We start from the raw sequence: 138,768 nt of genomic DNA, 5'->3' as shown, positions 1-138,768 counted from the left end.
ATTTCAACAATGAACACAAACTCAAAATTTCTAAACCAAAAATGAAATATAATAGTTAACTTCCTTTACCTAGTTGGAAAGCTTAAACAATTCTAGAAAACACAGTACCCTTGTCTCAACTTAAGCAACTCTATTTGTACCTACAAACTATAAAATTATAATTAGGATAGGTCCTTAAAACTATTGATCAATAAAGAATTAGAAAAAAATATTAGTGATACATGCATTCAAATATATTTGCATGTGTTTTAAACTAAAAATCAAATGAGAAAAAAGAACAAAAATTAACATACTTGATAAGAAGAAACTGTTGGAATAAAGTATAGAAAGTCTATAAAACACTCCTAAATAAATGATACGTATTTTTAATAATGAGACAATTTTATAAAATTATATTTATATTATTAAAATTTTAAAATAAAAATAATCGATCTCATTATTGTTTAAAAACTTCTAATACTTTATTTCTTACATTGAACAAAAATATTTAGTTAATGAAAGAAAATCGTTAACCGAATTCGAATATATATTTTTGTTTGTTTTAAAATGCTTTAGCGTGAATATTTTGAATAGAAAAAATATATTTCTTAGGAAGGATATTTTATTAAAGTTTGTTAAAAAAATCATTTCAATTGCAAAAATATTGCACTATGATATACTGACCCGGAATATTGTTCTAGTTAAATTAAAGAATTCGTATTTCGTGTTAATTTTATGTATTATATTACTTATTTTATGTCTTATAATTTTGAATAACTATCCTATTTCTTCTTATACATGTTTTATATCAATGTACTCTAATAGATGACACCATATATGAACTTATTAAAAAACATATGTAATTTTGTTTTTATGAATAATTATTATATATTTTATTTTTTCATTATAAAGCAAACTTATAATACGAATGCAGCTAAGTCCATTAAGTTCATTCATACACATAAAGGTTTCACGAAGGTCAATTATTTTTCTTGTTTAATAGTCTAATTTAGAATGGGCAAGTCTAGGATTCCAAGCTATAGCAAATCCAAGGCCTCAAAAGTAGCAACATCAAATATTTATCTATTGTGCAAAAACGTAATTTTTGGGTGACTAATTAATTAATTTAATTTAACTTTATCTTTAGTTAACCAAGGCACTAAAACATGGTTATCTCAATAGACATTCACACTTTGCTCCAATCTCAAAAAAGGCTAATCCTTCAAACCTAATCTTTGTGAAGGAATCTATGCTCCTTCAACACAAGGACAAAGTATAAAGGTACAACAACACTAATTGTGATTTATCACACAATTTGTGATCAAACTAATGCTAATGACACATAACACCTTTTTCTTTCTTTTGGTACAATCTTTCCATATTCTTCTGTCTTAACCTAATGTTAGTTGTTGCATCATCAACTTATGCTTTTCTCTTACCACTTCGATTATTGTTCTTCTTTTTAACATGACTAAGGATCACACTAACCCAAAAAAATGAATTTTTGAAATGGAATCATCTAAAAAGATTATTTTTTTTTGTGGGAAAATACATTTTATTATATATTTTTTGTCTGGCTTAGAAATATGTATAGTATTGTCAAATACTCTAGGCCATGGCTATTGGGCAATGGAAGAAAACAAAAGGTGGATGGATATTTTAACTTATATATAATATTAGGACAAAATGGAAACAATTTAAATATCTAAATATTTAAATAAAGGAATCTTCCATGATAATAGTCCAATATTTTGAAGCACATGGTGAGAGGTGGTAATTGAAAATTACAAGTTAATGAAAAAAATTTAATGGAGATTTTTTGTTTGTAATGCGAAGATGAATGAGAGAGAAGAAAGTGTAGAAAGAAGGAGTGGGAAGCGGTGTCAGAAACCTCTGAAACAGCACAAATGGGGAGACCCAAAAAGCTGAGAAAAAGTGCTTTGAGAAAACGCACTTTTCAGGTTTTCTTTCATGCTTAAAATATTAAACTTCATCAATTTCCAGCTATCAATTCTCATATTCATATAATTATTAAAAATGAATTATAGTTTTTAAATCATTATTATTTTATCTTCTTGCTTTTATTTTATTTTAGTATTCAAATTTTGAAAAGTTATTAATTTTAGTTCCGTTGAAACTATTTCATAATAGAATTCATTCCTTTTTTTTCCATCGACATGATAAAATTAAATAAATAAAAATTATTTCTAATTCTCAAATGATAAAGCTTAAATATAAAAATGCAATTAATCATAAAAATATGAAATATGTAATAACTAGATCAAAATTATACATAATTTTTTTAGAATTTAGAGACTACAATGATAGAATAGGTAATTCAAAATCACATTATAATTCGATAAACATATTTATTTATTTTATCATCTTGTAAATGTAAACATATTATGATTAGTCAGTCTTCTATAATATTGTATTCAATTTCAATTATAATTTTTCATACACATTATTAATATATTATTAAATCTGGTATAAATATTGTTTAAGAATAATTATGTTTAGATTATTTGTGTTTTTTAAACTTCTGTTTTTGACTAACTTGAATTTTGAACGAATAACATGGAAGGTGAGTTTGAGCTTACGATGGGTCTTGAAGCAGAGGATTCTGGCCAAGTTTGAATTTGAAAAATCTTGATTAAACGAGGGAATCTGTGCCCCACGCCAAGAAGGCTTACCCACGCGCTCGTACCGCGTGTGGCTCATGCTGTACTCGACCCACGTGACAGACGTTACCGATTATCAGAGTAGGACCCACACAAATTAATGGCATCCGTTTGATTTTCTTCATATATCATCGCTACACCGTCTGGTCAAGAATAATAAAAATATATATTAAAATAGATAATGTAAATTTTCAAAACCTTCAATATTTTTTCGGGTTAGACATGTTTTTAAGTCCCTAAACGTCGTTTTTGGTTTTCGTCATTCTTTTAAAATAAGGTACAATTTGGTTCTCATTTTTTTCGAAACTTTAGTTTTAGTCCTCGAAAACTAACACCGTTAAAAATGTGCTGACGTGGCTAACGGTAGACTAACACACGACTTTTTTTTCAAGTGTTTCTCCCCTTTTCTCCCCTTCTCTCTCTTGGATCCATCTTCCACCCAGAATATTGTATGGTTTCAGATTGGTTTTCTTTGGACTTCAGTTTTTAAAATACCAAAACATATTTCAGAAAATGACATTAGTATAATAAAAATATATATTTCATCATAAAAGAATATATATTTGTTTAGTTTAATAAAATCTTAAAAATATTGTTAAATCAAATATTGTAATTTTTTTAATTTTAAACTAACATAAACAAATGGATATATTTTAATTTAAGTAGTATATATATATATATATATATATATATATATATATATATATATATATATATATATATATGAATAAAGTATGCCTAACGTATATTATTGAATAAAAATACTTATATTTATTTACTGCAAGAAAAAAATTAATTAAAAGTTATAAAAAAATTATCAAAACATTTTACCTTTGTCACTGTAAGCTACATTTTTTTATATGATTTTTGGAGTATTTGAGGTTTGGAGGTTGTGGATATGTTGTGAAGTTGAGCTCAAAGGTGTTATTACCACCATATCTGTTAAGCTTTCATTGCCTACTATCTCTGTGCCCTTTGGTGCTAAACGTGAATTTTATTGTTTCTTCAGGGATCTGCAACTATTCTAACCGAAGCAACTGTTTTCAGGTGATTCAAATTCAATTGCTGAAAAGCCAGAGGAGAATGATGACAACAAGAAGCTTTTGCCACCACTTGCACCTATGCCACCACTGGAAAATGTGGGCGGATACTGTGTAATTAAGGAAAGGAAGAGACGAGGGAGAGAGAGGAAGAAAAGCTGATAAACTCTGACAAAAAAAAATTGTGTCAGTCTACCGTTAGCCACGTCAGCACATTTTTAACGGTGTTAGTTTTTGAGGACTAAAACCAAAGTTTCGAAAATAATGAGGACCAAATTGTACCTTATTTTGAAAGAGGGACGAAAACCAGAAACGGCCAATAGTTTAGGGACTAAAAACATATTTAACCCTATTTTTTCAATAGATAAATTAGTTTAAAACAATTAAATACCCTAAAATTTAGTAAACATTTTGTATCTATAGTATATTAGACAAGCTTATCCATAAATTTTTTGAAATAAAAATAAATTGTTCTTTTAAAAAATAAAACTACTTTTTCATATACTTTTTTTCTAAAATTCATTTTAAAAAAACATGTTGAAACACATTTCTAATACAAAGATGTAAGGTTTAAATCCTGTAATTGTCTCTATTTATGTGAGATTTTTCCAATTTGATCTCTTTCTTATTAGAATTCCCAATTGAGTTCTTATAAGTGCTAATTTGAATTAATTGAGTCTCTGTCGTTAAATTTCGTTAATGAGGTTAAGTTTTTGCACAGATGGAAGATTGATGTGTCAAATTTTTAAGACGTGGCATGGTGAGAGTTGAAACGTGGCATGGTTTAGGCTTGCGTGGAATTTTGGTAAAATGTAATAATATAATATTAGGATTTCTGAAATGAGATTTAGGGTTCAATTAAATTGAATTCGATTAAAAATCTGAGAAGTGGTTGTAGATCAGACGAAGGGATGGAGATTAAGTGGTTGTAGATCTGAGAAGTGGTTGTTGATCAAATCCACCCCAATTGCATTTCAGCAAATTGAGAAAAATTGTTCCTGCTTCTACGCCGCGAAGGGGAGATGGTGCACTACCGCGACGTGGGTTTCGAAATCTCTGGAGGAGGAAGAAGATGGAAGCGGTGGCGCGATTCTAAGTAGTGGCTTCTTGCAGGGTTTGCGTCACGATCTATGGAGAAGAAGTTCTTGGTGGTTACGGCGATTCTGGCTTTTCTGGATTTGCAAGTGAACGTGGCGCGATGTAGGCTGATGCGATTCTGGGTTGTGCGACGGTGGTGAAGGAGAAGACTCGCGATTTTAGGGAGAGTGGCGCTTTGTTTTTTTTTTTTGCGTTTTCTGGATTTTGGGAATTACATGTGAAAGAAGGAGATCGCGCAAAGAGATTCACGGTGGTGCTCTGGATGTTGTTTGGGTTTTTCGGGGGTGGGTTTATATTGGGAATATCAGCAAAGTCTAAGTCTATTAGATTCTTCTCAGATATCAATCTCCTTTCTTCTTCTGGCAATAAGATTCTTCAACCGCGTGTTCCTTTCCAGCTCTAAATTTCCCAGATCCATGAGGTTCTTTTGGTCATCCTTTGTCCATTTAATGACAGACTTACTTTCATCTTCTTTGCCACCTGTAGCTTCTTCTTCCTCTTCTATGAACCCTAAATCCCATTTCAGAAATTCATATTATTGAAATTTAAAAAGTTGTTAAATTCCACGTATTCAACTCTCAGTATGCCACGTTTTAAAAATTTGACACATCAATCTTCCATCTGTGCAAAAACTTAACCCTGTTAACTAAATTTAACGGTAGGGGCTCAATCGATTCAAATTAGCACTTATAAGGACTCAATTGGGGATTATATAATAAGAAGGGAATTCTAATAAGAAGGGGATCAAACTGGGAAAAAACCACATAAATAGGGACAACTAAAAGGTTTAAACCAAGCTTTAAAGTTTTTTTCTTGAACGAAAAGTAATCTTTGAAGTTAAGCAAGAAGCAAATAACTCACTCAATAATTCTAGTTTGACCAATTTTGAAGATTATATATATATATATATATTAGGTGGATTGTAACATCCCAATTTAGTAATATGAAACTACTAAAATAAACATTGCATAGAAAATGATACAACAAACTATAGATTTGCGAAGAATAAAATTCTTCACTTGAAGGACCAAAAACACAACCTACACTTCAAACTTCTCATCTAACTTCCCGTTTAGCCAACTGAAAAAATTGCATCCCTAAGCTCACATCATTAAGGTGATCATCGCAAAAGAGGAAACAATACACAGGCAGACAAACACAAAAGCAAGGGTGGGCTAGATATACAAAGATCATACTATTACAATAACACACAACATTCATGTTTAATTTAAGTAAACTGGATCACACATCATAACATGTTATACTTTAAACTTGACTCGTCCGGACTTAGAATAATTGCCGAGCTATGGCGGGTCGTGCACTCGTGGTGGCTTGTACGGCTTTGTAAAGCCATTGCCAATGAGTTTCACCCTACCACACTCACGAGGTTAGTCTGTACCGCGCCTTGGAGTATACTGGAAGCCTCCAAGACTAAGACCTCCTGCTACTCCTCATGACATGGATCAATCCTCTCTACGTGAGAAGAAAGACCATTGGAGTTTCATGATAACCCCCAAGACTGAGCTCCTACATTCATTCTAAACATACTTGAATCTCAACAAGAGAATTCACTGTGGATCAAAACATAAGGCACCATCATGTAACCTCCCTGTGAGGTTCATGGAATTACGTCCATAACATAGGGCATCACCATGTAACCTCCCTTTGAGATCCATGGAATTACGTCCATAACATAGGGCACCACCATGTAACCTCCCTTTGAGATCCATGGAATTACGTCCATCAATCATACTGTCACTTTGAAACTTAACTCAAGACATGAACAACCAAATACCATAATACTATCACATTGAATCCAAACATATAACCTCACTGATCATACACTATCATAGATACTTCTACATCATTCTAATAATCAAAACATAGTTCAAGGTTATCAGAAAACAGGAATAAAAAGAATAAAAACAGGTTCTGGGCAAGCTGCTCAGCACGCCAAACTCAATGTGCGAATAACAGAAACAATGGATTTTACTCACTCATATTCGCTTAGCGCACCAAGCCTGTGCGCTCAGCTAAAGTCCATTCGCTCAGCACACCAAGTATGTGCGCTGAGCTAAACTGAAAATTCTGCTACACGTTATCATACCCTAAATCCTCGCATAACGCCCTAAATTCGCTATTCGAATTAAACAAACATTTTCCCAGGCAACCACCATTCGCACAGCGTCTAGATTCGCTATGCGAATCACCAAACAGAGAGCAACCCTCTCTAGCCATTCGCACAGCACACAAATTCGTTGTGCGAATGCCCTGACAGAGAGCATCTTGCTAGGGTGACTCGCTGTGCGAAACAATTCGCTTAGCGAGTCTGCATAATCTGCTGAATGCAAATTCTGCAGAATTATGCAACTCACACACCCTTTACCATTTTTAGTCATATTCCCCAACTTCTAACACCTCTAATTCGTGTTTTATACTTAATTAAACTTATCTAGATGATCACAACCCTCCTTACTACAAATCTAGAGTGATTAAGACTCAAAATAATCTATAAAACACCAATTTCCATAACTTAGGGACCCAATTCCAATTCTACTACTTTGCACCCATTTTTGACCAGTTTGATGACTCTAACAAGTCACAAATAACATCCCTATATTGTCCCAACAAACTACAAGAGCCCTAGACTCCTAACTCTCAAATTCACTATCTCATTTCCTCCAAAATAACTTAAAACACTACCAATTCACTATGTTTTCTATCTAAACAATGTTGTAATAGATTTCACACCCCAAATCACTCCCAACCTAATCAATTACAATAACTTAAACTCATTTACTCAGTTCATAACATCACAACACAGTTCACAGGTTTCACATTTCAACACATACTACACAATATACTCAAAAACGTAAAATACAACTTCAAACATACACCAATTCAGAATTCAGTATACATACACCTCATGCAACCAATTTAAAGAAATATTCTAGCTCCCCTTACCTCAAAGGTCACACAGCACAATTCACCAGAATGCCCCAACAGTACCTCACACAACAATGAACTCAACCAAATCCTATAAACCACCAAATTGTTGATAGAAACAGCTCTTAGAGCTAGAGTTTGACAGAAATTATAAGAATAACGCTACTAGTTACATGCAACCAGTAGAAATCACATGATCCAGCTCAAGAACATGCGGAGAAAAGGGAAAACAACTTATCCGACTATAACAAAGAAACTGATCGGTTAGTTATAGAGCCTTCTACGCCGTGGACGTCTAGACACCTCCTAATTAAAAATTCAACAACTCAATGAGAAAGAATAGAAAAGAGAAGACAAAGAAGAAAGAACAAGGAAGAGAATGATTTTAAAAAGCAATACAAGTTTCTGAGATAACGAAATAACTTTAACTCCAGAATATATATATATATATATATTAGCTTAGTTTATTATTATACTTTGAGTTTCTGTCACTTATGCGCTTTTAAGACTAATTCTTCTCCGTCCTCACATAAATGTTAATAATATTTATATCTAAACTATTTACAAAAGTATTTCATTATATTAATAAACAATTTTGTATTCTTAAAGGAATTTTTAGATGGATACATATGATAGAATTCAATCTTATTTTTAGATTATTTTTTTATGACTTTATTTAAGAAATGGATTTGTATATTTTTGTGACAAATATTGAAGGAGGTCAGATGCAAAAGTTTAAATTAAACTAGACAAATACCAAATTAAGCTTTTGAAGTGAACTAAATATAAATATCTTTTTGCGATGAAATATTGAAATTAATAATAAAAATATGAATTAAATGCCATCATTACTGCTTTTAGCATTAAATAAGGTTTTAGTTGACAAAACAGGACTCATAAATGTAGCAGTTGAAAAAATAAATTATTCATGGATACAAGTGCAAATTCTGTGTGTAACGGATGATAAATAAACTCGAAGATATTTTTTAAGTCCGTTTTTGTTTTAACAGACATTTTTTTATTTATTTTGTATTTTTTTATAAATATGAGTATTGGTACAACTTAACTTTTTAATTAGGCATTTGAGACGAAGACAAATAGGTATACATTTGTTTTGTTTTCATTTTTATATTCTTTTAATTTAATATCTCATATTTTAATATTTTTATTCTTTTTTAATATCATAATTTATTATATTTTTTAAGTAAAAATATTTAACTCTTTTGAGAACATAATTCTTTATTTACTAGATAAAAATTATCCTTTTTATTATTTTATTTTAATTTTCGTTTCATTTAAGAATTATCTCTGTTTTATCAAAATAATTTTCATTATTTTTAGTTTAATATTTGTAATTTTTTTAAATTGTTAAAATTTTTTGTTTTTATCATATTTTTAATTATACAACTGTTTTTTTTACGTGATTTTATTCTGTCAATTTGATCTCAAGACACACTTTTTTAATATTTTTATTTGTTTTTCATTTTTAGCTTGTAAAATATTGTTCTAATACTTTTTATTATATGAATAAGCAGAAAGAAAGAACAAGTTGAACAAATCATCAAAGAAAAAGCTAAACAAGAAAGAGAAAAAGTTGGACAGCAGAAGAAAGAAGAGAAAAAATACGATCACATCAATAGACCTTATTCATACACTTTTCATAACATAGGGACCAAATGTCTTTATTTTTAAAACGGATATTAAACAGGAATTCACCTCTTAATATGAGGACGAAGTAAACATTTAAGCCTAATATAATAAATTTAATGTGATTGTCATAAATATTGTTTATAATCCTTCTTCATGTAATAAAGTTCAAAAAAAGAAAATTATTTTAAATTTTAAATATTATTAGTTTAACTTTTTTTGTGATTTCATTATAACAGTATATTATAATTTATATTAGTATATAAAAATAGAAATTTTATTAAAATTTAAAAAATGAGAGTAAAAAAATATTTAGAATATTTTTAAATTTAAATATTTATTTTCTATTTTGTAACCTTTTAAAAATATTTTTAAATTTTATCAGTTTTAGTGTTTGTAAATTTAATGAATGTCTGATAAAATATTTATTTGATATTGAAAAAAAATGAGAATATATTATTTTAATATTGGATATTCGTTAATATTATGCTTTTATTTTTTACAATTTTTTAAATATTTTATATAAATTAATTAATTAATACATATACAATAAGAAAGTTGTCAGGGGTATAGATACATGTTTATATCCCTTATTAAGTTGAGATGAAAATAAGATAGAACATATATATATATATATATATATATATATATATATATATATATATATATATATATATATACACACTTGAGTATTGTGATGAGAATGGAATTTTTCTTTAAAAATGAGAATGAGTATGACAGGGCAATGTAATAACAAAATTAAAATTAAAATGAAGTGAAATAAATCATAAATATTTGTAAAATTAACAATTTTTTGGATTCATAGCAAAACAAAGTAAGTGAAAAAAAGGAGTGTAATAGCAAAATTCAAATTCAAATGAAGTGAAATAAATCATAAATATTTGTAAAATTAGGAATTTTTTGGATTTATATCAAAACAAAGAGGTATGTCTGAATTTTTATTTGGACCCAAGAGTGAAAAGGAGGGTGTAAATAAAAAAGATTGAAATACAAAAACTAAAGAAAAGTGAATAAAAGGTGACATTTTACTAATTTTCTTTATTTTTTAATGTAAAATCTTTTATTCCCTTAATTTTAATGTAACTTAGAAACGTAAAAAAAAAGTAATGTTGAATTAAAAAAGTTATATTCATTTATTTTAAAAGGGTTAAATATGTTTTTAGTCCCTAAACTATTGGCCGTTTCTGGTTTTCGTCCCTCTTCCAAAGTAAGGTACAATTTGGTCCTCTTTCTTTAGAAAAACGTTCGTTTTAGTTCTCAAAATTTTGTTTTTAGTCCTCGTTTTAGTCCTCAAAACGTTCGTTTTTTCATAATTTCTCGTAGATACATATTTAATCATATTTTTTAATAAGTGAAGACAATTAATAAAAAAATATACTATTAAAATTTAATTAAAAAATATAAAAAAATTCAAATACCTAATAAATAAAAAATTAATAAAAATTTAACTGAAAAAATAAAATTTAAAAAATACAAAAGTCTCAATCAAATCTAATTCAAACAAAAGCTAAATTAAGTGACATAAACCATAATAATTGAATTGTAGCGAAACTTAAATGAAGTGAGAAAAAGTTATTACGAGTGCAAAGTTAAGAATATAATTAAGTTTACATTTCTCTATGCTTTGTTTGGATAGGTGGAACAATCTCTGTTGATTTTTGTTCTCATAATAAATAATAAAAATGATGATAGCATATCACTGTAACACTATCTTACTTTCTCTCCACCCAAAAACAAAAATCTCTCTTTTCACTTCCAAAGAATGAATACACAGCAGTTATATCGGAGAACAAATGTCACGTCCAAACACATCACAACATGCACACTATTCAACTGCAACTTCACAATCCTCATACACACCTTTTCAAACTTCAACCAATCTGATGGTCAACACTGCATGTGCATCATAACTCCCATGCAATGTGCACCACTGCTTTTCACCCCTTTCTTTATTTATTCTCTCAATATTTGTAATTATAATCACTAATTATGTTGCTTAAGTAAAGGATAAGCTACATTAACACCCTTTGTGCTTGGCCAAATTTGGCTTAAAATTTCTCCGATTTTTACACCTGTGTTTTAAATTACTGTTTATTGTTTTATGTTTCCTTTTTAGTTTCTGACCTGTCTGTTTTCCTGCACCTTTTGTCACTTCCACCACCACTTAGTAGAGAGAAAAGAAAAACGCACAAAACCAGACACAAACACTGCTGTTACAGAATCTAGTAAACTAGTTTTCAGAACAACATAAAAACAATAACCATAGCAAGGAGTTTGGTTGAATCAGTTACCATTTTCATCTGAACATGGTTTGTTCAGTGCATCTGCTTCCACTTCTCTTCCTCCTCCTCCTGGCTTTGCTCTTGAATCCAACATGTGTCTGTGGCAATGACGAGCTTAGAGCTCTGATGGACCTGAAATCCAGTTTGGATCCAGAGGGGCGATTTCTGTCCTCATGGACCATGGATGGCAACCCCTGTGGTGGTTACTTTGAGGGAGTCGCTTGCAATGAGAAGGGTCAGGTGGCAAATGTTTCTTTGCAGGGGAAAGGCCTTTCTGGGAGGCTTTCACCGGCCATTGGTGGACTTAAGCACTTGACAGGACTCTACTTGCATTACAATTCTTTGTATGGGGAGATTCCAAGGGAAGTTGCAAACTTGACTGAGCTCAGTGACTTGTACCTGAATGTCAATCATCTTTCTGGTGAAATCCGACCTGAGATTGGCAAGATGGAGAAGCTTCAAGGTATAATGATGCCATTTTTGGTTTAAAAATTGAAACTTTCAGTATTTCCCACCTTGATTTGGCTTCTTGTGGTCCTTTGTCAAAGGTTTTTTGTTGGGTTTTTTGAATGTTGTGTGATTGCGGGTTTTACCGAAAGATTCGAGCTTTGTTTTGTTTATTTGCTGTGTCATTGAGTTTCTTTTTCTGTGATTGGTATTTTTATCCTTTTTTCTCCTTCCAATGGTTGGTTCTCTTGCACCGTGATGTTCCAAAATAGTTAATTCACGTGATAACGAAAAAGAATGGTAGCTTGGAATGTTTTTGGACCAGAAGGATGTTTTTGCAACTATTGAGATTATTTTGAACAACCTGGTGTTAACTGCAAGAGGTAGGTATGAACTAGAAAATTAAAGGGTAACAGTATTTTTAACCTCTTGTCCCGTTTCTGAGATCTATTTAATATTTTTTTTTCTGCATAAATGAAGGATTTATGTAACGCTACAATTCATTCAAAATTCTAGCATCGAAAATTGTTCATACAAAAAAGTTCCAAACGCATATCAGTGTCTGTTCCCTAGAACTGAATTCTTACTGTTTGCTTTGGCTTTTTTCGTTGAAATCGTGTTTGATTAATGGTTTAATTTTGGGAGTGTGCTTATTTGTTCTTTTCACATGTTTTTGCAGTTTTACAGCTCTGTTATAATCAGTTAACAGGAAGCATACCTACACAGCTTGGCGATTTGAAAAAGCTCAGTGTTCTTGCTCTTCAGTCAAACCAGTTGGCTGGAGCTATCCCTGCTACCCTAGGAGATTTGGAAATATTGACGAGGCTAGATTTGAGTTCTAATAATCTCTTTGGTTCCATTCCCACTAAACTAGCCAATCTTCCTTCACTGCAAGTTCTGGATGTTCACAACAACACTCTCTCTGGGAATGTACCTACCGGTATAATGATGCTATTTTATTGGTTCTGTTCTGTTCATTTCTTTATCAATATTTTTATGTAACATAAGTTTAATCTGCTTTCCTTTGTTTGATGAAGCTTTGAAGAGACTAGAGAATGGATTTGTGTATGAAAACAATGTGGGGTTATGTGGAGTTGGGTTTTCATCCTTGAAAGCTTGCACTGCTTCAAATAATGTTAATCTCACTCGACCTGAACCTTATGGAGCAGGAGTTGGAAGTATCTCTAGAGATATCCCAGAAACTGCTAATGTAAAGTTGCCTTGCAATACAACTCATTGCCAAAATCCATCTAAATCCAAACAAGCCACATCTATCACAGTTGGCATTGTTCTAGTAACAATTGCAGTATCAGCAATTGGTGTTTTGACCTTCACCGTGTATAGGCGGCGGAAACAAAAGCTTGGAAGTGCCTTTGATACTTCTGAAGGCCGACTAAGTACAGATCAAGCCAAGACTATATACAGGAAAAATGGATCTCCTTTGGTTAGCCTTGAGTATTCTAATGGGTGGGACCCTTTGGCTGATAGCAGGAATTTCAACGGGGATAAGCAAGATTTGTTCCAGAGTTTCAGGTTCAACTTGGAAGAAGTGGAGTCAGCTACTCAGTATTTCTCAGAGTTGAATCTGTTGGGGAAGAGCAACTTTAGTGCTACATATAAAGGGGTTTTGAGAGATGGATCTGCTGTTGCTATCAAGAGCATCAGTAAAACTAGTTGCAAATCAGATGAAGCTGAGTTTTTGAAGGGATTGAACATTTTGACCTCGCTGAGAAATGAACATTTAGTGAGGTTGAGAGGATTTTGTTGTTCAAGGGGACGAGGAGAATGCTTTCTGGTCTATGATTTTGTTCCTAATGGAAACCTTACACGCTACCTTGATGTGAAGGAAGGTGATGGAGAAGTTCTTGAATGGTCAACTAGAATTTCTATTGTGAAAGGAATTGCTAAAGGTCACTCTTCTACCACACCTTTTATTAAAATACTTTGATTCTTCAAAATCAGCATCTTTTAAATATTCCAAGATATAAAGTATACATACACGACCAACAGCATGCTATTGCTATGTTTGGTGAATAACTGAGAGCATTTCTTTTCTTGCTACTACTATTCATAGATGCTTCAAGAGATGCTAAGCTAACACCATCATATTACATTACATTACATATTATATGCTTTAAATAAACACATGCTCAGTTGCAAAACTATAGCCTAATTGTAGACTAAATTTCCTTTAACATTATTGTGATCCATTTGCATTCATTCATTTTGATGAAGTGATCATTTAATTACTTAACACAAGAAGTGACATATTCTCATGGTTTCCAATCTTCATGTGTATACTGAACAGAAACCTTGTTTTCTTAACCAGGTATAGCATATTTACATGCACACAAATCAAACAAACCAGCCCTTGTTCACCAAAACATCTCAGCTGAGAAAGTGCTACTCGATCGGCGGTACAACCCGATGCTTTCAGATTCCGGCCTGTACAAGCTTCTCACCAATGACATTGTCTTCTCTGCACTAAAGGGTAGTGCAGCAAAGGGATACTTGGCTCCAGAATACACCACAACCGGCCGGTTCACGGAGAAAAGTGATGTTTATGCATTTGGAGTGCTTCTTTTCCAGATTATCACAGGGAAACAGAAGATCACAAGTGCAATGCGCCTTGCGGCAGAGTCCTTTACATTCCAAGAATTTATTGACCCGAATTTGCGTGGCAAGTTCTTTGAATATGAGGCAGCTAAACTAGCCAAAATGGCTTTACTTTGCTCCCATGAATCTCAGTTTGAGAGGCCAAGCATGGAAGCCATTGTTCAAGAACTGGGGAATTGTAGTAGCTGTCTTTGATTTGAGTTTTACTTGAATTAGTTTAACCATCAACACCACATCAGTTTTCTAGTGTTTGGCCACTTGTTCATGGTCATGGTAATGGTGATGGTGACCCTTTAAGGCGTGACATGTTTCTGTGTCCTTAACATAGGACTAGCTTTTCTGTGAATGCCTTGGACTTTGGTTGTAGTCTAGGTAAGTGATTTATATCACTATTTCTATTCATTTCAGCCATATATTCTCTCTAATAGTCTGCAATTGTGGTTTTTCCTTTTCTTTTGGGTTTTGTGGTTAATGCCCTTTTGTTTTAATCACCTTTTTCCAACCAACCATGGACAAAAAGCAAAAGCAATATAGAAATGAACTGTCATGAATGCAATGCATCAAATTCCCTAGTGCTACAACACTTTATTGCTGCTATTAGCACTTTGTAAAGCATCCATTCCTTTTTTGGATTATGGAATGCTGATTTGAGATTATTACTTTGTGGCTTCTTTTAGTGTTGCTTTTGAGTGCCAGGCTTATCAATTTCTTTTCCCTAGTGTAGTGTAGGGAGAAAAATCTTAAACCTATAAGTAATATGCTTTTGTAAAAATGATAAAAAGAAAGTAATTTTTACAAGAAACAGCTGCAGTAGCTTATTAAACAAATAAGCTGTTTTCAGCTTATTTCTGATAGAAGTTTGAACAAACGTATAAAAAGAACTATAAAAACTGTTTTTTCCATTAGAAAATGTGATGTTCTAAAATTAAGATACTCAAACAAATCTTTCCATAAATAGGATTTGAGCCTAGCATACCCTTGTGCTATTTTATTTATGTTTATAAAAAGGAAAATGATACTTGAACAACCATTTTTGACAACATTTAGACACGCGCACACGTGTCAAAATCTGAGTGGTCCATTTTCATTTAATTTTTCCAACTGGACCACTCAGATTTTGACACGTGTGCGCGTGTCTAAATGTTATCAAAAATGGTTGTTCAAGTGTCATTTTTCTTATAAAAAAGACTCAATTTGGTGTTAAGTTAAAGCAGATCTGTTCTTAAAAGTGGTGAATCTCTTCAATTAATGAAGTCACTGGTTGTGTTAATTAAGAGCCTACCAGAGAACATTGAGGGCCATTGATAGGTGTTGGATCCAACTGACAGAACATGTTGTGAAGGGTTATAATTGCATGTTTCTTTTTGGTACATATGAAACTGTAATAATTGATTTCCGAGACCCCATGTAGGTAAAAGCATGTCTTGGTGAATTGTTGAATTGATGATTTACTGGAATGAAGTCTTCTCATTCACTTCTGATTCCCTATGTACATTGGTTGATGAACAGTTTCTTTTTTCTTTTTAATTGGTGTAGGCTTGTCTTATGACTATGAACTGTTATTTTCTCATTTCTTCTAGATAAAACCTTAGCTATCATTGAATGAATAGTAAGTAAAATGCAAGTGTCATTCATTGGTGGTGTGTTGACATGAGATTGATCTTGTTAATAATTTTGGAAACCATGTAGACATATTTAAATTGAGTGTATTTTTAATGTTTAACTTTTATACAAAGTTATTAGAGTTTGATCTTAAGGGATATTTATCTTTAAAAGATTCTTCAATGTTTAAATTAGTAAAAGATTTTATGATTTTTATGAATATAGTGAGTATGAATAATTATGAAATGAATATTTTTTGAAAATACGAGTTATATTTATATGATTAACATATATCATGAATTTATGGTTGATTAAAATAATATTTATCTTAAGTATATAATATTAGTGTAGTTGGTAATAATATTATAATATATAATAATCATAATACTAAACTGTCGAAATTGATTATAATATGTAGATATTATTTTAATACGTGTAAGTTTAGATTATTTTAAAGTGAGGAGGCTTAATTAAACTTTTTAGATCTTAATATATCTATTAAGCAGGTAAGTACAAAATCTATTTGAGTGTTGCTCCCTCCACCACCACCTAATACTCCCTGTACCTCCTCATGACAAATTTGCCCTTATTTACTGTACAATAAATTTTGGCCAACAACGTTAACCTACTTCATTAATTACAATGGTCCCACTTTTATAACAATGCACCCCCACAAAAGTTGCACACGGAAATCAGCTATGCCTCAGTTATCCCTTTCTTTTTTTTTCCTCTATTTCATTGTTCTGAGAGCGTGTAGTGCTCGTGTGAAGTGGTAGGCTTTACTTGGCGGGAGATTGCAAGTGGTGCAAGGAACCAGTGGTGGCAGAGGTCATTGTTTGTGGTAGTGGTTGCCGGAGGCAGCAAAGGAAAGTTTCGTCCCAGGTGCGCGAAGTTATTGTAATTCTTCAACGGATGTGATAATCCGTCGACGGATATCGACATCCGTTTCAGGGCCAAACGGATATGCGACATCCGTTCATGGCCTGCGTGGTTATTTCTTCTTCTGCAAACAAAAACAAAAACTACCACCAAACACAACAGCACGACAATAATCAACAAAAATTCATAAATCTATCTATGATTAAACAACAAACTAACCTCTCGTAGACCTGCACAAGAAGGAAGCACCAAATGACCACCGCACACCGCCGCACCTCCGCAATGCTGATGGACCACCGCACACACTGTCGCAACGTCGCACCACGAACAACCACTGCACCACCAACAAGAGAACGAGAGAAAGTGGGACTTAGGGGATTCGAAGAAACGGATGTGGGTTGGAAGCAAACGGATGTGGGTTGGAAGCAAACGGATCTGAGGGTGTGGGAAGGTGGGAAGAAGACGGATGTGGAATTTGGGGGCTGGAGAAAAAGTGAAAATAATGGGTAAGGAATTAGGTTTTAGAAAGAGAAAAAAAAAAGTAAATAAATAAGGTAAAAAGGGTACTTTTGACATTAAAAAAAAATTTAAATTTTAGGAAGGTGCAGGAAGTATTCGATGGGGTTGGAGGGAGTAAAACCCAATCTATTTTCTATAAGTTGAAAGTTTACAAAATCTATTTTCTATAAGTTGAAAGTTGTCTGGACTTATTTTTAATCATCTTTAGTGCTTGTAAATAAAGAATGTGACATTTTCTAACCCTACCTCTATACTTTCTTCTCTCACCCATAACTATAATGCAATTACTAAAATATTTTATTTTTTATTTTTTAAATAAAAAACCTTACTTCTTTTAGAGTATTTTGAAGACTTTATGATTTACGTGTTCGAGATCGGTTTTGGAAAAACCTATCCTTATATATATTGTGTGCATTTGTTGTTTCCAGAGGTTTGTAATTATTGTTTCAATAATGATTTATGAATTGAATAATTCAAGATGACTTTTTCAAAATTAAATTTTGGATTAAATAATATAAAACTATATTTAAGATTTTAGATTTCACAGTTGAATTAAAATATATTTTAAACTACGTAATCTGAATCATATTTAAATTTCAGATGGTATAATTGATGTTACAGTTCTATATTATATAATCTAAAGTATAATTTTAAATTACATAATCTAAAATATATTTACAGATGATATAATTTAAACATTTAGAATTATATTTTAAATTATATAACCCGAAATCACGTTTTCAATTATATAATCTAGAACTACGTCATCAAAAACCATATTCTAGTAATTTGGAATAATAGTTTAAATTGATTATGAAGTATTTTTGATAATAGCAGACTAGTGAATTTTTATATTTTGGGAGTGCGAGAAGAAAAAACGGGATGGTCCAAAGAAAATGTATTGAGTGGTTTTACGACTCCATTGGGGTCCATGACCGTGTTATCTAATGACTTTTTCTTCCTTGCACTTCTCCTTCTATATTACTCTTACTCCCCATCTTTATTCCTTGAAATCAGTTTTTATCTGACCAATATAATGATAGATTGTAAAGAGATTTAGTATTTATCTAAATTTAAATAAATTTCTAAGATATGAAGTGTTTCAAACTAATAAAAATGATTAATACTGTTATTGTTTTATTTCAAATTTACTTTCTAAACATTCTGAGATGAATTGTTTTTTATATAAAATATAATTATTTCATTTAATGTTTTTTAGTTGATAACAGAGCCAATTTGATTAAACCAATTACAAAAGCAATTAATTATACTCATGACAAAGTATTTCTATGCTCAAAATTTTATTAAAAGAGATAGGTATATCAATGAACGAAACACTCAAGTGAATAGTAACTCGTACTAACTAACTACTATTTTGTGTATTTTAATTTATAAACACTTCAATATTTAAAATACTTAAAACGATAAGTAATTTGAAACATGGCAGGTCATGAACAATATCTTGTCAAAACTATTTTCCTAGTTTTATTTGTATCTCATAACAATCGTCCGTCATCTGTATTTTATAAAAACCTTAAAATATACCATTAACATGTTTTAACATAATATATATATATATATATATATATATATATATACGGGTTTGTTAACTTGCGCTCATTTTTAGTTGATACATTTTAGCAATGGTGTATTAGATTTTAGTAGACAAAAATACCTTCATATATTATGGATTCTAAGTTTTAAGAAGAGTATTTGAATAATTTTCATTCTCAAAACTAAAAAAACAAGAAACCCGTGAACTCTTACTCATCTCCATCATTCCTCTCAACCATTTATCTTTCATTTCTATCACACCCTAACATTTTCTCTACGGTAGTCCCAACTGAAAAAAATCAGAAACACGGTTAAACAATTTTTTATAAAAAATGATTATATAATGAGTTTTCATTTTATAATTTTTGTCTTATCTAATTTTATCTAATTTTCACAAGCATAGTGACATCAGAAGGAATTGGTAATTGGCTTGGAAAAAGTCATAAACATTCGCCGTTAAACAATTTTTTACAAAAAATGATTTTGTAACGAGTTTTCATTTTATAATTTTTGTCTTATATAATTTTATATAATTTTCACAAGCATAATAACATCCAAAAGAATTGATAATTGGCTTGGAGGGTATTTTTAGAGATGATGATTCAACATTCATAGATGATGAAATTAGAGAGGTTAGTGAAGATGATAACATTGAAGAGATCTTGAATGAATCTTTTTCTGAAGGCAAATATGCCCATGACTCAACTCTTTATGAAGGCAAATTGTTTAATAGCGAGAGTTTCTGATTTTTTCAATTGGAATTACATAATAATGGAGAAAATGTTAAAGTGAGAGAGATAAAAGAGAAAGGGTTGAGAAGAACGACGGAGGTGAATAAAAGGTTGAGGTTTCTTTTTTTTAGTTTTGAGAATGAAAATTATTCAAATATCCTTCACCTTTTAAAGCTTAAAATCCATAATATATGAGAATATTTTTGTCTACTAAAACCTAATACACATTACTAAAATGTACTAACTGAAAAAAGAATATATGCAAATTAACAAACTCGTATATATATATATATATATATATATATATATATATATATATATATATATATATATATATATATATATAGTTTTAATCGTTTCAATGGTATTTTAAGTGTTATAGCAAATTGAGTAGGACAAAACAAAAAAACAATGTCTGCACCAAATAATTTTCTAAACATGATAGAGGCTCACATTATTCACCAAACTCAACAATTGTACGAGTCAAGTATTTTGTGTTTTTCAATAAAGATTACTCAAAAGATATAATATCAGTTAAATATAAATCTAACTCATATATAAAGAATTGTCACTACTTTTAATTTAAACTTTATAATAAATTTATGATTTTTTTTATATGATATTCAAATTTCTCTTTTATTGAATATAAAATTTATATTCATACTTATATTATTGATAATAACCAACTTGTGATTTAATTTATGGAGAAGCATAGACGGTATATAGATGAGACAAGAGTTTGTAGGATCACATGAATAGTGTGGAGTAAACGAGGAGGCAGCAATTGTTGTTGGGTGGTAATTAAATAGTTTGTGAATAATTTATTAGATTCTGGTTTGTGTGATAGCATATATAGTAGAGTTATCCATGCACGCAACATGCATTACATAAAGGTTGTGGTTGTCATTGCAGAGACAAAAGGCACAATGGCCATGTTATAAAGCAGGTAGCAACCCCCGTAATTAAGGTTGTTTTAATTATAACTAGGGCAGCGCAAAACATTGAGCTTAAGATATGCACTGTTTAATTATGTGTACCTTGATGTTAGACTTTGTTTTCTTCTCTTAATTAAAAAACTGTTTGATCCATGGTGAGGTTTACCGCAGAGATGTGATACAAATGAAATTTAAGTATTTACAAGATATTGACACTAGTTTCTATCTAAAATTTTAAAGTAATAAATTAATAGATTTTTAACTTTACGTGATACTTTATTTTTTTTTTATTTAACATGTGACTTAGATTCACACTTAGATTTAAAATACTAACGAAAACAAATAATTTTTTAATGTTGTAAGAATGTTGATTAAGAATTTCTCACAACTTAGGTTATATTAAAAATTAAAAATTAAAACAATTGTAAGACCCATGAAAAATATTTACCTTAATAGTAACAATTTTATTACTAGTAGTAGTAAATTTCTTTGTGAATGGAAAATATAATAAGTTTATGTAAAAATAAAATGTGGAAAGCTCAATAAGAAATTTTGGTAGCTTAAATGGTAGAAAATTGTGGTGATGGGTTCCAACTCTTTTCCACCTTTTTCTTTAAAAAAAAATTAAAAAAAAAATTAAAATATTGATAGTGGATAAATCACTCCAGGTTTTAAGGCATTATTGAGGGATCCAATATGTCAAGTGGTGATTAAAATATTAATATAATAAAATAATATTAAGATAATAAATAATATTAAAAAATTGGTGAATAATAAAATTTTTGGACTATAAATAGCCATGAGAGGGGAGACTATTCTGCACAAAGAGAGGAAGAATCAAGTGAGAAGTCTTGAGAAATAGAAAAGAAAGAGTTAGGAAGAAATTTTTAGTTGCAAGAAGAGTGGAGGTTCTCGAGGGTTTTCGGGGAAACAAATTCTGAGCAAGAGATTAAGCCTGTAATAGAGGTAGAGGGCTAACCTTTCTAAGCTTTTATATTGTGATTTAGTATTATTTTATTACTATTTATATCTTGAAATTATGTGTGAATACTGTTAATGAAAAACATATGTGCTTACTGTATATCTATCTATATTGAATTTCTGTGTTAATATTATATGATGTTGTTTTGAATCTGTAAATAAGAAATTTGTTAAAACTAGTTGAGGAACACTTTGGGTAAGGAAAGACTTGATACTTAAGTTATCCATTGTGACGCACCTCTCTTTCCTGGAAGTCTACTCGACAAGTTTTTAACTTAAATCTTGTTGAACAGATTATGTACTGTTAAATTATTGTGCAATATATCTTGTTGGAATGAAAATTTCTGATGAATTCATGTTATTGTGGTAGATATGGAATTATGAACTATAATTGTGATGGTAGGATAGAGGAATCTTAAAACCCGGAGTTCGTACATCCCTGATCATAGAGAGGTTAAATCCAATAAGTCGTGACTAGTCATATGTACTAACGTTTATGGTGAGTTTGATTCGTCAAACATTTGATTCTTCTTCGGTGACCATTTATGGTGATATTTTAGTATTGTTAATTTATTTTGTGATATATTCATTTTGTATGATTTTTGTGATGATTGTATTTTATTATATTGGATTTGAATTTATGCATCTGAACATGATATGAGTATTATGGAGAGATTTTGTAATGGTATAATATGATTTGAGGAATATGAGCATGGTGTATGAGTCTCGCAGAGAGATTCTCTAATGATATAGTATTTGGATATAGGTTGATGTTGAGGGTCCTGTTGTTGGAGGTTATCCTGATACTCTAATAATCATCCAATCTCAAGCAGGAAAGGATGAATTATGTGTGAGAGGGGCAGGAGGTCCTGGTCTATGTGTCGGTCTTGGACATAGTGTTGAGGACTAACCTTGTGTATGGTATGGAGTATTTTGGAAGTGTATTTGTAAGAAGAAGTAGAAGTCATCACAAGTGCATAACCTCCTGTGACCGCTCATCAACGTATCATCCGAATGAGTATCTATTGAGTATTATGGGATAAGTGTTTATGGGGTATTGTGGGATAAGTGTCTATTAGGAATTGTGGTATGATGGGATGAGTATCTATGTTGTGATTGTTGTATGATGATATGAGGATGTCTGACATAATTATTATATGATGTTTGTTGAGTGTATCAAAGTAATTATGCATGTTTTATAAATGATTTGTTGCATGTTAGCTCACCCTACTTGTTTGCGTTTGTGTATGTGCGATGATCGTATAATTCGTTATACGGGAGCATATGAAAGAATGTTGTCTGATTCAGTGTCAATAAAGAAAGAGATAGAAGAATAAATTAGAAGAATTCATGTTATATTTATGAATTTGTAGTTGAGATGAATTTGTAGTTGAGATCTGAGTTTAATATATATATATATATATATATATAATATATATATATATATATATAATATATATATATCAACTATGAATTATCAAGTGTAAGATTATGAGATGTTACCTTAAATATAATGCTATAATATATGAATTATGAATTATCAACTATGAGATTATGGGATGTTACAATAATAGTCATAAATTTTTTTTCTAGTCTTTTGAAGTTATGTATTATAATACTTCTTGTGTCACATTTTTGAACTATGATATGTTAACAAATTTTATATAACAATTTTTTGACCATAAGTTATATATTACTATTTGATTGATCAGTTTGAATTTATTTTAAAAAAATATTTGTAAAAAATCAATAGTTTTCCTAAATCAAATATATGTGGAAGCATAATGAGAGTGGAAATATGTCTTGTCCCTTCAAAATTTTCAAATTCGTGTATTATAATTAAGATTTATGAAAATTGAATTAGGTGATTTTTTTTTTATAAAACACGTTATTTCATATTAATAAATAGTGAAACATAAAACTAATACAATAAAGAATAAAATTATTAAGATATTTTCTTTTCGTTGTCTTTTGAGTTATTTACTACTTGTGTTTGTCTCCCATTTTCTTTTGTTTCTGTTAAACGCAGATTTATTATTATTATTATTTTCATTTTTCATTTGTTTGGTTCAATTTTTTAATAAATAGTAATTTTATTTTATCCTAATTAATATTAAAATATTACTTTTATAATACATTTTCTTATTTCAAGAACTTTTTGTGTAATAATTTTTTTTATAAACATAAAAGAAAAAGTTAATTGTTATGTGTTCTTTTCAACCATTTTAAAATCTCATAGTTATTTTATAAATCTTGAACCATTTTTTTTTAAATAGGTGTATTGATGGAAAATAAAAGAATGAATGTACTTTTCAAAAATGATAAAAGGAAAATTATATGCGAAGATGAAAACAAAATTCAACTTCACAAGCAGGAAACTAATTGTCCGATTGTTCAATCAGAATAATTTCTTAATAAGATTAAAAGAATAACATGTTACCATTCTATTCTTATTTTGTTATTTTTGTATTTTTATTCAAACTCTTCTCTAGATATGTTTTAGTCTTTGAATAAAATAATTTTTCTATTTTTGTTTTTCATTGTGTAATTCAACAAATATATAATAAGATCAAAGATCAAAACATAAAAAATATGAGCACAGTTGAAAAATAATTTAGCAAATTAAATAAATTGTAACTTTATTTTAATTTTACATAATGTTAAATTCATTGAGTGATTCAATTGGTGTTTGTTGAACGAGCTAGCCTTGCTAAATGAAAGTCTGCTACTATAATTTTTACTTTTTATTATTTTTATGTGTTTTGAGCTTTGAGTTATGAGGATTTCTAAGTTTTATTAAACTTATGTGTTTATACATAGAGATATTAGAAACTGATATAGACACTTTAAGTTATATTATATGTAGGTTAAATCCATTCGGAGGTCCTTATTTTTGTGGGGTTATCCTAGTTACATTCCCGTCTTTTAAGTTTTGTCAATTAAGTCCTTAATATTGAAAAATTGAATCAATTGGGTCTCTGCCGTTAAATCAACTTAACGGGGTTAAGTTTTTGCTTACTTGTAAGGGTGACGTGGATAATTTTGGAGACGTGGCGTGCATAGTGGCTTTTTATTAATGAAACCGTGACATTTTCTAAATGAAACATTAAAAAAATTGGGGTTTTTCTAAAATATTTCAAAATTAGGATTAATTGAAATTTGATTTGAGAAGAGAAAATCTGAAGCTTCAAATTGGAAGGACGTCGACTATAGAAGCATCTTTGTTCTGCGTTCATCATCAAGCCCAGATTCATCTGCAAACAAAAACCAATCCAGAATCGCACCTCCACATCAACAGCCAAAAATCACCATCTTCGTCATGAACCAAAAGACGCGAAGCTCCTCGCATGGTTGTCATCTCCTTCGCACAACCTGCATAAAAAATCATAACCAGATAAAAGCAAATTCGCGCAACAGCCCAAGAATCCCAAATCAAACCCTACGAAGAACCCTAAACGCAAATTTCATCTACCCTCTTCTCCATCTCGCACCCTAACCGCCTTGTCTTCCTGATTTCACGGAATGCCAAACCTGATAGAAGCACAAGTGCTATAGGGTTCTAACCGCAGTCTGGTTTGTGCATACGTAAGAGCACACCGATTCCCTTCCAAAAAGCCACTGTGCACGTCACATCTCAAAAATTATCCACGTCGCCCTTACAGTAAGCAAAAACTTAATCCCGTTAAGTTGATTTAACGACAATGACTCAATTGATTCAATTTTTCAATATTAAGGACTTAATTGGCAAAACTTAAAAGACGGGATGTAACTGGGATAACCCCACGAAAATAGGGACCTCCGAATGGGTTTAACCTTATATGTATTTGTATTATTTGAGAGATAATTTTTTTATTCTTCGATCATAACTTTGATTCTTATCAAAGAATAACATTTTGTAACGAATATTCATTTAACTTATCAATATTTTAGATTATAACGTCATCTTTTCTGTTTTATTTCATATTTTTCTTTTATTTTTTTGTTTATTTTTTTTTCTTGTTAAGATTCAAATTCAGAAACTATGGTATTCTTTCCTTAATTGAATCGTATCAATCAACATTACAAAATTTATATTCATGCACTTCTACGAAAAAAAGAAGAAAGAGTTAATAATACAAAGAATATTAGCTATGAAAAGAAATATACAATATATTAAGTTATTAACCATCCATTTATAGTAGGCATAACCAACTCCATGTCTACGTTAGAAAAAGAATTGATAAAATTTATATATCAACTTAGGTATAAATTAATTGAATATTAATTTTAATTTATTTTTAATATTAATTAAAGTTGAATTTGAACCAAAATTAATTTACTTAATTTTAATATTTATATTTGTTGAAGTTAAATTATCTTAACAAACATTATAGTATTTATTTAAATTATTTTTAAGTAATACGATTTTTTTTTCTAATGTTTGTTTTACTATATATTAGTTTAGTCCATTTTGAATTTGATTTGTTTTTAAATATTTATTTAAGTCGGTTTATTTTATTTTTATTTGTATTTATTGAAGTTATTATTGAGTACTGGTATTTTTTATTTTAATATTTATTTAAATTAGTCTTAATTTTTTTATAAATTTATTTAGGTTAACATTAGTCTAATCAATACTAATATTATTTATTTATATGTTATAGATTTATGTGTTTCTTTTTAAGTAAGAGTGTATTTAAGTCCTAATTCAAATACTTATATTTAAATATAAATAGAGTATTGCAATACATGGAATTGAAATCTAAATCCTCTCATTCAAATTTCTCTCATATATCCACCTTTCTTTCTCTTCAAAGTTCAAAGATTATAATGAATGAATTCTTGTTTATCAACAATTGTTAAATTAGTGCATTTCATACTTAAAATCCATTTTTAAAGATCATATATATATATATATATATATATAATCTTTTTAAGTATCTTAACTGAAAACTTTAATCAATTATCCCTCGAAGAAACAGAAAAGGAAAAATAGCATGGAATGTTAGATCCTAATCATCTTTGTAATCAAATTAACCACATGTTACAAAGACCCACAAAACATAAAGGCATCAATTAGACTATGCTTGGCTTTAAGTTTCGAATATATTTTTATAAATCTTAAAACTAAGTAACAAAATCAAATATACCAAATAATGCGGAAAATGTTGTTCTTTTAGATAAAAAATACTTCTAAAGTTTCGGAACTTTAATTCAAATGCAGTTTATTATATATAAGTTATTCTAGGTAAGAGTAATACCAAATTACTCTAGTAAAGTCTCGAGTTCTTTAAATAGAAAAAACGTAATTAATAAACAATTCATTTTGATAAAAATGATGAGTTTTACGAAGTTTTTATTACATAAATATTGTTAATATATTGACAAATTCGATAAATGCAAAGAGGAAAAGATACTGCAATAATTTTATATATGTACTAATTGCTCCAACAAGCTTTATAGGAATAAAAAAAAAATACAAAGTGGAGTTGTCCTAAAATGTTACGAAAAACAATTTATATTATGATTAGTCGTGTACAAACGTTGAAGTAATTTAGTGTCACACGTAAATATTTATTATTTTCTGTTGATAAAAAATATATATACTGTTAATATAAGTATAATAAGTTGAAAATTTCACAGAAAATTAACTTATATATACAAAAAATTCATAAATTTAAGTCTTAAAATTTTATAACTTATAATTTAGAAATACTAAATCCATCCGTTTAACTGTCTATACATTCTAACAATACATATATAGTATATTCGGAAAAAGGTTTCTTGGTCACTATTTAACTATGATTTCACAATTTTTATATAGGAATAAAATAGTTATAACTTTTGTATTTAAAAGAAAATGGAAAACAATAAGAAATAATGTTGTAATTGTAGAGAGAAAAGCACAACCTCCACGTTATGAGGGTAGGAAGCCTATAAGGTGTGGCTCTTATTATAGTTAAAGGCTAGGAATAGCGTAAAACAGTGACCTTAAGGTACTCTAATTGTTGTGTGCACAGGCTGTTATGTGTACCTGCTGCTTCTCACTGTCTTTGGCTTCTTTCACATGTATGATGTTCTGTGCCCTTAAGTTTCTCCAATAAAAGTTTGCACTTCCATTAATTAATGCACACTTTTTCTCATTCAGATGAAGCTTTTCAATAATTGGGGTGCCAAAGAAGTTCACTTTTCAATTTCACTGCTTAAACTTTTGGCCTTATTCAGCAGATAAAGTGCTCATCTTCAACAAATTTTAGGCAATGAACCAACACAAATTTGGTCAGGCAAATAAATTGTTACATGATGTAGACAACGAGTTTATTGCACAACTTAAAGGTCTGTTTTCATTATGCTCTTAATCGTTAGTGCTTATATGAAGAGAAGCCTAAAAAAAGTTTTATTTTGTTTTGATAATTTGATAATATTTTAATATTATTTACGTATTATTAGGTTATTAGTCTAAAATTATTTTAGAGGAGAATTTTTTAAAATTAACCTGATTAAGTCAAATTTTTTGAATTGATTGAAAAATATTACATTGGTCAGATTTTCTTTTATAACTTAGTTTTTATTTTTAAAAGTTTAATATAATTAGTTCATTTCCGTTAAGATTATATTAACAGTACTGAGAATGTATTATGTTTGTATTTTATTTTTAAATTTTATTAATTTAAAAAAAATCATCACGTATTAAATTAACGTTGTGACACATAGTGATATGACAATATCACATGTTATTAGTCACTCTCTTATTTTTAATTTGATTTTGTATTTTTTATTTTATTTCAATTCTAAATTTTTAAAAAATTCGACAATTTTTTTTCTTCGAATTAAAACTAAATTTAATTTTTGTATAAATCTCAAATAAATATTTTTATTAAAATTAATATTTTTATTAAAATTAATATTTTTATTAAATGGTTTAATTATATTAAGTTTATTTATATTTAGATTTAATTTAACATGGAACTTTATTTAAGTTTGTTTTTTAATTTTAAATTTATTCTTTTAAATTGTTATAAAATTTTTTAAAATTATTTTGAAATTTTACATTTAAATTTATAAAAAAATTTATTTTTAAACCAACTCAAATATTTGTATAGAAATGATTGAATTTACAAATTTTAAAAGTATATAATTATTTTAAAAAATTGAAATAGTTGATAAATTTATTTTATTTTATAAAATACAAGATAATCAAGTTTAACATATTTATTAGTTGAAATTAATTTTGAATTTTTATTTTGTTAGAAATATTTAATAACAATATGGATTATAATAAAATATTTGTATAATATTTAAATAAAAGTTAAATTTAGTTTCAATTTTAAGAAAAATAAAATTATTTAATTTAAAAAAAATTGAGATTGAATAAAGATACAATAATTAAATTGAAACTAAAATAATGACACATCACATCACGAGTCTGACTTATGACAAATTTTTATTATTTTAAAAATAAATAAAGAAATTATATAAAACATTAAGCAAATGAATTGATATATTATACTTATTTAATGTAGTTAATATAATATTAATGGAAATGATCTAATTTTTTCAAATTTAGAATCAAATTAAGATGAACTAAGAAAAGCATTTAATATTTTTCTATAAAAATAGAGAAAAATGATATGGTTTAATCTAAAATATATATTAGAATCTTGTACGACTAAATATATATAAGTGACTACAACGTCACTTCCAATTCGAAACTTTTAAAACATTAAGTGAATCTTTTATTTTATATACTATTCGTCTTGCCTATTCTTATTTTTAATTATGTGTAACTTCATCTTATTTTGAATTCCTACCGTATATAACTCTTTTAAAGCCACTAAAAATTATAAAATTGGGTAAAATTAGCTATTAAACTTTTTTATCTTTCAAATATTATTTGATGATGTTACTATGGGCTCATAGCCTAGAGGAGTCTCTAAGTTATTGAGTTCGTGGCCGACCGATGGTACTGCCTAGGCAAATGAACCGAGCGGACAAACAGTTAACCGCTCGGTAAAATGGGCTCGTAGCCGATCGAACGGTAGAGGTGCAGAAGAATCGGCCGACAGGTGATATCTCTCAGGTCAGTGAACCGACCAGTAAAAAGAGCCGTTAAGGTAATCAATAGTAATAACTGTCGGAAAGTTAACGAAAATAATTGTCATTTATTGACAATTAATAATCTCATTTATGAGTGATTAATGAGTCAGACCTAACGGTAAGCTCATTATAGTTTATAAATATTTGTCTGGTAAGGAAGACAGGTAACTTTAACTTGAATGGAGACTTAGAGCTCTGATAACAAAATCTTTTTACAATATTATTACGCAAAGTCACTGACTTGAGCGTCGGAGTGTCTTTTGCAGGCACCCTCCCCTCAGCTCGGACAAGGAGAAGAGAGAAGACAGCACAACTGGACATCGGAGCAGACAACTTTGAATGTTTTGAATTAGGATTCTAAATCCTGCCGAAACAAATGATATTTTACATCAAAACATAAAATATAAGATTTTGAGAAGAAGACTAGTTGAGTTTTGATCTCTCTTTTCATCAGAAGTAGAACTTATGCAAGACGACAAAATTCTGCAAACCATTTTTTGTAATAATAGTAATAAAAATATATCTATAATTTGCTATATATACATTTGAAGTTTGACCAACACCAACTCCTCTAGTTCCTTCTTAATTGCAAAATTTAACCACTCCATTCTCCTAGAAAGTGATGGAAAAGTAGCATAATGGCTTGAATCAAGCACTTAACCAAATGATTAAGCTGGAATCACTTTTCCCTGTGGAACTCTGATCTTGTACACATGTTCTTCACCAGTGCATTTATCTACCTTAACAATCCAACGACTACTTCTGCTCTTACTCACTCCAGATCCACGTTTTGGGCTTGCAGCACTTCCTCCAAATCTCGTAACCAGAAGCCCTTTTCCTATAGGCAGCAACTGAGTTTTTGATCCACAAGACCACCATGACCCTCTGCAGCTAAGTGCATTGCAGCCAACAATCACTACACCATTTTGCATGCCACCATCTTGGATTGCTTTAACAATCTCTCCATGGCTAACATGGTTGCAATCAATCACCACAAAATCTGCTTGTCTCAACAACAGCAGTTCTTGCTGAACCTCTCCAACCTTGAACTGGACTTCACTAGCATTCGCTCCAAGAACCTTTTTTGAGTCGTTTAATTCATCATGGCCGGAGACAATGCAAACAACATGGCCACCGGTTTGATGTGCAGCACTGACTAATGCTAGTGTGGTGGAGTCTGCTGCACCAGCACATGCCACAACCATCAGTTGTGCATTGTTGCCAGCAGCTAGTACTGCTATGAACTCTGCAACTGCTGGCTCTTTGGCCTTTTGACCCTGCAGAAAAAATCACCAAAAACCAGATCAGAAAAAACTGTTACAAGATTTGTTTTCGGTGTTTCATCTCAATCATTCTTGTAACAAAGATTTGTGTTAAGATCAGTAGATTAAAACCAGAGATTGTATCTGTCTTTTGTATATGGAAAAAACTTTGGTTAAGGATCAAGACATGAAGAGAATACTAACCATTTTCAGTGTGTTGAGATAGGCCTTTGTGGCATTTTCTGCAGACCAGCAAGCCATGGCTGTATGGAAAAGTGTTCTATGGCTCTTTTTCGAGATTCTCCTGAGCCTTTTCTTGGAAGAAATGAAAGAGGGTATTCAAAGCTTTTGATGAAAATGCTGTGTTCCTTGGATTTGATATAGAGGTTATATATATATATATATATATATATATATATATATATATATATATATATATATATATATATATATATATATATATATATATATATATATATATATATATATATATATATATAAGGGTTTGCTAATGCGCCTACGTCTGTTAGTTGGTACATTTTAGCAATGTGTATCGAGTTTTAGTAGACAAAATACTCTTATATATGATGAATTTTAAGTTTTAAGGTTAAGGGTATTTTAATAATTTTCATTCTCAAAACTAAAAAAAAGAAACCCCAAACCCTAACTCACCTCTCTCATTTCTCTCAATGGTTACTGTAACCCAAATTGAAAAAATCAAAAATACTTGCCGTTAAACAATCTTACAAAAAATATTTTATAATGAATTTTCATTTTATAATTTTTGTCTTATATAATTTTATCCAATTTTTACACGCATAAAGGAATTGGTAATTGACTTGAAAAAAAATCCGAAATACTCGCGGTTAAATAATTCTTACAAAAAATGATTTTATAATGAGTTTTCATTTTATAATTTTTGTCTTATCTAATTTTATCTAACAAAGAAATTGGTAATTGGCCTCGAAAAAATCAGAAACATTTGGTGTTAAACAATTTGTTACAAAAAAATGATTTTATAATGAATTTTCATTTTATAATATTTGTCGTATATAATTTTATCTAATTTTCACAAGCATAATGACATCCAAAGGAATTGGTAATTGGCCTAGAGGGTTTTTTTAGAGATGATGATTCAACCTATGCAGATGATGATATATTAGATAAGTTAGTGAAGATGGTGAAATTGAAGAGATCTTGAATGAACCTTTCACTGAAGGTGAATATGTAATGACTCAATTCTTTACAAAAGGCAAGTGTTTCTGATTTTTTTCAATTAGGGAGAAAGGGTTGAGAGAAATGAGAGAGATGAGTAAGGGTATGGAGGGTTTCTTTTTCTTTTTTAGTTTTAAGAATGAAAATTATTAAAATACCCTTAACTTTAAAATTTATATAAAAGTATTTTTCTATTAAAATCCGGTACACATTACTAAAATGTGTTAGCAAACCCATATATATATATATATATATATATATATATATATATATATATATATATAAAAGAAAACACGGGATCTGGCTGGACACATGTGGTGGGACATAGTCAAATATTTCAAAAATATGTGCGACAATGTATTTAATTGACGGGGCAATGATTCGGGAGATACAATATTAACCAAATACAATATTAATGATATTAACTTTAATTTGTAGAAATAATAGACTGAATTATATAGTTGAAAAATCGAGGCAAAATTTGTACAACCATAATATATACAACAATAATATTCTTTTATGTACTAGTTTTCTTCACAGAACTGATAAGAAAGGACAAAATTTGTTTAAAAAAATGTTAAAAAAATATAGAATGAAGCACATGCTGTGATGATTTTCTTGTGGAAATATATGTTATGCAGATACAAAGTATATATTGATTTCATCAATCTTTATGTTGACCATATGGAATATAAGTGAGTTTCCTGGACATAGACATTATATAAAATAAATAAAAAAAAAAAAACAGAACGTTGAATGATTTAAACTGTTTATAGAAGGAACCTAAAAACTTAAATAATTTGACTAACTTCATCTCAGAATAAAGGACAATATCGTTTTGGAGTTTATCCAAATGTAGGAAATACACGAGTAATTTCCAAATTTTGGATTTTGTTCGTGGGCAATTAGGTAATTTACTTGTTGAAGTTCAATTGGTCAGTACTTTAGTTTTTCTTGTTATGCTTAGAGGAGTTTTTATGTATTTATCAATAGAAAAAAATGAAAATTAATTAATTTTTTAAGTTAAAATAAACACTCGGAAAATTTATATATGAAAAGGTGCTTACAAATTAAATTATGTATGAAATATTTTTTTTAATAAGGATTAATGTTTTTTAGTAGATAAGTGTGTGGATTAATTTAAAAAAATATTTTATACATAATTTAATTGTTAAATTTAACTATGATTAATTTAATTAAATTAAATACATTTTAAAATATGTTAAAGAATTGTGTGAGTGGTAATAGTCATAACTCAATGATTTAGATAAAATTCAAAATTCATACACTTTTTTTATTAGGAAAAAAGGAAATAATATAAAAGTAGAATCTTTGGAGTATATAGAAAAAAGTACAAGGTACTTATATAAGAAAAAATATTGATGGTTTTGGTAAAATTAAGCATTAATTAGCTCCTAACAAAGACCATAATTAATTACAACTGAAGAAATTCACAATGAAAAATTGAAAAGTTATCAAGAGAACAGTTACAATAATTAAAAAGGATGACGGATAAAGGATTGTTATGATCAACTGTATAGATAGCTTAATCCATTATTGTTTTCCTAGCATCAACATGAAAAGTTATCATTGCTATGTATTAAGCAGGATTAAATGAATTTTATATATCCACATTTTATATTAGTCTGTCATGATTTTTATTTCATTTCTAATTTTTAAACACAGCCTTATATAAGGATTGAAACTTAGAATTTGTTATACTTTTTATTTATTTATTTATTTATACTTGACTTAAGGTTTTAAATATTTATTTGAGTACTTTAAATATTATTTTTAAATATCAACCATTTGATATGTACGTGAGAGAGTAATTTTATTGAAATAACATGTAATTCCTTTTTCAAGTTTCCATGTTTATATATATTACATGCATTAATAGTTATAAATTAATTTAAACTTAACTTGTTCTTTTAAAATAAGCTTGTAAAATGTGTTCTCATTTCTAATTGTTATGAAATCTTTCTCACTGACAGAGTTTTAAATATTTTATACAAATATATTTGTGAGTAATCCTGAAAAAGATAACATGATAGATTTATCAAATTTTGTTATAGCTTGGAAATTGTGTTCTTATTTCTATAAAATCTAATATACCTCGCTCACACAAAATTACAAATATTTTATATACAAGTATTTGTGAGTATTGTATAACGGATAATACAATAAATTAATCCCTCGTGATGAATTTTTATATTATATTAAAAAGTAAGATAAAATTTAATTTATTTTCATAAAATTGATTTATAAGATAAAAATATTTTTATTTATATATTTTAAATTAACTTTATCTTTAATTAATATAATTTAAGTATCTATCATAAGTATTTTGTTTGGGACAAAAATGTTGTTAGAATCAAATAAGATCGTTATTAACTTCAGATTAAATTGAAATGTTACATATTATTCAATTTTATTGAGTTGCTTTCTGATAGACAATAAATATTCCAAACACAATAACCAAAAAGCATAATTCAAACGACCAAACACAGTATCTGCACCACTGTATCAGTCAAAATATTCTCCCATTGTAGCTGTAATGTCCTACCAGTGGAAGGACAATTTTCATTTTTTAAAATTTAGTGTGTCTGTATAAACATACGGTACCAAAATAAAAATAAAATAAAAAAACATTTATTGTTTAAAAATATAAACATTCAATGAATATTATTAAATGTTTTTGAAAAATCACTGAAATTTAATCAGTTAATCATTTGCTACTATCAATTAATCTTTTGAAAGACAAAGTAACGAGTGAACATGTGAAAATAAACAATGATATTTAGTGTGCACGCACACCAAACTCATGGTGAGCCGTAAACATGCACAGTGGTTTTCTTGTACGGATCATATCTGCATTATGCACATGCACAATACAAAAAAAATACGTGAAAATATTTAAAGATATAATTTTTAATATGAATAATTGATTTGTAATTTTATTTTTAGTATAATAATGAAATTATTATCTTCATACAGAATTTTTAATATTGTTAATTTTTTTTAAACTTTATAAATGATTAAAATAATTTAATAAGTATATAAGTTTTAGTACTTATTGTATATGTCGATTAGAAAAAAATTAAATTAACATTAATATGAAATTAATTTTAAAAAACATTTTTTTCTATAAATTTAAAATATTAGTAATTATTTTAAATTTAATTGTATATTAAAGTTATTTTTTAATTTAGATAATGCAATTAATAATTATTAAAAGTTAAACATATATTAAATTATTTTTAACAAAATTAATATTTATATAGCAAGTGTGTAATTTCTTTTTTCATTATAATAAAATAGAAATATATAACAATTTATCATATCTACTTTACTCCTTAATTATTGAGAGCTTCGATGTAAAAATCAAATTCAAATTTTTTACAATATATATAATTGATCAAAATCAAATCCAAATATTTTAGAATATAATTCAAATTTTTTACAATATATATAATTGATCAAAATCAAATCCAAATATTTTAGAATATGTATATAACTATGATGTTACATGTTTATAATCATAAGTTTAGGACATGTATTCTCCTTTATAAAATTAAGAAGGATTGATACGAGTGAAAGGATTTGAGATAGAATAAGTGAATGAATTTATGGAGATTTAAGAGTAAGATGAATGTTGTTTTTTTGAAAAGATTTGAAAATGATTAAAAGTAAATTTGAAAATAAATTTTGTGAGAGATTTAATTGATGGAATAAATTAAAATATATGTTTTAATAGATAGAAAATAAAGATTATCAAATTGGTCTTAATGGTAATAATAATATAAAATAATATTTATGAATAATATATTTTTTTGCCAAAAATTATTTGAAAAATTAGATCATAGAATCATATACAAATATGGTGGAATGAGTTACTCTATCCCTTGAAATCGATTACACTCATAAAATGTGTTACATTGTTCGTGGAATCAAATACATTATATAAGTTGATTCCATCTTCATATATTTCGACCATGGAATAGATTACACTTCTAAGGAATCAGTTTTTCCTTCATCTTCAACCTCATGTCGATGTTTATGACTATGACAAGCTCATCGACAAGTTACATATCCACATATCAGAGCAAAATTGATATTTTAGTCTAAATCCCTTCAAATATTAGTTAATATTAATATATTAACGAAGATTAAAAACACAATCAAACTCACAAATCATCTTTTTATATCGCTTCTAAATACTTGAAAGCAACCTAAGTTTAATAAAAAATCCATTTGCACAAATTCTCCTAAAGAGTAAATTCCACAAAACGAACACAACTAAAGAGACAAACCGTGGTTTTTGTTTTTACTTTGTGGAATATTAAGTATAGTTATTATACATAAGAACCAATTTTTGAAATTGTGCACATGTTTTAATGAATAGTTTATAATCGAGACTAAGTTTGGCTCACATATTAATCATTATGTTCAATATAAATTTATTTTAATAATTGAAATAATTTCACTCAATTCTAAAATAAAGGACTTTGAGCTTGATTGATGAACTAAGTACGGTTTTGAGTTAGCAATCAACCACTGCACGGAAAATAAAAAGATTTAAGAATATTCAATAACTTCTGATAAACTAATATATAATTTCATAAATAAACTTTTTGTGGTCTGTGATATTATTTTACCCATACCACTCTGATTGGATTCTCTATTCACCTGTGCACCAAGCTCCATTGCTAATTGATTTTTTTTGCAAATTAATTTATGTATAGATTCATTTTAGGATGTGAAATAGGTTTTTTTATTTTTTATTGTTGTTTTATTTCTTCGGTTAAAAATGTTTATCTAACCATTGCTCATTTAAAACTATACAAATTGTAATAATGGTTTCAAAGAATTGCATTTTAAATCATATTTATAAATAGTGTTATCAAATTTGCTTGCCTTAGTAAATCTTTATCTTATGCATTAATTTAGATTAAATTATAAGTCTAAATTTATATTTTAAGTTAGTACTATATTATTTGAAAACAAATTGTTTTTTAAGATTGTTGAGAGAGAGAGAGAGAGAGAGAGAGAGAGAGAGAGAGAGAAGAAATTAAAAAAAAATGAGTTTCATTTTTATAAGTTAAAATTAAATACAAAAGTTTAAAAAGATTACATACAGATCAATTTTTGAATTTACTAAAAGTGAAATTTGTTGTATATATTATATTTCAGCTTCAAATCCTTGATCTAGCGAGTGTATTGGACATCCTTATATTCATTCTGTAAAACCTTTTTGTTATTTATTTCTAAATAGATTTTAAATCATTAATCCAACGTTTTTTATTCAGAATTTTTAGAAGACATTAATTTTCATAAAGAATTTAAAGTATATTAAGATATAAGATATAATATATCATTTGAATAGAGATTTTTAATTTTTTTTTTATGAGGATGGTTTTACTATTTATTTTTTTTCAAATAAGATTTGTTATGAGGATTAAAGTAATTTTTGACCAAACGTTAATAAATAAATTTCGACTGATAATAAAAAAATTATATTTGACCATAAAAACAAGAATAATAACATGTTCTTTGTTTTCTAGAGATAATTTATACAATGATAGCTATTATCTATATTAAAGTAAAAGATGCAAATAATTGTGAAACCCTAGATACATGCCAACGCCAAAATCAACACCAAACAAACACGAAGTCTAGTCAGAGGTTGTATTGTTGGAGGATGACCTTAGCTGGCATTGCTACATTAACAACTCCCTTTGATTCTTTCTGCTCCAATAACCCTCAACACAGATCTAGATCACATCAATTTGCTTCCCCTATCAAAAACATTATTAACATTCACAACCCCATCAATCAATTTTCTGTCTAGTGCTCCCTATTTTCTTTCTATTATATATATCTAACCCACCCATCTCTCTTTTATTCATGTAATTGACAAACTATACAGAGGAATTATCTCAACACAAAAACTTAGTTACCACATTTAATGACAATCTAAATTAAATTTTAAACATAATTTAATTTTATAAAACTAAGTTGTAAGACGAGTTTTGTAATACTAGTTATATAGTGTAAATTCATTTTATCTCAAATTAATACAGAATTTAGATATCTTTTCACAATAACAAAATAACAAGATATATATATCTTGAACGTAAAACTAAATATTAATAAATAATCAATAGCAATATAATAGTAAGTGACGCGATATATTTAACAACAACAAATTTCATTAAAATAGATTTTAGATAATTATGATACTAAAATAAATTTTAAATCTAATTCAATCCTACGAAACAAATTTGTAAGATAAGATTTATACCTATTTCTATAATATAAATCTGTCTTTATTTTGTATGGATGTGAAATTTTAAAATGTTTAACTAATTATCTTTATTCACATTAAATTTAACTTGTATTACTCTTGTTCCATTTCCTACCAAAATCTAATTGGATTACGAAAATCTAATTAATAGATATAGATAAAACAAATTATGTTGAACATTAGTATATGATACAGAAATAAGCACGTTATGGGTTTATAGATTCTGGTAGATGGCGTTTGGGTGCATCCATGGAGATGGAGGAACACATGTTTGTATGGATCTACATACCTCATTTATAAGCTTTATTCGTGCTACTTTTGCCTTTTTTGGATATGAAGGAAGGCTTTTTTAAATAGACACATTAATGATGGTGTTTATATAGCAATGCATATATATGAATAATGTATGTACATTACCACACGTGAAAAATATGCATGCATATCTCTTTTGATCGTGGCACAAACAAAAGAGAAAAAAGTGCGTTTGCATGTGACTAAATTTAGGTGCAGTTAATGTTTTTTTGCTGTATGAAATTATGTCTTGTAATTATCTAATCTTATAATTTATTCATATTTTTAGAATGTGTAATATATTTTTTTTATAAGAAAAAACTATAAATATTATAACCAACGTAGATTTTCTTTTTCTTTATTAACCAGAGGAGCTTCTATTTAAGATCTCCAAAAAATGTTACCCACCACCAGTGTCTGCTCAAAGATATATATAGATCCAATTGGCTTATATATTACTTATTAAATTTAAAGTTATTTTCTGGTTTTTAAACATATATTAATATTATTTTTAATTTAAATATTTTTAAACAAATTGGACTAATGTAAATATATAGTATTATTAAGTTACATATTTTTACTTTGGCTAGTTCTTTTCAAAGTTTAAATTGATTATAACATATTACACTTTTAGAAACTTAATTATTATTTCTTGGTGTTTGAAATCAATATAATATATATATATATATATATATATATATATATATATATATATATATATATTAAATTATTGTAACATTTTTTTTATTACAACAATTTATACGATTAATTAAAAATATATTATAACATATGTCACTTTAAAATATATTATAACATATTACACTTTTATAATATGTTGTACTAAATGGTACTTTTTCTATTGTGATTTTAAACTAATTATTTATCTTTCTTAAAATTATGAAATTATTTATATATAAGTAGTGCTCTTAAAATAGGTTGAAACCCGTGAGTCGGGTTGGCTCAATGTGTGTTTGAGCCGGGTTGAGTTTAAATAAATGTAATCTTTTTATGTGGGTTAGTTTTCAATCCGGCTCACTTAGAATCCGGTTCACCGGATTGAACCTATGGTGAGTCGGGTTGGCTCACCAATCCACCTAATTTAATTTAATTATTTTTTATTTATTTTGTGTTTCAATAATACTAGTTATCATTTTTTTTATTATATTATAGATGGTGATAAAGAAGATGTTTCAAGAGAGAAAAATATTATAGATTTATCTATTTAAGACTCTAATATCATAAATGGATATAAAGGAGTTTAACATCATTTATTTTAGTGTATGACATTTATTTAGATTTGAATTAAAAAAATTGTAATTTTTTTATTTAAAAAAACTTATAATTAAAAGAGCCAATAAACCAACCCGTTTAATTCATCAACCCGTTTAATCCATCAATCCGTGATAGGTCGATGGGGTCATGTTCGAATTTTTTTAGCTTATTAATAAGTGACTCAGGTTGTGTTGACTCACTGAGTGACTAATCCCTGATGAGTTGAACTAGATTACCTGTTTTAACATGTATAAGCATAAATGAAACCATATAAATGAGAAAAATGTTTTATTTAGACAAATAAAATGACTTTCTTGTACACTAAAGTAATTGAAAGAAACAATTCTCTTCTTTAACCATGATAAGACTCTAGTTCAATGTTAACTAAAACCTAATCCTAGAAAAGGCCGAAAATGTGATTTGAGAGTTCAGAATTAAAATGACAAATCTAAAAATAACTTTTTATTTCTCTCGTAATTTTAATAAAATAGTACTGATTTTGATTTTGTAATTTTTTAAAATAAAAATGTATATCCCTCATGTTTTTAATAAATGATATTTACTTTCTATATTTTAATAAAATGATCCTCATTTCCTTTATTTTTTTCATAGAAAAAGTACAAGTGTGTGTCCAAACTTTTTTATATTATATGTTTAAATATAAGATTTTTTAATTTTTTTAAATTATACGTAGTATATAATGGAAATTGATGGAAATTAAAGTAGGCATCTTTTTATTTCTTTTATAAAACACAAAATTTAATATTAATATATAATAAAATATAAAATCAAATATAACAAAAAACAAAAATATTTATTAATATAAAATAAAGAAAGCAATGTACTATACGTTTTCTCATAACAGATTTTTAACTGTGACTTGATTATCATATATTCTTTTATAATAATTTTTTATTTTTATTAAATTATGATAAATTATTTTTAATTTTAATTTATTTTTAAAATTGAAGTATTTTGATAAAGCATAAAAAAATAAATTCATTTTTTTAAAAGTGATAAAAAAGAAGTTATCCTTTGAAATAATGTTTTATACATGTGTGATTTCTTTTGTATTTAAAATTATACTAAAATATATATTAATTTTTATTGTATTAGTGAAATAAATTATGTACTATTTTTATTATATTAGTGAAAATAATTAAACTATAAATTTTAAATTTTGAGTATATTATTTTAATTCTAGAATTAGTTATCAGTCTTTGGATTGGTCCGACCACATCATACCGATTGGTATGCCCAACTGGTAAGAAATTTTATGGATAGGTTAATTGAATATAATTAATCTAATTATAATTATACAATTGGTAATGATTTGGTAAATGTCATTTTAATTTTTTAAGCAATAATTATATATGTTTATAAGTTTCTTCAAGCTTATTTTTGTACAATAAGGCAGTGGACTTGGTCAAAATAATTGAAGAATCAAAATTTCAAAAATAATATCTGTATTCATATATTATTAATTAATAAATAAATTTTTATATGATATGATATTACATATATAGAAACGTTGAATTACAGAAACTAAACAAACGATGCGTTTTATCAATTTAATAAATAATATTATAATATTTCACAACTACATCTACTTTTACTAATACTTGCTAGTTTTAGAAAAAATAAATCTTAAAACAACTTACCAATAGTAAATTATATTAAGTCCCCTATCATATAAAATTAAACTATAATTAATTATCTTTTATTACATCTTATCTTATAATTATACACTAATTTTAACTTTGAATTCATATAACATTTTTTGTCAATCTAACTTTTTTGAATATTTTTGTTTTATCTTTATAAGTACTTTTTCTCACACAAAAATTATGAAGGAAGAGTATGATAAAGAATAAAATTAAGGAAGTAAAAGTGCTAAAAAATGATCTTAAATTGATTGTGAGGCACCGAAAACACCTAATTATTAAATTTTATCCGATATAATCATATATAATAATTTGAATTACTAAATTTAATAACATTTTGACTAATCATATGACAATACAATTTCGTTCCTTTCTATGTTAATTACATTATTCATATTCAAATCTCCTTTTTTTTCTTACTGTTATCATGCTCTTTGATTTATCTTAACATATAAAGGAGACAAAGGTAATATACTCTTTCTCAAAAGTAAGGAAGTCTACAAAAAGACATTTCGGGAGTGTAGAAAGAAAAACCTGAATATTGAGAGAAGTGATTAGATGACGAGGCTACGAAACCAAATGGGTCAAACATGGTTTCAAAAGGCTTTTTCTTCTCACACTCCCATAATGCTTAAAATGACAATTTTAACCTTTGTAAAAATGATTTCCAAATTATATATTTTTTTAAAAAAATTGAAATATAATTTTTGAAATTTCTAGAATACGATTTCCAACAATAATGCAGTGGAAGATGACAGCGACAAGGCTGATTAGTGGTGACATGTGGTAGTGAAAAATGATGTCTTTGTTTTTTTTAATGTAAGGGTGTATTTAACAATAATAGGGTGCAAAAGGAAAAAAACTCCTAAAAATATCCTATTATCCAAAACAAATAAATAGCCTCTGATGGTATCTGAATGTGTAAATTAGTATCAACATTAGCTACTTAATTATTGTTACTGATTTTTTTGTTATATTTTAGTTAAATTAATTATGTTATCTACTATCTTCTTTATATAAAACTTTCAGACTAACAATTATAAACTTCTTAATTTGCTAACATATTTAGATTTTCTAATATTTTCGTCATTTAGGAAACAATCTAATGACACATAAATATCTCTATTTATCATTGAATGCCTCTAATATTCAATCATCATAATATCGTTAGCAAATAAAAAAATGTGTTACACGTCACATTTTGTCAATTTTTCTACAGGCAGTTAGCATTAAATGTAAACACGAGATTTGTTATATTTTCTTATGATTTTCATAAATTTTTAATACTTTCTAGATATTTTTAGTATTTGTTATATAAAATAAATAAAGAAAACAATATAAATATATTGTAAAATATCTAAAATGATTTTTTCAACACCCGTCGAATCAAAAATTTATTTGTGAGAGCAACTCTTTATCCAAAGTATAAATTGTCACGTGAAGTAGTACTCTTTGTGATACAAATTCCTTTTAAAAAATGTAGAACATTTTAATGTATAGTGATATTTTTATGTACTTTCAACAAATTAAAAGCATTTAGAGTTTGATGATAATGTAATTATGAAATTTTTAACTTTTAATAATTTAAAAATCATCATTCATATAATTTTTAAAATATTTACTAAAACAAAAGTTGAAAAATATATTATTTTTGTTGAAGGGATGGGTTACACTGCCAAGGATTTATTTAACCAATTTTTTTCCGTAACTAAATATAAAATTCAAAAGATGTTATGCTATTACCATACTTTAAAAACTTCAACTAATTTATCAGTGAATTCTGTTAGAGAAAGTACTTTATACTAATTTATTTATTTTTGAATATGCATGAGCTTAAAATTTTATTTTATTTTTTATAAAAACAACTGTCCAAACTAGATTCGTAAAAAAATAGACGTAGAAAGTAAAATCAATGTTCTTTTTCTTTCTTTATTAACAAAATTTAAAAGCATGAAGAAAATCTTAAACATTAACCCCAATTAACATTTTTCTATTACACGTTTACTTTTCTTCTGAATATGGAAGTATATAACATGTTTACTTGGAAGAAGATATTTTCGTTAAGGCAGTGTTGATTTGTTGTTGTTCCGTGCTTTTGATTCTACAGTAGCAAGGATGGGAAACACGTTCGGTTTCTTCTGTGGATGCGTTGCTCAATCGAGCGTCGGCATCGTCGAACAGTGGGGTCGCTTCCACCGCCTCGCGCAACCCGGTTGCCACTTTTTCAACCCTCTCGCCGGCGAATGCCTCGCCGGAATCCTCTCCACCAGAATCTCCTCCCTCGACGTCCGCATCGAGACCAAAACCAAGGTCCCCAATCAATTACGTTTCAATTCCCAATTATTTTTATCTTTTTTTTTTAATTTTTTCAGATTTTATGTCACAATCGTGTAATTTTTTTAATTTGTTGGCATGGTGTGTGATTTTTAGTTAGTGCAGACTATGACCTATTAATGATAATGGAGAAAGGAGGCATTGTGAGTGATTTGTAATTTTGAATTGTGGGGCAGGACAATGTGTTTGTGCAGTTGCTGTGTTCAATTCAGTACCGAGTGATTAAGGAAAACGCGGATGATGCTTTCTATGAATTGCAGAATCCTCAGGAGCAGATACAGGCTTATGTTTTCGATGGTTGTGTTTGTTAATGGTTATTTTTTTCTGCACAATTGTGTGAATTTTTATTTATTTATTGTTTTGACTGTTTGTTGTGTGATTTGATTGGTGGTTCAGTGACACGTGCTATTGTTCCGAGAATGAACTTGGATGAGCTCTTTGAGCAGAAGGGCGAGGTTGCTAGAGCTGTCTTGGAGGAACTTGAAAAGGTAACTTATTTTTTGTAAGTAGTAGGTATTATTTCGATAAACTTGCCCACGAACACTGGTATAAGAAGACTTGAATTTAGAGTAAAATCTGTGAGCTATTGTTCTCAGTTGATGTATTTTATACATATATAAGAAAGAGAAGAGTACAATAAATGGAATAGCTTCAACCTATAACACTCAATCCTAGGCTAGGTATATATACAAAAAATAAAAGCATATGATACAATAAAATGATAATCACAATTCTAACGCTCCCCTCAAGCCGGTAGGGTACATTTAAATTGTATGCACCGAACTTGGAATATTTAAACTAAATTATAGGTCCTCTCAAAGAAGTTAGAATAGCGGTAAGCTGGTCATTAGATCTCATAAAACCAGTAATTTCCTTGGACAACAAACTTCTGGACAAAATGGCAATCAATCTCTTATGAAACTGGAGGCAATTGAAGGAATACCTTATTATCCCAATACAACTTCACCTACTCAACATCTCAAAATTTCAACCCATGAAGGAGTTACTTAATCCACTCAAGTTCAGAAATGGCCAAAGCTATAGATGTATATTTAATTTTTCAGTGGATTGAGAAACAACATTTTGTTAAGAGACAATATTTCCTCATGAAGACACAGTATTTTGTGGTGGATCTCCTGTCAATGGGACAACTAACTCAATCTGCATTACAATAACCTATAATTTCAGTATACCCCTTGTCCTCATATAACAATCCTTGTTCTGGATTTTTTTTTATATATTTGGGAATGTGAATTAGAACATCCCAATGGTCAATGTAAAAATTTTGCATTAATTGACAACGTAATAGATAGATAACTAAGTTCCTTCCGCTCCTTCCCACCCGTACCCCCCTCCCCCCCTGCAGCCTCTTATTGAGTCACTTCAACACCCAACAAGTATTTCAGATAGCCAAGATTTTTGGTCTAAACATGGCTAAATAAGTGCTCCTTTAGTTGAGAAATCCTAGTGGTATCATTTCCTATAATAATTATATTGTCAACATAGACTATTAGATAAACACACTTTCTGGGAGAAGGATAACAATAGAAAACTAAATGATCTGTTCCAATCCAAAAATCTACATAGTATGACTAAATTTAGCTCTGGGATGACTGCTTTAGTCCATAGAGAGAGCAATGTAATTTACACACTAGACCATACTCCACTTGAGCAACACATTCGGGACACATGGAGTGAAAATCGTAATTCGTGAGGAAAGAGACTTTAGCGACTGTGCAAGGATGTTGAAATTGAGAACCAAGGGCAAAAACATGTCAGAAGACATCTATGAGGCAACCATGATGGCCCATTGTGATTCTGACCATGGGAAGGTGGCACATGAGACACATTCGCTTGGTTTTTAATGGTGACAGAGGTCAGTGCGTGGTGGCACATCTAGAGGCATGTGGTCACGCAAACACTGAAGTTGGGTTGTGCTCCTTAAGGTGCACACAACTCTGACTTTTCCAGATGAATAAGACAGCGAACAACAATAGTAGCAACCGGAGACAGCAAACATCTAAGAAAGTTTTTATTTATAAGCATGTGTTTTGAAATATGATAACTTGATAAGATTTTTCTTTGCTTGTCCGCTCATCCTTGATTAATTATTTTTCTGAATACCAATGGTCTTTATCTCCTGAATATCAGGTGATGGGAGAGTATGGGTATAATATAGAGCACATTCTCATGGTTGATATTATACCCGATCCTTCTGTGCGTAAGGCAATGAATGAGATCAATGCAGGTAAAACAATGAAATAAATTTCATGGCTTTCATTATTTTTCATATTTGTTTTATCAATTAAAAAAATGGAGCATGATACCATTAATAAAATGGAGCATGATACCATTAATATTCTATTCCATCCTTTTCCGCCAATCCAAGTATTAGTGGGTTAATTAAGATTATGATACGCTCAATTCTACGCCACGGTATTTAGCGAGGATGGATTTTATTTGACAGCTCAAAGGATGCAACTTGCAAGTGAGTACAAAGGAGAAGCTGAAAAGATATTGCTAGTTAAAAAGGCAGAAGCTGAAGCTGAGGCCAAGTATTTGGGTGGGGTTGGTGTGGCTAGGCAACGGCAAGCTATTACAGATGGCTTGAGAGAGAACATCCTGAATTTCTCTCACAAAGTAGAAGGCACTAATGCTAAGGAGGTGATGGATCTTATCATGATAACTCAGTACTTTGACACAATCAAAGACCTTGGGAATTCATCAAAGAATACCACTGTTTTTATACCCCACGGACCTGGCCATGTTAGGGATATTGGAGAGCAGATACGCAACGGACTGATGGAAGCAGCCAGTGCTCAAGTAAATGTGGAGGAGTGATTTTGTAATATTGCCTTCGAAGGTATAGCCCTTTACAGTCACACACATAGTCCAATTATACTGGTATTACTCGTGTAATTAATAAGTGTCTGTTTAGTTTTGTGGAATAAAAGTTTTTGGTCAGCTGGATGTAAAATCAGATGTTTTTCAGTCGTATTATGTAAACTTTGCTGTCATGCTATATTTTAGAAATTCGAAAGGTAATATAGAACCAAATTCATATGAATTAAATGAAATAGTTTGTGGCTTTCCTTTTTATGGAGTGTATAGGGTAAATTACCTTTTTGAAATATGACCTATTGTAATTTTTATATATGAACATATTAATATTATCACTCAAGTTTGGATCAACAACTGCTGAACTATTGTGACATGAATTGTATTTTCAGTTTTTTTTTTTAATTTCAAGAATTAATGTGGTAACTTTGTATATTTTCAAATATCAAAATGACCTTATACCTTTGAATATATATGTAAATGTGAAGCCAAACTCGAGTATTGTGTTGCCCAACAGTGTTGAGAATGGAAAGTGTTGTCTCTGCTTTCAATACATAAGTTCGAACTATTTTGAGCTTCTATTTTCCAGATTCAGAAGGAGATGTAAGGATATTATCCCTTAATAGTACAGCTTACGAAACTTTACTGATCTCATCAAAGTTGCGCAATACAATCAAGAAGCCATGATAAAACTGAAATAATGACGGTCTGAGGAAATAACCTTAAAGAAAAGGTAGTGGTAAATATCCAAATATAAAATACAAGTTTTCGGAAAAATGAGACCTATACGAAATGGTCAAGAAGAACTATACAGCAATTTACTCCTCAGAGGTTGTGCTTTACCTGTTCCAAAAAAGAACAAAACTTGAGCTGGCATAACCAAGCTATTCTTTGTTCAGTACATGTATAGTGTATACAATAGAAACAGAAGTATACAAACTTCAGGCAACTTCCATTATCTGAAGCTGTAAAGAATTGACAGCACCCTGATGGGCATTCTTCAAGAATTTGCCAAAAGCCCCAAAAGCAAGAGGACCCTTTATAAACCAATGGGCGAACTGTTCAACAATGCAAATAATGATCATAGAAGGTCATTCTTCCTTCTTCGAACTTTTCTTATTAGTATGTAACAGATCACATGGGCAACATTATCGTTTGTATTAGCAAAAATCTCTAATCAAATGCATATCTTTGTCTAGTCAACTCAATGTGTGAATGAGTTTGCCAAAGAAACAAAAATGCTCCAGTGTGTCAAAGGTGGGCAAAAAGGGAAAAATGATGGCTGAATGTAGCTGCTTCCTTATCTACCAGTAGCCTTTGCAAGAACAGATTCCCTCTTTGAAGTGGTGATACCTTGTCCCGTCTCTTACTATAATTACTCGATCGTAAACTTTGGAGATGAACTTTGTTACTTGGTGGCAATCCCCACAAATCCTTAAATTCTTTACAATGCGAATTTGAGTTCCATATGCCGTGTTCATCAATCCAAAAGGCCAACTTCTCACTGTGAAAAGACAGAGCAGTCTCTTTATCTTCCTCATCAATTTCATGCAAAAGTTCTCCTAACTCTGGAACATACCCAGCACTCTTCAACTTGATTGTCATCCATCCAAAAATGAATAAATCTCCCTACTTTCAGGGTGGTGGGATTTATCTCCAACAAGGAACTAATGGAATGTCTCCTTCAATTCAATTGAGCTGCAACCAGGAATCTTTTTTCTCTCATTACTGAGTTCATTCTTTTCTCTCATCATTCTTGCTTCATTCCATCTCCCAGATGTTGAATATATATTACTCAGTAGAACATGACACCCTATATGGTTAGGATCCATGTCTTTAATGATCCTTCCTATTCTATGTCCCCGCTCTATGTCTTTGTAGATTCTACAAGCATTCAACAGTGCTCCCCAGATTGCAACATCTGGAGCCATTGGCATACTTGAAATCATGTCTTCAGCCTCCTTCAAGAAACCAGAACGACTAAGTAGATCCACCATGCATCCATAATGCTCTATTTCTGGGGTAATAGCATAATCACTAACCATCAATCTGAAATATAATTTCCCCTGCTCGACCATATAGCCATGGCTACAAGCATTCAATAAGGCAATGAATGTGACTTTATTAGGAGAAACTTTTTCAACCTTCATTTGTTCAAACACATTTATGGCCTCATTGGGTTTTCCATGCATTGCAAACCCACCAATCATGGCATTCCATGGCCAAACCTTTTGCTTTACCTTGTAATTAAAGAAAACTCTGAATGCTGATTCTATTTCCCCACACTTTGCATACATGTCAATGATGCTAGCTAAAAGCCTTTCATTCATCTTAATCTCGCCTCTCCCGATGTAAGCGTGTATCCACTTTCCTTGATCCAGTGCTACTAGATTCGAACAAGCGGCAAAAGCGCTTACAAGGGTATATTCATTTGGCCTAGGACCTATTTGCAACATCTCGTTGAAAAGATCCAAAGCCTCCATGAAACAACCAACCTATAGTAAGCATGAAGTAACTTTAGACACGGTACATTAACAATTAAGTCAAACACAATCAATGTGACATACTTTCAACCGCGTACTAGTGAAATGTCCACTTCAAACGAATAAGGCAATCGTGTAAAATGCTAATATCATTATTTATTTTACTTTCAAATCCAGCAATACCTGAACATAACCAGCTATTATAGTACTCCATGACACAACATCTTTTTCTTGCATTCCGTCAAACAATTCCTTAGCTCGAATCATGTCACCAGATCCAACGTAGGCAGCAATCATGGTGTTCCAAGAATACAAGTCTCTATCCACAGCCCATTGAAATACCTTCCAGCCCTCCTCCACAAGTCCCCACTTCCCATACATACCAATCAAGGCATTTAAAACAAATATATTGTTCTCCAAACCAATTTTCACAGCATGAACGCGAACCTGCTGTCCCTCCTGCATACCCAGCCCATTGCCACAGGCACCGAAAGCATACACAAAGCTATATCTATTCGCAAAAAAACCCGAATCCCGGATTAATGAGCGGAAAACCGCAAAGGAATTGTGGCAGGAATGGGGTAACATAGAATGTGCTTTGATCATGGTGTTGTAAATGAACAAGTCTGGTTGAGGAATTTGATCAAACAGTTTGTGTGCATAAGAAAGAGAAACATAAGCAGTGAGCTTGAGGAGCTTGTGGGCTGAAACAGGGTGTGATATTAGAGCTGTGGTTACTAATTGTGAATGGGTCTGCTTAATTTGTTGCATCGACTTGCATGAGTCAATCAAAGAGACAAGTTTACAACAGTGATCAGAATGAAAAGGTTTTGTCGAGGCTGAGTAGAACCGAATCATTTTTTTGGCATGAAATCATGCTGATTCAAGAAACAACACTTCAACTTAGAAAACATGGATAGATAGCCCAAGCCTCTTGTCACAGGCTGGGCCTGTTATAATAATTATAGCCCATATATGGCCCGTTTCATTTTCTGATACTTGTTAAGGAGGTAGGAAAAAATGGTGAGAAATAATAACAAAATTTCTAATATTCGTTTTTGAGTAAATAAAATTTGTGTGCTAATTGTAAAAAATATTTTTACAAAATCTCTCTCTCTCTCTCCAAACCTTTTTACTGGTTTATCAAATGTGTCATCTAAAACATCGGCCCAAAGAAAATTTAGCCCAAATAATTGTTGACTTATCTATTGACAAACTATTTTTCCTCCACCCCCATAATTTATATCTGAACCTCCGAATTGTACATTTACCATATTTTATCTTTTAAAAAGATGATTTTCCAATAATCTGTTTCGTTAATATTCTGGAACAAACTTTTTAAATTTTTTCAGAACTTGATTTCTAGAGTATAACTTCTAGAATAGGATTTTTTAAAAAGGATTTTTTGAAAAGGATTTTTTGGAAAAGGATTTTTGGAACAAGTTTACCATAATGCAAAAAATTTATTCCTGAACAAGTTTTATGGAATACAACGAATAAGGCTATCTAGTCTTTTTCTCCTAATATGCTGGTGCAGTTAGTAATAATGAAGTGCAACAAGAAAAGGCCTTAATTAATTTATTGGTCACTCTTTCTCATTGTGAATGTCAAATATATTTTGGAAAGTGCATGTATAATGAATAAATAAAAGGATGCAAAGATATTAATAGAATAAAAAATAGTTAAAGTCCATTTAAAATTCAATTTTTCTCTGAAAGAAAATAACACAATTTAGTTTAATGTAAGTAAACTAAATTACACAATTTATCTCGTCAATAAACACTATTACATATTTTGAAAATATTATTTGTCTATAGTCTTACATGATACACACTTAAAATTTAATTTTCAAAAAAATATAAAACTTAATAATTTATTGTATGAAAACAATTACAGTTTCGAATGATAATATAACATATAATACACATAGATCTCTACAATGAAAAGATATTGTTCGTTTTGAATCAAGTTTTTCCGAATTTACTTTTAGTATATTTCAAAAAAATCTACTATTATTAATGGGATATCTTATATATATATAAACTAATATATATCTTTTGTTTTATCTAATATGGAACTTTTTTATCACAAGAATCATAATATATAAAAATCTAAATATACAATCAAAATTAATGAATTATTATTTAACCAATTAATCAACAAAGGTTTTAAAGTCGATAAATGAATATTATATAAAATCCAATGGAAATCCCTCTCACCAATAATATTTGGCTTGGTTTGTAATAATATACAATGTAGACAAAGTTAATTAAAAGGAATGTGGTAGAAGAAAAGAAAGAGTATATGCACACATGCTTATGAATAATAATGAAGATAGGTTAGAGTAATTTACACTTAAGAAAGAATGGCATAGCATATAATATACACTATTGTTAGAAACGAACATGATTAAGAAGGCAATATAGGTAATTAAGAATATGTTAGGAAGCAATTAGGTTAAGAGTGGTCCAATGAGAATAGATTTACATGTGTGTTTTGCTATGATGCTTAGTAGAAGAATAATAGTTTTTGGTGGGCAGTAGTAGGGATTGTTTGGGAGTAGAACAGTAATTATGAAAGTAGAGGAATACAAGAATAAAAAGTGTATAATAAAAGGTTAGTAATGATCATACAGCATAACCATTATTAGGTAAGGTAAGGTAAATTCCAGATTTGATGGCTGCACTGATTTCTTCTCTCTCAGAGTAAAGTTCTAACTAAGACGACAAAACTTCATTATTAACATCACATTTTTATTCTCTTTCTTTTCATTCAAAAACTCTTCCTAGGCTTTTCAACCCAACAAAGAAAAAACCATCAACTATACCATACCATACCATTATCTTTCAATTCATATCTCATCACAACTTCATCAACTACTTTGATCATCAGAGTATGGTACATGGTTACCTTTCAAGTCTAAATGATTATTGGTTCCTCACTTTCCCAAAGTAATGTAATTTAATTCAGTAATAAAAATATTCTTTATTGTTGCTATTATATATAGAAAAAATATATTTCCACGTACATAAATTTTTTTACATTTATTTGATATTATCTTCTTTTACATTTTATTATTTTTGTTACTATGGGCTTATAGCTGACCGATCGAGTACGAGGATGAACTGGATGGAAATGACTGAGTGATTGACATGCCAGAGAACGCATCTCATGACCGATCGATTCCGACAATCGTTGAGCAGAGTTAAGGTGCAATTAGTGTCACAACGACTATTGTTAAGTGGTTAAGGTTTGCATTAAGGATCATTAAGAAATAAATTAGTTGGTCAGATTCCTATAAACTTTATCAACATGGTCGAGGTAAACTCACTTTTACTCACCGTTAAATTACAAAGATCTACAGATAAAGATACTGACTTGAACGTCGGAGTACATACTGTTATCATCGTCTCATTTCAGCAGAAACAATTTTCTTTCTTAAAAAAAAATACAAAAAATTATTTTTTTATTACCATTTTACTCGTATATTGTGTCAAATGAATATAAAAGTGTGTTATTCTATTATTACTTTTATATATATATATATATATATATATATATATATATATATATATATATATATATATATATATATATATGGGTGTTTTAAGAAAAATTAAAATGAATGAAATTATATTGTTTAGTGTCAATTATTGTATTTGAATTATTGTCTATTTTAAAAGTTTTTCAATATGATTTTGTTTCTTTAAGGTTGGAAAAGAATTGTATTTAAATTAGACTTTTTTTAAGTTCTTTTTTTTTAGTATTCATACGTAAATTTAAATGTGATGATTGACTTCATTATATTATTTTAAGGAACTTTACATCAAAACCATATTATACATTTTTTAATTTTAAATATAACGATAGTATCTTATTTAGTTAGCTCTCAGTTCTCTTTATATTAATAATAAATGATATTTATGTGTATTAGTCGTTGTCTAATGTGTATTGTCTAATAATGCTGGGACCCATCTTTAATGAATGGAAATTCTATAAGGGTTTTGATGGTAATAGGATAATAATAGCATACAATAATAATAATTATTGATATAATAATTATTATTATTTCAATTGGGGCCAGTGATAGAAGAGCCAATTATGCCATAGATTGGTGGGAAGAACAGTGAAGAGAGAATGAGAAAAGAAAGAAATCTGAAGCAGAGGAGATTGGTTTGGGCAAAGTTTGTAGGGTCAATCTTGAAGTGGGAGCTGCAAAAGTAACACACCATGTGATACAAAATAGCACATAATGGCTTGTACTTAAAGTTTCATGCCCAACAAGTGTATGCACAAATGCAACAACTGTGGTAAATGTCTATTTTAACATGGTATGTATCACTTCTTCATATATATAACATCTCCATTATCCTTCAACCTTAGCTTAATTAAGACTCATCTCAAACACTTCTTTTATATACATTTTCAAGATTAACCACAATAATATCGTTTTAAAATTTAAAATTTCGTCACAATTTTATCACATATTTGACAATTAAAAGAAAAAATATTTGATTAAATATGTTTTTTATTTTTTAATTTTCAGTAAAAATTAGAATTAGTCTCTCTTCAAAATTCTGAATTAATTTAGTCTCTTATTTTTAGAACTGTGTCAATTTAGTCCTTTAACCAAATTTTGTTAAGTTTATTTAAAGTTTCAAACGTTTTTCTCAACTAACATTGAAAAAAATGTGTCAAACAGTATAAATAATTTAAATGCTATGACGTTAAATAAACTTAACAAAATTTGGTTAAAAGAATTAAATTCATACATTTATAAAATTGAGAGACTAAACTATGTCAAAATTTTTGAAGAGAGATTGATTTCAGTTTTCACTCTAAGTTAAGAGACTAAAAACATATTTAACCCATAAATATTTAAACTGACACATTGACTCCTAAACGATATGAAATTATTTGGTATATTAAAAGTAGTAAAAAAAAAGTGATTATGATTAAAGGAATTGGTTAATTGATTTAATTGCAATTAGCAAAAGATAATGTAATACTTCTTCTGATGGTGTATTTAGATTTTACTGAATGTTTGGGTGTGAATTAGTGTGTGTCCAATATGGACAAACACCTCTCCACTAAACATTTGCAATTTGCATGAATATGATGTTACTGGTGTTTCTTACAAAGCATTGGTTGAAATTGATACTTGAACTCTTTGAAACCATACATAATCAAGGAGAAAACAAAACCCAAATAGAATAAAAAATATCTCCAATCCCACTTTCAATCTGAGCCTCAGATTTTTCTGATATGTTTTCATCTTTGATTTCCTAATGAAAATTAGCTGCTGGATTCATGTTCATCACTGCTGTTGAACTATTCAACAACTCTATTAAAGAAAGGGTGAATTTTTATCTAAACAAATATAATACTAAGTCACGTGAGATGAATCTTGGTTTGAAGTTTCAATGAATCCTTTGCAATTGCATAAAGGAAAGAAAAATGGCTTTTAGAGAGTCCTTATTAAAATAACAAACCTTTGATAGAAAATTTGATAATCCATGTTCAATCTTTCAACTATTAAGAATCCAATTTCATTCTTCAATTCATTTAAACTTGATAATTTTATATTTGACTAAACATATTATATCATAAAAACAAGTATGCTTTGATTTTGGAATGAATGTGTGGTAGAAAAAAAAAGTAAATTAAAAAGTAGAAAGTTGAATTAGTTGTATATATAATAAATAGTAAAGAGTATATAAGTAACTTTACTTTGAATGAATAGTATCTCTTGTAGTTCAAAGACATAAAAATTATACATGATTTCAAATTTGAACTTTCAACATAATTCAAAATTTGATTTGAGAGTGCAAGTGAGTTTGAATTGACTACCAACCAAATTAAACCCAACACGTTTTATGAAAAAAATCGACTTTGGTCAATTCATCATTCCAATTTGAATTGAGAAAACATCAAACTTGATTATCTATTTAGACTATAAAAATAGTGTTTTTCTTTTTCTTTCTTGAATACATGTTGCCCCTTTTAATATTTAATAAAATTTATCTCAAAAAATAAATATAGTTCGACCAACAAAATATTTCAATTACTTGGGTCATTTTTTTTCCCACTAAATTCAGTCTAATTAAGTGGTTTACACTCTTTTTATTGAAATAACGAAACATGGAATTTTAAGACCATGAAATACTCTTTTGTCAGAAATATGGCAAAACAGAAAAATCCAAATAAAAAGAAAAACCTAACCTAAAGAGAAATACCTAGAAGGTCATAGGTGTGTGCTCACGTGATCCACTACTTAATCACTTTTTAAATGTAAATTAACTTTACGTTAAACCCTTTTAGCTAAAAACAAACATAAAATAAGAGTTTATCTATAATATTACAAATTAAAATAAATTTAAATTTATATTTTCTTTTAACTTTACTATTTTAGAATAGAGTTTTAAATAATACTATGGTAACTCCACCCTCAAGTATTGATAATATGTGGTTTTTGTTGTCCTCTTTTCTATTCTACCAACATGTCTATAACATTGTTATGATTGCTTTGCCCTAAAAAACAAGGAATAATATGTGCTTTACATTATTACACAAATTGTTTCTACTACCTTGTGTATGGGGTTGGTAGGGCAAGTTGGTATGTAGCAAGCAAAGCCATGGATCTTGAATCCAAGGGTCAAGATTTTGAGATATGGAAGATGAATTGATTAATGTGTAATCATTGTTGCACAGTCCACATTTTCATAGGAGAAGAATTGATTAACATGTAATCATTGTCATCATCACAGTCTCCAAATTTTCAAATCTACCAAAATACTACCAAAGGTTAAACTTTACATGGTTAGTTAGCTGATTGGCATCAAAAAGACAATCAACAAGGCAAAGGAGGGAATATCAACTGTTTCTCAAATCACCTCCAAAATATTCCTTCTCAGATTAGGGTTTACACTTTTCTGTGAGAACAACAGTGTATTTGGAAATCAGAATATTAAATCACCTAATCCAAGGTAGTAAAAGTTAAACCATTAGCTATTTATTTCAATCTTTGATCAAGATGAGGATGAATCTTTTCTTGTTAAAATTTTACATCATCTTTACCATATGGAAAACTTTACATGTACTTTTTATTCATTTACATATGTTCAGATATTGATAAAGTTCACACTGTTTTGGGTTACAGAAGAAAGGGAATATTGTTTTGTTACTCTCAGAACCAGGAGATGTATCATGGTAAGGGGAAGAACTAGAACTCTTTCTTAATTCCTATGTTAATGAATCAACAAGATTGATGAATGAAAATGCAAGTCCATAACATAAATTATCAGGTAAAAAGAATGTATCTTTGGGTTTTGTTTAGTGGGATGTAAAAGGAGAGAGACATTAAAAAGAAAGATTAATCATGGGGGAACATTGAAAGTGTCAAGATTCTTGTAAAAAGATGGCTTTGTCCTATGCCAATCATAACATCCTCCTCTCCTATACAAGAACAACCAGACTGGAATGAAAAATGAAATTATACCATACATCAAGCAAAAGGGAAAAAAAATATAAATTAAAAAGAAAAAGGGAAAATAAAAAAAGGGTCTTTTCCTTTTAGTTGGTCAGCAGTCAGAATTGCTTGCCATTGCCGACATGATCCACTGTCACTACACCAAATTGAGTAGAAAGATAAATCAGTTCTGAAGAAATCAGCAACACAGCACCCTGCACTACTAATGAGTTCAGCCAGCCACATAACTTTTTCATTTACAACCATGTTTGACTTTTAGCCAGTCATTAAGGAGCTACAGAAACTTTCATTATTTCTTCCCTTGAGGTGGGTGAAGATACTTAAATTAAACATATACATATCAGTAAAAATTACCAGTATGCTACAATGCAAAAACAGTGAACTCTGTATATAATTGAGTGCAGTTAAATATACAGTCTAAAATGAGTTAAATGGTTGAGGCTTTTTGAGAGGTACTACTTCATAACATGTAAGAGAATAGGTTCATGATGAAAAAGGATGGAGAAAAGTTAGTAGATAAAAGGGGTGGCTATATTGATGCTAGTTTCAAGCTGTTGTACGTGCAGTAAAAGGACATATTGTGGCATGATTTATTATGGAATATAGTACTAGAGTCGTCGTTCATGTAGCAGCAGTATCTATGAACATAACCAATCACAGGTTTAAAATAACTTCAGTACTAATTCTGCTGTCTTTGGTTATTATCGTTTTAATGCATCTTCAACTTTTACTTCAGTATGCATATAAATTCTGTACTGATACAATAATTTCTCTTCGAATTATGTTTACTATTATTATTACACCGTACAACCATATAAAGATATAAATTTATAGTAAATGACAACTTACAAAATCATTTACACTTTTTTAAAATTTTTATTTTTTAAATAAGATTTAGTGCCTTTTTATTTCTCATGCTAGTCAAGCGTTTTCAAAATTGTCATTTGATGTGTGTATATATATATTAGCAAGAGATTGCCTTGGTACTAAAAAATCTATTGTAGAGAAATTGCTTAACATACCAATTTATTTATTTCTGATATGGATTTGAGCATCTTTGATTTACACTAAGAATAAATTCCACTCACTGTACAACCGTTCTGATATAAAATCTATAGTGAAGATTAATGTGAATATACATTTTAATGGTTCAAAAATCAATTATATCAAAATAAATACTGTTGAAACAAATTTTACCCAACTTAGATGTCAGAATTCCATGATCTGCAGAAGTTCTATTTGCACGGAATAGAGAGGCAGAAGTTGTATTAATTATTGACTAGGAAACTGTTGTGCTTGCATCAGGTTGACAGTATCTCAGATTTCAGTTGCATAATTTTATTATGAAATTTATAGTATGATGACAACAAAAACAACAAAAAGGGTGTCATGTGCATGTGACTGACAAGAAGGGTGAAAAATGATATGCAATTTCATCACCACCAGAACCCTTGAATCACCAACCTTCTGTTCATGGCTCCAATAAATTTAGTCTGCATATTGCAATAACCCTCTCAACCATATCATGTAACTTCTCATACCGACAGGTCTCTTCCTTTTCCATTTTTTTAGGCCACACTCCTTGTTTCAACCTTTTTTCCAGGCCTTTTTAGCAATCATGGCAACCTAAACGGTTAATTCTGCAAAATTCCAATTTTCAACATTGAGATAAACATGGAAAACAAGGCCCCATTAACAAATAAATTATCACAAAAATAAATGTTTCAAAAGGAAAGTTACCAAAGCTTGTGGGACATTTGCTAAACAAAAACAATAATAATATTCACAAACATAATATATATAGGGAGAGAAACAGTGTGTGGATTGATGTGAAGGAAGGCCACTCATACCTCACTCTCCTTTGACCATGACACCCTTTGACATGGATATCCACTCTCCATTGTGGGCCTAATCATTTTGTAGTAAACAAACACACCAGGAGATATGCCAGATTATCTATGAGAAATGCTTCTACGGATACAAAGATTCTTATCTTCTTCCGAGGTTGACAAACGTTAAAACCATGTTGGCTTTGCCACCCTACTACTGCTTCAAGCCATTCCAACTCTGCACAAAAAGTAACATTCAAATTCTGGGAAACTCCTATTTAAGTGTAACATTTCTAGCAACTTAACTCCCTATTCATGAGAGCATCTAGTGGCAGGAGGACACACCATATCATTTGAGATTGCCTCCATCATGAAGAAACATCATAAATGTCATCAGATACTTTTTGTTATTAATTTGGTATGGTGTTCATATTATAGTGCTCCCATTTTTGTGATGACTAACCATGCGGATGCGGTCTCTAGTTGTGGTGAAACATGACTAGGAACAGATGTGGAGATAGCCTCAGCCATGTTTTCTCTTTCCACTCATGAAAATAATATAAATTAGATTAAGGGGCCTGACTTGTGACAATTTTGTGCAGTGATATGAGAACAGAAGACGCCAAAACTTGAATCAGTTTTCAAAGGTGAGGCCAAATAACGGCCAAATATATGTTTCCACTTTCCTCTAAAGGCTCTCACATGCATCAATAGCCCTATGAAAGAGAGAGACCAAGGAACAACATATACCGTTAGAATAGAAATGCTGTCCTTACAGCTTGGAAGTTGAAATTTACTTGAAAGTGAACTAACTGTGCTCAGTTAGTGGCTCACTGGTTTGTAACAGCATGATGGACCTTAATGGTTAATGCCAATTGATAAGATATAATTGAGAATTATGTTATTTTCTTTGTTACTAGAACACACAAAATAAGAGTAGTTGGGATAAGTCCAACAACTATATGGTCCACGCCAAAGTGGTTTTAAAAATCAGGAAACATGAAGGGAAACTCTTTATCTTGCTAGACCCTACGAGAAACTGAAACTTCTACATCAGGCAGTTTGCAGAAAGCAGTGAGACACCTTTTGTTCTTTGGTCAACTCAGTTTAGAACTAAACTGGAGCATTAAAGTCTTTGGATGTGATGGAAATCAGGTGGTCAAACAGTATGATAATTCATCCTATTCTATTCAATCACATAAATTGGTGTGGCAAGCTGAATCTATAGACTATGTATTGTGTTATGGCATATCAAGACATGAACTATCAATTGAGATATATAATCAAAATTCCATGGACTATTTGTAGTGTCTTTTTCCCCCTTCAGGTGAAGAAAACACGTTAGTGACACCCCATGATGTCATATATAAACGTTGTTTTCTTTGAGAAAACAAAAACTTTGCTCTAGATATAGGCTTTCCTCTTGTTTTTTAATAATTTTTCATACAGACCATAAAATTCAGTTTGCTTTTGAATTTTTAAAGATTTTGCATGAGTGCTTTATATCATATCAATGTCAATAGTTAAATGATGAAATTAATAAAGAAATTAATCATATCCTGAAGCTAGTTCCATGAGAATGAAAAATGCTTCTAGTCCAGTACTTGACCAGCAGAAAATGAAGCGGAAGAACAAGTAGAAGAGGAATTAGGAGTTTTTCACATGAGAGGAAGTTTGTAAACAAGGTGTTTTTCATTAAGGCAAACTTTACACATTCATTAATGAAGCGCATCTTTTTAAGTTGTGGAATGATATTAGAATTAGGATTCAATAATCATTCTCATTACAAAATAGCTAGCAAAATTTTTGGGACATGACATTCGTCTTGCTCCTTTCCTGGATTGTTGTTATGCTGATAAAAGAGCAAGACCTCCTCCTTTACAAACCCTAAAAGTACAAAATAATTACTGGAAAAAAGATTGATGATTCATTAGAATCAAAGCTGATCATAACACGGTCACTAACAACATGCTTTTTTTGGTCCCTTCTAATATTCCTTCTGTTTCAACCCCAAAGTCATGAAAAATTTTCAACTAGATGTAAGGGAATAATAGAAGAGTTGTAGAAAGAATCTGATAAATCCTAAAATTACACAATTCTATAAGAGTTGAAAAAAAGCACATTACACTAAGGGAGCATCAGCATAAACTTCAGCCAGCATGCCATCCTCACTACCAGACATGGCAAACAGCTCTGCATCCTTCTCTTCCTCACTGGAAAAGTCTCTCCTTTCAAGCTTGGCATGAGCTGCAATGTATATCATTTTCTGAGCCCTTTCCAAGGCAACTCTTGACTGTTTATTAGCTGAAAATTTCCTCATAAAAGACCAATTACTCTTAAACCCACATGAAGTTGCGTGCTGAAAAATAAGCCTCACTGCAATCTTCCCCAAGGATTTAAACTCACTCAAACATGTTTCCCACACAAGTCTACTACTCAGTGGATTTGCAACTTTCATCTTCCCTGTCACCGGATCCCTCTGCTTCATCTGAACAGCCTGTGCATAAAGCGGATCAAGACCATCTGACCTCCATTTCATTAGCTCCATCAACACAACATGAGCCTCTTCTCGCGAAGCCAGCCTCGTCAGTAACTTGTCCACATCCTTCTCCTGTTCTCGCGTCAAACACTTATAAGGAGGAAGATACTTTCCACTTGCATCCTTAATCAAGTAAAGTGGATCAAGTATAAACGCTGCTGCCCAAGCAGGATGATAATTCTTCCTAAACCTCTTCTCAACTATCTTCTCCACAGGTCCTTCCACAATGTTGAACTTCCCACACCACTCTTTCACCTTGCTCCTCAGCTCCTCCCAAAGAGGCAAGCACCTACCCATCAATGGCCTCTCAGCCTCGACATCATGCACCATCCCTCTAACAAGCTTCACAAGTGAATAAACCGCCTCCAACTCGTTCCAAAACCCCTCATTCTGCACCATCCCTGCAACCTCCCTCACTAGCGTATCTTCCATACACATCACCTTAAACCCATCCTCCATCACAACCATCTGAATCACTCTGGCACAGCTCAAAATCTCCTCCAACATAGGAAACACCAGTTGAAAATTCTTCAACGGATCACATTTGGGTGAAGGCACGCGAATTAGGCCGCCACAATCCATCTCTTGCACCCTGCACTTGAGGAAAAGACTCCTCACCTGCGACTCACTGTTCATAAAATTCGCAACCTTCAAGCAATTCTCAATCACAGACCTGAAAAGCGGCAACTCGCGGTTAAAATCCTTGATCAAGCTAACCAACCCCTGAAGCTGGCAGGAAGTGTTCACCATCCAATGGTGCTGCGCTTCCAAGTTCCTCAACGCCTTCGCCTTGAACTTATCTGCGACAATCCCCACACACCTGTGGACAACACTCCCAGTAACAGCAGTAACCATCTCCCACAAAACCTCCTCGGCATACTTAGAATTCTCCACTCCACCAGTGAACACAGCCTTCTGAAACACACTACTCCCATTGGGGAGATTCACCACAAACTTCACCAAACTCTCCCCCCCACCACAACACGAGTTAAAGTTAAACAAACCCCCACTCTTCCACCCATCACTCGCCAACTGAAAAAACATGGCGTCCCTAATCCTAGCCTCGGACTCAGCCTTGGCCTCCCCGAACCTAGCATCAAGCCTCCCCCCAGAAACCTCCCTCCTCAAATTGGCGGGCAACCCAACCTGGCCCAAAAAAGCCTGAAACTTTCTATGTTCCAGACTAGACAAGGACACAGAACCACAAGTCTCATAGAACCAATCGAAGAGCAAGTCCAAAGCAGAATTCACCTGGTCCTTGTTCAAAGCAGGACCAGGAGAAGTCTTGGGACTCTTCAACTTCTTCACACTGTCCTCAAACATGGCCAAAGCACACAAATCATCCTTCCCACCCGACAACATTAAATGCTGTTGGCTCTGCCCGTGATGCTGCAAGAGCATAATGTTGTTGTTATTATTATTATTACTATTGCTGTTGTTGTTACTGTTCTGCATCGGGGTGTACCCCATGTCGAAGCGGGAAGACTCGACCAAGGCCAAGGAGTGATTTTGATAAGAAGAGGGTGACGTGGCACCCATTTGAGGCGAACCCCTTTTGCGGTTCGAACCGGGAGTGATGGAGGAAATGGGGAGGGGAGAAGGGACCGAACCGGGTCTCAACCCGGAGCTGAAGTTGGAGCAAGTTCCACGCTTTAAGTGTTCGGAAGCTGTTCTTGAAGGGTTTGAAGCGGAGAAGAGAGAGTCGCAGAGGGAGCATTTGAGTTTCACTGATTTCGGGAGGCCGGTGTCTGGGTGTGGAACGAGTATGGGCTCGAGGTGTGCCCAGTACCAGGCTCCCTTGCCTTTGATAGCCTTGGTCCGGACAGTGAGGAGCCCCTCGAACCGTTTGTTGACAGCCCTGACGGCCGCCGCGCCGTCGTCTGATGGGAGGGGGTCGGTGGAGGTTGAGGTGGTTGAGGTCATGGCTTGAAGGTGGAGCGTCAGAAGTGGAGGGTGTAGTGGGGTGGTGACGGTGGTTTCACCGTTTTGGTGGGAGTGGGTGTCGTTTTGGGGCATTTAGCCATATAGGGTTGCAGAATAAAGAGTAGGATGTGAAGAAGGTGTAGAAAGAGATATGAAGGAAGAGAGTAACTGAGCGAAAAAGGAGTAGAAGGTGCATATAGAGTGGAGCTACTCAACAGGAACCAGAGAATGGAGAACAGAGAGAGAGGGAGAAAGAGAGAGAGAGAAGGGTGAGTCAACCAATTTTGTACTGAGTATAGTTTTTCTGAAAAAACAAAACATCAACTTGTTCTTTGTTTATGGATTTCTTCTTCTTCTTAATACTATGTCTCATATGGTAGTACACATACTATAATGTCATCACAAAATGTTATACAAGCACTTAATACCTTCTATTCTGACGTTTTAATTATATTTTTGTAATTTTAAAATATACATTTTTATTATTTTCTTTTGTTTTATAATGTATATTTTACCATTCTTCTTAAGTTTTATCATTTACGTTATGAATAAGATTTTCTCAAAAAAATAAAAATAAAGATGGTGTATGAGAAAATATAAGTTAAGTTACATTTTTGTTAAATATACGTCGGAAGGATGAACAGCAGTTGTAGTTTAATGATATTTTGTGTTTGTTTAATGTTACCGACAATTAACATAAACATCCTATTATTAGTCGTAGTATTTTAGTAGGTAGAGTGACGTTTTATTAAATTTATTATCATATACTTTAAAATTCTACCTAAAATATTTACTTTAGCTTTGAACAAGGTCACCAAATTGATAATAGATGTTAAATCAATATACAAGGAAACAAATAATAAAAAGTTATTTGCATTAAAATATGGTTAGTTTAATATATATTTATTCTTTAGTGATAAGAACATGTAAGTTAAGCATTTGTTATAGGAGAAAAATATAGTTGACTGTACTTACAAATAATTTACAGTTAAATTTTTTGGACTTTTTTCAAATAATATTCAATAAAGATATGCGCCTATTTTTCTAATTAAAACTACGTTTTAACTAAATTGAAAAGAAAAAAAAAACTTTGCTATCCCTTTAGATTTTAAAAGAGTAATTTTGAAATGTAGATATAAATGAAATCGTTAAAAAAGAGGAGACAGAAATAATTGTACCAATAAAGCCTAATTCAATTCATAAAAGTTGGGTTCTTTACTTTTTTTTAATAAAATAGTTGAGTTTCTGAAAAGTGCATTTACTATACTATATATCTATGACGAATATTTTTAAGTTACTTAGTTTTTATTTAAGGGAATGCTTTATAAAAATGCATGAAGGAAGTAGTCACTCAAACTCATCATAATATAAACTCTATCCATAAAATATAAGGTCGAAGTTAATATTTTATATTCAATATTCAAGGTGTAACATCTAAAAAGTCGTCTAAAAGTCTAAAAAATATTTTCTACTTAAAGTTTTTTTTTGTCATTCATTCAAACTGTTTAGAAGATATATGTAAAAGATACTCTGATGTCAAAGTCATATCAATATTTAATAATTTAGATATTAATGATATAGTAAATGTAATTATTTATCTTTTTAATACAAACTTACATTTATAAATTTTGAAATAGATTTTTATTAATTATGGTCCAATTGTTGATAGTCATATTTTACCTTAAGTTGCTTAATATTAGAATTAATTGTCTTAACAATTAATCAAACGATAAGACTATACAATCATTTGATCAGACTATACGATTGTTCAATCCTGATAGTGATCTATTCAATCATCTTACTAATGATTGATCATTCGTCTATAACTGATCAAACGATCATACAGTACATTTTGAAATAAAAAAAAATCAGAACAAAAAGCTTTAGATTTTATTTTTTGTTTTTTAAGAAAATTGATTGTTTTAGCTTTTGAAAAAAGTGGTTAAATGTTATATATTTTAGAGTGGATAATATTAAATTGAAAAATACAGTTTTAATTGAAGAGAAAAGGAACAAAGGGTTGAATGATTTTGATGATAAATGAAGAATTAAGTAAAATCCACGAAAGAAGAAGAGGTTGATGGCATTGATATGGTGATTTTGATTGGTTTTATTAATGGAGAGACATTAGACTCCATTTCAACAGGATCCTAGAGTAACATCAGAACCAGATTTTTATGGTTCATAGTTTTTCTCAAATCACTTTCACCCTAACAAAAAGAAAAGCACTTAAAATTTTAGGGTTAACTTCAATTATTAAGCTACTTGTTTTACTTTTGTCGTCTTCTTATTTCATTTTTTCCTCCATTGTCTCTCTAATTACGCTCCAATATCAATCACTAAATTTAACTTTTGCCAAAAGGATAACTAATATCACTTACTCTTATTCTAACCTATTTTACTTTAGGGTATAATATAATCCTAGTATTTCATAAGAGAATATAATAATAATAATAATAATATGAAAAATGTTTTATTTTATTAAAACGATTATTTGAGATTTATCTGTTAGAACTATTTAATATTATTTAAAAAATAAATAACTAAAATAAAATTATACTTTATATAATATTAATTTTAGAGATAAATACTATTTATAGATAAACAATTTTTCATTTACCTACAAATTATTTTAGTTTAAAATCAAATTTATTACAATGAATCTTAAGTTTTTATTTTATTTATAAATATCATTTATAAACAAATCTAATAAACAAATCAACTCATAAAAGGTGTTTTTGAGTCTTCTGCTTTATATTGTCTTTTAAGATATTAATGTTTATAGAGTTCAAATATCCTCGTTGTGATCAATTGATCTAACGAGTTATTATATCTTGGGCAATAAAAGCGTTTTCTCTCTAAGAACAACGTTTTGTGTGTCTCAATCCAGGTTATTTCTATTTATTTTTTCAATTATAATTTTATCATACTTTTTTTATTATTTGTTTGACTTAATGAATCTTCTATTATCTATATTTTTGTTTTATTCTTATATGATTATTATTATTTGTTTTGATTATTTTCCTAACATCTTAGAGAGAAAAATCATTTTTATTTTACTTGACTCATCATTCTTTGCAAAAGTCAAAAATAATATTATATAATATATTTGTACTGGTATAATTAAGTTATTCTCAAGTATACCTGAAAAAATTATAGGTAAAATTTCTTTTTGTGTTAGTAACAACTAATAAATTTTTGGCTCATTGATATATAGCTACAAATTAATATGTTATGATGTTTCTGATAAAAATATTTGATGTCATATAGGCATATATAAACTTCTTTGTCTAATAATATTTACAAAAATATCTTACCGTACTAAAATGGTTGTAAAATAATAGAAAGTACTTAAATTTAATTATTTTTATCATATTCAAAAATTTAAAAATTTTGTTTATTACATAAAGTTAAAAGAAATTGTTTTACTTGACATCATGCTTAATAGTTTTATGATTTAAAATTACCTCTTTCATGGTTTTATTGTGCTCAAAATTTAAAACATAAGCATGAAAAAATATTTGTTTTGATAGCTTTGATAATATGTCTTTTGTGTTAAGGAAAAATATAGCTTTTATTTTTAAAGCTTGTTCAAATTTTTCAGTCTAATTCCAATCTAATAGCATCATTTTGTATAGGTGTTGCATATGATTTTCAATTTAAAAGGTCTCGTGTCATCAACTTTGAGTTAAATTATGTTTTTAACTCAAACTATTAATTTATGGACTACGAGACTAATGTTCATGTATATGCTAATAAAAAATTATGTTGTTTATACCATAAATAAAAGAAAAAATAGTGTTTATTACTAAGTGGGTTTTTAGTACAATAGGGTTTTTATTTCTAGACATGGTATTTTTGTTATTAAAGGATATATTTGTGATGATTTTGTTTAAGTTAAGGGTTATATTTAGTAGTTACTTTTTTTATTATATATGTTGAAAGTTATGATATATGACATTTTAGATCAGGTCACGTAAATTTAAATTCCATTTACTTAAAGTCTCTTAGTTTTATTGCCAAATTTTTATGATATGAGACATGAGGAAGTCTCTAAGTGACACTCATCTATATAAGTATTTAGTCTTACATTTAATATATATATATATATATATATATATATATATATATATATATATATATATATATTTTGATTAGCTTAAAAATATTGTATTAATTAAAATTATTATAATTTATAATATATAAATAAATATAATTTTCATTTTATAGGATCGACTTAAATTTCAAAATCTTATAAACCTTATAAATAGACACTTAATAGAATTAGATTGAGTAATCTATATTTCTTTTTTCAAATAAAAAAATAGCCACGTTGTGAAGAAAAAAAATGTAACCATAACTAAACTATCAGCATGAACATGATTAGACCAAACATACTATGATTAGAAGTAACTAAAACCATATAAATATAAAATGATAAATGAACGAAAAATTAACTGTCCAAATCGAATCAAAAAACATACAATTCATATAATATTCGAACTAGACCAAATCAGGCTAACACATTTCCATAATTAGATTGAATAATAAATTATACAATTCATATAAAATCTGAATCAGACGAATTAATTTCAAAACTTTGATAATAAGCACCTGCATTTGTTTTTTTTTATAAGTTTTTTTATAGAAAGAAAATGATTATCCGACAATATGAAAGAGAAATGAAGTCAGCTTTACAACTATTATAAGTAAATTATTATTAAAATAATGTAACTGGTGATTACAAAAATGCATCTAAAATGTAGGACACTAGCTATACTATACCCCGTGAAACACACACAATTAAAATAACTCTGTTTATTTGGTGAGATAATTAACTAAAAACTATTGTTATCTGTGTAGAATATTAATATGGGTAAGTTTGTATCTATTTTAATGACAAAAGTGAGATTTTATATTAGTTTATTAATATATTGTGTCTATGTTTTTTTTTTCGCTCTTTAATGTAATATGATATAAATAAAAATATGTTATAAATATAAAATGTTTAAAATATTTAAGAATATAAGTTAAAGAAAGTTTGAATATAGTTGATAAATTGATAGATTATTTTTGAGTTTTGGTTTATACATATTTGTTAGGGGAGCTATCAAATCTTCTAATGAAATTATAAATTTTAAAATTGAAGGTGTTGAGTAAGCTTCTCTCTCACTAAGCCTTTGAAAATGGCTCCTAGAATTTTGGGCCATTGAACAATTTGTTTAACATGTTTTGATAAGTTTGAGAAAATTAAGATCATTTGTATTAATATAAAATTGTTATGAAGTAAAATTAGTTTTTAATTATTATTAAGTTATAGGGTGAGGAGTTTCAAATTATACATTTTTAATTATTTTAGTTTTTATATTTATTACGAATCATATTTTTAGCTGCTTGTTTGTATAATCACGTTTCCATTTTTTTTTTCTGAGGACATGTATACTCACGAACATTTTAACTTGTAATATTGTTTACAATAATATTTCAGATGCCACAATAAGTCTCCAAATATATATATATATATATATATATATATATATATATATATATATATATATATTGTGATGTATTAAATAAAAAATTTATAAATATTTTATTCAAGTCAAGAAAAAGGATTACATAATTTGTTTTAGAAATCAACAATCAAAAAGAACAAATAGAGTATTTAAGAATAGGTGTTACATCCATACACAGACATATATATATATCATCTAGCAAACTAATACTATCAAATGTAATTTTTTTTCTTACATTCCACAATACCATTTTGTATTAATTTAAAAAATTACGTTTTTTAACATGTAAAATCATATAAATAAAATATAACATACACGTCATCCAATTAAAAAATAAGTTATGAAAAAATTTACATATTTAATAAATAAAAAATTAATATAAAAATACTTGAATTTATATAATATATATAACATTCAAGACTTTATTTAATTAGAATGGAAACATTTAGTGTGTGTGATAACCACCAACAGTTTCTATATTTCTTTATCTTTTCTACAGTATTGTATCAAAGATCATGAAATACTAGGAACAATGATAGTTACAAAGCCTTCTTATCCTCACCATAATTAATTGTCATTGTTTTAAAGTGTGAGTCCTAAGTATATGTAGATTTGTTAATTACCATAAACATGAAAGAATTTGAATGTAATTATCCATATAAATTATGATTAGTTGATGGTTAAATTAATTGATATATAGAAAAGGAAAATGAAATATGGAAAAAAGAAGATAGTGTATGATTGAGATGAAAAGTCAAAGGTGGTATGTAGACATACTTGGTTTTGGTGAGGAGATGATGAAATGATTTAACCTAAAGCATGTGGTTGTTAAGCATAGACTTTACATGTATTATCAGGTGTTATGTCTCATTCACCTTTTAAAAGAGAGAAAAAAAAAAGGCATAACAACACATTCTAATTCATTCTTTTATGTGAACTTTTTCGTAAACATCGACAGTATTTTATGTCATATAATGCCTCAACTTTTGCAAATCATGCACACAGATCTGTACTCACACAAGCAACCAAGATAATTGGATGCATTTTCATTTTTTTTATTTTTTATCTTTTTTTTCTCACTTATTATTAAATAGTTGAGTACAATTCAAGGCTCCTGCTGTAAAATAATTCCCAGTATGGAAAAAAAATATTAGTAAAAATGGGGATTTTGTTTGGTACATTTAATGGGGAAGAACAACATGATTATGTTGTTCCAAAAAACATAATTGGTATTCTCGTGTTTCTGTATCAGAAAAAAAAAATCATATTCCGCTTTGTACTGAAGAAATAGAACATAGAAAAATGTGACGTACGTGATATGTTAACACTAAATTTGATTATTTTGTATTATATATATAGAAGTAATTGGATTAATTATTTTTAGTTTCGAAGTTTTTTTTAATGTTAATCGCGACTTTTTAAAATAACGTGATTTAATAGATAATATTAAATAATTATTATTATTTGACATGCATTTTGTAAAATATACATTTAATATTTATATAAAGTTTAGATGATATATATGTAAAGATAGAGTTTAGATAATAAAGAATATAAGAAGTTCAAAGAGATTAAATAAGTTGAGTAAAAGAGTAGATTAAGATGGAAATTTGAATTGTTATTTTGTTTATTCTTCATTTATATTGATTCTCGAATTTTTATGTACATTTTGACAAAGTAGACGAATCTTCTTTGAAAATGTATGTTTGAATTGGTTTTGTGAATTCTATGAAGGAAATTTCAAAGAAAAAGTAGACTTATATAGTAAATGTGCTACAATAAAATATATCAAACAAAATTCAATCATAATTTAATTTAGCTTAAACATGAGATTTGCATGCAAGCTTCATGCAAAAATACGTATATAAATAGGGTTATTTCATTCAAAAATACCATTAAATTAAAGTTATTTTGCTTGAATTTATTATTCTATTACTTGTAAAACTTCTTAGTGAAAGAGAGACATTATTTGCTTTATCATACAGAGACTGATCATTATTTTAAAACTTATTCATTTCTCTACCAAAGAATGTTTATACATCGTATTATTTCTAGTGGTAAATTTCCTTATAATATATTTACAATCAAGTTGTGTTGGAAGTTAGGAGTTATATATATAGAATATTAGAGAAAATTAAATGACATAAACGATAATTATGTTTTATCTTAGTATATACTTAAATTTCACTTTGAATATTTATATATTAATTATATATTAATGAAATCTTTATAGTTTGTGAATAAGATAGTTCGGTTGAAAGGAACTAATATATAAATTTAACAAATTGCTCTTCAATATAAATTTATTGAGTAAAATTAATTTATTTAGTGGACTTAGTAAATTTATTAAGATATGTATATATTGGGATAACAAATAAACCTGATTTGGTAGATATTGTTCGAATTTCTCTCCATTTTGACAAAAAAATATTACACACTTTAATATTTGTCTTGTACATATTTTCATCTCATCTTTGTTCCCCATTAAATCTTAGTCTTTAGTTTGTTACTTTTTTTTTTCTTTTATTGCACACTTTTTTTTCATGTTTTAATAATTTGGTTTATTTTATATCCACAAAATTCACTTTCTTTTATCACAATCTCGATTTATACAATTTTTTTTTCTTTTGTTAGATTATGTTTACGTGATATTGTCAATTTTAGTGAATCAAATAGTTTTCTGGTTTTACGTTTAATTATTTCTATCCTTTTTAATATTTTTATTTATCATTTATTTTTCATACGAAAAAGTTTGACAAAATTTCCACTCTTCAAGTAAACTCTTCATTTATTAAATATATCTTGTTTATTCTCTTTGATTCTTAATTTTGTTTTATTTGAAGAATTTTTGTTTCACTAAAATAATTTTCAATATCTTTCAATAGTTTAACTAGTTCAATATCTAACAAATTTTATCATATATCCAAGATACATCATATCTTATCATATACATAATTATTCATTTTTTATATGAATTCGTTCAATATTATAGTTTATAGAATACACATTTAACTAATTTGACTTCTTTCTAACATTTTTATTTGTTGTTTCATGTAGAGTATGTTTTAGTGATTTTTAATATAATTATTTTTATTTTTTAGCTCATTCTTTTTATAAGTGTAATTTTACCATCACAATTGCATAAAGACCTTTCATTTACTATAATATAATAATTTAATATTATTATCTAAATATTGTTTATCACCATCTAAGATAGATTGAAATTTAAAAGATGAAAGATGTATTTCTAAATTTAAATTATTATTAGTTTAATATTGTTGTCTTTGTGATTTTTTTAAGTAGTGTATTATAATTTTTATTAGTATATAAAAAACAAATTTCATTAGAATTAGAAAAGAAAGTAAAAAAAATTAAAAATATTGTTAAACTGGAATATATGTTTTTTTTTTATAATTTTATCAATTTTATTTTATTAACATTTACAACATTAATATATGATTTGGTTGGGATAGAATTTTATTTATGTGTAATTATGATATTTTATATAATTATTTCACTTTTATTGAATTATTATTTATTTATTTTATTTAAATATATAAAATTATAATTTTATTCTAAATATTTGATATTAACGTGATTTTGATATCGAATATATAATACTATCTTCTTTCATTTGTTGTAATTTTTTTAATTAATTAATTAATATTTTATATTCATTGGACATAAAAATAGATGTTTTTTTCTTAAAAGAAAATTAGAATATAAAACTCATTCTCACCATGTTATCATCCTATGGAAAATTCAAACTAATTAGAAAACTTAAAATTGGAAAACTAAAGTTTTTTAACATCATTTTTTTGCATCATAATCTTTTATTAAACTTAATATATAACAAAATCTCTTCTCTTTTTTCTTAGATAAAACTAGCTCTTAACATCAATGCTCCCAAATCATATTAAGGTTCCATACACATAAAATGGATCTAACTCAAATTGACAATCAATCCAAAGCCAAAGATTAAGTTCAAAATACCAACCTCCTTCTAACACGGATCGTGTACAAAGTCGCATAAAATTACCCAAAAACTCTACTACACTACATTTTTAAAAGTGTTCAAAATTCAGTCGTAATTTTCTTTTAAATTATTTAAAATATCATTCAATTCTTACTATTAAATTGCATATTAATTAATATTTAAATTATCTGTGGTTGGGATACATGATTTTACATAAAATAATTTAACAATTAAAATAATATAAGTTATCATTTGTAAAAAACTATTCAATGTAAAATATTTTATCAAAAACTGGTGGGACACCGATACTATTGTTTTAATGTGAGTTTTACTAAGGTCAATAATATTATTTAGTTAATTTTCTTTCATACTTTGGTAATAAAATCTTTGGCTAATTTTTTTTTTTCACGAGTTAAAGTATGTTTTAGATTGATCTTTGAACTCTTTACCCATTTGATAGGTTATACTGTTCAAATATCAATATAAAAATAATATAAAAATAATAAAGACCATTGAATTAAAATAACTATATTAGTTACATAGATGAAGGTATGAGTTGGTAAAACCGATAAAAATTTGTTTTAATAAGATGTATACAGAATTATTTTATCATATGTGAATGAAATTTAAATTAAGTATTATGATAAATTCTAGGTTTTGTGTCTAAACATAATAATTATATCTAAAAACATATTTGGTTGATCAAATAAATAAATAGTTATGTGATAACCATCACTATGACAATACTTAATAATGCATGTTAGTTTAAGTTTACTATTATTTGAGGTGTTAATTACGTTGTAAAATTTTATTTGAGATCTATAGAGTATAATTTAAACCAACAAGGGTAAAATCATGGTCCTATTGTTGAAAGAAAAAAAAACTTATGTTTGCATAGGCCAAACTTTGAGTTTCAAAATATCTAATTAGCAATTAAAGAAGCTTATTATTTCATATCATCACTTTATACCTATTCAATAACACAATCATGACTCAAATATATAAATAGACTCACAAATTATATAAGTGTTATTTAATAGGTGCTCCTAACATCTCTAGATTTTGTATTATACTCACATTTGCTTTCTAGTTAGACAAAAAAAAATCATTATTTGTACTCTCTTTTAACCTAATACTACATTTCAAAAACTCAAATAGATCGATTAAATTAAATCATGTTACAAATTTAATTATACCTTCGGTTATTCAAATTAAATTTGAAAGACTGTAAAACATATTTATCCTTTAATGCTAATTTGAGGATTAAAATCGCATTTTTTAAGTTTAATAAATATATTTTTTCACAAATTTAGGACATCAAAATTGAAATTCTTCTTAAATTTTGAACACCAAAAAATAATTAAACTTGTAAACTCTGATATCTCACCTTGAGTAAAATTTTCTGAGAAGAATCTAACTTTAAGACTTGAGCATCCAATGTAAAATTTCCCAACAATTTATCATTCTTTAAAACCATTAAAAAACATTTAATAAACATCTCTGATAATTTTTCCGATAAAAAAAATCTTAAACAGAATATGTTAAAAACCTGAATTTAGCACACTCTAAAGCACCTTATTAGAAATTCAAACTTTTCTATTTTCATGATTACATGAATGGTAAATTTACCTCGAGGCTAGCCATTTTAGGAGATGCATAGCTAAAAAGTTTTAGCAATCACAAACATTTTTGAAATTCAAATTTGAACTTTTAGGGTTTGTAATCGAACAACATTGATTCATCCATGTGTGAAGAAAAAGGTAAAACCTCCATTTGTGTTTCTATAGAGTATTATTATATGGTGGTGTCACTAATTATGATTATGGTTAATCATTACATAATACATATTACCACATGTGTCTTTTGAATATTGGCCTTATATTTGTTATCAACAAAGTAGGGTACACAAAAAGTTCAAACACATAATCAATAATCTTTCTTTTCTTTCTTATCAGTATATTCGCCTTTGCAATGTAATTATCACTGTCTTTCATTCTACGATACCCCTTACCAATAATCACACTTTATATTTCTATTATTTATTCATATCTTTGTGTTTTATCAACATATATTATAATTAAAAAAAATGTTAATTTCATCCTTAATATGTATGTGATTTGAATGCTTCTTAATTAATTGAGATTTGGAATTGCAACTAAAAATTATTTCACGATGTTATCATTTTTTTCAGATCAATTAGGAGAGATAATGGGAAAATCTTTTGATGAAAATGACACAACAACTCGTGTAAGAAACTAAACACCACATAATATAAAACTAGTTTTGTAATCATGAAATTAAAAATTATTTTAGTTCATAATTTAGTGGTTGAATTCATGATGCAAAGAATAGTATTTTTGGTGGTATAAAATTATTTATCATATATAATTATTTTAAATCATTGTTATATTTTAAAATAGAATATAGAAAAAGGTATATATAATAATTGGTCCATAGGGTACCAAACAAAAGGGTGATACGGTAGGGTATGTATATCTCCAAAAGAAAAAGATAGCCCAAAAGATAAAGCTTTGTTTTCTCACGCGCTTCAATTACTATTTATCTAAGCATCGTTAATTTTAGTCCGTTCATGAAATTGACAAAATAATCTTCATTAATTTAGCGTTTAAAATTATAGTAATAAATTATTGTGATATAAAAAATTTAAGATAATTCGTCTGTCCATTTTCTTTTAGTGTAATTCAATTAAAATTAATAAATGAAACGTTGAACGACCATAGGAAAACTAGATGCACATATAAACTTTACGTATTGAAGATAAAAATAACAAGAACATTAGTACAATAATAATTGTTTTTCTTTTCATGTGTTTCTTTTTTTATCTTTTTGTTTATTAGTTTTGTAAGGTTTTATGTGTTTTAATTCTTGTCTTTGTTACCATTTGTCCTTTACATTTGTTCGGTTCAAATGAGATGTTACATGTAAAAGTTGTTCAAATATCAAAATTTCAATTAGTTCAGCAATTGATACCTAATAAATCACTTGTCTTTTTATTTCAAACATGTATTTATAGATTTAAATATTAATTTTGAATCACTAAGGTCGTGACTAAATTGGTGTTAATCATGTTTTGCTTTAAACTAATCTCTATTCAAACCTAATTATTGTTTAAGTGTGACTGTTCAGTTTGTATGGTACAACTGTTCGGTCTCTAAGATGATCTCCTTAATGTTTTTAGTTGTATGGATCATCCAGTTCATACAGTATAATATTTATTATTTTTCGTATGTATTAATCATTGAAAAGTCTTGGTAAATGTAGTAACATTATCTTAATTAAACATGTTTTCCAAGACAAATCTTATAAAATACAAATGGTTTCTCCTTAAGATTTAGAAGAAAAGAAACTCAGAAGACTATAGTAAGTGATACGCGTGAAAGTAGATTAGAATATGTTAAGGTTTGATGATTAAACTTTATAGATGAAAAAAATAATAATAGACGTAATAAAAGTGATGAAGTAGATAAATTAAATATGAAAAAGACGAGGCATATATTTTGTAGCAACAATATAATAGTATAATTAGAGTGTAGATTCCTTTTATTAGTTGTGACAGGTTATAGTTGGTGAATTAAAGAATTGTATTATCCCATCATGGCAACAATACGGCTAAGACTTAAAGATTCAATGGATCTTCCTTTAATTATAGTAATTATATATATATATATACCAAATCCACTCCTTCTCGAATACTTCTTCTAATGGCATCACATCTTCGTAATAATGGTTATATTATATCACTTTCTGCCACTTCAAAACAAATATGAGATCAGAGTAATATTTTTGTTTCTGGAAAAGTCCTATAATGGTGGAAGTATGTTTGTAACAAGTTCAAAGATTAAATTATCATTAGTAAGGTATAAATATGATTTCTGTAAGAAACAAGTCTTGGATATCTGTGTCATGTATTAAAAGTACATACATAAGATTCAAGATTTAATTCGATTTTTTTAAATGTAAATCAAACTAAGCATGACTCAATTAACCTAATTAACCTACAAACCAGAAGGGGAACACTAACAACTCCTTGTTATTATTTTACCATTTTTTTTATAATTATTTAACACTTTTAATTATATAAATTGACAAATTAATTTTTTAAAAACTAAAATATTGTTTAATAATGTTTAAATGATTTGGAAGTTTAAATTATTTATTTGTCAAATTATATAAATGAATACTTTATTTTTCAACTATTTTTTTATAATAATGTTTAATAAAATAAATGGATATTTTGATTTTACTGCAGAAAGAAAATGAGTCATGTCGATATATCTATTATAATAAATATATAAAATAAATTAGAAAATTAAAATATATTATAATCAATCAACTTACCAACTCGTGATGTATTAAATTAAATTATAATTTTTTTACTAAAAAGTAGTTAGGTCGGTGACTAATTTGTGTGAAATGAATTGATTCTCTTTTAGGTGTGTTTATTTAAAAAGATGAATTTGAGAAGAAGAGAATAGATAAATTTGAGAATAAATTGAGTATTATTTTTTTTTAAATGATTGAAAGTGAATTTAAAAATAGATTAGGAAGTAAAATTTGTATAGATTTGACCATGACAGATCAAAAATTATTTTAATTAATAGAAAATAAAAATTATTAAAATACTATAAAAATAATAATATAAATAATAATTAATAATAACATATTTATTGATAAAAAACATTATAAGGAAGAAAAAAAAATCAAAAATTAATTTTGAAAATAAAATAAATTTGTATTTAAGTCAATAATAAGATTTAAAATTTAATTTTTTAAACATAGTTTATAGCTAATAAAAAAATATTTTGCTTAAATAATGCTTGAAACATAAAAAATATTAAAATATAAACAATTACAGTTAAAAGTTGAAATGTCAAAAGTTCAAAATCATTATTTTATTATTTATAGTTATTATCATTCCAGTATTATTGTTATTAACGAACCCAAGAACCTGAATTCGAATACATATTAAAGCATTTTATGCATGGTGAAAGTTGAAATTATTAAAATTGTAAAAAAACAAAAGCGAGATTTAATCTTAAATCAATTCAAATATCTGCATATCACCCACGATTCAAAGAAACAGATATCCTGCAAATCACCCCAAATGCCTCAAAACGAACATGATTTAAATGATCAATCCATCTTTCTTAATTCTTTTCAACAATAAAATCTCTCTAAAGGAACAGAATCTTAGCGTTGAAGGTCTCAAAATTAAGAAAATGTTTTCCTTAGAAAGAAATGATACACTTGTGCTGTAGTTAAAATTCAGGATCTTGGTTACAAGAAACAAATCTGACTTTGTTACTTAAACAAGAATTTCAACTGATAAGAAATAAAAATGTATGAAATAGTATGCTGTTAACATTTTTCTAACTGCATGTATGTAGAATCGTTTTTTATTACAAGTAAAATGGTTCGGTCATATCACCTTTATAACACTGAATTGACGTTCTGAAAAGTACCAAACTAAAGGCATATCAATGGTTGCACCAAGATGAAGGATTAACAGTAGAAAATATGCAGGTTGTGCAGCATTAGTAGAGAAAAGAATAAGGCTTGTTAAGATGAAACTTCATTGTATTTGAACACGCAGTCATATAAACGTCCACCAAGAAATTGTGCAACCTCAGGATGTTTTACCTAAGAAAATTATGCCAATAAAGAAATAAGGAATCATTAGAAGCTCAAATTTTCATTATTGAAGGTAAAGATGTGGTAAGGTGCATTACCATTCCAATCTTCAGGGAATCACATTTAAACTGAGCATAGAGATTTGTTTCTATTCCACGTCCCTGGCACAAGAACTAGATTAGCATTTGTTTAACATATGAATTTGATAAACCAGATGCAATGGCAGAGTCCAAGTACAAGTTTCAGACAATATCAGAGGAAGAACTTACCATCCCTTCTAATATGACAAGATCTGCATCACTGGCAAGGTAAGCAAGCTCCTGTGACACTCTTGTAAGATCAATAACCTGTAATCCATTTCAACAAAAGCAAGAAAGATTTGATCACCGCGTCGGATTAATGATCGTAAGTTAAAATACCATAACTTTTGCTAAATAGATAAAATCATTGCTCATTTACTTACAGGTAAATCGTTGCCAGAGTTAGCAATTAAAAGATTTGAAGTACTGACACCCACAAGTTGTTCTTGTTCATCCTTCAACTGGATAAGTGGAAACCAAAAATGAAAGGAGTTAGTGAGGAATATGGCCATTTCAAAAACTTAAGCATATTTATTTTCGTCACCTTTGATATAATTTCAACTAGCTCAGAACAAGTGACATCATTGATAGATGGTAACTCATTAGCAGCCAATACAACCTGAATCGAAAGAGAATCACGTAAAATGTGTTATGCTGGCTGCAACAACAGCATTTCAAAAAGATAACTAAAATGGAATAAGACCAATAAACATCTACAACAAGACATTCATTGACAAATTTTATCCACAAATTAGAGTTTAAATGATTGATTTACAAGTAAAATATCAGAAAAAATTGGCAGAAGCAAAGATTCAAAATATCTGTGGCCATGTGATAACAAATGATCTGGTAAAAATTCATTTGGTTGGATAATAACTCATCTTTTTAAAGAAATTTCAATGGCATAACAAATGATCTGGTAAAAAAAAATCCATGCATGTGGGTTTTATGTGGTGCAAATGGCCTTGTAAATCAGGTAAGCTTGTTATTGATTGGACATTCTTGCTCCATTGATTTTCTCATTTTTCAGTTTTTTTTCATCTTTCGTTCTTATCTTAAGAAGGGTTTCTTATCCTATATCTCTACACAATATTTCCCTAGTGAATTTTTCTTCTACGAATGAATGAATTTGTCAGCAAACCTGACTCCCACGCCGAAGTAGCTCTCTTGCAAATGGCATGATACCTAAAATGATATCTGCACCAGAGTTATCGACAAATATGACAACCTGCCATGATAAAGGGCAAATATTAGAACTTCAGCAACGGCAGCCAGGAGACAAAAATACTTTTCAATAATTAATGATAAAATTGTGTCTCTTGAATTTATACACATGAAACTTGCCTTCTTCCATGGCTTCCTGCTCCATTTCATTTTAAACGTGTCAAGATCATCAATAACCCATGGTCGAGGAACCAGATTTTGGCAACTAGCCAAAAAAGACATTCCATCCTTAGAGAAAACCTCTGCAAGCTTCAAGAAATTGTGAAAAGAACTAGTTAATATATAAAGTACAAATAGATGTAATTCTACACACTACCGCTTATGATTGTGATAGAAAAATAAGTTCAGACATGAGTAAAGCTTTAACTATATCTAGTTACCGATGCCAAATTTCAGCAACCAAGGGAAGACATAAAGGAACGTTGTATTTTAACTAGGATAATTAACCAAATCATGTGCCCTTATGTTCACATGGCATTGAGGAACAAAATCAAATAATATCAGAAAATGGGATAAGGATAGACATTAGTAATGCCAACAATTCAACAAAAGTTATGGAATATTGTATTTTAATGATATCAACCACACCATATCTCTTTATAGAAGAACTGAACTAAACTAAACCAAAGCTAATAATAGGGAATTGGAAGGAATAATGAGTAAAGAGGTTGGTATTGTAACATGGACATAAAAGAACATCCATAGAGATTGCAGCTTAACGATGTAAAATTGGTATTTGAAGAATTGGGAAGATGCAGTCTGGTTTGAGGAAGAGTCAAAATTTAGCTATGCAAAGTTATCAAAGAATGCATAGTAAATCATCCTACCTGTGCAGAACCAAGATCAAATATGTTTCCAGCAAAAATTCCTCTGACTAGATTCTCAAGTCGCTTGCCTTCATCTTCAATGGCATCATTAAGTTGAACAACATTCTCAAAAAGTGAGATGGCTTTTGCATTTTCTTCATCCTATTGCAGCCAATCAGAAAGGAGTAACATACCTTAGGTGAAATGAAACTACATTGTGCATAAGTAATGTCATAATAACACCCTAGCTCTTCGTTATTGAAATTGATAATGTATGGTTAAACTTCTCCACTTCGACTAATAACTATAGAGCTTTTCAACCAACTATAACCAAAAACAAATCCATTCAATTTTCCTCCACATGGCAAGCAAGATGTTAAATTTCTTCAACAACAATCAGACAGGAACACACTTTTTATTCGACCTTTTATTATCCATAGCTGCATAGAAGAAACTAATGGCATCCCAAATAGCAGTAAAACTTACCTTGACTTTTTTGAATATATCTCTGAATCCTAATTCTCGGAGCACTTGCTCACGAAGTCGGCAAAGAAGCTGAAAAATCACCCAACAGAAAGAAAAACAATGAAGGAAATTAGAAACATCACCAGCTGCTGCTTTTATCTTCTAATTCCTCTTCTGGGGGAGGGAGGCTTAGGGTATAATTCTAGCTATAGTATAGAACATACAATGCAATCAGGAGGCCCACCATGACTTTCAGGATCTTTCTTCAAATCTTCAAGTATGTCAGCATATCTTTTCCAGGGAAAGCATAAACAAAATAAAAAATTAGTAAATCCTATACCTAAAGCTATTATGTAAAGTAGATATAAAGATCACCTTTGAGCAAATTTTTCAGCTTTGGCAGCCGCGTCAGGAACAGAAGCATCACTCTCTGCACGCCTCCTGCCAAACCAAAGCTAAATGATGATGTAAACAAGAAACAAATAAACAATGAAATCCTTGCAATTATATAAAATCACATATCTCACTGATTAGGAAAAAATAACAATGACAAGTTTGTAAATTGAACAAAGATGGGCTCCTAAAATCTAGACAAAGAGAGATAGTCAAATTGCTTAGTCATTTGGTGTGTTCGGGTTAATTCAAAATATAAAAAAATTATGTCAACAAATTCACAAATTATTATTAAAACAACTTAAACATCCACTGTTATTACTTATTAGAGACTTTATTATGATCATGACACTTTGGTCTCTCGTTAAAATTAATGACGCTTACATAAAATGTTTACCAAACACTCAACTACTCATAAAGAAGCTTCACCATTACTTACCTAGCGACAACTCAAATCATCTTCTAGATGTAAGTTTTGGACTTTTGGCTAACCTCTAAAGTCCCTAAAGAAACCAAAACAAACTAACCCTGACCCAGTACCAAGGAAATGGGAAGAAGTTAAAAAATTGCCATGAGAAGTATCAAAGCATAATCAGCATAATTGACCTCCCAATTGTACCAACTACTTTGGCAGTAATTCCCACATATATAAAAATTTACAAACAAGTTCTAACTGCTATTTTGAACAATAAGCAACAAACAAATGATAATGGTGACGCCACCTGAATATGTTGTTCACCTTTCACCAGCATACATACCAACCACCATTACAAACAAACACATATAATGGTTAAAATAGTTAAAAATAAAAATAAAAATCAAATCCAACTACAAGAACAAAAAGGTCGACACACTTTAGAAAGCATAAAAAAACGAATAAAATAAGTTAGCATAAAAATAGAAGTAGTAACTATGAGAGCGGTATAAACAATCCTGATTGCCTTTAAAATCACACAATCAAACATCATAGTGGTGTAAAGAAAAGCAAAAAATATAAAAACGACCAATATTTGTTATCGATTTGTAAGAGAGATAAAAAAAGTAATTTTTAACAAAAACAAGGCATCGTCGGGCAGAACGAGAAAAAGGGTATGGTGAAAGCGATGAAAAACTACGAATCGGGTAAGAAAAAAAAACTTTTTTAGTGAAAAGAAGAGGAGAGGAGAACGCACTTGAAAGAGGGGATGGAGTTGAGGAAGAGATCAATCCAAGAGATTTCGGTGGGAGTGGGCTTGCGGGGGTTATCGGAGGGGAATCTGTAGGGAATGGTGCATGCTCTGTAGTGGGAATCGATTGGTGTCAACAACAATGGAAATTCCACAAGCTCTGACGCGCTTTCCATTTTTCACAGCAAGAAGGAATGAATGTGATTGCAAAATCAATAAATAGTGATAAGATCCGAGTTGCGTTGTGAGTTCAATTCGGCAACAGGAATTGCAGTGAGAGAGACAGAGACAGAGAGAGAGATGAGAGAGAAAGCGTGACGGAGTGGCGCTTCTCTCCTCACTTTCACTTCCCACACGAGTTGAAACTCTCAGCTTCTTTTCCTTTTCTGCTAAAAAAAATCAATTTTAAAATAACAAATGATTTTTCTTCACTAAATAATACCTCTTAATAAGTAAACAATAATCGGTTTTAGTTTTTCATGGATTTATTCTAGCTTTGTAAAATAATTAAAAGCTACAAAAATATTTAAATCTAATTATAATATTATATATCAATCTCAAACTGCTGATATTTGATTTGAAATTCTGTCATCCCTTGCCTCAAACTGGGAAGTTTTCGTTGTCCACACATATCATGAAGACGACTCATGAGGTCCCTTACTAAATTAGGAGCAGCCACCTAAGTTATAAGTTTCTTTCTTGTACTTTCTTTTGCATTATATATATATATATATATATGAGAAATCAGGACCACCTAATATATATGAGAGCACGTTACATCATTAATCAAATTTGTTACATCTTAGTCTTATGAAAAAGAGAGTTGTAAAATTTTTTGTTAACATTTTTAATGAATTATAAAATATTTTAGTTAGCCTTTAGATGACACGTGTTACAATTCAAAGGTAAATGTTAAGAATTTCCAACTTGAAAGCATGAAGTATTTAGGGTCTAAAACTTTGGTATAAATGTTTTTCAGATAACAAGAAAAATGAATGGAAATGAACCTTAGTAGATCATGCTGAGTCTTGTGTTTCACAATATAAAAGTTAAGGTGTCTTGAAAGGGATTTGCATAATTTAAAAAAAAAAAAAGTTATCCATTAAATTTCACAAGTAACATAGATCATTGTTTTATATTTCACTTCACAAGAATTTCTTGATACTATGTTTTGTTTCTTAGACTTCCATTATATTAAGGAAGACTTAAAATACACATTATAGCTTATGATTGATTTGGACATGAAGCTCAATCACTACCACTATATGCCTTTAATTGAAAAGGACTATTCTAGGAAAACAATAAACCAAGACAAGAAACATTCTTAACAAATCGTATAATTCTCAAAATTGTATGACAATGAGTAAAAGATGGTGTAGAAATAAATTGTACCCAGTGATGGACAAAGAATGTAATATCTAGTCTTGCTTCAACCAATAATTCTAATGCATATTTCTTTAGAAAGAATTCTCTTTTCAGTTTATTCATTTGTCCATTCATAAAAGATTCATTCTCAAGATGAGATAGTTCTTTTCTTTTAGCAACATCACTTCACAATTTTAAATTTTAACTGACTCTAAATTCAACTTCAACATATTAATGATTGAATTGATTTTCAACTATTTTCATTTGTATTTCTCACCATGCCTACTAGTGACTTTTCCTGTATCAATGAAACATTTATTTATTGTAAGTTAATTTTATCAACTTTAAATTAACTATAGAAAACAAATGGATTTATTCTTTTGAATGTAACTAGTTATTTTTCACTTTATCTTGACGTCCTGCTATAAAGCAAATATATTTTGTTTTATTATATTGTACAGTATTATCAAAAAAGTTATTGTTACTTCTGTCTTTATCTTCATTTATTTTTACTTTTTCCTTGTAGAAACATTTTGCAACTATATTTTTTGGTTTTTTGGTTTGTTAGATTGCACAACGAAATAATCACATTTAGACAAAACCCAAAAGGGATGGATTGGATTCTTAATAAAAATTGTGCTTTAAATTTTTTTTCCTTTTTAATATCTGATTTAGCAATAAAATTGATTCCTTTAAGATAATCGCAGATAAATAAAGAGAATATGAAAAAAGAAATTTGTAAAATAAATTTTATATTGGTTCAGATCAAACTGTTCAAATCAAAATACCAACATCCCGTCGATTATATTTCTAAAGAGAGATTAACTCAAATATTAAAAATAAACCAAACTTTCAATAAAAAAAGAAAAAAGAGTTGAAGGTTTAGAAAACACTTCTCTTAAAGTCACAAGAGATGAAAGATATTTTCCTTAAAATCTACAGAGAATGAACACCTCATTTTTATCGCTCTACTCATAAAGCTTTCAAAAATTTTCCACACAGAGTTATAACCCAACTAATGTATCTAAAAACATAAAGTTTTACCCATTTTATAGAATAAAACTTGTTTTGAAAAAAAACTCATTTTGAAATTAGGTTAAAATATGAAAAACTAAGTTACAATTATTGCAAATAATTGATTATTTATTACAAGCAATAATAGATTATTATCACATTGCTTTCTAAACTATGTTTCAATGTAGATTTTGGTTTCATCAATATAATAATTGATTATTGTTGCATTTGCTTTTCAAAAAATGTTTTACTATAGATTTTATTTTATCAATAATTGATTATAGTAGAATGATAATTGATTATTGACGTGAAGTTTAGAAAATTAGTTTTATTATGAAATACTTAATTTTGACTAATGTAACTCTTAGATCTAAGCATTCAATCTTCAAAGTAACTCGAATCTAATTTTCTTTAACTCTACACCATTTTGTCATAAATCATTACTATAATTAAAACTTCAACTTTTCTTCATTTATTATCATTATTAAAACTTTATTTGTCTTTAAGATTGAGAATAAGATATTTATCTTCTTCTCTTTTTTTTTGTTAACATGGTTTAAGTAATGTCATGTTATATCAATGTTTGCAACATAGTGCAATTTTTTCCTCAACATTAAGTGTAAAATAACACATAAGAAAAATTCAACTCATTGATATTTAATTTTGCTTACTTCAAATACTTTTTAGACGTGTTTTGTTTTATTGGATATCAATCCAAATAAATATTTGTAATATTTTTAGAAAGTTTATTATTTATATTTTTATGGACATAATAACTTTTTAAACCTATATATTATTTTAAGATTGATTTTATTTAAAATTTAATTATAAACTTAAAAATATTTTTTTAATAAACACACAAACCTACATCAACACATACTTATGTACGGGTCTAAAACTAATTTACTCTAAAAGAAATACCAACGCCAACAAAAGAGTTGGTTTTGAAAGAAAAAAAGTTTATTATATACATGTAGACGCATTTTTTCATTCACAACTTTTTTTTTGTATTGTTGGTAACTAAATGTTTTCATCTGTCATTGGTTAGTATAACGATTATAGGAATCAAAATTACGTTTCATTGATATAGAAAATGAAAATTTTTATTTATGTAACTTAAAAATATAGAAATTAAAGGTCTATCAAAATCAAAATACACAGTCAATTTAAACCAAACCTATTTTATTTTGCATATATTTTTAATTATCACATTCCTCAAATAATTAAACTAGAACACAAATAGTGTTGACAAAATGGCCGGTTCCAAATAAGTTGAAGATATTGCATAAGGCGTTAAAATTTAACGATGCTAATTCTAATTGATGAGATGGTAAAGCTGAACGACACGATCGAGATGAGAGTGATTTGAGGATTGGGAGTTTGCAACACAATGAATGTAGAAACTATAAAGTTCACCCAAAATTTGTAGTAATAGCTGATAATTGGCTATAAGAAGCCAGGCCAAAAGAGACACATATACTGCTACGCTATTTTGTCGCCAAAAAGAACTCAACTCTAAGACATGTTTAAGTTTTTGAAGAAAAAAAAAGTACATGTGAAGCCCCCTGCAGTGAATAGAATCTTATTTAAATGCTGCTGGTGTTCATATGCTAAATAATCAGTAGGGTTCCACCGGGGCTCTGAATTTGGAACCAGCATAAACAGCACCTGAACCAAGCTCCTCCTCAATCCTCAGAAGCTGCAACACACACCAAAGAACGAGTCAAACACTTCAACTTAATATACCAGGTAAGCTCTCTACATCCATTTTATATTAACGAGGGAGAGAGCATAAAATTAATAAATCATGATAAGTTCACAAAAAGCAAAATAAGATTCTTGTATTGGAGATGGCGTAAGGTATTGTAATTACTATATTTAGGCCATGTAATGTAACAAAAAAGACTTTAATAAGGTTTGTAGTTTTTACCTGATTGTACTTGGCAAGCCTTTCAGATCGGCAGGGAGCTCCAGTCTTGATCTGGCCCTGTTTGATATTGACGCAGCATGATTAAATTATATCAGTGTATGCTAAATACTCATATTTTAAAATTCAGACACAATTTGTCCGCAAAGGTTCACTACTAAAACAATAAAGAACCATGACAAACTATTCTAAAAAAGCTTCTCACTACTTACAGTTGCTAACCCAACTGCGAGGTCTGCAATGAAGGTATCCTCAGTTTCACCACTACATACAGCATACAAATACAACACATTAGTTTGCACTTAGAAAGAGTGATACAATGTAAAAAAAAAAAATGCATACAAGGGGGAAAATGAGCATTCTTTACCTCCGGTGGCTAGTCATGACACCCCAGCCAGCTTTCTTAGACATTCTCACAGCTTCAATACTTTCTGTTACACTACCAATTTGATTCACCTAAAATTGGAAGTACAAAAATGAAAATTTCTTCTTAAAGTGGATAAACAAATTTTCAGACTAGATAGATATTTAAATAATACGGTAATCTAAAATTCTGATCCTCTAGCAGATGAAAAAAAAAAAGCCTTAATTTTACCTTCAACAGAAGGGCGTTGCAAGCCTTCTCCTTAATTGCTTTCTCCACACGCTACATTGTTAATAACAAAGACAATAATGTCAAAATGATCCTTGTTTGCAGTACATAGATCAATTTGGAGTTAATAAAGCATACCTTCGGGTTGGTGACGAGGAGATCATCACCAACAATCTGCACTTGCTGACCAATTTCACCGGTTAATTTTGTATAGGTCTCCCAGTCATCCTGATCAAATGGATCCTCAATAGACACAATAGGGTAATCTGTCACAAATGATTTGTACACATTCTTTAAGCTGTCTCCTGAGATTTTCTGCGATCCATCATTATTCTGCAACAAGGTAGTAGTATGTTATCTAGCTAAAGCATTTGACAACCTCCTCCTTAATGGCGGGAAAATGAAAATTTAAGAAAAACTGGGAAAAGGTTCGTAAGATATCAACCTCTTCCTTAAAATTCAAGTCATATGTTTTGTCCTTGTTATTGTAAAATTCTGAAGCAGCAACATCCATACCAATTACAACCTGTGAGGATAGAAATTAGTCAGCCATATGTTAAGGTGCTAAATTAGATTCAGTAGACAGAGATTCAACCTTTCCAGTGTAACCAGCTTGGGAAATGGCAGTCTTCAGAAGCTCAAGCCCTTCTTTGTTTTCCTAAAATTGTTTGAACTAGAAGATAAGAATAACTAAAATCGTGTAACAGAAAAAATATAGTTGTTCACACATCTTAGGAATGTTATATAAAAAACATAAATCAAGCAGCTATATGCAAGCAAGAAAATGACATATTACTTTTAAATAATTACAAGATCAGTAAAACTAAAACTAGCCGGTTAAGACCTGGATGTTAGGAGCAAAGCCACCTTCATCACCCACGTTAGTAGCATCCTGTCCGTACTTCTTTTTAATCACAGCCTGTAAGATAAACGCGTGAACATCTTAATTCATGATCACTAATAAGAATGTTAATTCTTTCATCCATTTTGTGTTTCTGTTTTTCCTTTTGTGAAAAAAAAAAGAAGTTAGGAATAAAGGACTGTAACCTTTAGATGATGGTATACTTCTACGCCCATTTTCATTGCTTCTTTGAACGAAGATGCCCCAACTGGGAGAATCATAAATTCCTATAAAAGAGGACACAGGGTACGTATATCAATCAGAAATTGTCCCTGTTCAACTATTGCATTAAATAGACATTACCTGCATTGCTAGTTTATTTCCTGCATGTGAGCCTCCATTGATAACATTGAATGCAGGAACAGGCAACACCAAAGTCTTGTTTCCAGCCAGATTGGCAATGTGCTGAAAAATTAAAACAATAGAAAAGCACATATCATAAGAACACAAGATTAACAGATAAGAGCTATTATTACCGCAAAACCTCAAATACCTTGTACAGAGGAATTTTATTCACTTCAGCACCAGCCTTACAGACAGCAAGTGACACTGCCAGAATAGCATTGGCACCCAGCTGAAAATGTCAACATATTGCAAAACTAATTAGCAGTCACCGAATTGAATAATTCAAACGAAATCATGTAGCGATACCTTCTGCTTGCACCACCCCCACTCGTTAACAGTTCCATCAAGCTGCTGTACCATGTAATTGTCAAGTTCAGTCTGCTTGGTTGGGTCCTGTAAAGACAAAAAATAAATAACAAATGAAAATTTCCACCATTAATATGTTCCTAACAGTGTTCCACAAGTCCAATTTTACAGCTGCATAATACCTTCCCAAGCAGCGCAGGTGCTATAATTTTATTCACATTCTCCACAGCCTACGCAAGGCAAATATGAGGTCTTATTATCAGATCCAACACATCATAAACGACAAAAAAAATAAAGGCAAAAAGTTATTGATTATCATTTTTCCACTCTTTTTGTCAAACGACCATGTAAATACATAAAAATGAAATAACAGAATATCAAACGTCAAGCACCTTGCTAACACCTTTACCGAGGTAGTCCGAGCCTCCATCCCTCAATTCCAGAGCCTCATAAACACCTTCAAAGAAAGCAAAATGAGTAAGGCACACCACTTTCAGAACTACCAACCCATGCCGCAACCATATGAAACGAACCTTGAAACAGATAAACAAGAATATAACATTCAAAACCTTCGCATTCGACTTCTACCAACTACCACACTACAAACTCCACAACCCCTGGTCGGTACGATAATGACGCTTCAAACAGAACAAGACAAACAATATCTCACAAGAACAGTGAACAAACAAACACATTTCCTTCTATTGAACAAACACCGATCATTTACCTGTTGAAGCACCGCTAGGCACGGCAGCTCTGGCGAAGGTTCCATCGCTGAGTGTAACGTCAACCTGACAACAACAAACCGCATTCAGAATCCATAAATCATAGCTTCGGATAAACCAGTCTCGTAACAAAAATAGAAACAAATCATCTACTAACACCGAAATAGAACGTGGATCATATTCCCGCACATTTTCTCAACGTCCAAACAGTAACAAACCGCTTTCATGATATAGAAATCAAAGCTTCGCTTAAACCATCCCCGCAAAAATACAGAATGCAAGTGATGTAACGAATCAACGTTCTCTATGTAAAACCGGAAATGGAACGTAAATTCATTTTCTCTCCTTTTCCCCGCACATTTTCTCTCATTTTCCCGCACATTTTCTCAGTTTCTAATAAAAAACGACAAAAGCAAATGGCGAGAGAGAGACAGCAAAGAGAAACTCACTTCGACGGTGGGATTTCCACGGCTGTCAAAGATCTGGCGAGCCTTAACGACCTTGATTGTTGCCATCGCTGTGTTACTCTTTAACAGTTTTGATTTTTCCGAGCGTCGCTCTGATTTTCCAAGAAAGTGACGATACAGTCCGAATGCATGAGTGCGATTGGTTCATTTATAAATGGCGTTGGTACGTGGCTACTGTGGAAAGACGTTGAATATAGACCGTTGATCTTGGGAAAAAGAAGAGTGACGTGTTAGGCTGAGATGGTTTGTGTGGGGCATCACGAGAGTCTTGCTTCGATGCGAGTGGGTCCCCAAAGCACGCAGATAGGAATATGCCAAGTGCTTCAGCTCCCTTTCTAGATGCCGAGGTTCTCGAAAACGTTGAATCAGTGAAAAGCAAAACTACCTTTGAAAATTTTTAACGTTACTTTTCAATAATATTTTAACATGATTCATAAAAATTTTAAAATTTAATGTAAGAACTTATTTTAGTAATGAGAAGATAACCCTTTTTTATTAGTTACTTTAACTAAATTCTCGTGATTAAAAAAATAAAGCCTGTTAAAATAGAAGTTACTTTGTCTAACATATATTAATTTAATTTAACTGTTATAAGTGCTCTTTTGTATGAATATTGTTTTTGTCAGTAAAAGGTTTGTTTCATGGTTTTCTTACATGGCCTAGGCTGTTTCTGATTTGTTAGATTCAAGGTCGTAAAGTAGCCAACAGTTTTGCATTCTAGCTTCTAAAACTTGAGGCAGCGTTTGATGTTTTTCTCAAAGAGAGTTAATAGTTAGAAATAATTAACTGTAATGAATTAAATGGGCACTAGTTACTACAAAATAATGATTACCACTACGTAATTACGAAAGAAAAACATCTTTAATCAGAAAGTTTTTATTTAAAAAATATATTTTAACACAAATAATTTTTTTATATTTATTTAATATTATCCTTTCTTATTTTTTATTTTTCTTTCAAAAATTATAAAAAATTAATTCTTTTAAAATCATTTATCTTTAGATATTTAAATGAATGTCAATGTTACGTTGTTATTACTTTTTTACCTTATGTTATTATTATTCTTTTACTTTTAAGCAGCATGAGATGATATAAAAAAATTGTATTTATATATGTTATTTACCTTTTATATTTTTGGCTTTTGCATATATATTCGAAATTTTGTATGAATGGAAAATATTAGTATTATGTATATCTAAATTAGTTAAAATCTTAAAAATCTGTCATGAATGTTAAATTACATAAACGAATATAAAGAAAATGTTTCATTATTAATTTATCATTCAGTTTTATAAAATTTCTGTTTAATTTTATGAGCATGTTAAAAAAAATTAATTTATATCACATTAAAACTTATCATAAAAGTAAAGAATAAAAATAAAAAAGTGATAAAAAAAAAGTGAATGGGTCCATTAGCCCACAAGCTAGAATCTATGCAGAGTTGAGCAGACCAGATTATTGAACCAGTATTTTCAAAGCGGAATGAACCAATTCAACCCGCATTTACAAGCTAATTGCGGGACAAACCTAAAAAGTCGGATGCATTGTCACCTCTATTAAATTAATAAAGAGAAATGTTAGGGAAATTGTATAAATTTTAAAATATTCTTTTAGAATAAGGTATAAAGGTGTATTCAATTTTTTTTAATTACTATGTGAAATCCCCCCAATTTGAACGCTTGAGTTTGTAACGGGCCAAGAATATTGGTAGTTATCCATTTCTTTTTGCACCCACGTAGTTTTCATATGCACTTTATGGGGTGGTTAAAGGATCAAACTATCCCTTACTGCTGCCACCTATTCCAGTAGCCTTTCCATACCTGATCCATGACTGTTGTTGTCACTATTCATGTTGTATATTATTGATGGACTTAGAAAAAAAAAGAATTCCAAATTGTGTATGTTGATATGATAAAAAAATATATCAATTTAAAATATATAAATAACTTAAAAATGATATTAAAAAAATAAGTTTAATATATTTTTTGATGTTTATTATTTATTAAATCAATTATTTTGCATATTATCAAATTATTGTCAAATAATTAATTAATGTCTAGTCTTATATTTAGATGTATACAATTCCAGATAATAAAGTAGGTTAAAAAATATAGTTAAAATAAATATATTGTACTATATTTGGCAACCGACCGACTGTCAGAGAAACTAATCAGGAAAGGTAAATATCATTAGTGGTCAATTAATACTTTAATGGTCATATTAAATGCGAATATACGTTATTTATGAGAGATTAAATATCAAATATGAATTAATGAGCTTCATTGGGATAAGCTCTATAAATATAGGATTATTTTCTATCCTAATAAAATATAGACTTCTTTATGAAACATATCACACTTGAGCGTCGAAGTGTCTTCTGCATGTCAACAACTCATCAAAATGGATTGTTCTCAGAGAGGATTGAAGATAAAAAAAAAACACAACAAAGAAGGAAGACCTACCCTCAGACCAATTCGACCGAAACATATATATATATATATATATATATATATATATATATAAAATAAATGTAAATATTATCTTATAAATCTTAAATTTAAAGTTTTAACAATATAATTTAAAAAGTTACTTTTTATTTTTGAAAGTATGAAAGTTGTTTTCCATTTTTAAATTATATATACAATCCATTTTTTTCACCAAAAACCTTCAAATTGAATACGATAAAAACTTTCTGATTACTCTGTTTACAAATAAAAAAAAACCACTGATTCAATGCGATGGTGCTTCATTTCTAAAAGAATAATGGATTAGTTGAAAAGAAAACAAGGAACAACGTCTAATGTAGAACTTTGTACTTTGTCAAACTTTGCACACAATCTCATCTTCTAAATATTAGTATTTAATGTAACATAAAAGGATCCGGACAGAAGTTGAAAAATCTATCACACACAACAACAATAATTTCACACATGTTGTTTTTATCCATTTTGAATAAAACGAGACACATATTGTTCCTAAAAAGTTTGAGGAAAAATCTATATTCTCCCACTTATTTTTATTCATTTTTTAATTACCATAGTAAGATATCAAATATATAAATCATGATCATAAGTTTTCTATTATTGTATTTTGTCTTTCAGTGTATTATAATATTTCTCAACATAAATAAATATTTTTACGAAAATAAATAAAAAAAATGTTAAATTAATTTTTTTATTGAAACTATAAATACATATATAATTAATGTATTTGCATTACTTAACATGTTTCATAATTGCTTTATTCTTTTAACACGTTTTTAAATATTTAATGTTTGAGTGTTTACTTCAACTTTGATCTCAGTAGTAAATTCTTCAATTGTCATAGTTTAATGATTTAGAAATAGAGCATTTAATTATGAGTCCCGCTAACCAGTGTTACAGTGATTAGTTAAGAATAATCAATAAACATTAAGTTTTATGAAAATTTATAGTTAAATATGATATTAAATTAATTTTAACCTCAATAATGTAAACTTATTTTATTTAAAGAACAAAAATGATTATAATTGTTATACACTTATAATTGATTTGTTTGATGAACACCAAAAAACTAAAAAGTAATTAAATAATAAAATAAGTTATACGGTTTCTCTTTCTTTTTAACGGTTTGTCATTTATTTTAATATTGTTAAAAATTAAAACATATTTAAACTTAAAAAAAAACTTAAATTAACATAGAAAAACAATAAAAAAAAGTAAGCAACACAGTATATCAACTATAAAGTAATATAAAGTGTTAGACATCTAAAAAAAAAAAAAAACAATTAAAATATGATTTTGAGTCTTCATTGAGTTTTCTTTCACTGACTTTACGATAACATTTTGCAACATTCCTTTTGACTTAGCAAAATCCCATGTATTAAAGAACAAACAACAATATTTTAATATCTGAAATTAATAATTATAAAAAAATTAAAACTAATAATATAAAAAATTTAATTTTGTCACGTCTCATTAATTCGGTGATGATTCACCACTGTGCTTCCATAAATGCACCCATGTCCCACGTGCATGCCATTAAAACGCACTCACATTCCCTGATCCCTCTCTGCCATGTGTCAAATTTGAAGGTTCTGAACTCAAGTCTGGAAGCCAGGTGTCAGCGCATGAGGGAACGTCCGTTTGACTTGGGAAGAGAATTAAAATTTTTCTGAAAACACTCTTCCCCTTCTCTGTGTGCACTTTCATCTTCCTCAGAAATTCAGAACCTCCATTTTCTCCTCCTTCTCTCTAGAACCCCCTTCTTCTCTCTTCGGTAACTTACCACCCTTTTACTCCGTTCACGTTTCAGCACCGTAGAAACGTCCCCTGCACCGTGAGCTCCATATTGGACCGAACAACTTCCGGTTCTGGTAAGTTTACACTTGGACGCTCTTTTCTGGAATTCTGCAACCAGTTTCGTCTGCATGCATAGGTTTAAACCGAGCTCTTTATGTTTCTTTTAGTTCTAGTAGAAGAGTTCAAGAGAAAAGTTGATAGAACCATTTTGGACAAGCCAAGATCACTCATTTTAGAACGATCACTACTGATCCGGGTAAGGGAAGCCTATTAGATTTAATTCATGTGATTTCCTGTACTGCTTGTGCGTTTATGTAATGTTTGAAGTGATTTATGATAAGTGGATTTTTAGTGTATGAATATGATATTAAATTGATTGTATGGAAATGATGAAATGTTATATGGTTGGATTAAACTGAAAATGTGAGTTGTGTGATGAGATGATGCATGAACACTATAGATTTTGGCTATGATATGCTTAATTTAATGTATGAAAGAATACTGAAAAATATGATTACTGTATTTTGAATTTGAACGTGAAAATCTTATGAAAATGAACGTTCGTTATCGAAACGGTCTTTGACCGTTCGGTATTCTCAGTAAATTCTTAAAATAGCTGAACCCTTTCATTTGGAAAGGATTATTCTTGCGGACGAACGCCCTCATATATATAGTTTACGTTTGAGCGTTCGGCCAGACGTAAGCATCATGAGTGTTGTATGAGAATCTGAGAAGCCTGAAAATATCCCTTTGAACTATTAGTCAAATTATTAAAACATAAACTTTAAGTATCTCATCTTATATAAATCCCCATTTTCTATGATTTTGAATCAGCGAATAGACTCGACCTAAAAGCGTACGTCCTAAGTGGCGCTCGGTCTTATACCGAACGCTCGTCCCAAAGCGTAAGTATAAGTAGTGTTCAGTCTTGTACTGAACGTTCGTTCCTTCCGGTATTTTTAACGAACAGAAATAGTGTTCGTCCTAATTTTCATAGCGTTCGTCCATAAACTTAAATAATGTTCGTCCTAACTTTCAGTAAAATTGTGTACTGCGTTCGGTCATTTACTGACAGACACTTATTCCAACTAAATTGTACTTAGTACATTTAGTACTCGAATTTTATCTTCATTCAAATGAATTGAATCTGAAATCTTGTCAAGTGAATTATTCTAAGTATAATTTGAATTGTTCTAGGATCAGTTCGTTTAACTGATTAAAACTTTTAATAACGTTCGTCATGAAAGAAGAGTCAGCTGTATTCCTTCAGAGAAGAAGTCCTTTCGGTCTCGCTCTTGACGTTCGTCCTCGTTTTGAAGAGGATTGAACGTTCGTCTTTTTATGCAAGTGGAACATAGAATGAAAATGTATTTAAGAGGAAGAATTTAGATGTGTGAACACTATAAGAGTTGAAATTGTGATTGTGGTTTTTGAACGAGCGTTCCAGGGTGGAACGACTCTTGATTGGAAATTGAGATTTGTAAGTATGAACGTGGTAAGCTTAGATGGTGGTTCATCCTGATATTCCGTGAGTGCTCGTTCTCAAGTAGAGAGGAGTAGGTCATGCGTGGGAATGGCAGGAGGTCTAGTCCATAACTGTAACTTGGACAGAACAGACTAACCTCAGGTGGCTACTGATGAGCATTCCAGTTACCCCACCTGAGTGCACGGACGCCTTAACTACACAGGATTCATACAGTCCGGACGGTCGGTCTAGTATCAGGATTTGAATGGAATTAATGTATGAATTGAATGTATATGTTGTGAATTTACTTGCTGAATTTGATAAGTATGAAATATATGTTTGACTTGAATTAAATTCAATAAGCTTACCCTTGCATTTTCATTGTGTTGTCTGTATATGTATATCCGTCATGTCCTTGCAATGATCATCCGTGTGGATGTGAGCAGAGGGAGATGCTTCTCTGGAGCAAGCGCTTGAAGAAGAAATCATAACTGAAGAAAATCTCGTAAACGTGGAAGTGAAGGCCGAACAGTAGGTCGTTCGGTTTTTAGTTAGTGTATTTAGGATAGCGGGCCGCTTGTGAGCGAGCGCCCTTTTTCTTGATGTAAATACTTGGACGTTCGGTATCTTATTTTGTAAACCGTTCGTCCTCATTGTTTTGTAAACGCTCGTAGCTTATGAATGCATTTAAGGCCGTTCGGCTATTCTCGAATTTAATCCTTGTTATTTTAAGACTGTTTTGCCATATTGATAAATGTGATTATTCTAAATATATAGTTGATGACTGTATAATTTTGGGATGTTACAAATTTAAAAGACAAAAAAATATTTTTGTCTTTATAAATTTTGTTTTATGAATTTATATTATTTTAATTAGTGTAATTAATTATTTCATATTTAAACATAAATATAGTGAAATCAATAATCATTAATTATACCTTAAACCGTGTTCTTATAACACTAGTTAGCATTTCTTTAATGCAAAATATAAAATTCGGTTGTTATTATTGAAATTATATTAGATTCATAACATCTATCATAAGGATATTTTGTTAATAATGTTTCTTAGCATCTAAGCTTAATCATACATTTGATCATTGTTTGGTTGATTCAATTTCATCTATTATTTAGGCTTCAGATTTTTTGAAACGATCTAATTTAATTCTTTCCGTTAGATTAACATTAATGTTATGTCCGTATATGTTATATGTTAATTCGTGAATTTTTCAATTTTTAATTTAAAAAAAATATATGTTATTACATGTCATGTTATTATGATGTCACGTGATAGTATTATTACCACATGACGGTGGTTATTTTAACTTTAGTTTCTCTATTTTGAAAAAAATCTAATTTAGTCCTCACCAATATGAGACTAAATTAATAATTAAACTTAATTACATCTTATACATGTATGTTAAAATAATTTTTTAGAATTTATACATTAAATTATTCTATCTAAATATTTAAAAGTGTAAAAAATTACAAGTGTAAAAATGTAAAAAATAAAATAATTTGAGTATTTAAGTGGAGTGATTTGATGTATAAATTCAAAAAATTATTTTAACATGTATATATAAGTTGTAAGTAAGCTTAATCACTAATTTGATCATAAATTGGAAAGGACCAAAAGACCAATACCATATGCTTCCTTGTGCCCTCCTTTTGTTTTCATATACCTTACACTCATAAGAACACAAAAGATACTCGAACAAACAAGTTAGTCCGATATTGAAATAGACAAAGATTTGAGAATTGAAAACATAAACAAAAAAATAAAAAAGAGAGTTAAAAACCAAAAACAAAGAGAAAAGCAAAATGCATAACATAAATAAAGGTGTTAAGACCTCGACAAGTGCACCGAATCGTTTCAAGTAATAAAACCATAGTAGGACCAGATATCGTTTTCCCAAGAAACTTGTAATACTAGAGAATTGTGCGATTAACAACTCATCTAGACTCAATAGAACAACATTCATTTACAAGCATGTGCAAGAAAGATAAATTTATACATAATTCAAAAACTTGTTAAGACCTCGACAACTGCACCGAATCGTTTCAAGTAATAAAACCATGGTAAGATCAAATATCGTTTTTCCAAGAGCCTCGTAATATTAGAGAATTGTACAATTAACAACTCATCTAGACTCAATAGAACAACATTCATTTACAAGCATGTGCAAGAAAGATAAATTTACACATAATTACATGGTTGGACTTTGGTGTTAAAGGCACTTAGAAATGGAATAGACTATAAATGATATGAAATGACATTGTTAAGGTTAGGTTTCACCAATTTACTCTTGTGCATACACAATTTCATCTCCTCTCCATCAATTAATTAAAGTCAATCCACAAAATTACTCTAGCCCTAATCCCTTAGGTGAAAGAGCCTAACTTTTACCTATTAATTATCAATCTCTTGACTAATTAACAAGCAAAACCCGCATTAAGAACTAGGATCTAAGACAACATGTGAATCATCTTCCATCCCTAAAATCAACGAACCACAAGGACTCTTATTTCAGTTCTGGGTTCCATCTTACGTCCCCATAACCCATGAAACCCCAAAATCAAGTCATGAACGTCCTCATTACATGCAAGCTTTAATATTGGAAACAAGAATAGTAGCAATTGATAGAAAAGACATACATATATATATATATATATATTCAAATCATTCAACAATTACACAAGATTCAAAGGCTACAACTAACCCTAACAAGATGGGTTTGGCTCTCCATTTCCATGGAGAGCCTTTAAGCTTACAAAATGGCCATGGAAGAAGAAGAAGAACCCAAAGAGGAAGAAGGGAGTGTTCCCACAAACCCTATCAGCCCTAGCAACCCTCCAAGCTTTCCTCTGAGTGAAATCGAACCTCCAAGCCACCAAAGACCCAAACCCCTTCGCGTTTTAGGTTTAAATAGAACAGATCTGCCACATCAACACTGTCAGCGCTCAGCACCCCTTCTGGGACGCCCAAGCGCGAGAGTAGCGCGAAGACTGGCGCTCAGCCCCCTTCTTGGGGCGCCCGGGCGCGAGAGTTGCGTGAAGACTGGCGCTCAGCCCCCTTCCTAGGGCGCTCTGGCCTGATTTTTCTGCACTGCCTCTTTTTCTCTTTTTCTGCAGATCTGCTTGCTTCTTGTGGTTGGTTTAGCTCTATACATTGTTGGAGATTCTTCCAAGCACATTATTAGCTACAAAATAAGGGATTAGAGATGAAATTACATCAAAATAGCCTAAAATACAATTATTCATAAAACTAAGATAAAAGAGAGGATTAAGCAAGTTATAAGCTAAAGGGGAGTTGATTTTGTCTCTAAAATGAACCTCAGATAATGGTAAGAATTACCGTTATCAAAAGGCACACCAACCAAACAACAAATCTAATATGCAGAATGATTAAATAGATTTCCCAAATAACCTCATTTACTTCTCTCTTGTTGCAAGATCACTAAGTACTCTCATAAGGTTACTAATATTTGTTTCCTATTCTCTAAGGTAAAAACACTCATATTTCTCTGGTTGTGTTTATCTAAATCAGACACACTTTACACAATCTATTAACCCAAGCATGCATCAAGACTTATATAAAGAACCAGATCGGTGGGTGTCAAACTTACAATCTTATCCCTGATTACTTGTGTTATCTAGTTTGATTTGGTTGGGAAGGCTGCCGAAATCACATCCCTAGGACCTTCCAACAACTAGATCATGTTTTAAGGCATAGTCCGAGACAAACATTAAGCATAAACCAAATCAATGGAAAGCATAAAAATTTATAGGCAAACTGTATAAAAGAAAGCACAAGAAAAAAACACACACAACAAAGTTTAAAAGAGTCATAAATACTCAAATTGCCTTATATTGGAACACAAGTCTCCAATAACGACGCCAAAAACTTTTAATAGAAAATAACAAGTGCATCAATCGTACGTAGCAAGTAATAAATATTATTCTTTTCACAGGGGCTTGTGCAACACACGACAACTCTCACAATTCACGACTCAATTAGACAAGAAAGCTCACAAAAAAATTAAAGAAACTTTTTTTAGTATTTTTATCAAACAGTTGATGTGCAACAAAAAAAATTAACATCAATTATTTACAAATGTCAATATTATATTTCATCAACTTCATTCCCATGCATACACAATCATATCAATTTCAAATTCATGTCAAAATCAATTCACAAGATTACTCAAATCTTATTCCTAGTGGCTTTGAGCCTATGATAACTCATTAAAGTCCAATCCCTTGGATCATTAACAAACAACCATGCATTAAGTTTAAAATTCTCAAGATTACTGACGAATCATTTTTTATCCATAGATACAAGCTCCATTAAGTATTTAATTTCAGTTTTAGGTTCAACAGATATTTTTTAACACCTAAAAAACCAACAATCAAGATGTGGGTGATCAAGTCACAAAAGACATTAAGCATAAAAATCAATTACTAACATTGAAATGGAAAAACATATGTATTAACGTAACATAAACAAGATTTAGTTTATTATATCTAATATCAACAAATAGGGTTAGCTCTCTATGGTAGAGAACCTAAGGTTTACAAATTGAAACTATAGGAAGAAAATGAAACGAGAAGAAGAAGGTTATTTCTCAAGGCACCTAGTAAGTGCTCCAAGCCTTCGATTCACATCTCCATCTCCAAATTGCAACTCATCTTCCATCCTAACACCAACAGGGAAATAATCATGGATGAAGGTGGAAACTATTAAAGGAGGAGGAAGAGCTTCCTAGGACACCTAACAACCCCCAAAAGTCTCTCTCCTAAGCACCCTAGGCGAAGAAAACTTGTGAAAATGTGGAATTCTCCAAAACCCTAGCGAGAAGTATGAATAAATACCCATATTTGACATGTTAGTGATGCCACCACTTAACACCATTGAATAAATTGTGAAATAGCAACTCTGTCAAACTGGCGTTCAACATCACTTCCCCACCACAGCCCTACTTGAGTAGGGATTAGTGGTGCTCAACCCCACAAATGTGACACTCAATCCCAAGCATCGCCTGTAATTGAAGCACTGAATGTGATCCTAGTGGAGTCTAATGCTAGTATTTGCTTCAAATTGATCTTTTCTTCTCTAGAACATGCTTCCTTGATTATTTTCTTGTTTTCCTTTATTAGAATTGTTTTATATTCATTTATTTCACACACTTAAACAAATATATAAGAAGTCAAACAAGTACAACATAATTAAAATACAAAATAATACAAAATACATTAAACTTAAGGATAAAACAAAAAACTAAAAAATAATTAATTTATTCATGACAATAAACATATAAAAGTATATAAAATTAGATGTTATCCCGTGACAATTTATATTTTTCTAATTAAAAAATTAAATTTTTTAAAAAAATTAAAAATTCGAAAAGTATACTATATTAACCTCAACTTTAAAAAAAATCCAATTAAACCATTTAAAAAAAATTAAAAGACTAAATTAACAACCAAATAAATAGAAGAACCAAATATATAATTAAATTTATCGTACACCTATCATACGGATACAAAATTACTCCATTTCCATTAACAATGTTTCTTAACCTTCTATGAAGAATAGTGTTAAAAACGTAAATGTACATTTTACAGTTTTCTTACGGAATAAACCATCGAAATACACGAATAATTGTTAGGTGACTCAAATTCATGTCAGTAATTATAAGTCAACCACGAAATATTTTAATGAAATTATTGAATTCATAAAAGCCATTTTTATGTGTCAGAAACAATAAAGAAAAATCCAAGAAGCAGAAATGAGAAAGCAATAAAAGGAATTTGACTCTTAAATCTAATTTAGTTGAAAGTCAACCAAGGTAGATAAACAATAATTGTCGATGGTTATGAGCATCAATCATCAACATTATTAATAATGACTTGAATAAAGTTTATTTTTTTATTTGAACAAAGATCAATGTATTTACATATTGTTAACTGAATTTCTTAGTTGTGTTTGTCCAATTATGTATTATATACATATATAGCATGGTATATGAACTGATATTTCAACACTTCAATTAATCAGTCCACTGAAACTAATTTATATGAAGAGAGATAATAATAACAAAATAAGAAGTGAGAATATATATATATATATATATATATATATATATATATTATAATTATTTAATCTACTACTGTTATTCTGTCTAGAATTTTAAATTAAATATCATTACATTTTTTAAAAATATTTATCGGTGGCTTAGTTGGACCAAACCTATTTGTTTAATTTTGAGCTTCAATTTTTTTTTAAAAGGTGTCTGCACTCTTTAAATTGAAATTTTGACAAAATGTAGTTACCTGTTGGAGAAATAACTTCAAGAATTTAGATAAATCTAAGAAGATTTCGTAATTTTTTATTGAATAGACAGAATTTTTATTGATATTTCCATTTCTTAATTTTTTATTTTATTGATTTCTTCTCTTATAAATGTATAGTAACACATTTATCCAAATTTGTCTTGGGCATAGGAGCATGCATATCCATGAAAATATTAATGTTTTTTTTATTATTAATTTGAATTGGCACGTGTGCTGAAATTTATTAAGACACATGATACATCTTTTACTACATAATTGCATATTTACTCTTAGTATATATGCATAATTGTTGTAAATTATTTATGTATAATCGTGTTAATTTAGTTTTAAAAAATAAGAATATTTGTTTTACGTCTATCTATGACTCTACCTATTCCTCTCAATTGAAATTAACACATAACTTAAATTTCATGATTAAATGTGTGGTATACAAAAAAAGAATATTTTGACAAAAATGTCAATGATAGCTAAATATTCTTGTCATATTAATTATTGCATGTATATTAAATAAATTTATTTGTTTTGAATGATTATGCTTTATTTTTTTTATTTTTATCCAAATATTGAAAACTCTCACTGAAGATAAAATGAAGAAAAAAAATGTTGCATAAGCTTAAAAAGATAATAATTTCTAATGAGTATTATAATGAAAATAAGAAAAACATTAATTACAAACAAACAAACAAAATCATATTTCCCTATTGGTTGTAAAATATTATTGTCAATGATTATGATTATTAAAGTGATTTTTTTTCTCTCAAAACAAACCTATTTTTAAAACATTATTCAAATAAATTCGTCTATTTTAATTCTCAAATTATCTTAGTTTAAAATGAGATTTCGCAAAGGAATTGGTTTCCCTTATATATATATTTTTTCAATTTTAAAAAATGAATTAAAATTCGAATTCTGACCTTTTTAGACATAAAAGTGGATATATTAAGAATCTGATTTTCAATATATCCATCTCATGTTAGAAAATCGATCAAAATTTATATTTTGTTTTTAAATTTGAAAAAAAAAGGAGGAAAACTATATTGTAGGGAAAAAAGTAAACGGGTTAGTTTAAAAAATAAAATGGAAATTAGCTTATTTGGGTAAAAAAAATTAAAATGGGTATATTTTCAGAAAAAGAATATACATACTATCTTTTTCAAAGTTAAGTATCCTTAAGGATAAATTGAACGAATTTAATTTTTCGAAAGTATTCAAGATGAAAATGTTAAAACCATTTAATCATAAAACTTAGAATAATAACGTTGTGATGAATATTAAATTAAATTAAACTTGGAATATAAATTTGGCCCTAAGAAATTTTAGATGATGTTCCTTTGGGTCAAAGACAGGCACAGAAATATCCGATGAGGGACAAAGCTATGAACATCATATCATAGGTGACATTTTCAAGGCTAATAAAACAACTAATTTTTCTAACATTCAACAGTATCTTGCTCAGAGTTAGGTCCCTGGTCATTTTCACCAACTCACTGTAAAAAATCTCAAGATCTTCAAAACAGCATAACAAAATCTTAACCCATTTCTTCAGTTTTCTTAATTACCATCGTTACAGAATCAACAAAACTAGAAACAAGAAAGGGTAGAGACTCGACACAGAGACCAAAAACGTAAGAGTTTTGGTTGGTGATGTCGATTTATGACATAGGCTGTGCCTATGACTGGCTGAGAAAGCTCCATGTGATGCTCTTTGCATAGTACAAAAGACTTTTTATTAATCAATGAAATAAAAAACGCCCCACACACAGTTGGAAGAACCTTTCACACACACATTATTAATACATGAATCAATCAATTATTATACAACTGTGTATTATATTGCCATATTCCATAGCTTTCACATATGTACATACACAAATGTGCGTATACTATATTGTATTGTTACATTCTGATGATAGCTTTCACAACAAACTCCTTAAAATTTGCGTTTCCACGTTTGCATCTATCCCAATAGGGCTTTAAATAGGCCCTTAAAGTCTTCAAAACATTGCATGTAGAGTTAGCTGTTGCTGATATCTTGTTTGTTTTCACCCTCTCTCACTCACTCTTTGTTGCCCTTTTCTGTGTTTGTGTCCTAATTGTTCCAAGCCATGATGTTGGGTTCTGTGTTGGAGTTCATCACTCAAGCTGCTTCCAGCTCAGCATTCATCTTCTGCTTCTGCAATTTGATCATAGTCATAATTCTGGTGGACTTGAAGCCTAGCCTCAGCATTCATCAACAGAGTGAAATTCATCTTTTGAAGGGTGCAAATGATCAGAAACAAGGAGCTAATAACTCTAAGCCAGTGGTGGAGAAAGACACAACACCAATGCCACAGGCAGTGGAAGTGGAAGAAGTGTCACACGATCATGAAGCTGAAACAGTCAAGAATATTGAAATTGAAGGTAATGATGATTGCAGCAATGAAGATGAAGAGAAGGTGGAACAGGAAAAGGATGATGACAGAAGTGAAAAAGATGACAGCAATGATGAACTGAGGAAAAGAGTGGAAGAATTTATTCAGAAAGTTAACAAAGGGTGGAAGGAAGAATTGTTGAGCACATCAAGTTTGGTATAGGACTCAAACAATGAAGAAAGTTAGGCCTTAACATTGGGTTATTAAACTTGTTAAACTCTGGCTAGAAACTTTTGAGTCTTGTGTTGAATTTTGCTGTGTTATATGTATCATTCAAGAAAATAACATAGAAATAGTTGTTTATATGTGCATACATAATCAATCTCTCTTGCTTTTTGTGCTTTGGAGGCAATTGCTCCAACATGACAACCATGGTATGTTAAACCAGAAAATGAATGAAAAGTTAAGTGATTGAGTTTGCTGGTGAAAGATGAAGATAAGAAATTCCAATGCAGAACTTTATTCTAGTTGCTCATGTCACATGGATAAGGGGAAAAAGTGATGTGCACAAAGATCATGCTTGGACGCAGCATATGTAGGGAATCCTGCCTTCTTTTTTTCTTTTCATGTAAAGAAACATTTTCTGGGAATTTCTTTATTGCTATATATTCCTTTTCTTTTTACTACGCACTAGCCACTAGCCAACAAGTTACCTCTATTTTTCTTTCTGGTAATTGGGATTAAGCATTGCAGAAAGGTTCATCCTAAAGCTCAAGAAATGGAACTAAATTGCTGGTATGCAAAAATCATGGCTTCTGAAAAATTCATGATGTATTGCTGTGGCTAAAATAGGCTACAAAAAAGTTTATATTTTTAGCTTTGTTTTTTGCACTTTATGCCAATTTAATTGAAATGATTTTTGCACTTTATTTTCTCACAGCATTGTAGTCACAGCACTTCATGTAGGAATCGATTAGTGTTGTGTAAGATCCACACATGGAAGAGTTTCTGATATAGTAGTAATTGAATCAGTCCTTCGATAAAATGAAGAAGTTAAAGTCTCTAGATTTCTGAAAAGTTATATGCAAATATCTTTTTCTCAAATTCACAGAACAAAAATTCTTGCACTTTATTTGTTGCTTGTATAAAGAATATGAGACATCTAAATTCAGTGATGACTCTAAGTTTTTAGATTAAGGGACGTGTTATTTTGGAGCCTATTTAAGAAATTAAGACAACTTTTTAATTATGTCTTTTATTAAAAAAGTTAAGGCTTAAAACAAAAGACCACTTAATTATTTAATAAACGTAAATAATATAATAGGATATAGTTCTTGGGCTAATTTGTTTTTATTGTAATGTGTTGGAATTATTTGTTTTATTTAAATATTTAGATATATTGGTTTATGTAAAAACTTAGTCTATTAACCTATTAAAAACATGTTTATTATACTATTTTTTAACACGGTAACATTTTGAATAAGCTCTAAAGCCATTCAACAAGCTGAGATCTTAAAAATATTTAATATTTAATTTTTAATACTTCTGTTTTGGTTATATTTTTTTCTCTCTAATTTGCTCGTCCATTACAAAATGATTATTAAATGTACATTTTTTTCATGGTAATAATGGTTTAACTAATGTTGATGTTGACATGGCCATTGGGTGGACGCCACCTGAGCATTGGTAATACTTAATTTGGTTGATACCTTTCTCACTTGTTTTTTTTTTTTTTCATTTATCAATTTTAAAAGATATCATATAATTTAAAAATATTATGTTAATGTATTGTAAAGAAGTTATTTTTTTAATGAATTCATGATTATTTATTATACGAGGATAAAACACTTAAACTAAATAGATTTTAAAAATACTTCGTAAGGTGTTCTATTCTTGTCTTATTCTAACACGAGCAACTAGTGATGCTAATTACACCAGATTATTCGGTCATCACACAACTATATTATTATAACTCAATTCTATAAGATTTAATTAAGTTTAAAACTTACTTCTTAACATTGTCATACACTATAAAGTTTACGTACAATTTAAAATTTACTTCTTAACATTGTCTTGTAGCTTCCACTCTCTCTGCCTCACAATGCACTTGTTATGTGGTTGTTGGTAACTATAAAAAGAAACAAAGGCTAAGGTCAAAGGACCAAACTAAAATTCAGTCACTCCTCAAACAACATTATTTTTGTCTTCCTTTTATGTTGTATACATATTTAAAAAAAACATTTTATCATTAACTGAGGTGACAACAATATGACAAACTTTTTATTAAAGGTCCCTTTCACATAAGTAATGTATAAGAGCTTAAGGAGAAGACAACAAAGGCAAAACAATGAGATTACATTGAAGTAAATGCTAAAATGCAATTTCCTCTATCACAAGGGTTAAAAAGTGAACTTCAAGCTTAACTCAACCCCACAAAATCGGCATGTAGATTATGTTTGCACCCATTTACATATTTTAAAATGACATTATCTCTAGTCAATGTAGAACTTCTAACACATCCTTCTCACGCCAAGATATATACATCTCGAACGTGAGACAAGAGATTATTAAGTGGTTCGATAGTATGTGGAACAATATACCCAAAAAATAACAAATATCGCTAGCATAGACTCTAATCTGGCCCTGATACCAAGTTAAAAGTGGACTTTAAACCTAACTCAACCCCACAAATGCGACCATGACCTTAAGATACTCCAAGTAATATATTCAGCTTCCTACTCAACTTTTCAACGTCAAGATTGCCATAAAGAAGGGTCATCATATCCTCTTCAATTACATAAGCATGGATTTTAGCAGTTGAATCCTCTAGTTTTAGATGCATTTCATATTTCCCAGTAAAAGATTAGAGATTTTCAGCTTCGCATGGCATTGCTGCTACCACCCGAACAACACACTTGAATATAGTCGTCACCTGAGAATAATTGATGACACAAATCACGATTTCAACATGGATGTGAGTGTATTTGCTAGAAATACTAAAAGTCTTCCTCTTGTAGCTACTGTTGGATATATAATTCAACTTTGCCTTGTGTTGGTAAAACATTCACTGGAGAAGTAAATGTTATTTCCATAAAGAATACTTTTTCATTTTCTTTATATAAAGGCAAAGATGATGATGATTTTGATCTTTATTAAGTTTCTTCTAATTTTCTACCTAGAGAAGAAGACAAGATGCTTATAGATAAGCTGAAAAGTTGGTAAATTTTTCAGCTTCGTGAAGATTCCAATAAATTTCCTATGTTTAAAGAAATCAAGGAAGAAACTTTCACTAATTTGGCATGCAAGATCCTTCACCATAATTAGGCGGCATAAGATGAATGATCGATCTTTGTTTGGGATGGTACTAATTTTGAACCAAATGTCATATGCTCAAATCTAGAAGATGAACTTAAGCATTCACTTCCTTTACAACTGAAACTTTTACATTTGCCAAGAGAGATTTTATGTACTTTGTCAACCGTGTGATCTATACTTAGAATAATTTTTGAAAAAGGTGTTCAAAAGAGTCATTTCCACCTTCTAAGCATTGGTAAATGGGTCAAAATTATTAATTTGCGTCTTAAGTTATATGTTGGGCTGTGACATGGTGATTTTATCGTTCAACCAAAGCTTTGATATATACCAAACAAAGATCAGCTCATTATGGAACGCCAAAAGTGGCTGATGAGACCTTGCTTTAATGAATGTCCTCACTCATTCAGGGGTGATATTAAAGACAGTCTCTCATGAATCAACCTTTGACATTCCATAATGATCAGATCTTCGTTTGATATATTATCGAAACTTTGTTTGAACATCAAAAACATCATCCCACAGTCCAACACTTAACTTAAGACGCAAATTAGTAACTTTGACCCATTTACCAATTCTTAGAAGGTGGAAATGACTCTTCTGAACACCTTTTTCAATAATTATTCCAAGGATAGATCCCACAGTTGGCAAAGTACATAAAATCTCTCTTGGCAAAGGAAAATATTCTAGTTGTAAAGGATGTGGATGCTTAAATTCATCTTCTAGATTTGAACATATGGCATTTGATTGGGTATTAGTACCATCCAAAGCAAAGATCAACCATTCATCATTTGCAGCCTAACTATAGTGAAGGATCTTGCATGCCAAATTAGTGAAAGTTTCGTCCTTGATTTCTTTAAACATTGGAAATTTCCTTAAATCTTCTCGATGTTGAAAGTTGACCATCTATTTTCTTAACGTATCTATAAGCCTCTCTAGGTATCGGGAAACACATAAGGCGAGTGGTTAATGTTGCCATGGAGGGGACCTTATGACTGGTCAGAAGTTGATCTCTGAGATGATCAAAATCGGGATGTAGGGCACGAAGGATGAACACCATGTAAAATTTGTCTAGTTTCATTTTGATATCCTCTAATGGGTCCGCTTCCAAAAACATCCTGAGTTCTTCGACAAAAGATTGGGCTTCATCCATGAAGGAGACCATATCACGGTCTGCCATTTTAAGAGATGCAAACTTGTTTGCATTGTCATAAAGACATTGAATATCGTTGGCATAAATGCTTTAAGCTTTCTTCTAAAAAGAGTGACAAGTTTTGAAAGTTCTCAGAGATATAAGAAGTTTGGGTTCCACTGATTGTCATAACAGGGCAACAACTGGAAATCTACTTGTTTCCACTGATCAACTTTTTCAGTAGGCACATGGCTTCCATCTCGCTCAAGGTGATCATAATGCCATTGGGTAAGGAACCACATTTCAACAACAGCAGACCATGACAGATAATTTTTTCCATATAGCTTCTCGGAGGTAATTGATGGACTTCCGGAGAAGGAAAGAGTACTGTCAGACGCCATCTCTAAAGAAGACGAATCTTACCAGCGAGGAACAAGAAAACCTTAAAGGTTTAGACGAACAGAACCATTGACGGTGGCTGGTGGCGGACGGTGGCCGACGACGGCCAGAGACTGATGGTGGCGGTCAACGATGACGGTGGTAGTCGGCGGCGGACGGTGGTGGGCGACAGCAAAATACGACGCCGGACAGATGCTACAAGACAGAAACCAGAGCAGGATCGCCCGCTTTGATACCCACTTCAGAATTAAACTGTAAAATAATTCTTGAGGGCTTAATTGATCCCTCTCATAATCTTCTATTTGTAAAAATAAATTGATACAAAAATACATGATAAATAAGGTAACCCTAGACACAATATAATCATGATAAATAGGGTAACTCTAGACACAATATAATCATGATAAATAAGGTAACTCTAGACACAATATAATTATGATAAATAGGGTAAATATTCTAACACTCCCCCTCAAGCTCGAGCATACAAATTGTATGTATAAAGCTTGAAATAAATAAACTCACTCCAACAAAATGAACTTGTCTCGAATTTCCAGACAATAGACATGGTAACTTTGGCTTCGAACAAGATGCACATATGCTTTAGACCATCGAGAGAGAATGTCTATAAACCAAATTGAAGTCACAAACCAACATATAACCAAAAAGACACCTCATAAGCTTATGGAGAATAATATTGAACAACCACGAAACTTCAAGTAGCACCATGAACCTTCAAGTAGGATGACTTTGACAAAGTTGATTTCCATCAAAAGTGGATAACGAGTGGTAGATAACGACAAACTGCAAAGACTGGATTTCCATCAAGTATGGATGGGGCTTGCAGTAGCTAAAAGCGACAAACTACAAGGATTAAATTGTCATCACTAACTGATGGGACCTGGAGTGCTGAAACAAACTATAGTGTCAAAACTTCCATCATTGATTGATGGGGTTTGTAGTGGTTGAAACATACTGCAGGGACTAAATTGTCATCATTGACTGATGGGGCCTGTAGTGGTTGAAAGCGACAAACTACAGGTACTAAATTGTCATCATTGATTGATGGGATTTGTACTGGCTGAAACATACTCCCTCTCACGGCAAACAACAAAAATGATGACGCGCTGATGACAAATCATGAAGGTGGAAGATCATAATGGTCTCCATAATGCATCAAAGCATCCAAAAACAAATCTAACAAGGGGATGGTGAAATTGTTTGACTAAGATTCTTAATTTTGCCAGAAATTGACTCCCCCATGTTATGAGCAACCTTCAACCTAATGATTTTAGTGTTGAAACTCCTTGGTGTTAGCTAGACTTGTAAATAAATGATACAAGTCATCAAGAACATCACACTGCTACAATACGCAAAGCTAAACAAATATTATGAAAGGAGGCTAAGAAACAATGCTGAAACAGAGGTATAATGACGCAGTGTGATTCCAACACCGAAAAGGTGGCATGTGACAAACACACGCCAAAAGCTTATCGGAGAGAAGTCGCACGCTTAACCATGAAGTTCTTATGGGTTAGGCTACCCGGGTGTCACATGCCCACCAGCTTCCGCTTGGTTTGTCCTCGAACCACACCGTACTGGGAGAGGCTAGGCTCTGATACCACTTGTAACGCCTCGACAACTTACAAGGAATATTGACTACCCCCACACATCAACACGAGGCTTTCCTCGCACACTTTTCAGGAAAACTTCCCAGAAGGTCACCCATCCCTAAATTACTCCAGGCTAAGCACGCTTAATCATGAAGTTCTTGTGAGTTAGGCTACCGAAAAGCAAATGCATTTTGGTGATATGAGTAGTCAAATCAATGCCTTTAAGCTATCCTTCAACTGTATAGTCTCATACCTATACAGTCTCTAAATCCCTCTCATTCCGATGTATGTTTGATTCATTCATGTGTTCCTTCCACTGAAAGCCTGCCAGGAGCCGCTCTTTGTTTGTGCCCATTGCACTTCGTGTCTCTTGCACCGGCGATCACTCCCCGCCCTCATCAATGCCCGGGTGTCACAGACAACTCCTCACTATGGCAAAACAGTGTTAGGTGGACAATGACAAATGGCACCAGACAACGACAAACGATGCCAGACAATTGCGGACAACAACTAAGATTTGAAAACTAGACAAAAATCATAATAGAACTGTTCATTGGGGTATTTCAGAAAAGATGAAATTTTTAAGGTCACCGATGGCCGCAACCACTAGCCACCAGCGGCAACAAAGATAGAGTAGGAAGAGACTCAAAGACCCTGCTCTAATACCAAATTGGAAAGCCAGTTTTGTGAAATTGAGTTAGGCTTAAACCCACTTTCTAATAACACTAAAGGATTAAACTACTAGAATCCATGCTTATATAATTAAAGAAAATGTGGTGACCATTTTTATGGTAATCCTCGAGTTGAAAATTTGAGTAGGAAGCTCAATAGGTTACTTAGAGTGTCTAAAGGTAATGGTTGCATTTGTGAGATTAAGTTAGGCTTAAAATTCACTTCTTAATTTCGTATCAAAGTAAGTTAAATCTCAAGGAGAAAGCAAAAAATGCAAAACAAAGATATTACATTGAAGTAAATGCTAAAATGTAATTTCCTCCTTCACAACAAATAATATCGTTAGATTACAATTTAGAAAGCACACGCATGCACTCATTTCAAACAATCTAATGAAATCTAAAAGAACGTGGCACAACATATATCCTACATCTATCGGCTAAAACTATGAGAAAAAGCAATATCAGTTATGCGTCATGAGAACAGAACCATGAAAGCCTAACAAACAGATTTTCTATGACTATGTGAAGAATTTCATAAGTCAACCAACCTTGATTTCTCATCCCACACTAAGACTTTTGTGGAGTTAATTGTCAGCATCAGTCAAGCACGAGTGAGTCTACATGGGATTTGATTTGACTCTTGAGAGCACCAAATACTTGGAAAGGAATATGTTTAGCTAGCAACTTCAGCATCTGCATAGCTCGTGTTAGGCTCTTCTTCTTCTTCTTCAGGGAAAGGAGCCTCATCATCAGAAGGTTGTCCATTGCCAAAGATGCTGTCCATTTGAAAAGCTGCTGGTGTCAAGATTGGCTTTGCTCCACCAAGATCAATTCTTATATCATCTGCAGAAGTAGGGCTCACATGTATAGGGCTGGCATGTATAGGTGCAGTCATTGGAACATGCTCCACCCTTGGCTTTTTCGGTTTCTGTTCCAGCTGGTGACCAGGAACAAAACTAGCCACAACAACCTGATGCAGAAGATAGCAAGACAAGTGTTGAGAAAACTATATCTCATATATGTAGTTTAGTTCTTTTCATTGCATGATTTTTCTTTCAGGGATTGGTAGAAGATAGCATAAAGAAAGTCCATCATAACTCTTTGTTGGGTCTAGCCTACAATGTTTGTGACGAGAGTGATTTGGACAGACATCATTTAGACTGATATAGTCTTTTTTTATGTTTCATTTCTATATACTTTGAACTAATAAAAAGTCACTGCTGTGATTAAGGTAATTATCATAAAAATCAACAAAGTTATCATATTTGACAATTTTTTATTAGATGACTATGTAAAAACTTCTTATTGTGTCATGCGCAGTCTGTTTACACTTATTTCATATTTAATAAACCCTGGTAAACAAACTTATAAGGTTATTTCTTCATCATTTTTAAATTCTCAAATATCCTCTTCTTCAGCAGAAATTACCTGCACAGGACCGGCAGCTACCAGCAAACCGGCCAGTCCACCCCCCATTACTCGACCATCTGGACCGGCCAAGGAGATGCTCATTCCACCAGATCTGCTCTTTGTAAACCCATTCTCAGTTGGCATATATGAACCAGTCAAGGAAAGAATTTCAAAGCGCCCCTAGAAGCACCAAATATGTTCCAGCAAATTATTAAGTATTTACCCAGTACTTAACCAAGTACAACAAAAAGAAAGAAACAGTAGCAACACGCTTTTGGACATTCTCTTCCAAACACTGGCCTGGATAAAATCTCATGCTAGACTCAAAATCACTTGGGTCCACAATTAGTGGAATCAATTTGGGATTTTTAATCAGTGTAAATGAGTGTTAATGGCATTTTTCAATATATAATAGTGTATCAAAGACAAGTGAAGTTAAACTGAATTACAATAAGAAAAATGAAGACTTCATCATAGCCAGATCAAATTTCAGATTACCTATATGAACCAAGTCTTATCTGTGAAAATAAGTCTGTTTGGACAAGATTCTTTATAAGTACTTCTAAGAGAGAAAATAAAATAAAAAATGAAATGAGTTTTCTATAAAAATGTATAAATATTCTATATGAAAGAAGTCTAATAAATTAGTGTATGCATAAACTTTCTTTTCTCTCTCGTCTATTTTATTGCTTTGCTCGTAACAATTTTAACTAGTGGAGAAGCTAATTTCACCTTTTTTTCCTCATTTTTCTCCCTTAGAAATGATTATGAAAAAGTTTGTCCGAATAGGTCCAAAATAGTTATTCTTCTAATGAATTTTTGCATGCAGGAAGACGTGAATGGTCATAAAGAACAGAACAAGTTATAAGACAAATTTATATTATGCCAAAACAAGGGGCAAACATGGAAAGTGTGAAAAACTAAGCAGCATTAAAGATACTGTATACTATTAAAGAAGAACAATAGGGTGATTTTCATTGTCAGTATTGAACCAAAAATTTACAAATATAAGAAACAAAACAAGCATGCTTAGATCTAGAATTTGTGGATAAGAAGCAACATTTTACCAATTCTTCTATGTGTCTGAATCAAAGGCTTAACGCATAATAATCAACTTTAATATCATTATTAACTGATAACATTTTAGTGAAGTAACAACATCTGCTGATACAAATATTGCAAGAAACCAAATCATACGACGAAGCCAAATATTAGGATGGATTCTTTGCCAATTGCCAAAATCAAATTTAACAACACATGATTTACTAACCCCCACCTCCCTCTGCAAATAAACTGACATTGGATATTTAAACTTAAAACCCTTTAGAGATGTGGCTGCATATGACTCAAGAACATTAGGGTATTATATATTAGCACTGAACTAACCTCATATGTTAAAGTACCACCAGAAGAAGTTGGTTGGCGTAGTGTAACATTTGAAATTGTGCCATTTGCAGACAGAATGCAAATAGCTTGATATCCTTGTTGAGAGAAGGACATAATCTTCATAGTAACATCCTGAAACAGGGCACAAGAACTCTCACAAATACATTCACAAATAAGCTTACTTCCTTCTTTCTCCTCCTCCAAACTAAAATGGATTTCAAAAAGGCTAATTTCATACTTTCTTCAGTTTCTAAGAACCACTAATTCCTATGTTAGTTCCCACGGTAGCATATAATCACAACCTTGAGTTGGTAAAGCATTAACTTGAATCCTTGTTAACATATTGTTCATACCCAGCTCAACTCTAGTTACGCCATCTTGGAACACTCAACCCCTTGTTGTTTCAAATAAGTTTCTACAAATAAAATTAAGTAACCAAGCAGTAATATGGTTAAATTATTTATTGTTTCACATAATATTAATATGATATCCTACCCATACACGCATAATCAAACAAATATCTTTATGTATTTAATTATATACACAGATATCATTTTATTAAAGCATTGAAGAGAGTGAAACTGCACCAATTGAAGAAAGAAAAACATTATATGGTAAAAGGAAATAAGAATTTTAAGTGGTAAGATGCTATAACATTTAAAAGAAATTTATGGAATTTCAACACAGACAAATATAATCTGACTATTTTCAAAAGATAAACTTTAGAGGAAATGAACAGAATACCTCGCCAGCATTTACTATAAGGATGTGAGGTGTGAAATTGGCACCAACTGAGTATGCAATTTGATCACCTATAAAATAAATATGTAGCAAGATTAATGGGTACACAAAAGAGAATGTAAAGCTCAATGCGGAAGCTACTGTTCACACAAAAAATCCACTTTGATTTCATTATGTAAAAGCAAATAGAATAAAAAAGGGTCAGAGATAGTTTATTAGATTGTCTTTCAATCTGACATCATATATGTCCAGGAAAATAAGCTATATTGACCAATAGATAGTTTTCAAAAGAATACAACAATGAAAGATGTTTTAACATTGAAAGTTGCATTCCTCTGAATCATACCCTAAGTTACCTATGTGTTTGTGAAAGGATCAATTATAAAGTAGAAAAAGTCTAAATATTCATGCAATTTAAAAACTAATTGACATTTCATAACAGCACTTTGTTTTTATCGACAATGTGCTACTTATGTAAATATCTATCAATATGTTACATACTTACAAATGTCCAACACATTTGATCTAGCTTTTGGGAAGCTACAAGAGGTTCCAAAAGCTAAAACTAGCATGATATGCATTATCATCATGATAAACTTATGTGGACGATGTCGGAATGACAGTAAACAGAGGTTGATGGTGACAAACTTATGTGGACAACTCCTCGTAATGGAAAAATAGTGCCAAGTGGACAACGACAAACGACGCCAGGCAACGACAAACGACACCAGACAACGGCAAACAGTGCCAGATGATTGCGGACAGCAACTAGGGTTTGGAGACTAGATAGAAACCAGAACATGATTGCTCATTGAGGTATTTAAGAAAATATGAAATTTTTAAGGCCGCCGGTGGCGGCGCTGGCCACCGGCGGCAACAAAGACAGAGTAGGAAGAGACTTAGACAACCTGCTCTGATACCAACATGAGATTGAAACTGTAAAATAATTCTTAAGGGCTTAATTGATCCCTCTCATAATCTTCTATTTATAAAAATAAATTGATACAAGAATACATGATAAATAGGGTAACTCTAGACACAATATAATCATGACAAATAGGGTAACTCTAGACACAATATAAACATGATAATTAGGGTAAATAGAACATTCAGAGGCCCACAGCTAAGTCTAAAAATAAGTTATGAACCTGGAATATCTCCAGATATAAAATTAAGCTTGTTAAATCCGGAGCTAAATATTAAAATGTTTATGTAGCATATGCATGGACTACATATTAAATATAACATTCACATCGATTCTATGTACAACCTCTTAATGATTTGTGGAAACGTATCGTATACAATTGAGACTTACTATATTTGAATTATAACCATCAATTTATGCAGCCACCAATAACATGTTGATTGGAAAAATTAATCTTAAAACGTGCTACAACGTTTTCCAGCCTACTGTCCTATATCCACTACCATTGTTTCAAAGATGCAACTTCAAGAATCATCGGTCATATTATTAAATTTTAGGTTCCTATTTTGCAACATGTCATGGTCCAAAGTCCAAACCAGTAGTATATAGGCTATAGACCATTGCAAGCCTTGTCAAATCAGCTAAGTATTGGACTAAACCTATTGAATATACTGGTGTGGTGCCCTTCAGTTATTCCAACTCAGTTTCTGTGGTCGGATTATGCCACCTTCCCCTCGTAAAGAAAAAAGAAGAATCATATGCTGCCTTAGCTGAAAACTGACTTCACTTCACTTTGACCACAAAATATCCCCTTCTACCACCACACATCTTCAATTCCAGATCTAAAGGGAATCTAATACAAGGGTCCACTTGTACCACCATATACAAAATCCACTTCAAAGACATTAATAAAATTCATGAAACAAAAACAAGCATTGAAAACCAAACTTAAATCAACTACAACTCAAAAAATATAAATCCATTTTACATAGTAAATAACAACCCTACTAAATATGAAAGGGGAAAATAAGAATATACTGCTAATGCAACAGTAAAACATAAAAACAAAGAGTAACTATTATAAGATTAAACTCTAAAAATGTACGAATCAATGAGCAATACTTTTTACCTTGTCCTGCACCTTGACCTTCAACTTCATAAAACTTAAAAGACTTCTTGATTGATTCAACTGGCTTTCCTCTGCCCTTTTTCCAGACTGAGAAGTCTCCGGTCAATGGAATCGACGATGATATCGGCATCGGCGACAGCGCCACATTGCCGTCCGGTCCATATTTCCTAGGCCGGCCCCTCTTCTTCTTCCCTTCTGTACTACCGGAAGTAATCACCGGAGCACTCACCGGTGCCGGCGAATCCCCCGTGGGCCCAGAAAACTGCACGGATCTTAGTGCCACGTGGAAGCTCTGGGGGGGCTCGACAACCTTAACAGCCTGCCCAGAACTAAAAATCTCTTTTTCCTCCATTTTTTTTTCGAATCAAAGAAAAACAAAGACACCCCAAAACCTTAAAACACGCTTAAACCCTATCCATTGAAGATTCAAGGAATTACAAATTCAAAAAAAAGGAAAAATGAATTTTTTTCAACTCAAAGAAGACAAATGTACTTGAATGCAGAACAAACGTACCCAAAAACAGTACACTGACGTTTGAGCACAGAAAAAGTTGCAATCGCACATAAAAACTTCAAAAATAGAAACTTCTGTCTGAAATGACGAAACCCAGAAGCATAATTTTGAACGGTTGAGGTTGAACACCGAGAAAGACGCGATACTGTGGCTCAAATCTCCACCATTGCAGAGAGCGGTAAAAGCTTCAAAAAATAGCAAATTTTTTTAAAAATAAATTCTACAATTACAGAGAAAATAACAAATCTAGTTTACAAATCCGCCAGAGTGATGTCTGAAATTAGGGTTTTGCAGGAAAAGGAGGAGTAAATAAATAAAGTTGAAAATGGGAAAATATAATAAAATGTAAAATGATAAAGTAATAAAGTAATTAAATAACTGGGAATTTAATTAATAATTAATATTTTAATTGCAAAATTCAAAGTATGAATTTTGGTTAAGAAATTGGTTCACGTCCGTCTTGGAAATTTAATAAAGGTAATTTAATAAATGACTGGGAATACAGATACTTATCAATTTGAATGCATAAAAAAATAGGTGATGTTTATGGAAAAGAAAAAAGAAACTTTTAATAAGATATTGCAATTTATTTATTTACTGCTTTTTTAAAACAAAAGAAAAAAATTAGTAGAAGCTGTAAGCAAAGGCTGGATGGAGCCATTCCATTGCTCCAACTACTGACAAGTTCTTTGTCTTTTATTTTAAGTTAAAATAAAGTTGACCAAGACACATAAACAGATGTTTTCTCAAACAAAAAGAAAAATGATTTGAAATACTCCATTGGTTTGGTGAATCTACTCTAAGATGTGCCACTGGATTGCATTATTCTTTTACCTTTTGTTCTCTCTTTCTTCTCTTTCTCCCCTCTTTCACAGCTTGAGTTGACTAAAAGGGCCATTTCAAAAACCTTTTCTTCTTAGAGAAGAAAAAGGAAAACAAAATTACACAAAAAAACACTTGTAGACAGAATGGGCTACCAAATACTAATACTATGGTCCTGCATCTACAATTCTGATATAAATATAGGGTATCCATAAACAGATATTATATTTAAGCCTGGATACTGTGCTATTTTCTGTGTAGCAGCAACTTCCCAAACATAGAAGATATATTTAATGAACATTAAAGAAAGTAAACTAATAGGGCAAATGTTTCACAGTTTCTTATTGGTATTAATTCTTTTTGGTTTTGTGCTAGGTGTTGACTCCACACAATAAGCTGTAGACAGTTGTCAGCACTCGAAGCCACATAGCATATATATATATATATATATAGAATTTTCTCTTATCCTAATTAAAAAAGTTGACTTTATCAGATTTCGTGATTAAGGTGAATGAGATCTCCCACGCATATCTCAGATTTTGTAGTTATCTTCATTTAACTTTGTGTTCTTTATTTAAAGTGGATTTCATCAAATCAGCAAGAAGAGTACATCTGGGAACATAAGGGCAGGTTTTGGTTGAGATGAAACAGTTATCTGTGAAAAAAGAAAATCAGATTAGATTGCAAAATTTATCATTAGTATGTACTTTCCACAACACAGGCCAAGCCCCCTTCTTAAGACTATGTACATAATCGGGAAGCCACATTTGACTTGAGATTATCATTTACAGGTAATTACAATAACAGTGTAATACTATGTAATCTGGAAAACCAAACAAACCAACCGAGCCTTCTTTCCTCAAAGGAGTATTCGGTCTCTTCTCAATAAGGAACTGCGGCAGGGGTTGGAGTCATGGACGTATTCATAGGAGTTCTATTTTCTTCATCCACCACTGTGGTTGTCTTTGATGTAGTAGTGATGGATGGAAAATTGCTAACTACTAATGTGTTCGGCAACTTCTTGTTCTGTATATCGTCTACAGCATTTGCATCATTAGCTTTCGATGATACCGTTAAAGAGATGGGAGAAAAAGGTTGGCGTGTAGAAGGAGATTCCATTTCACGAACACTTACAGCACCAGTAGAGAATTTTTTCATAGGAACACCAGCAGTATCAAGTCCTCTTCTAGCTATAACATAAGAACAACAAAATGAGTGGTGAGTTCTAAATGCATGAATGTCACACAGAAAATCGTTAAGTATGTACGTATGTTTTTTCTGCAGATTATATGAAACACAAACAGCAAAGGAATGCTCGATAATACCAGCTAGAAATTATGGGAAAATCAACCAGCTGAGATGTGGCTTTGGCCTCCACCTTCAACATCAAACGAATAAAAAATTTCTAAACCATTCCTTGGTGCCACATACAGCCTTTACCAAAAAGCCATCGTCATCAATAGTACTTCGGGGAATCCGATGGAGAATCTTCTTCTAAAACCAAAGGAAACATAAGCAGGTATCCAACAATCTATTGTTGCATTTTAGATGGCAAGTAGGCATGTTAACTAAATTGATGGAGGCTTTCATTTTGAGAAGAAAATTAAAAGAATGAAAAATGGTACGTCATGTTTTTTCCTTTCAACCAAACAGGAAGCAAACCCTTACAGTGAGAAATCTGCAAGCCATGATGCATGAAACACTGGAGGGGCCGAGTATAAGAGAAGTTAACTACCTGATGATAAATATGAAACATCATCATCCAGATTATTTAGTCGATCATTTTGGTGGGCTTTATCTGTCCTCTTTATGAAGGATGACTGTGACTGATAAGGTTTCGAATCAGATTTTGGTGTCTGACATCCAAGGGAGATTTTTCTACATGCTGCGCTTCCAGCTCTAGGTGTCTTTTTTGCACTCTGGGCCTTTGAAGGGCTTACCTTTGACCCATAGAGTACTTCCTTTTCCGCTGTCATTTGTCCCTGAAGTTTCTTCAGTTCCTGAAACAGATACATAAGAATAAAATTAGTTTGAGACACTTTTACACTCATTTGATACATGTATTCCAACTCTCCCATTAATAAAAACAGTGTCAAATGAGTGTGTAGGTTGTGAAGAAAAATAAAGACAAACCATAAAATGTTGCCAGGATTTTAAACTCAGACAAAAATCAGGGTGTTTTTTTATAACTACAGAACTTATATTAAAGAATCTTAAATGCAACAAGTGGTCCATATACCCGCTGCCTACGACGTTCTTGCTCCTTCTCTTGCCGTGATAGCGAGTAGTTCTCAAGCATAGAGATCAGACAGGTCTAGAAAGTCACGTACAACAAAAATTAGTTTGAAATAATAGACTTGCTGAACAACAAGACACGAAGATGACCTCCGATGATTTCTATGGTGAGGGTACTTACACCATCATATGTGAACTCAATGCCTTTGTCTTTTTCCCATGCTATAGTTTTTGAAGTTAAAGCCTCTACCATTGCTGCATGCAAACAAAAGGAAATGAAAAAGACATTATGCATAAAACAAACATCAAGGCATGGAAAAGTAAAGTTGTGTTTCTATTCAGTATCCTTAAGATGGTCAAAGGTCCAATAGCAAAGCAACATGGCTGACAAAGAAGCAATCAAGATCTAATACCTGGTAGTTTGCTGACCAAGGCACGGGCTTTCTCCGCTCGCTTGAGAGTAAGATGAGAACCTTTCCCAGCATTGTATCGATTTTCATCCTGGAAGAAACAAGATGACAATAAAATTAACAAATTGTTAAGTGTGATAGATATGGGAAGGGGAATCCGTGTACACCATTTAGGAGCCATTTATTTGTGCTTTTTAGAGATCTTATATGAAGTTTTTTTTATTGCAATTATAAAAAGTTCTTTTATTTGAAAGATAGTTATAATCATAGCTTTTTTCACAAGCTACTCACAAAATAATCAGAAATCTTTTGAAAACCTTAAACCTAAACATTCCAAAAAGAAAAAGTAATTTTTAAAAAAAATCATTGAAAAAAAAAAGATGAAAAACTTTCTTTTTATGAACATCGAACTATTATCCATCCAACAGTCCAAATTACCACTCAATGTTAATACCAACAGAGATGGTGAAAGTAAAAAAAACAAACCATGTTGTACTCCTCAAGCCAAGATTCTTCTTCACGTGCTGCTAACCATTTCTCAACTTTTTCAAGTATTTCTTTTCTGACAAAAGCTTCCTCTTTTGCAGAGGCAATCTGAAGTTCAAGCTGTTCAAGCACACAAGCTGGGTCTACCACTCCTGATAAAGAAAGGAAGATGCAGACTTTAGTTTGCTGAGGAAACAATTGCGCTCATTCAGATGTTTCTCATACGGAACTTACCAGATTCTATCGCTTCAACAGCTTGTTCCACTGCACTATCAATTTTTGGAATCAAATGAGTCTTATGACAAATCTCCTCTAGCTCTGCTCTTTTCCTCAAAACAAGCTCTTTCATTTTGCTTGATTTTAACTCTTCCAACCTGGATACTTCTGCCTCGACCTGCATGAAAATATTACTTCTACAGGAAATCTGAACCGCACAGATCAAGAAAACCAGTCCTTATTTATCCAGTAACTATAACTCACATAGTTGATGAAGTTCTCAGACAAGCTGTTTGGTTCAGTTACTTCATCTTCTGAAGCAGCGATATTACAAGTAACATTCTGAAACATCTGTTGCTCTTCAACAGGCGTATCCATCAAATTCCAGAGCTCCAACATTGTTGAAGCTAGATCTTGAAGCTGCCAGACAATAATCAAGTTAATTATCAACCAGAGAAAATAACATCAAATTATAAACACAAAGTAATGTTTCATATCAAAATTAGATCTACAAACTGCCAGTGTTTACCCTTTGCATTCTCTGCAGTTTAACTTTTCGCAATTCTTGTATGGCAATAGCCAATTGATTTATGGTTTCACTATTGACACTCCTAGGACCTTCTGAAATTCCTAAGCTAGGATGGACTCCACTGACTGTCTGCTTGAAGTCCAAACCAAGCACTGAACAGAGAGAATTCAAGGTACATATTTGGTCTTGAACCTTCTTGAGGCGTTCACTCTGCACGAAAAATAACAAAGAATAATATGTGATTGTTCAAATTGGTCTATCTTCAAACACACACACACACAAATACAACCCAGATAGAGATAAACTATAAGTATATTATTGACCTTCTCTTTCTGAAGTGCAAGGAGCTCTCTGTGTAATTCTTCAAGCTTTCTCAATGACAAATCAGTTTCATCTACAACAGCAGTAATATATTCTCCTGTACTACAAATCTCATTTGAGATGCTTTGAATCTGTTCTTGAACTTCTATAAATTGATTTCTACGCTCAAACTTCCTTTTCCGCATTTCCTCCAGCTCTGGGTGAACTCTTGCCAGCTCTTCCTTTAAGCTTCCAGCATTTTTGTCAAACTAGAAAAATATGAAAGACAAGAACGAACCAATCTTCTTCTTAGTAGATCAACTGGATAACGAAATAACCTTAACTGTTAAGGTCATGAATATAACATCCAAGAAAACTATACAAAAACAAATTGTCATGAGTGATTCATGTCAGGTATAGTGACAAGTCTTACGTAGGCTACTAAGGACCCAAAATAAATTCTTCCTGCTTTACCTGGGCTTGGAAGTTGGAACTACTAAGAAAACTACAAGGTACGTTAATTTTAACGAGAATCCTAGGACCCCTCTCAACTAAACAGCTACGTTTGGCAAATAGTTACTCATTGACAACAATTTAGATATAAATTTGTACAAGAGCTTTTATTGGTAACCAACAAACTTCATTAATACATCTTATGCAATCACTTCTAAAAAAATTCAACACTACATGCAGTTTCATTTTCCTTAAGTTCTTCTCTCCACTTTATTTAACCAATACACATACAAGCCCTAAAATAAAATTAAAAAAATTGGTGATTCATAAAATCCAACCTGTCTAAAATGCACAGGTCGCTCTCCCATTGTTGAGCAGATACATGCAAGCTCTGCCTCGGAATCAGCAATCTCCTGCCTTAGTTGAGCTCTAGACCGATTAGCTTTATCTACCTTTCTTCTATATACTTCTACACACTCTTCTTCAAGCTCATACAACATTCTATCTTTTTCAGTCTCAGACTCCCCGACTTCATTCCATATTATCTATTGTGAAAAATTAGCCAAGACAAACAATAGGAGTTCTTCAGTTTTCCACACATTATTTTATTTGGCCAGTGGGGCAGAGGGAGCATTACAGATAAGTTGCAGCAAAATTTAATGTATACCTGAAGTTCGTTAAGAAGAGATTCACATGTTGTATTGGATTGTAAAAGAAGACCCTTTTGATGTCTAGCCATTTTGGATCACTTGTATCTACCGACAGCGAAAAAACTGTAAAAACCATTGTTCCCCAAAAGGCCAAAAGAACATAAACTTGAGAAACAATCATTCCAAATTCATGTGTCATGAAAGTAGAAATTAAGAATACTTGTAACAGACTTAAAATCCATGGTCAATCTTTCAAAACAAGTCACGATCTAAGATCAAGTTTCAATATAGAATTGTCACTTTAAATGACAGCATGCCCATATTGTGGTGAGATTCTCACTGGAAAAAAAAACACACTATTGTTGCTACAAGAAACATTAAAGATTTTAGTTTATGTCAAAAAAGCCTACCGCCAATGAATAAAGGTTAGCCATTGGGGGCCCATCTGGTCAAGGCTCAACTATATGGTAAATCAGTGAAACAATGACACAATGCACGAGTTGCTAAATATCAAATTCCCATACTTAATTCATCTACTGTCTCTTTACTAAACAATTATCCCTCTTAAACATTAAACCCACACCATTATCTTAGAATTAGGCCTCCAAGGCTTGGAACAAACCACAATAATAGATAAATTAAAAATGCCACGTTACTGCCAGTGCATCCGAATACGTTTGTTGCTGAAAAATTAATTATTGACGATATGGTTCCATTCCATCATTTTACCACGTAACTCAAGTGTTGGACCTATAATATGTAACATCATTTTAATGAATCCAACATCCCCAGAGAAAAAAAATATATAATCAAACACGATTGATTGAACCCCAGAGATTCAATCAAAACTGAGCATAAAATGTTTCAAAGCAGGCACGTAGCTTTCTGCTACTAACATTATTTATTAGCGAAAATATTGTAACCAAATGCACAATTGTCCAGAAAAGAATGTCATAGCACATACGCTAAACAGATTAAACAGGAAAGCTGTGGTGTCAATAACCTAGGATGTGAAGGACACAGATCTTCAAAGTAAGATACTAAATTTAGGTTGATTTTTTTTTTCTTGATTGGTGAAACCCAGATTAGAAACTTTATCGTTACACCTTCCTCACGAACAGAATATGCTTTTGAGGGATCCCAGAAAAGCAAAAATGAGAGCTTTACTAATATTATAGTAAAGGATCTTAATCTTCACCTGTGATTGAAAGGGATTGGTGAATTGCCTTTGGTCTAGAAACCCCCCCTGGCAAGAAAGGGGGATCGGTTTTCCCGATAAAATGAAAAAGGGTTTCCCAGAAAAATGCAGCTCTTGTGAAATTTTGAAATGGGGTGAGAAATGAAAAAATAGGAAGAGAGAAAAGAGAGAGAATGTAGCCGTTTGAGGAAGGAAAACCGTTGAAGAGCGGTTACAGTAGTTTTGATTTTGTTTTTATTATTATTTTCTGTATATAAATAAATTATTATTTTTATGATAAATAACGATAAGTAACATACATTTATATTTATTTTAGACATGATACAATAGTTATAAAAAAGGTGAATTTTTATATTTAGAAGAAAATAAAAAGTAAAAAAGAAATAATGTTATATAAATATAGAAAAGTTATGTATATTAAAGTGTATTTTTCTTTTATGAATAAACTATTTCTTTTTTATTCTTTAACTATTTATTTTTTTCTTCTAAACTGTTTTATTTATTTTTAATATGATCAAAAATTAATTGAGTCAGATACGTGGGTTTGATTAAAGAGGCGCTAAGAGTAAAAATACTGAATTTGGCATGTGTGGAAATTCCTAATGCAAAGATAATCCTCATTTAAAACATAAAAACAAGTTATAAAACTCAATTGTAAACAATAGTTCAGAGATTTAACTCAATGTTCAAGTAATTCATCGAATTGTGATTAATTTAACTAATATTAATAGTTTGTTACCAAAAGATAAATTTAATAATCGTATATATTATTCACGTTCATGTACATTTGTTTTTTATTAGCATTCTAGTTTAAAATGGATGTCACTTTTAGGTCAGAGAATTTATTGTTAAAATTTGTGAACTACATTTCTATTTATAATGAAGATACAAATTGAATAATATCTTTTATCTTTTCTAGATCTATTAATATAATATATATATACATATATTATTTTTAATTTTTTTAAATATATAATTGTTTCATTATGTTAAAATGTTCCAGTATGTTAGGGTCGAGATACACACTTCCACGATTTATCTTGATTATTTAACATAAGGGTTTCTTCGAGTCTTCTAAATATCTCTCAAACTTTCTATTCTCGATTCGGTATGATTCAAATCCGAGCGGTGGGTACTTATAAAGATACTCTGACGCTCAAATTAGTTTTAAGTTACTGTAGGTTTATTACTATTCAGTGTTAAATACATAATAAATGCAATCATATATCTATTTGTCTTACTTTTGTATGAATAGGTTTATATGTGGGCTTTTGATTAGTGTAGGCCCAATTGCAATCTAATCATGGCCAAATATTTCTTAATTATGTCTTTACCTCTTTATTCGTGAGAGTAGATTGTATTGTATGGATCATTCGGTTAACATTAAGCGAACGGTCTAACGATGTGTTACTTACCAATTGGTTCAAAGTGTAAGATAATTGTTTTTTATAATATCTTAGAATTTATAGACATTTGTTTTAATTTATCTACTATCATTAATCAGTTTAAAACTGACTTTAAAAAGTCTAATATCATACTAACTTACTTATAACTTTGAAATGTATAAAGCGATCTTTAAAGAGTTATTCTATATAGAGTTAAATATGTATTTAGTTATTTATTTTTCAGTAAAAATTTAAATTTATTTATTTAGTTTGTTATTTTTAGAAATGTATGAATTTAGTCTTTTTAATCAAATTTTGATAAGATTATTTAAGATTTCAAACTCATTATATACAAGGCTATGGATTTTAGAATTTTTTATTATTATTTTCTTCAAGTTTTGGATTTTTTGAATTTTCTCATGTGTAGTTGTATATTTTTATCTTTATTACAAGTTTTTCTATTGAAAAAATAATAAATTATTCTATTATTTATCACAATTTTTATAATATAAATTAATCACCTTTGATCTATTTAAAAAATATAAATATATTGTTTAGTAGTATACGATGGAAAAAACATTGTTCAAAAAAATTAAACTTAATTAAAAAAGAAGAAATTGATCACTCAAAAATGTTTATAAAGAAATAGATGAACATAAGACATAAATGAAAAAAGGTTTAATACATCATTTGGTCCCTATTTTTGGGAGGTTGGTTCAAAATGGTCCTACCTTTTGAAAAAGTTCAGTAACGTCTAATATTTTGTTTTAAAATGTTCAATTCGGTCTTTTTTGTGGACGCCGTTAAAAACATAACAGTATTGATGCCACTGTGGCCAAATCTGAGTGAGGTGTTATGTTGGATGATTACGTGGCACTGTAAAGTTAAAGTGTGGGTTCTTTTATTAAAATCAAAGAAAATTCCAATCTATACCCAAACCCATATTTGTTCATCAGGATCTCCATCACTTTGTTGCAAGCAACCCCACCGGTGCAAATCCACCAAATCTTGAGAAGAAAGATGTGTTTGAGTCGTTGTCGCTCACGAGCTTCACTATCGCGACTCTATCGTAAATCACCCCGAAGTTGTCCAGAGTGATTGTTGTTGAAAGAACGACCCTTCATTACGAAGGTGCCACCGTCGCAAGTGCTTTTCGAAGACAGCCACCACGACTCCAACGTAGACCACTAACAAGGGAACGTCACTACCTGAAACAGAGCTCCGCTGTGAATGTATAAGGGAGCTTCTGTTAGGGAAAAGAAGAAATAGAGTGTCTCGCCAAACCTGTAAGAAAACCATAATCAAAACCACCATCACTTCGAACCCAACCAAAAATCATTGTGTTTCTAATTATCACCACTGCTTGCGAGAGCTCCACGATAGAAAACATGGCGACGTACCAGAAAAGGGATCAAGATTGGGGTTTTATGAAACCCACGATAGAGAGAGGAAAAACCCATGGATCATTGGGTGAAAAAGTGTGAAAGGATTAGCCATGTTCGATGTACGACGCACTGTTGGTGAAGAAGGAAGGAAGGCAAAAATGCATAAAAAGATTAGGGATTTTTCCCCAATTTAGGGTTTCTAATTCTAATTTCCACTTTAGGATTCTTAAAACGTTAGGGTTTTAGATTGAAATTTTCTTTTATTTTAATAAAAGAACTCATACTTCACTTCAAAGTGCCACGTAATCCTCCAACATAACACCTCACTTAGATTTGACCACAATGGCATCAACACCGTTATGTTTTTAACGGCATCCACGAAAAAGATCGAATTGAACATTTTTAAACAAAATATGGGACCTTACTGAACTCTTTCAAAAAGTAGGACCATTTTGAACCAAACCCCCAAAAGTAGGGACCAAATGATGTATTAAATCATGAAAAAACGAAGAGAAGAAGAAGGAAGAGACCGAAAGCTATTTAAAAAAGGAATCAAAGAATGTGCGAGAAAGAAATAAAATAATGTTTTGAAAAAAGACTATAATATTTTAACAACTTTTTGACAATAGACTATGTGTCACTATTTTATTTGTCCGTATATTTAAAATAGACCAAACATGAGCTACCACGTAATCTATTGTAAAAAAATTGACAAAAAAACCTTTTCCTTTAAAAAATTAAAAAAAAAGTATGTTCGTGCTTGTCTCACTATAGTCATCCATAATTTTACCATTTCTAGTTATAATAACATGTTTTACATAATTTAATATAATAATTTAATTATCATGCTTATTTATATATAAGGGTATAGTTATTCACATGTCATGGTTCATGAATTAACTTACCTAAATTTTGTTGTAAGATAAATGGCGTATCTTAATAATCCCATATATCAATTGTTTTTTTTTTAAATTAAACGGGTGACTTTAATTTTAATACTAGTTATTAAATTGAGAATTTACTTCAAAGTCAAAATGTGTAGTTTATAAGGAGGCTCTATCCTTTGTACTTAAGAATCTAATCCTCAAAACATGTGATTTGATTATAATGTAACCTATCCCATGTGTTTATCGCATTATAATTGATGTAATCCACCAAAAAATTACTATGGACAAGAATCACTGAAAAAACAAGTCAGAATTTAGCTTGCCGGTAATCGATTTTCAACTTCTGCAAAAATCATGTTACACAGGTAAATTAAAAACTGAACTACGACACTAAAAAAATATTAATCTCCTTGTTGATATTTTTATCCATAATCGATTATGTTGATTGAAAGAAACTACGATAATGTGAAGGGTGTTGTTACCTACACCACCACTCCTTACTCCCTCTACTTCTTCATTACTGTTTTGCCCTTAAGTAAAATTTTATTTTTAGGGTTAATACTTTTGAATTTTTACCCACTCCTAACTCATTTTAGTGACATATACTTGGTACCCTAGATCCAGTGGCAAACACACAATCTGTTCTTTCTCTTTAACGTTGAACTTCTTCCTCTCATTCATTGTGCTATGTGAGACTGCAATAGAATTTCATTATGTGGTGTGCGTGGGAGGTTGCAAAGGTTAGTGGTGGTGGAAGGAATCAATCCAATGCCAGGAGTCGGTCTTGGTGGTGTGTCGGTACTTGAAGGTTGCAGTGGTGTTTCGTCCAGGTGTGTAATCAAATAAACCCTAAAATAAAGATTTAAACTTTAAACGAATGTCATCCTTCAGCGAATGTCAACATCCGTTTAAGGTGAAACATATGTTGACATTCGTTTAAGGCCAAACGAATATCTCACATCCGTTTTGGCCTTCGCGGTTCTGAGAGACAACCAAGTATAACACCAATACATGATAAACAGATCTAAACTTACCTGGGATGGAGATGAAAAACCAGATTCACCGCTAGATCTACGCTTCTCCACACCATGAATCGACAACAACAATGGAAGGAAGCAAAGGGAAAGAGAAGTGGGGAAGAGAAGGTTGAAAGAAAAAGAAAGAGAATGAAGAATAAAACCTTGAACAGAGATAGAAAGAGAAGAAGAGTGAAAGATGTGGTGTGGTGGTGGGGTGCAGGGAGTGAAAGTGAGAGGTAAGTTAGGGTTTTGAAATATTTTAAAAAATTCGAAAAAGTGAAAAGTAAAAAAGTTAAAACAAAGGGTAGTTTTGAAAATAAGATAAATTAGAGAGATGGAACAAGTAAGAGGTGGTGGTGGAGGGAGCAACACCCTAATGTGGAATGTGAATTTAAATTGCTTCAGCGTCATTTTGTACTCTCAAGCATATATTGGATTGATTAAAATCATGAAAATGCCAAGAAGTTAAAAAAAATTATTTTCTGAAAAATAAGAAACAATAATAAAGAAAGTGAAATGTGAATTTGAGGTCTCTAATTTTATCATATACTATCAAGCATACATTTACAAATATCATATTCTACATCATAATTATTAGAGACATCTTCATTCTTCATACATATGATAGAAATTTGATTATTTGTGAGAGCATCCCAAAGCTAAAATACTTAATATTATCATTTAAATCTTCAATCATATTAACTTTAATAAAATATTCGAAAATACTTCAAACAAAATAAACTAAATTTAATTATTTTAAATATAATTTTATTAACCGATGTGAGTTCGATGTGAAAGTAATTTTAACGATTTTCATAATTCTAATAACAAATTCTAATTTAGTTATTTTAAGTTTGGTATTCTTGAAAAGCGTTTTATAAAATAATAACATAAATAAATTTCAAATTTTTTTATGGTTATTAACTTACAAGCAAAGCAGTTATAATCTCATAAATTGTGTATGAAACTTAAAATTGTTAGGCTCTTATCTTTTGAGTAGATTTGAAAGGATTTGACAGGATTTGAAGATAAATTTTTTTATCGTTTATTTGAGTAAATTTGGAGGTAAACGAGAGTGAATTTGTAAATAATTTTTTTTAATTTGTCACGTCAATACAATTCTATATTAATTCTCACAACTTTTATTTTTCAAATTCACTCAAATAAACGACAAAAAAATTTATCTTCAAATCTTCTCAAATCTACTCAAAAGAATATCAAAGAATATCGCATTAGTGTTTTGTTAACCCATTTAAGAACTATAAACAAATTAGTGTAAACTTAGGATATTGTTTTTCAAAATAGCACAAACAAATTTGATAGATCTTTCTCTTCCAACAATTTCACCAAAGTGAACAAAGTAATTTACCCACTTTTCTCAAAACCTCATTCTCTCTTTCTTCGTTCTCCCTTCATCTCTTTCCAATGGCTTCCATCCCCACACTTTCTCCATCCTTAACCAAACTCTTCCCTCACTCCACACCACATTCCAACACCAACCACTGTACTCTTCCTCCCACCTCTCTCTTCGGCACCAGGATCACCCTCCAACGCGCCACCTCATCATCATGTTCCCTCCCCAACACCAACTGTCGTGCCACGTCAGCAACGGTGTCGTTTAGCCTCCCCTCCCCGTAAGTTTCTCTCTCTTCCAACGCCCCTGAAACCTTCCCACGGTGATGGGCCTCTCGAATTTCCTTCTGGGTCGTCTCGGATTGCTCAATGTTTCCACCTTTTTTTTTTGTTTTCCCAGGAAACCCCTTTCTGATGCGCCAGAGAAAACCCCAAAGTAAGTTTGTTGTCGTTGCTGCTTTTGTTCACGTTTCCAGTGTGGTAGTTCGTTGTGTGTGTTTATGTGTTTGAGGGTTGTGTTTGGTTCAGGTGGTCGGCGAGGGCTACAAAATCGTTTGCAATGGCAGAATTGGAGGCGAGGAAGATAAAGTTTCCCAACACGGGAACCGAGGCTATTCTGATGGGGATTTTGGTTGAAGGTTTGTTGCAATTTGTGTTTTTCAATTTCAGTTATAGCCATGAAAACTAGTGCTTCTATCTTTGAATGAATTTTGTTTATATAAACTTTGGCTTCTACAGCTGCAATTTTGGTCACCATAATCTTTTAATTGCACGTTTAGTTCACTGCTAGTAAGTTGTCATGTGTGTGTTAACAATGTTATTTCTTTAATAATAAGATTTGTTATCACAAAAATCAGCATAAGCTCTCGCATATGTTATCACTGGAAACACTTCAGCATTTTTTTGGTAATCAGATTATATGTTAGTTTTTCATTAGGACCAAGATTGCACATAGAAGAAACTACGGAGATAAAAAGCGGATTTGAGCCTAAACCTTTTCACACTTATATAGGAGATAAAAATTAAGATAGTAAAATGAATTAAGTTGTTTTTGTAAAGGTGTATTCAACTTTACAAGAGAAGTTAAATGATTTTTTTGGAGAAGTTAAATGAACCTTTTTTATTAATGTTTAGTGCATAAGTTGATTTAATTTACAATAGAATTTACTTTACTTCTTAATTTCTCTTTCTCTTTAGTGCTTATGAATAAAGTTACGCAGACATGCATGTCTTGTGTTGCATGGATATCAGTAAAGATGCAAATGATCCTTTTTGAATAGTCATGGGGGATTATAATTTCTTTTTCTGTTTTATCCTTCCAAATGAGTTATGGGTTCAACATTAATATATCTCTAGACATACTCAAGTTTTCATTGAAGATGATCATTTACTTGTGGCTTCTTCCTCTTCGTTTTGAGCGGTTGTATTCATGTTTCATAGTTTCATTATTATTGAAGGGAAATTGGTACTATGTACATGGCTGTCACTATAACTTCAGATTCTGTGAAACCTAAACCAAATATGCCATTTAAAGTTTGGCACTAGAATCTACTTCGTTTCTCGTAGTTGAAATAAGTTTGGCACTAGATCCTGCCATTTGAATTCCTAAAGGTCTTTTGTCTTCTTCAGCAATTAATCAATTTAAATGTTGCACTTGTGCCTTTTGTATGCCCTTATGATGCACGGAAATGATACAAGTATCGGATACATGTCAAATGACTATTCGTCTCATCTTAAAAAAGATAGATACAATATTTTAAGATACGTTCATAGTATATATTTATGCATACATATAATTCACAGAAATCATTATTACATATTATCCAAATGTATATACAAATAGTAAGAGTGAAATTTGCTTCTACCAAGATTGCATGTTTTTTTAATAAAGTGGTGATTAAATATCAAATCCTGAATATGATTTCATGGAATAGATCGCATAAATTATATATTTTATTTATGTTTAACTTTTGGAATAATGTAAAAATAAAAATGATGATAGTTGAATATAAGACTAAAAAGAAAAAAAAAATGACTATATGAAAAAAAGATGATTGTTATATATATTAGTGGAATTTTATATATGAGGCTATTTTACAAAAAAAAAAGGATTAGAGTGTGGATCCTTGGGACATGTTGTTTTATTTAGCATGGGATACTAAATAAATACAACGAGAATTCACAACATGGGATTATTAGCTGTACCAATAAGCAACAGTTGGAACTTCTGAGTACTCTTTATATGTATATTAAACACTCTTTTATTCTTAATTGCTGACACTTTACAGATACTTTAAACCTCGGCACCGATGCATTGGCCTGATGAATGTATTGGTCCATCTTAATCATTTTTTGTTTTTCTTTCAGGAACAAGTAGAGCTGCTAAATTCTTAAGAGCCAATGGAATTACACTTTTCAAAGTACGTGAAGAAACTTTAAACCTACTTGGCAAATCTGACTTGTATTATTTCAGCCCTGAACATCCTCCTTTGACTGAACCAGCCCAGTTAGCCCTTGAATGGGCTATTCAGGAGAAACTGAAATCAGGTAAGCATGGTTTTTACAAATGATCATAAGCTAGATTCATTGTTCCATTTGGGAGTTTCCTTTCCCAAACATTTCCATTTGTTAGTTACTTGTTGCATGAAATGAATCCACTGGTGCATTTGCATTGTCAAGTAGAAAAAAGCTGTGCCTCTTTTGATAGAAAGATGCTGAAATATGAAAATTAATTTTAAATGAAGTTGCAAACTGTTTAGGGACTAAAAACATGATTAACCATAATGGTTTTATAACTTTGTGCCTCAGCCTTGTCCAGTTTTGCTTGTCTAATGTATTTGCAATATGACCATGTAATGTTGCATTTGTACAATGTTGAGCTTGCTACATAATGATCTTACTCAAATTTTTTTCGTTTTGTCTTGTGTATTTACTAAAATTATGATATAAAATGTAGGTGAAGGAGGAGAAATAAACGTGACACATATGCTTCTAGGAATTTGGTCACAGAAAGAATCAGCAGGACAAATTATTTTGGCTTCTCTAGGTTTCGATGATGAAAAAGCCAAAGAACTTGCTAAAACAGTAAGTCTCAAGTTTTGTTGCTTTGGCTGGCTAAATCCTTATGTTAATGTACAAATACGGTTTCTGTGTTTGCAGATTGATGGAGGAGATGTTGATTTGAGTTTCAAAAGGCAAACATAAGAAATGTCTTGCTTGCTCTAATGGTTGTTTCCAAACACTGTTGTACTCCATTTTGGAGGTGATGCATTTCTTATTCTTTTTTAATTTATACAAGTTTTGTGGAGCTCAATTTTTAAGCAGTGTGTGATGGTGGAAAGGCAATCACACACTGTATCATCTCTGCCCTCTTAACTTTTCACCCTTTTTGACTTCACGTTGTATCTCTGTCAAATTTTCCTAACAGCGAAGCTTTTTCATTATGAAATTAAAATTGTAATGAACCCTCAAAATATCTTATATAATCTGTTAAACAAATTATTGATTTGTTTCATGCATTAGCCAAGAAGAAAGTAACCAGATGAGAAATTATGGATGATGTAAGATTCATTTCAAATGAGAAAACTTGAACAAGTAAATATGTCCCCTTCTTTGTAAAGACGATTTAATTTTTAAATTAAGTCAAGTTACTTGGTTCTCTATAATTCTCAGTTTGTGAAATTTTGGTATATTCATTTTCTGATTTTAGTTACGATTAATCATTGGATACAAAATTTTAGAATTTTAAAATCTGGATACTAACATTGCCAAAAAAAAATAGAGATTAAAATTATGAATTAAAAGTTAAAGGGGTCGAAATTATAATTTAATTACTTTTAAACATTTAAGTAATTATTACCATGAGTAATATTTTGTAACAACTTTATAATCATATGGTTAAAATTATTACAACATTCATTTTTAATTGATAGAAGGAATAAATTGATTCATTTTAAAATATAAAATAATTGGTTTTATAAACATAACAAACCAAAATAAATTAAAAAATTAAAAGATCAAATGTATAATTTAGTCCAAAAATTAAAAAACTCCAAATATTTAATTAATATATATATAATTTTGTGTTAGAAGAATGACTTTTTCATGTTTTTAATAGAAATACACATTTTAATAATATTTTACAGTTGGGTTATTTTTTGTATGAATTAAAAAAGAAAAAACTTATTATAGAAGGTGTTAGCATGACACTTCATCTTTCTAAATAGTGATATTGATGATTTTGTAATTATAACAAATTTAATATCACATTCATGTTGATAAGGCTCCTATTTATATGTTTGTTTGGAAATCATCTCCTATAATTTCTGTGAAATGTAATGTGGATAGTGTTGTTTACGGATTTTGGAGAAAATATATGTGAATATAAAAGATGTTTCTCTTCTTAGGATCAATGTTATGAAGGCTAAACTTATAAATGTAATGTTGACTATTATTAGAGGTTAAATCCCTTATTGTTGGAAATGAACTTTATGGGGGTTGTTAATTATTTTAACCATCTTTAGAAGTATTGTATGACTATGAGTTGTTGCTTAAATTTTGAAGATTTCCACATTTTTCATGAAGTGAGCAAGTATGCTTATATATTAGCTACTTTTTGTGTTTTGTAGCTATGCTAGGTATATTGTATCTGGAGGTAAATGAAAGTACGTGTTAGTAATTATTAACAAATCTAATTAAAACAAAATAAACGTAACAAAAGTAAAAAAAATCATCTATAAGCAATGCTTATCCATAAAATTAATAATTCATAATAAACTAATTTCTCTCAACTTAAATCAACACATGTTTAAATTGGGGTTTTTGTTTTATTGATTAACTCTTCATTTTTACCAACAATCAACAAAATTACATTATTTTTAATTGTTTTTATTTCAATTTATTCTCAAAATTAATTCAGATAATAATATTTAATATCACAAAAATGTCAATCACACTTATAATATCTCATTTAAATAGTGTAAACACTATTAAGGAAATATCACACATTCAATAAAATTAGAACAATTAATAACATAGAAAGTATATAAAAATGTATATACACTTATCCAAAACATATAAGTCGAGTTTATATACAAAACTCTACTTTTTAAACTATCTACTCTTATATAAAAGGTTTCTTATTTTACGACTCAAAAGATAACATTAGTCACACTAAGCAAACTATACAAATGAACCCTCGCCCCTAGGGTTTGCTCCACTATTTGCTCACCTCCCTCTGCTCACATCCGTCAAGTGATCATTTCAAATTCATACAACAAGCACAAACAACAAACAACACAAAAAAAGTAAGTTAATGTTAATAGAATAAAACATGGAGTTCATAAATTGGCATATAATATCTTAACCTTCAAACTAAGCATAACACTTAAACATATCATAACACTTAAACACGGAGTTAATGTTGTGTGCACTTATGATGGTCTCTATTTCTTTGCAAAGTCATTGCCAATGGGTTTCGCCCTACCACACACAAGGTTAGTTCGTTAAACTCCTTAAGCCAAGATGAAGCCCCTAAACTATGACCTTATGCTACTCTCACTATATGTCTCACCCCTTTCTACTTGAGAATGAATGACCGTTAGAGTATCACGATAACCCTAAATATTGAGCTTCTACAATAATACATACATTACTTGAATCATCCATCAAGAATTTCATCTTAGAAATTCTTTTTAAACCATACTTTAATACATACTTAACCTATCATATAATTTAATTTATATTACTGAACAAACTTCAAAGTATCAAAACATTTCCATTCATAAGCAATAGAAAAAAAAAATAAAACATGCACACGGGGCGCCTAGTGTCAGATTCTAGCGCTCAGCACTGAATTGCTAGCCTAACAAGCTACTCTCTAACGCCCAGTGAGAGTGCAAACAAAGAGCTTCCTCATCCCAACAAGAAATCTTGCCCAACCTCTGAAATCCATTGCCAAACATCAACATTACTCGCCCAACGACCCCTCTACTCGTCCCGCTAGTCTACAAAACATCAATTTTACAAAATTTACGCCCTTCAACCTCAAATGTTATAACTCTCATACCTTCATAAGCATCTACAACTCCCATTTTCTATTCCAAACCTTAATTAAATTCATCCAAGTGTTTATGACTAACCTTAAACTCTATTAGTCTTGTTTTCCCATGAATTTCTAACTCACTCAACTAAAACACCATTATAAAGCTCAAAATTCATTCCTACTTATTCCTGGTCACAATTTGGTAAATGTAACTTCTAAACATGTCTTAAATAACATAGAAACAAATTTTAAACTTCAAGATTCTCCCTCCTACCCTTATCTTAAAATCTCACCTATCAAAACTCCTACCTGGCACTAAATTAGCCTACAACTCTCACGAATTCAACATTCTCCAATTTACATCATCCTTTTTGTTATCTAAGGTTTTATACAAGTTTTAAATGCCTCTAATACCAATCTCAAACATCAGTTATCACACAAAGTCATTCCTCGATAATTTCACCCACCAAAAAACCCAATTCAAACTAAAAAGAGCCCCACAACACTTCCTTTTAACTACCTACAATCCTACATTAGTTTTGTACCTAATTAAACTCCAACACAACATCATCAAATGTTCAAACTAGTACAAATTCTTAAGCATACCCAACAATATTCATCAATATACAAACATCATTCAACAATAAACTCAATTATAACATATTCAACCAAACATAATCTCTCACAACATATCAAACCTAAATTCATACATCTCAACACAAAATTAAGGACAATATTAACTTTCATTACCTGGTTGGAAAGCTCTACAAAGCAAACTATTCCCGTCTCAGCTAAGATAGCTCTATCTGTACCTATAGACCATAAAATCGTGATCAAGGTATGTCTTTAAGACCACTGATCGACAAGAAACTTAGAATAAAAGATGGATGCTACATGCAATGACACTAAACTCGCATGCCTATTAAAATAGCGAAACAAATAAGGATAAAAACTAACTTACTCTAAAGATAAAACCAATCAGTTAGAAATTAAGGTTTTGTCGCCGTGATTTAAGTACCTACTGTTGGGTTTATCGAGGAGGAGGTTCCCTGTGGGTTACACAAACACCAATAACATCTGAGCCAACTATATAAGGGATCGACACCACTCTTTACCCAAAACCTTAAGGCAATGAGTTAATGGGTCTTTCTATCCAATGTGGGACTTGGACTCACACTTTGATACCCAACATCTCCCCCTCAAGGGTGAGTTCGCTTACCTAGATACCATTTGCCAAGAAGACTTTCGGTATAGGGATCATTATACTCGTCTGAGCCGGTCACTAAGACAAACCTGGCTCTGATACTAGTGTTGGGTC

At 30.4% G+C, this 138,768-nt stretch overlaps 11 protein-coding genes and 2 pseudogenes across 16 annotated transcripts; 5 read left to right on the top strand and 8 right to left on the bottom strand.

The window, feature by feature from the left end:
• The first annotated feature begins 11,127 nt into the window (after window positions 1-11,127).
• On the top strand, window positions 11,128-15,182 carry LOC124819657 (Leucine-rich repeat protein kinase family protein). The gene is made up of 4 exons (XM_088113687.1): window positions 11,128-12,157; window positions 12,821-13,081; window positions 13,179-14,051; window positions 14,471-15,182. The coding sequence occupies exons 1-4, from the start codon at window positions 11,719-11,721 to the stop codon at window positions 14,950-14,952; spliced, it is 2,055 nt and encodes a 684-aa protein (XP_087969813.1). The 5' UTR covers window positions 11,128-11,718; the 3' UTR covers window positions 14,953-15,182.
• A 15,403-nt stretch (window positions 15,183-30,585) lies between these two features.
• On the bottom strand, window positions 30,586-31,653 carry LOC124825287 (uncharacterized). The gene is made up of 2 exons (XM_047297875.2): window positions 31,501-31,653; window positions 30,586-31,311 (listed from the first exon to the last, which is right to left on the bottom strand). Exons 1-2 carry the CDS (start codon window positions 31,555-31,557, stop codon window positions 30,703-30,705), a joined length of 666 nt encoding a protein of 221 aa, XP_047153831.2. The 5' UTR covers window positions 31,558-31,653; the 3' UTR covers window positions 30,586-30,702.
• A 12,402-nt stretch (window positions 31,654-44,055) lies between these two features.
• Window positions 44,056-47,476, top strand: LOC124825288 (SPFH/Band 7/PHB domain-containing membrane-associated protein family). The gene is made up of 5 exons (XM_047297876.2): window positions 44,056-44,355; window positions 44,556-44,676; window positions 44,776-44,867; window positions 46,531-46,627; window positions 46,847-47,476. Exons 1-5 carry the CDS (start codon window positions 44,161-44,163, stop codon window positions 47,218-47,220), a joined length of 879 nt encoding a protein of 292 aa, XP_047153832.1. The 5' UTR covers window positions 44,056-44,160; the 3' UTR covers window positions 47,221-47,476.
• A 430-nt stretch (window positions 47,477-47,906) lies between these two features.
• On the bottom strand, window positions 47,907-50,582 carry LOC124825289 (pentatricopeptide repeat-containing protein At5g66520-like). The gene is made up of 2 exons (XM_088112282.1): window positions 49,884-50,582; window positions 47,907-49,712 (listed from the first exon to the last, which is right to left on the bottom strand). The coding sequence occupies exons 1-2, from the start codon at window positions 50,556-50,558 to the stop codon at window positions 48,885-48,887; spliced, it is 1,503 nt and encodes a 500-aa protein (XP_087968408.1). The 5' UTR covers window positions 50,559-50,582; the 3' UTR covers window positions 47,907-48,884.
• A 6,390-nt stretch (window positions 50,583-56,972) lies between these two features.
• On the bottom strand, window positions 56,973-63,796 carry LOC124825291 (uncharacterized). Of its 4 annotated transcripts, none has more exons than XR_015785864.1 (3): window positions 61,145-63,796; window positions 58,654-58,829; window positions 56,973-57,325 (listed from the first exon to the last, which is right to left on the bottom strand). XR_015785864.1 is itself a non-coding variant. In XM_047297877.2 (2 exons), exons 1-2 carry the CDS (start codon window positions 63,571-63,573, stop codon window positions 58,799-58,801), a joined length of 2,460 nt encoding a protein of 819 aa, XP_047153833.1. In that variant the 5' UTR covers window positions 63,574-63,796; the 3' UTR covers window positions 58,507-58,798. The 4 variants fall into 4 exon arrangements, 1 of the variants encoding a protein (XP_047153833.1); XR_015785866.1 differs by lacking the exon at window positions 56,973-57,325 and adding an exon at window positions 59,040-59,256 and having other exon boundaries at window positions 58,507-58,829; window positions 59,364-63,795; XR_015785865.1 differs by lacking the exon at window positions 56,973-57,325 and adding an exon at window positions 59,040-59,256 and having other exon boundaries at window positions 58,507-58,829; window positions 61,145-63,795.
• A 14,520-nt stretch (window positions 63,797-78,316) lies between these two features.
• LOC124825292 (damage-control phosphatase At2g17340) lies at window positions 78,317-83,148 on the bottom strand. Its single transcript, XM_047297880.2, has 12 exons — window positions 82,765-83,148; window positions 81,575-81,640; window positions 81,424-81,490; window positions 81,221-81,289; window positions 80,756-80,896; window positions 80,049-80,177; window positions 79,846-79,932; window positions 79,249-79,323; window positions 79,088-79,165; window positions 78,894-78,971; window positions 78,723-78,785; window positions 78,317-78,633 (listed from the first exon to the last, which is right to left on the bottom strand). Exons 1-12 carry the CDS (start codon window positions 82,932-82,934, stop codon window positions 78,553-78,555), a joined length of 1,104 nt encoding a protein of 367 aa, XP_047153836.1. The 5' UTR covers window positions 82,935-83,148; the 3' UTR covers window positions 78,317-78,552.
• A 3,344-nt stretch (window positions 83,149-86,492) lies between these two features.
• LOC124825293 (enolase) lies at window positions 86,493-90,538 on the bottom strand. The gene is made up of 17 exons (XM_047297883.2): window positions 90,383-90,538; window positions 89,936-89,999; window positions 89,601-89,665; window positions 89,391-89,438; window positions 89,209-89,295; window positions 89,051-89,131; window positions 88,861-88,962; window positions 88,704-88,784; window positions 88,501-88,575; window positions 88,252-88,314; window positions 88,102-88,182; window positions 87,795-87,989; window positions 87,660-87,710; window positions 87,432-87,520; window positions 87,277-87,328; window positions 87,068-87,124; window positions 86,493-86,836 (listed from the first exon to the last, which is right to left on the bottom strand). Exons 1-17 carry the CDS (start codon window positions 90,446-90,448, stop codon window positions 86,756-86,758), a joined length of 1,338 nt encoding a protein of 445 aa, XP_047153839.2. The 5' UTR covers window positions 90,449-90,538; the 3' UTR covers window positions 86,493-86,755.
• A 13,778-nt stretch (window positions 90,539-104,316) lies between these two features.
• Window positions 104,317-105,533, top strand: LOC124823005 (uncharacterized). Its single transcript, XM_047295123.2, has one exon. The coding sequence runs from the start codon at window positions 104,602-104,604 to the stop codon at window positions 105,067-105,069; it is 468 nt and encodes a 155-aa protein (XP_047151079.1). The 5' UTR covers window positions 104,317-104,601; the 3' UTR covers window positions 105,070-105,533.
• Window positions 105,534-107,308: 1,775 nt separating this feature from the next.
• LOC148199731 (protection of telomeres protein 1b-like) lies at window positions 107,309-108,540 on the top strand (annotated as a pseudogene).
• LOC148199730 (protection of telomeres protein 1b-like) lies at window positions 108,460-109,692 on the bottom strand (annotated as a pseudogene).
• A 2,552-nt stretch (window positions 109,693-112,244) lies between these two features.
• On the bottom strand, window positions 112,245-118,402 carry LOC124823004 (AT hook motif DNA-binding family protein). The gene is made up of 6 exons (XM_088113477.1): window positions 118,080-118,402; window positions 117,566-117,976; window positions 115,515-115,582; window positions 114,771-114,902; window positions 113,403-113,564; window positions 112,245-112,944 (listed from the first exon to the last, which is right to left on the bottom strand). The coding sequence occupies exons 2-6, from the start codon at window positions 117,915-117,917 to the stop codon at window positions 112,648-112,650; spliced, it is 1,011 nt and encodes a 336-aa protein (XP_087969603.1). The 5' UTR covers window positions 117,918-117,976; window positions 118,080-118,402; the 3' UTR covers window positions 112,245-112,647.
• Window positions 118,403-119,577: 1,175 nt separating this feature from the next.
• PLE (Microtubule associated protein (MAP65/ASE1) family protein) lies at window positions 119,578-125,508 on the bottom strand. 3 transcript variants are annotated; one of them, XR_015785675.1, is made up of 14 exons: window positions 125,379-125,508; window positions 124,198-124,303; window positions 123,869-124,075; window positions 123,101-123,346; window positions 122,778-122,987; window positions 122,513-122,668; window positions 122,267-122,426; window positions 122,033-122,184; window positions 121,550-121,637; window positions 121,318-121,391; window positions 121,141-121,215; window positions 120,637-120,901; window positions 120,227-120,395; window positions 119,955-120,091 (listed from the first exon to the last, which is right to left on the bottom strand). XR_015785675.1 is itself a non-coding variant. In XM_088111939.1 (13 exons), the coding sequence occupies exons 2-13, from the start codon at window positions 124,267-124,269 to the stop codon at window positions 119,784-119,786; spliced, it is 2,013 nt and encodes a 670-aa protein (XP_087968065.1). In that variant the 5' UTR covers window positions 124,270-124,303; window positions 125,379-125,508; the 3' UTR covers window positions 119,578-119,783. The 3 variants fall into 3 exon arrangements, 2 of the variants coding, with proteins under 2 accessions (XP_087968065.1, XP_087968066.1); XM_088111939.1 differs by lacking the exon at window positions 120,227-120,395 and having other exon boundaries at window positions 119,578-120,091; XM_088111940.1 differs by having other exon boundaries at window positions 119,953-120,395.
• A 5,893-nt stretch (window positions 125,509-131,401) lies between these two features.
• On the top strand, window positions 131,402-134,804 carry LOC124828478 (ATP-dependent Clp protease ATP-binding subunit CLPT1, chloroplastic-like). The gene is made up of 6 exons (XM_088111482.1): window positions 131,402-131,688; window positions 131,808-131,843; window positions 131,936-132,045; window positions 133,775-133,954; window positions 134,364-134,491; window positions 134,567-134,804. Exons 1-6 carry the CDS (start codon window positions 131,480-131,482, stop codon window positions 134,609-134,611), a joined length of 708 nt encoding a protein of 235 aa, XP_087967608.1. The 5' UTR covers window positions 131,402-131,479; the 3' UTR covers window positions 134,612-134,804.
• The last annotated feature ends 3,964 nt before the right edge of the window (window positions 134,805-138,768 follow it).

The sequence above is a fragment of the Vigna umbellata genome, chromosome 4 (assembly GCF_029865625.1).
Source record: "Vigna umbellata cultivar VRB3 chromosome 4, Vumbellata_1.0, whole genome shotgun sequence".
NCBI lineage: Eukaryota > Viridiplantae > Streptophyta > Magnoliopsida > Fabales > Fabaceae > Vigna > Vigna umbellata.
Note: the sequence above shows the minus strand (reverse complement) of the source record. Positions and strands in the feature narration are given on the sequence as shown.

Excerpts from the sequence above, each read along its gene's own strand:
- LOC124819657 (XM_088113687.1), top strand. The coding sequence starts at position 11,719 with ATGGTTTGTTCAGTGCATCTGCTTCCACTTCTCTTCCTCCTCCTCCTG. Across the intron at positions 12,158-12,820 it reads CAAGATGGAGAAGCTTCAAG|TTTTACAGCTCTGTTATAAT; the intron begins GTATAATGATGC and ends ATGTTTTTGCAG. Across the intron at positions 14,052-14,470 it reads TGTGAAAGGAATTGCTAAAG|GTATAGCATATTTACATGCA; the intron begins GTCACTCTTCTA and ends TTTCTTAACCAG.
- LOC124825287 (XM_047297875.2), bottom strand. The coding sequence starts at position 31,557 with ATGGCTTGCTGGTCTGCAGAAAATGCCACAAAGGCCTATCTCAACACA. Across the intron at positions 31,312-31,500 it reads ATCTCAACACACTGAAAATG|GGTCAAAAGGCCAAAGAGCC; the intron begins GTTAGTATTCTC and ends TTTTTTCTGCAG.
- LOC124825288 (XM_047297876.2), top strand. The coding sequence starts at position 44,161 with ATGGGAAACACGTTCGGTTTCTTCTGTGGATGCGTTGCTCAATCGAGC. Across the intron at positions 44,356-44,555 it reads GCATCGAGACCAAAACCAAG|GACAATGTGTTTGTGCAGTT; the intron begins GTCCCCAATCAA and ends ATTGTGGGGCAG. Across the intron at positions 46,628-46,846 it reads AATGAATGAGATCAATGCAG|CTCAAAGGATGCAACTTGCA; the intron begins GTAAAACAATGA and ends TTTATTTGACAG.
- LOC124825289 (XM_088112282.1), bottom strand. The coding sequence starts at position 50,558 with ATGATTCGGTTCTACTCAGCCTCGACAAAACCTTTTCATTCTGATCAC. Across the intron at positions 49,713-49,883 it reads TAATAGCTGGTTATGTTCAG|GTTGGTTGTTTCATGGAGGC; the intron begins GTATTGCTGGAT and ends TGCTTACTATAG.
- LOC124825291 (XM_047297877.2), bottom strand. The coding sequence starts at position 63,573 with ATGCCCCAAAACGACACCCACTCCCACCAAAACGGTGAAACCACCGTC. Across the intron at positions 58,830-61,144 it reads TATGCTGATGCTCCCTTAGT|AATTAACCGTTTAGGTTGCC; the intron begins GTAATGTGCTTT and ends GGAATTTTGCAG.
- LOC124825292 (XM_047297880.2), bottom strand. The coding sequence starts at position 82,934 with ATGGAAAGCGCGTCAGAGCTTGTGGAATTTCCATTGTTGTTGACACCA. Across the intron at positions 80,178-80,755 it reads TTGATCTTGGTTCTGCACAG|CTTGCAGAGGTTTTCTCTAA; the intron begins GTAGGATGATTT and ends AATTTCTTGAAG. Across the intron at positions 79,933-80,048 it reads GCAGGAAGCCATGGAAGAAG|GTTGTCATATTTGTCGATAA; the intron begins GCAAGTTTCATG and ends TTATCATGGCAG.
- LOC124825293 (XM_047297883.2), bottom strand. The coding sequence starts at position 90,448 with ATGGCAACAATCAAGGTCGTTAAGGCTCGCCAGATCTTTGACAGCCGT. Across the intron at positions 89,296-89,390 it reads CACCTGCGCTGCTTGGGAAG|GACCCAACCAAGCAGACTGA; the intron begins GTATTATGCAGC and ends TTGTCTTTACAG. Across the intron at positions 87,711-87,794 it reads TCCTCGTCACCAACCCGAAG|CGTGTGGAGAAAGCAATTAA; the intron begins GTATGCTTTATT and ends TTAACAATGTAG.
- LOC124823005 (XM_047295123.2), top strand. The coding sequence starts at position 104,602 with ATGATGTTGGGTTCTGTGTTGGAGTTCATCACTCAAGCTGCTTCCAGC.
- LOC124823004 (XM_088113477.1), bottom strand. The coding sequence starts at position 117,917 with ATGGAGGAAAAAGAGATTTTTAGTTCTGGGCAGGCTGTTAAGGTTGTC. Across the intron at positions 115,583-117,565 it reads AGGTCAAGGTGCAGGACAAG|GTGATCAAATTGCATACTCA; the intron begins GTAAAAAGTATT and ends TTTATTTTATAG. Across the intron at positions 114,903-115,514 it reads TTATAGTAAATGCTGGCGAG|GATGTTACTATGAAGATTAT; the intron begins GTATTCTGTTCA and ends GCCCTGTTTCAG.
- PLE (XM_088111939.1), bottom strand. The coding sequence starts at position 124,269 with ATGGCTAGACATCAAAAGGGTCTTCTTTTACAATCCAATACAACATGT. Across the intron at positions 122,669-122,777 it reads AACTGCAGAGAATGCAAAGG|CTTCAAGATCTAGCTTCAAC; the intron begins GTAAACACTGGC and ends ATTGTCTGGCAG. Across the intron at positions 120,092-120,636 it reads TGTTTCATATTTATCATCAG|CTAGAAGAGGACTTGATACT; the intron begins GTAGTTAACTTC and ends CTTATGTTATAG.
- LOC124828478 (XM_088111482.1), top strand. The coding sequence starts at position 131,480 with ATGGCTTCCATCCCCACACTTTCTCCATCCTTAACCAAACTCTTCCCT. Across the intron at positions 131,844-131,935 it reads GCGCCAGAGAAAACCCCAAA|GTGGTCGGCGAGGGCTACAA; the intron begins GTAAGTTTGTTG and ends TGTTTGGTTCAG. Across the intron at positions 134,492-134,566 it reads CCAAAGAACTTGCTAAAACA|ATTGATGGAGGAGATGTTGA; the intron begins GTAAGTCTCAAG and ends CTGTGTTTGCAG.